Consider the following 144,179-nt stretch of genomic DNA (forward strand, 5'->3'; position numbering starts at 1 on the left):
CAGAGCTGCAATAGTGTCGCAGGTGAGAGCAGTCTCTGCCGCAGTTGCAGTCGCTCGCTGCTATAGTGTAGCTGTAGTCTGTTGCTGGTGCAGCGCAGTTTATAGTTAGCAGTCACAGTGCAGGACAAATCGTAAAATGTTATTGTAAGGAACGGAATAATAATTGTGATCAGTCGCAGAGCTAAATGATACCGTGGAATGAGATGATTATGAACAAATGAATAATTGTTAATACGAAGGTTGTTTTTTAAGTAAGGGCCGTTTTTATTTTTTTAAAAAAATACAAACACTTTTGTAAAAAAACTTTTATTTTCTGATTCTACACACTTTTACCTATTTTTCTACATAGTTGCCTTGTTTATTTAAGCACTTGTCATACCGTACAACTAAGTTTTTAATTCCCTCTTCAAAGAATTCGGCCGCCTGCTCCAACAGCCAAGAGTTCACGGCCGCTTTCACTTCATCGTCGTCATTGAAGCGCTGCCCGCCAAGATGGTGTTTCAGGTACCAGAAAAGGTGAAAATCGCTAGGAACAAGGTCGGGGCTGTATGGTGCATGGTCCAAAACTTCCCAGCCAAAATAATCAATCAAATCCCGAGTCTTTTGAGAGGTGTGAGGCCTAGCGTTATCGTGCAGGAGCAAAACTCCTTTTGTCAGCATGCCGCGCCTTTTGTTTTGAATTGCTCTGCAGAGCTTCTTTAGAGTTGCACAGTAGGCATCTGAGTTGATTGTCGTTCCTCGTGGCATAAAGTCCACTAGCAAAACACTGCGCCGGTCCCAGAACACAGTTGCCATAATATTGCGCTTTGACAGCATCTGTTTGGCTTTGACCTTGACGGGTGAGGTTGTGTGTCGCCATTTCATCGATTGTCGCTTGCTTTCGGGAGTGATATGGGATACCCATGTTTCATCTCCAGTGACAATTTGACTCAACATGTCATCCCCTTCTTCCTCGTAACGAATCAAAAAGTCCAATGAAGTGGCAAATCTCTTCCCTTTGTGGTCCTCTGTGAGGAGTCTGGGTACCCACAGTTTCTTAAAGTTTAGGTTTTCAGACACAATTTTGTACAAAACCGATCTTGAAACTTGTGGAAATTCCAAAGAAAGAGTGGAAATTGTGAATCTTCTGTCCCCACGAATCTTTGTTTCGACTGCAACCACCAAATCATCAGTGATCACAGAGGGCCGCCCTGAGCGTTCTTCGTCATGGACGTTTTGTCGGCGATTTTTAAACCCTCTAACCCATTGACGCACTTTACCTTCACTCATTGCATTCAAGCCATAAACTTCTGTTAACTGACGATGAATTTCTGCAGCTGATAGGCTTCTCGCGGTCAAAAAACATATCACTGACCGTATCTCACACGCGGCGGGCGAGTCAATAATCGTCAACATTATAAAGTAGCACGGCGATGCGTACACGTCAGCAACAGAGCTGCAACTTGCATCAGTGTGACCGGGAAGGATGCCGGCAAGTGGCGCGGTGGCTTGCTGCGGCGTCCGCGCGAACTACGGGACTATACGCGCGAACGGCCCTTACTTAAAAAACAACCCTCGTATAATGAAAAATCAACAGTGAAGTTAAGTGAACCATCTACTGTAAGGTAAGTTTTATTATTTTTATTGGCATGCGTGTAGTTAAGTCACTTGTCTGAGATGTTAATATGAATTTGTTTCAATTTTTTCTTTTGTGATTCGTCAGCACCGTTTGACCCAGATTTGTAACAGATTCAATTTTCCTGTGTAATGGATTGAAGATCTTTAGCAATAACGTAAAAAATTTTCAGAACATAATTTTTTTACCAGTGAACTATAAAAGTATAATTTCCCCTTAAGTCACTGCCAGTCCCGATCCAGTCATTTATCCAAATTAAAATATTCCAGAATTTTTTCCAGATCATAGTCATGTGCTCTTTAGTAATCTGTGCAGATGTGTCACTAAGTAAAGTCAATTTTTCTCGTAATTCAGATCTCAGACAAATGTTATCCAGTATTAGTAGGTAGGCCAGCATTGCACTAACCTGTACCATTTACGGGCAGATATAAAGACAGCGTTATCCGGCGACACCATCACGAGGTATGAATTTTTCAGTTTATTTCTCACGGACGGATTCAGATTGATTTCACAGGGCCAGGGCGTAGCGCTGGCTTAGGTCAAAATTTATTAGTATTCCATGAATTAAGATTTATCAGTTTTCATACCTCTAATTATCCAAATTTCATGAATTTGTATGTTTTTTATTTATACGGGAAGGTTACGTTTTTTTTCTTTTTTTGACCGGTAAAAACAATTATATTCTGAAAATTTTTTACGTTATTGATAAACATCTATAATCCATTACACGGAAAAATTGAATATATTACAAATCTGTGTCAACTGGTGCTGACGAATCATAAAAGAAAAGATTGAAACAAATTCATGTTAACATCTGAAACAAGTGACTTAACTACGCGCATGCCAATAAAAATAATAAAATTTACCTTACAATATATGGTTGACTTTATTACACTGTTGATTTTTCATTATACTAACAATTATTCATTTGTTCATCGTCATCTCATTCCATGGTATCGTTCCATGGTATCACAATTATTATTCGGTTCCATATAAGAAAATTACAATTTGTTCTGCACTGTGAGTTTAACAACAACTAACTATAAATTGCGCTGCACCAGTGGCAGACTACGACTACACTGAAGCAGCGAGCGACTGCAACTGCGACAGAAAAAAATGGTTCAAACGGCTCTGAGCACTATGGGACTTAACATCTGAGGTCATCAGTCCCCTAGACTTAGAACTAGTTAAACCTAACTAACCTAAGGACATCACACACATCCATGCCCGAGGCAGGACTCGAACCTGCGACCGTAGCAGCAGCACGGTTCCGGACTGAAGCGCCTAGAACCGCTCGGCCACGACTGCCGGCAACTGCGACAGAGACTGCTCTGACCTGCGACTCTATTGCAGCTCTCTTTTGACAGGGGCAAAGATATTTTATGCCTCAGGCAGCGCCTGTGAACTGTCGTTCTAGCAACTGGGCAATACATCGAGGTGAACCCCTAACCACACCTTCTGCGTGATCCTCTGATGGGGCCATTCGAGCCGTGCACGTGGATGCTGTCGCGCGAATGGAAGACGGACTAGAGGTGCGTGTGCGCCGGTAGTGCCACGAGTAATACCCGACTCGCAACGTCCACAACCTCGTCTACGGGTATGAGAAATCTCTCGTGACCGCCGATACCAGCATCGTTGCACAACAGGTGCAGAATATCCATCTTGTGCGGTAGTTCTGAGAAAGGAGCATATCTCCATACGGAATGTCACAATTTGACTCCTTTCAAACTCGCTGAGTTGGCTGTAGGAAGCACGAGTGCTTCTCACAAGGGAACCTCCCCATCGCACCCCCCTCAGATTTAGTTATAAGTTGGCACAGTGAATAGGCCTTGAAAAACTGAACACAGATCAATCTAGAAAACAGGGTGAAGTTGTATGGAACTACGAAAAAAATAAGCAAAATATACAAACTGAATAGTCCAAGTGTAAGATAGGCAACATAAAGGAAAGAGAATAAAGGAGCGCCGTGGACTCAGGGTTAGCGTGCGCAGCTGCGGAATGAAAGGTCCTCGGTTCAAGTCTACCCTGGACTGAAAATTTTAATTTTTTATTTTCAGTTTATGTGACAAAATCTTATGTTTTCATCACTTTTTTGGGAGTGATTATCACATCCATAAGAAAACCTAAATCTGGCAAGGTAGAAGAATCTTTTTACCCATTCGCCAAGTGTACAAGTTAGGTGGGTCGACAACATATTCCTATCATGTGACGCACATGCCGTCACCAGTGTCGTATAGAAGATATCAGACGTGTTTTCCTGTGGAGGAATCGGTTGACCTATGACATTGCGATCAAATGTTTTCGGTTCCCATTGGAGAGGCACGTCCTTTCGTCTACTAATCGCACGGTTTTGCGGTGCGGTCGCAAACCACAGACACTAAACTTATTACAGTGAACAGAGACGTCAATGAACGAACGGACAGATCATAACTTTACGAAAATAAGATTTTTACTCAAGGGAAGACTTGAACCAAGGATCCCACTTTCCGCATCTGCTTACGCTAACCACGGGACCACGGCGCTCGTGTACTCACACTCTCCTTGATTTTGCCTATCTTACGCATGGACTGCTCAGTTTGTATATTTTGATTATTTTCTTCATAGTTCCACACAACTTCTTCCTGTTTTCTTGATTGATATGTGTTCAGTTTTTCAAGGCCTATCCACTGTGCCAACTTACAACTAAACCTGAGGGGGGAGCGATGGGGAGGTTCCCTTGTCAGTGGCATGGTTAGATTCACACGTTTTCACCACACTGACCATTCTGGCTGTGGGCATTCCCTATCAAAGGGAAGACATAGATGGTACTCTCGTAGTATTTCATTACGCTGTCTGTTAGAGGACGACGTTGAAACCATTATCAGTACATCTACTGTCCTCCAGGGAGCATATGCCGTCATCGAATCAAAATCGACGTCGCGTTTACACGTGTGTTAATCATTTATAACAGAGGACTCTTCTTGAACGCTAAAGAGGAAGAAATAGAAAAAAGATAAACTTACTTTAAAAGTCTGTTTCCAGACTTTAGTAATTTTTAAAGATGCACTGACTGAAATAAAATACCAACACCAAGAAATAATTAGTACAGAGTGATGAAATTTTCGGAATGTACGTAACTAGGTAACGTATTTCGCGTGTTTAATGTAGCAAGATCACAGGTTAATGTAAGCGCGAGAAAAGCTTTTGCGAATGCCAAATGCTAGTACATTAGTTACGTTAACTAGCGGTGTAACCACCAGAATGTTGAATGCAAGCATGCAAACGTGCCACATGTTGTTGTACAGGTGAGGGATGTCCGTTTGTGGGATGGGGTTTCGCCCTTGTTGCACATGGATTGTGGAACACCAGAACAGAAGAGTATCGAAGCATGTGAGATCTGGTGGTACAGACCAATATTGAAAATTAGTCGGACCGAGAAGATAAGGATTGAGAAGATTCTGCGCAGAATGGGAGAGGAAAGGAATATGTGGAAAACACTGACGACGAGAAGGGACAGGGTGACACGACATATGTTAAGACATAAAGCAATGACTTACGCGTTACTAGAGGGAGCTGTAGAGTGCAAAAGCTGTAGAGGAAGACAGAGATTGTAATACATCCAGCGGCGATGGGTAGCCGTGGGGTCTTAGGCGCCTTGCCACAGTTCGCGCGGCTGCCCCCGTCAGAGGTTCGAGTCCTCCATCGGGCATGGGTGTGTGTGTTTTCCTTAGCGTAAGTTAGTTTAAGTTAGATTAAGTAGTGTGTAAGCCTAGGATCCGATGACCTTAGCAATTTGGTCCCATAGGAACTTACAAATTTCCAAAATACATCCAGCAAATAACTGAGGACGTAGGTTGCAAGTGCTACTCTGAGATGTAGAGGTTAGCACAGGAGAGGAATTCGTGGCGGGTGACATAAAACCAGTCATAAGACAGATGACTGAAAAAAAAATGATTGGACGGTCAATACAGGACTGGTTAATGCAGGTTATGCACGACGCTGGAATTGTCATCGATCATGTCGCATATGTGCTCGATTGGTGACAGATATGATGTTCGAGCAAGCCATGGCAACATGTCGACACTCTGTAAAGCCTGTTCGGTTGAAACAACGGTAAGTGGGCGGGTGTTATCCTGTTGGAAAACGCCCTCTAGAATGTTGCTCTTGAGTGGCAGTACAACAGGTCGAATCACCAGATTGATGTACAAATTTACAGACAGAGTGCGTGGGATAACCACGAGAGTAAGAAAATGAAACGCTTACTGCCGTCCTTGTGATCTTATTTACTGTGTAGCAGTCAGTTGATGGTTGGTGTACTGACATCCCGGTCACAGATGGTCTGCATAAACCAGTTACGTTGGCCACTGATGCTGTATATATATTGTGGTGTCACTGCCAGACACCACACTTGCTAGGTGGTAGCTTAAATCGGCCGCGGTCCATTAGTACATGTCGGACCCGCGTGTCGCCACTGGGTGATCGCAGACCGAGCGCCACCACACGGCAGGTCTCGAGAGACGTACGAGAACTCGCCCCAGTTGTACGACGACGTTGCTAGCGACTATACGGACGAAGCCTTTGCTCTCATTTGCCGAGAGACAGAATAGCCTTCAGCTAAGTTCATGTCTACGACCTAGCAAGCCGCCATTAGCCTTAGATAGCTTGTATCTAAAGAGTCGCACTTGTATCGCCACAATCTCCAGATGTCTCATCAAGAACGATGTATACAAAGGAAGGATTAAAAGTTAAGTAGTACAGAAGTTACGTATTTTCTTTATAGCATTCATTAAGTCTCCTGTTTAGACCTCACTCCATCCTTCGTGAGTTAGCGCGTGCATCTTGGCCGCCTCTTTCAATTAGTGTGCGTAGTGTTGGCAAGTCTGCCGACACAACATATATGGTTCGTGATAACCCATTCAGCATCAACTGAGACCTGACGATGGCGCACTGAAGCCCAGAAACTGGTAGCTACACAATAAATAAAATCATAAGGACGGCTGTAGGCTTTTCATTTTCTTAAAATAGTGAACGGCCGTGGTCCGCACGACCTCCAGACAAAAGGATGGACCCTCCTGGCAGATTAAAACTGTGTGCCGGACCGAGACTCCAACACGGGACCTTTGCCTTTCGCGGGCAAGTGCTCTACCAACTGAGCTGCCTGGAAGTTTCATATCAGCGCACACTCCGCTGCAGAGTGAAAATCTCATTCTGGAAACATGCCCCAGGCTGTGGCTAAGCCATGTCTCCGCAATATCCTTTCTTTCAGGAGTGCTAGTTCTGCAAGGTTCGCAGGAGAGTTTCTGTAAAGTTTGGAAGGCAGGAGACGAGGTACTAGCAGAAGTAAAGTTGTGAGGATAGGGCGTGAGTCGTGCTTGGGTAGCTCAGTTGGTAGAGCACTTGCCCGCGAATGTACAGTGGCTACATTCCTGCCAAGTCTTTCTGGAGCACCCCAGAAGGCACATCAAGCATCTCGTAGCCAAATTACACGACCTCGTTCAAACTCAGTTAGCAATTGATAATGGCGTCTTCGCCATCTCAAAGGCATTCTTGACTAACATCAGTTCACTTCGTCCAGTCTCAAAGGTAACGTCTATTACAGCGTGTCTTTAAAACAAACCTGATTAGCATCCTCATAGTCGAACTACAGATTCCACTCTTATGCGACCCCCCACCTCTTTCTCTTCTGTACATACACACTCTCTCACTGCCTTTTACCCACTCACGTGCCTCCCTCTCCCTCTGTTTTTTGAGTCCAGATACTCCGCCTGTTTAGCTTGACCAGTGGTTGTCTGTTAGATTTGTATGTAGACAATGACAACCAAGATTAATGGATGTACAACAAAATATAGAAAAAAAGACTGTGTTGATGTGAAATAGGATGTGAATTTCGGCAGCAGAACAGCATTTTCGGGGTAGATTTATAATGTAAATGGCGAGAAACGTATTTTTTTGAGGTAATTAAATCTGATGAAATGTCTTTAATGTAGCACAAATTCAGTAACAAAAATGAACTGCATACTCCAGTATAAATTTACTGAACTATAGATATAATGTTATTTTTTGCAGTACTAGTACCTGTAGTGTTAAGGTCACTCAGAGTTATATAGTACATGAACAACTAATATGGATATATGCTTGTCCTTGTCCCACTTATATGAAACATTCACAAACAGAACAATACTTACATCAAGTACTGAATTTCTTTCAAAATAGTAAAGCTTGTTTCGGGAAAACTGTATGACCTCCCATATTTATTGTAGGCAACATTTTGCACTAAAATCATTATTGTGATAAGATTATTAAAAAATCTTAAAATCACATTTTAGTCTTCATAAAACAGTATTTGGGCAAGGAAATACAGAAATACACAAATGTCTCTTACATTCTTGATAGAGCAATTAATTCTCACATAACAACTGAACCACAATATAACACACTTGGTCCATTACAATTATTCTGAAATGTCTCCAATCTGTCTGTGGAATGTACTTCAGCATTGTTCTCATTTTATTAGTCACACATTTTGGTCACGACACTTTTCACAGACGTGGTTTTAACTCACATAAAATCTCATGTAATAGTTTTTTCACATTTGTTTCTATACTTGAATGTTTAACTGACTCTTCAGTTATGAGATAAAGAACAGTTCAGCCACAGATGACTCTCTTGTAGTGTTTTGACTTAAAAAAAAGAAGGCAATAAAAGTTACTTGATCCAACCCTGGGAGTCTTTTTTGCAACTCAGATTTCTGTTCCACCAAACGCAGGATATGATGTGGAAGACAGAGTGTTGAACTCTGCACCTAGACGATCAAGAGTGCAAAGAAATAGGTGTATCCCCACAAATCCTTGTTGAATTAGTGAGACAAATGGCTGTGAGTCGCGTAGTTCGATTAGTTGTGGATGAGCGTATTTCCATTAACGTGTACCTGTGAGTCTGTGATTCTTCGATGTTTAATCTGAAACAGCAGCATGTCTAAAGCTTTGTTTTAAACATGCTGAATCAGACAAATCATTTCCTAAACATCATCTCAGCGCTTTTACCAGCCGTAACTATGTGTATGACATGAGGCTTTACTTCCAAAATCTTGCTTCAACATCTGGTGCGTTTATGCAACAGTTTTCGCTAGACCGTTCAAGACCGCTGCAACACGTTGCGGATAAGTGATGGTAAATGTCAACGCATTGTGGCTGAAGAACTGACACTAGTTTGTGACACTAATGATTGAAGACGATAAAAAACAAAACTGCGTTGAAGTCCTCAAGAAAGTCATGTAATTCATGCAAGATGAGCCAAAGTTTCTTTTGATGGTTTTCAAAGCGTCGGAAGTTGGGTTTATGTCCATGATCGTGAAACTAAGCAGCAGTCGCCCCATTGGAAGGACAAGGCAAGGGTAACAATAAGTCCTTGTTGGTCAATTATTTTAAAAATAGATTCACGGAATTGTTCACAACGAGTTTGTCCCGCATGCCATGACTGTCAATAAGGAGTTCTACAGCGATGTTCGTAAGTCTGAGGGAGGGTATAACGAGATAAGTCAGCAGAAGTGTCCTACGAACGAGTGAGTACTCCGCCGTGATAACGTACCACCCCATGCGGCCTACATAGTTCTGGAATCTTTTACTACAAACAAGACGAAGTTTCTTCCAGAAGTGCGGTACCCACCAGAATTAGCACCTTTTTGTGACTCCTTCCTTTTCCTCAAAATGAAGAGGGTCGAAGGACTGATACAGTAGAGGAGATTTAAGCGGAATCGCGAAGGGTACCAAACGGCCTAATGAAGAAAGGACACCCGGACGCGTTTTAAAAGTGACAGAAAATTTGGTGCCGGTGTATTGCCTTCCGTGGGAACTATTTTGAAGGTGATGGTGCAAAATTTGCTGCATGTGATACATAATATTTTAAATTCTGGATAATACCTCATATGTGTATTATTCCAGGGGATATGTTCTATGTAAATGACACATGTATGTGTCAGCAGCTCAGATTGCCCTCCCATGGAAGCTTTTGTTCTTGTCGACTGCCTTCGTTACACTTCAATAGAAATAACTTCAGACTAGAAGTTAGAATTGCCTGGCCAGTGACAAGTTTGAACGCCACTACAAAGGAAAGCAGAGTTCGCTCCTGGCAGATAGTCATCTCCTGAGGAAGAAGAGGATATTAATCTTCGGAACCCGAGTTTTAACACCGAATAAACATGGTCAATAGCTGTGCGACTGGCAGATGTCTGTGGTGTATAGTTGCCATGCTCATGGAATCACACTCTACTCTCGGTGCTTGCGTTGCCTGCCAACGCCTGCAGAATAGGCAACACGGCAATCACGTGGTGCCCGAAGGCTGTGATTGGATGACGACCAGACTCCACGACTCCCTCTATCCCACCCTGCAGTCAGTCATGTGACGAAGTTCATAATTTTCGAAAGCTCGAGTTTTAACTCCTATTTGATGCAGCAAATAACGTTGTGATTGACACGCTCGAGGCATCACGCTGTCTCTGCCTGTGTCGCCCCGCGAGGCAGCGCTGTTCGTGCTTGCAGAAAGGCAACACAGTGAATACGTAGAGCGCGAGGAACGGCTGCGATTGGTTGACACCTGGCGCCTACCACTCGACTCACAGAAATTTCAATTACAAAATTATTTTAATCCAAATATAGCTACCGTTATTGTGTTAGAAGCAGTTTTGTTTGATTGTTGACGGCCTACAGTGGCTACACACGTGTAGGTCGGGTGTCGAGAATATCACAGGGAAGCGGCTGCCGGACACGTGGTAGCTGAGACGTGCTGCGCGTTTGGGTGGGGCGTGCGTCTGCAGAGCGTCAGATGTGTATCTCGCCGGGGGACAGGAAGCGGAAGCTGCCCGCGGGGAAGAAGTCGGCAGCCACCGCCTTGGAGCCCGCGGAGGTGGAGCCGGCGACCAGCTGCGGCAGCGGCAGCTCCTCGGGGGCGAGCGGAGCGGGGGCGGAGGCGCGGGGGCGGCCCGCGCGCAGGTCCGCCTGGATCTCCTGCAGGGTCTTGCCCGCCGTCTCGGGCACCAGGAAGAAGACGAAGGCGGCGGCGGTGAGCGAGGACGCCAGGAAGCCGCCGAAGCAGGCGGCGGCGCCCACGCGCGACAGCATCAGCCCGAAGGAGCGCGTCACCGTGAACATCATCACCCAGTTCAGCAGGCCCGCCACCTGTCACGGCACGCAAGGCGTAAAAACTCACCTCCGCACTCTGGTTCAGTATAAAAAAATATGTCGCCAGGTGCGAGTAGGACATATGCACTGGAGGTTCCGTTCAAACTTAATTAAGCAGACAGACAGTTGTGACGGTGCGTCACATAAATATTGACATTTTTATCGGTTGTAAACCGTAATTAAGTATTTTATGAATATAATTAGTGTAAAAGATATAGTTAATGTTCTTGAAACAACTGATATGCAGCGATAATTAAAGAGTAGCATCTTTATTTCATGTCTCTGAAAAAAAAAAAAGTGTGCTCCCTGCCGCCATTGGATAAGCAGCTGCCAGCAGCAAGTCGTATACTCCTAGCTCACTTATTTGTTACATAGTTTAATTCTTAATTTATTTGCGTGTTTTTGGGTACTTGCATTGTTTAATTCATAAATTTCGGGCGTATTATAGTATTTGAGAGTTGTAGCATCGCGTTTTAGTACCTGAATAGTGTAAGTTCGCGTAGTCGTTTGTCTTCTGTTTTTGTTTTGAAAGGCCAGTGTCGATTGGTCACAGCCAGTGTGCTCCCTGCCGCCGTTGGATAAGCAGCTGCCAGCAGCAGGTCGTATACTCCTAGCTCACTTATTTCTTACATAGTTTCGTATAGAAGGTGTAATTTCGAGTCTTAGTTACTGTAATCGTAAATTCAGGCAGATTGTAGCCCAGTCGTTAGGCATTTGTACAGGTTAGTTCATACATTCTTTGCGTGTTTCCCTTGCGTTATCTACGCACGGACTCGTGTTTCAGTAAATGTTCAACATCGATTAGAATGGACTGGGACTGTGATTGCTGTGTTCAGATGAGGGCTCCCTTCGTTCACAGCTGCAGGCGGCGCTGACTTCCGTCGCGCAGCTTGAGGCTGTTGCCAATGGGCACCACTGTGGGGAGCCGGACTTGGGTATCACGGGGATGTCAACCTCGTCCCGTCTGTCCACAGATCGGTCTGCCGCTGTGGTTGGCCCGGTTGCTGCCCACAGTGGGGCTGAGCCCTCGCCTGTGGTTGATTGGGAGGTCGTTCCATGGCGTGGCAGGCAGCGAAAGACGTCCCTGGAGGCTGATCAGAAAGCCTCCCCGGTGCGTCTGACAAACAGGTTTCAGGTACTGTCTCTGGCTGAGCCAGAAGCAGCTGCCTGCCCTGTTTCAGAGGATGATTCTCAGCCTTGAAGCACGGGAAATTGCAGAGGGTGGGATTATTGGTAGTTGGGAGCTCCAATGTTAGGCGAGTAATGGGGCCCCTTAGGGATATGGCGGCTAAGGAGGGGAAGAAATCCAGTGTGCACTCCGTGTGCATTCCGGGTGGAGTCATTCCTGATGTGGAAAGGGTCCTTCCGGATGCCACGAAGAGCACAGGGTGCAGCCAGCTGCAGGTGGTGGCACATGTCGGCACTAATGACGTGTGTCGCTTTGGATCTGAGGAAATTCTCTCTGGATTCCAGCGGCTATCTGATTTGGTGAAGACTGCCAGTCTCGCTAGCGGGATGAAGGCAGAGATCACGATCTGCAGCATCATTGACAGAACCGACTGCGGACCTTTGGTGCAGAGCCGGGTGGAGGGTCTGAATCAGAGGCTCAGACGGATTTGCGACCGTGTTGGCTGCAGATTCCTTGACTTGCGCCATAGGGTGGTGGGGTTTCGGGTTCCGCTGAATAGGTCAGGAGTTCACTACACTCAGCTGGCGGCTACACGGGTAGCGGAGGCTGTGTGGCGTGGACTGGGCGGCTTTTTTAGGTTAGAAGGCCTCGGGAAAGTACGGGGTGGACTGCAATCTCAAAGGGTGCATGGCAAATACAGGACGTGCTTGGATCAAGGAACAGTCGGAATTGTAGTTGTAAATTGTTGTAGTTGTGCTGGGGAAGTCCCTGAGCTTCAAGCGCTAATAGAAAGCACAGAAGCTGAAATCGTTATAGGTACAGAAGTTCTGCAGAAATTTTTACGAAGTCTCAGACGTTCAGGAAAGATAGATTAGGCAGAATTGGTGGTGGAGTGTTTGTGTCTGTCAGTAGTGGTTTATCTTGTAGTGAAGTCGAAGTAGATACTACGTGCGAATTGGTATGGGTGGAGGTTATACTTAACAGCCGAACTAAGTCAATAATTGGCTCCTTCTACCGACCCCCAGATTCCGATGATATAGTTGCTGAACAGTTCAGAGAAAATTTGAGTCTCGTAACAAATAAATACCCCACTCATACGGTTGTAGTTGGTGGGGACTTCAACCTTCCCTCGATATGTTGGCAAAAATACTTGTTGAAAACCGGTGGTAGGCAGAAAACATCTTCCGAGATTGTCCTAAATGCTTTCTCCGAAAATTATTTCGAGCAGTTAGTCCACGCGAATTGTAAATGGTTGCGAAAACACACTTGACCTCTTAGCCACAAACAATCCAGAGCTAATAGAGAGCATCATGACTGATACAGGGATTAGTGATCACAAGGTCGTTGTAGCTAGGTTCAATACCGTTTCTTCCAAATCCACCAGAAACAAACGCAAAATAATTTTATTTAAAAAAGCGGATAAAGTGCCACTAGAAGCCTTCCTAAAAGACAATCTCCATTCTTTCCGAACTGACTATGCAAATGTAGACGAGATGTGGCTCAAATTCAGAGATATAGTAGCAACAGCAACTGAGAGATCCACACCTCATAAATTGGTAAGAGATGGAACTGATCCCCCATGGTACACAAAACAGATCCGAACGCTGTTGCAGAGGCCACGGAAAAGCATGCGAAGTTCAGAAGAACGCGAAATCCCGAAGATTGGCTAAAATTTACAGACGCGCGAAATTGGCACGGACTTCGAGATGCCTTTAATAGGTTCCACAACGAAACATTGTCTCGAAATTTGGTAGAAAATCCGAAGAAATTCTGGTCGTATGTAAAGTACACAAGCGGCAAGACGCAGTCAATACCTTCGCTGCGCAGTGCCGATGGTACTGTTACCGACGACTGTGCCGCTAAAGCGGAGTTATTGAACGCAGTTTTCCGAAATTCCTTCACCAGGGAAGACGAATGGAATATACCAGAATTTGAAATACGAACAGCTGTTAGCATGAATTTCTTAGAAGTACATACCTTAGGGGTTGCGAAGCAACTCAAATCGCTTGATACGAGCAAGCCTTCAGGTCCAGATTGTATACCGATTAGGTTCCTTTCAGATTACGCTGATGCAATAGCTCCCTACTTAGCAATCATATACAACCGCTCGCTCACCGATAGATCTGTATCTACAGATTGGAAAATTGCGCAGGTCGCACCAGTGTTTAAGAAGGGTAGCAGGAGTAATCCATCGAACTACAGACCTATATCATTGACGTCGGTTTGCAGTAGGGTTTTGGAGCATATATTGTATTCAAACATTATGAATCACCTCGAAGGGAACGATCTATTCATACGTAATCAGCATGGTTTCAGAAAACATCGTTCTTGTGCAACGCAGCTAGCTCTTTATTCGCACGAAGTAATGGACGCTATCGACAGGGGATCTCAGGTTGATTCCGTATTTCTCGATTTCCGGAAAGCTTTTGACACCGTTCCTCACAAGTGACTTCTAATCAAGCTGCGGGCCTATGGGGTATCGCCTCAGTTGTGGGACTGGATTCGTGATTTCCTATCAGGAAGGTCGCAGTTCGTAGCAATAGACGGCAAATCATCGAGTAAAATTGAACTGATATCAGGGGTTCCCCAGGGAAGCGTCCTGGGACCTCTGCTGTTCCTGATCTATATAAATGACCTGGGTGACAATCTGAGCAGTTCTCTTAGGTTATTCGCAGATGATGCTGTAATTTACCGTCTTGTAAGGTCATCCGAAGACCAGTATCAGTTGCATAGCGATTTAGAAAAGATTGCTGTATGGTGTGGCAGGTGGCAGTTGACGCTAAATAACGAAAAGTGTGAGGTGATCCACATGAGTTCCAAAAGAAATCCGTTGGAATTCTATTACTCGATAAATAGTACAATTCTCAAGGCTGTCAATTCAACTAAGTACCTGGGTGTTAAAATTACGAACAACTTCAGTTGAAAAGACCACATAGATAATATTGTGGGGAAGGCGAGCCAAAGGTTGCGTTTCATTGGCAGGACACTTAGAAGATGCAACAAGTCCACTAAAGAGACAGCTTACACTACACTCGTTCGTCCTCTGTTAGAATATTGCTGCGCAGTGTGGGATCCTTACCAGGTGGGATTGACGGAGGACATCGAAAGGTTGCAAAAAAGGACAGCTCGTTTTGTATTATCACGTAATAGGGGAGAGAGTGTGGCAGATATGATACGCGAGTTGGGATGGAAGTCATTAAAGCAAAGACGTTTCTCGTCGCGGCGAGATCTATTTACGAAATTTCAGTCACCAACTTTCTCTTCCGAATGCGAAAATATTTTGTTGAGTCCAACCTACATAGGTAGGAATGATCATCAAAATAAAATAAAAAAAGATAAATCAGAGCTCGAACAGAAAGGTTTAGATGTTCGTTTTTCTCGCGTTCTGTTCGGGAGTGGAATGGTAGAGAGATAGTATGATCGTGGGTCGATGAAACCTTTGCCAAGCACTTAAATGTGAATTGCAGCGTAAACATGTAGATGTAGATGTAGATGAATTAAGCAGACAGACAGTTGTGACGGTACGTCACATAAATATTGACATTTTTATCGGTTGTAAACCGTAATTAAGTATTTTATGAATATAATTAGTGTAAAAGATACAGTTAATGTTCTTGAAACAACTGATATGCAGCGATAATTAAAGAGTAGCATCTTTATTTAATGTCTATGAAAATCAAAAAGGATCAAAAGAGACGCGATTGTACGGCCGAGGAGGAAGGACGTAATTTGTGGTAGTCACAAAATTTGTTTCGTGGTACGGAAGGCAGCCATTGAGCGGCTACACATATTTTCTGTAAGTTATTCGTATTTCTGCTTAAGTAAACTTGTTAGTATGATAACAAAGTGAATTTCTTTGTAATAATTGTGACCTCAAATGCTCGCAGTGGCTAACAATTTTTTAAGCATTTTTTCAGTAATTTGCGCTGCGAGAAGCTCATCTTCCGATGCAGCGTCTGGTCGGCCATTACGCGCCGAAATATTAATTTATTTTTCAGTGTTAACAGTAACTGTAAATGCGAGAGATTTCGTTATAAGAACCTTTTTAAATTGCAACAGATAATTAATTTACGTTAAAGTTCATGTTTTTAAACTATACAGATTCCATGAGTTCAGTAAGTTTTATCTTGGCTGCTCCACGGCAACAATCGAAATTCTCTCGAGCCTTGCTTTGCAATCAATAAATAGAAATTAACAAAATTACATTCAATTCAGTTAACGGCAACTACATTTTAGTCATCAAGTTCAAAATCTAAAGTTGGTACATGTATAACTGGGGCCCTTCAAGAACCCACTTCATATTTACTTATGCACGTAAGTAAAGGTGATAAGAAAAAACAATATCCCTGAGAGAAAGAAACATGCTGATAAATTAAAAATAAAAAGATATATATATATATATATATATATATATATATATATATATATATATATATATATATATATATATATAATTGTTTTGTATATGGCGTAACAATTGCCACAGACGTCACACAGTCCAACCATTCTGATAATCGTGAACCTTGACCATTTTTGCCCGTTATCTGTATTGATAGCGGCAAAACATCGGTCCCACGGATTCCAAAATTTTTGAGAATGTTTTAATTTCATGGATCTTATGATGAAACTTTCCCCGAGACATTTAAGTCTCATCTTCATCTACGATAATGATGGAAGCCGAAGAAGTGAATTAAAATTTGTGCCACGGCCGGGACTTGAACCTGAGTCTCTTTCCTTATAGTATAGCTGTAGATACTAATTGAAGTTTGTTTTGCGACGGGATTGGACTTATGTACTCTGTACAGCAACGCTAGGTATCGTGCTCCGAATTGTCTTCAACAGAATGGGTATAGGTTAGGAACTGGATTCCTTGTGGAGAGGGGATGGGTTGTGTCATGTTCCCGACCCTAATCTCACCTGCAAGTCACACATGAAAAATAAATCAGTAGTACAGCAGAATACAAGAAAATGACGGCAAACGTCTGGTGTCTGTTATGAAGGAAGATCCTGAACTGCCTAAGGATGCGTTTAGAAGGTTGGAACTGACAAAAATAACGAGGCAGTGAACGACTTTGCGATGCCGCTGTTTGGGAATGCTCTTCTGTCCACTTAATTTACCCTGGAAGGAACACACATCAAGAACTGATTAATTTAGGTCTGGGAAATGATGATGAGGAACCTCAGGCTGCAGAAGAAGAAAATGTGCATGCTGAACTGCCACCAGTTGAAGGTGACAGTGGAGGTGTTAAATGTGTGCTACTGCTAAAGACTGCATTCTTTGAATGCTGTAATTTATGACTGCAATTAACTGCCACCTTATTTATGTCATTTCACTGTGATCTAGCCATATTTTGTTACTGTATTTGTGGAATAATAAAAAAATAAAAAAGTGGTTAGCAGTTTTGACTCACAAGAAAGGAGGCCTGGGTTCAAGTCACGGCCGTGGCACAAATTTTAATTCATTTCTTCGGCTTCCATTATTACCGTAGTTTTAATTTCAAGTTGAAGTAGGATAACAAATGTCAAAAGAATATTTTTTCCAGTGGTACAGCTGCCAGTTAACAATTTTTTATTTTTCTTTGCTTCTGCTGTAAAAACTTCCTTCTTATCAAGTTTAATGTTTATAGGCCAACGGGAAATACCCTATAGATTTTGACGAGTGAGTTAGTAGGTATTGAAATATGTGACATAAAGGGCCGTATCTTTTGACTGCAGTGACTTAGAGGTTGAAATTTTTTACACCACCAAGGGACCATAGTAAGTGAGATAAATTTCAAGTTGACACGTCTACCAATTTCTGAGAAAAAAGAGTTTTTTACCAATTGAAGTACGAAACCCTAAAAAGTCAATTACTAGAATTTTTTGTGCTAAGATCTCCTACCGGTCTACAAGAATGCTAGCTGAAGTCATCCACCACACTAGCGTCCAATATCCTGGACATCCATTTGTTATAGGACCTTGGAACATGTTCCGACCTCAAACACGATAAGGTATCTCGAACAGAATGAACTGCTGCACGGCAACCAGCATGGATTCCGAAAACATCGATCATGTGAAAAGCAACTCGCACTACTCTCACAGACACCCTGAAAGCCGTGCATCCAGTATATCTCGATCTCCGGAAAGCATTTGAACCAGAACCACTCCTGTGTTTATTATCAAAAGTACGATCGCATAGGCTATCAAGGGAAATTTGTGACCTGACTAAAGATTTCTCAGTGGAGAGAACGTAGAATGTTATCTTGCATGGAGCGTCTTCGACAGATGTAGAAGTAACTTCAGGCGTTCTCCAGGGAAGTGTGTTGACGCCTTGCTATTCATTTTGTTCATGACGCTGTAGAAGTACCAATAGGAACCTCAGACTTTTCTCAGATGATGCAGTTATCTATAATGAAACGCTGTCTAAAAAATTTGCAATATTCATTCAGATCTTGATAGGATTCCATGTGGTGAAAAGAAAAGCAACTTCCTTTAAATGCCCAGAAATATAAAGCTGTGTAATTCACAAAACGAACAAATGTAGCACTCGGTGAATGCAGTATCAACGAGTCACATTTTGAGCCTGTTAACTGATACAAATACCTGGTTATGACGCTCTGTATGGATGTGAAATGGGAGGATTACACGCGCTCCGTGGCGGGTAAAGCTGGTGTCGGACTGCGGTTCATTGGTGGAATACTACAAAAATCGAGTCAGTCTGCAAAGGAGATTGCTCACAAATCACTTGTCCGACCCATCCTACAGTATTGCTCAAATATGTGGGACCCGTTCCTAACAGGACTTATAAAATGACTTTTATCTTAAAAACATAAATATTTGTGTTTGGAGAGCGAGAGAGAGAGATATTGATTTTTGATTGAGATTTTTACTTTAAGTCGAAACTCGTACCTGAATTTTGGCTGCAGCCTCCTTGAGTGATCAGCTTCTGCACCAGTTGGTGACGTATTACAATTTGGAGGCAGTTATTGTTCTTTAAGGTTTAAAATACGACTCTGTTAGTTACTTGGCCGTATAGCTTTGAGCCCAAGTTTTCGTGCCAGCCATTGTGGCCGAGAGGTTCTAGGCGCTACAGTCTGGAACCGCGCGACCGCTACGGTCGCAAGTTCGAATCCTGCCTCGGGCATGGATGTGTGTGGTGACCTTAGGTTAGTTAGGTTTAAGTAGTTCTAAGTTCTAGGGGACTGATGACCTCAGCAGTTAAGTCCCATAGTGCTCAGAGCCATTTGAACCATTTTGAACCAAGTTTTCGTAGCTTTGCATATCCAAGGGATCACTGTTGTAAGTACTTAAGATCAAACAGCAATCTGCTTTTCGTGAGGAAACGAGATTTGCTTGGCACACAAACTTCCTTCAAACTACACGTCCTGCTACATCAAAATTGGTCAGTGGAGTTCAGCACCATACTGTTGTACAAGAACATAATCCAAATACTGTAATTAAGAAATTATGAGAGGTTGTTACTCATTGAAAGAAAACTATAAAAATTGCATTTCTTTTCCTGTATTTTTGTGAACTTTGTACACTTACAATTCTGTCATTTGATAGACTGCGACGACAATAAAGTTCACCTCCTTTTCCAAAAACAAGATATTTCTATTCTTCACTTCCAGAAAATTTGTATACATAAATGTTTGGCAACTCTTACACATGCTTTACTCGGTTGTACACTAAAATATCAATTTCATTAAATGTAACAATACGTTCTGAGCGACGGCCTGGCAACACGTCCTCTTTCCACAAGATACAGGTTAACAGTCCTCTTTTTTTAATAAATCAATCGTCTTTTTTTTAGAGTCCATACTCAAAGATTCACAACTACTGTCGTTGCGGGGATTGCACGCTAAAGAGTTTCTTGCTATCCAGCTTCGCTTCACTTCAAGTACTTTTTGAATCACATTTACATTTACGGTATTTACATACATTACTGAGCTTCTCAGAATAAAATCAGGCACAGATTAGTTAAAAACAGGGCAGTGAGGCACACATAACATTACAGACTAACAGGGGAAGCGTGTACGGAGAATGACAGGTTTATTTAATGAACCTTAGAGACATGCTGGAGATTGTGAAGGAGCACACATTTTGACAGAGACACTTTTCCAAAAAAGCCTGCTTCCCTAGTATAAAGATGACCTCACGCCCCCCTCTACACCCTATTTCAGTTTAAATTTGGAAAAAAAAAATGGACGAAATTAGTGAAACTGCTCGAATGCATAGTTTCAGGGCAATGTATACTGACAAAATTTTCTGGACCTTCCAGCTGCGTCAAGTGGTTATATATCCACGAGATCACGGGCGAGCACTCCTCGGCCACGCACATGTGGTGACTGCCATGTGATTGCTTCTGCCGTGCCTACTGTGACGTCACTATGTCGCTAATTACAGTGACATGTACGCTATACAGTATTCGAACAGCCGTTAATAATGCGACAGCGACCATTGCATGTGAGGAGAGGCGGATCCGCCAGTATAAAAAGAGCCGAGGAGTGTTGTGTTGCCGACACGGAAGCCATAACAGCAGCGTGGGTCGGTCGGGAGAGCTCAACGACTTCGAACCTGGGTTGTTGTTGTTGTTGTGGTCTTCAGTCCTGAGACTGGTTTGATGCAGCTCTCCATGCTACTCTATCCTGTGCAAGCTTCTTCATCTCCCAGTAACTACTGCAACCTACATCCTTCTGAATCTGCTTAGTGTATTCATCTCTTGGTCTCCCTCTACGATTTTTACCCTCCACACTGCCCTCCAATACTAAATTGGTGATCCCGTGATGCCTCAGAACATGTCCTACCAACCGATTCCTTCTTCTAGCCAAGTTGTGCCACAAATTACTCTTCTCCCCAATCCTATTCAATACATCGTCATTAGTTATGTCATCTACCTATCTAATCTTCAGCATTCTTCTGTAGCACCACATTTCGAAAGATTCTATTCTCTTCTTGTCCAAACTGTTTATCGTCCATGTTTCACTTCCATACATGGCTACACTCCATACAAATACTTTCAGAAACGACTTCCTGACACTTAAATCTATACTCGATGTTAACAAATTTCTCTTCTTCAGAAACGCTTTCATTGCCATTGCCAGTCTACATTTTATATCCTCTCTACTTCGACCATCATCAGTTATTTTGCTCCCCAAATAGCAAAACTCCTTTACTATAAGTGTCTCATTTCCTAATCTAATTCCCTCAGCGTCACCCGACTTAATTCGACTACATTCCATTATCGTCGTTTTGCTTTTGTTGATGTACATCTTATATCCTCCTTTCAAGACACTATCCATTCGTTCAACTGCTCTTCCAAGTCTTTTGCTGTCTCTGACAGAATAACAATCTCATCGGCGAACATCAAACTTTTTATTTCTTCTCCATGGATTTTAATACCTACTCCAAATTTTTCTTTTGTTTCCTTCACTGCTTGCTCAATATACAGATTGAATAACATCGGTGAGAGGCTACAACCCTGGCTCACTCCCTTCCCAACCACTGCTTCCCTTTCGTGTCCCTCAACTCTTATAACTGCCATCTGGTCTCTGTACAAATTGTAAATAGCCTTTCGCTCCCTGTATTTTACCCCTGCAACCTTCCGAATTTGAAAGAGAGCATTCCAGTCAACATTGTCAAAAGCTTTCTCTAAGTCTACAAATGCTAGAAAAGTAGGTTAACCTGGACTAGTCATTGGAAAAAAACAAACAGATCACTTAGGGACATTTCAACCGTAATAAAGCTGCCAAAATCTAGTTCCGGTGATGTGGCTGTGAACTGGAACCGGCAAGGAACAATCACAGCTAAAAAGTGATCATACAGACCTCATGCACTGCCAGATGGGGACCTCCAAGCAATCGGGAGTGTGGCTGTAAAAAATTGCATGAAATCGGCGGAAAGAATCGCGCCTGGGTTCTGATGCGCTGCCAGCAGTCCAGCTAGCACAATCACTGTGCATAGGAAGTTACAAAGAATCGGGCACAATGGTCGATCACCTCGTCGTAAGACACGCTTTTCTCTAGTCAACGCTAAGAGATGCTCGAGTTGGCGTAAACCAGCGACTCCACTCGACCGTGGACCACTGAAAACGAGCGATTTGGAGTGACGAATCACCATATAACCTGCGGCAATCCGAAGGAAGGGTTTGGATCTGGTAGATGCCACAAGAGTGTTACCTACCAGAGTGTGTAGTGCAAGTTGCGAAGTAGAGAGGTAGTGGTGTAATGGCATTTGATGTTTTTCGTGGTTAGCGTGAGAGTAAGTACGCTTAAGACCCGTAGGACGTCAAAAAATTTAAATAAATCGATTTTTCAAAAATATGCCTATTTTGTAGCGTACATCTTTCTGAATAGTTTGATGTATAAAACATGTATATTTGAGAGGTTATAAGGCACGTTATTTGGTCTTAAGTGTACCAAGATGCGGCGCTAGACCTTTCGCACAGCATTCTTCTGTCATAGGTACGATGGGGTGGAGATATCTTCTGAACAGCACGTTACAAGCCATCCCAATTTGCTCAGTATTGTTAATGTCTGGGTAGTTTGGTGGGCAGCAGAAGTGTTTAAACTCAAAAGAGCGTTTCTGGAACCATTCTGTAGCCATCAAACACATATTCAGGGACCTTGCAAACGAAAAACTATTAAAGAAATGCCTTCATGGCGGTACACAAAACCCAAATGAAAGTTTTAACCAATGTGTATGTAAAAGATTGCCAAAAACCATTTTTGTGGGAAGAAATGCACTTGCTATTGGTGTTTGTGATGCAGTTTCATGTTTTAATGGTGGTGTGCGGGGCAGAAAATACGTTGTAGAGAAAATGGGAATTGAGCCCGGAGTGAACTGCATGAAAGCTTTGTATGCAAGAGACAGAGAGCGTGTAATGAAAGCAGATAAATCACTGTTGGTGGTGATAAAATCAAGAAGAGTGTATCATAGGAATGTGGAATGAGGAAAACTGATTTAGAAAATGAAAAAGAACCTGCCTACGGTGCTGGACAATTCTAAAAGAATAGCAAATACAAGCATAAACCTTAAGGGGAGCCGGAGGTGCCTATGCTGCCCATGTTAAAATCACTAAGTTTGAGGAACATTTATGAATAAACTACCAAATAGAAGAATTTGAATTTTTTTTACATATAGAGTGGTTTAGTATTGCAGTTATGACAGAGGGATTTTGGAGTATCTTTTCTAGTTTCCTTCCAATTATTTTTTTTATCAATGACTCAAATTTTTTACAAATAATTGCTTTTTAATTAAATTGAAATGAAACTACTGAACATATTGCCAAATGGCGGTATTACAATGTAAGTTTGACCACTAGGAGTGCTGTATAAAAATTACATCTCTCTAGCTTGAGTGGATTTTGAGAAAATGTTCCTTATATTCGAAAAAATTCTAATTTACGGGAAATGGCTATCAAAGTTTCTCAATACATTCCTGCACTATAGGATGGATTATCACATCCTCCAAAAGCTTCCTCTACTGTCTTCTTTTCTGGCCTGTTGTTCCATCATACTTCATATGCCTTTCTCTTCTTTCTGCTCCTCTTATCCCTTCTCTGTCAATATTTCTTAGTGCTCGTACAGTGTTCACCCCAGCTATAAATCCTAATGCCTTCAGAACTTCACACTTCACACTGTTCCCTTGGTTGTAGGTTGCTATTGCATCATAAATGCCAAAGTGCAGTGTTTTTATGCTTACAAACACCCTTTTAGGAATCACTTTCCAAATCAAATTGTTTACGCTCTCATTAGGATTCTGCGTCTTTCCGTGTAGACATTTGTGTAACAATTCTGGCTGTGCTAAGTCATGAAAAATTGGTTTTATTGCATTTATCACAGCTGCTGGCAAACGATGTTTGTGATCATAGTCCTTTTTTGGATTATATTTGCACCAGGAATCTTTTGGGCACAGGCTGTGTTGAGGGTATTCATTGGAAGAGGCAGTATGAAGGAACAATGCCCACACTGCTTTTCGCATGTCACTAACATTACTAGTATTTTGCCTTATAGCATACCCATAGTATCTCTGTAGACGTTCAATCACCTCATCAGTAAGCCTGCCTCTCCCTCCTATTGTCTTTCCATCACTGAGCTTACTTGAACCCAAAGTTTGTTTGAGCCTTCGAAGCCGTGCACCCATACGCTTTTGCACATGCCCAATGCATTCAAACTTTTCAACTACAAATTTATTTCCATATGGTTTCAGTTCCTCTATAGTCTTCAAACCTTTGGAGTCACCATCCCCAAGGTAGTATTTGTACCTAACGTTGTATCTGGGAACTGAACCTTCAAAAATTTGTTTCACTCCATCCACTTCCATTGCTCCACTTGATCCACTAAAATTTGCCTCACAGGTTCCACTGTGTTCTCCTTTGATTTTATTTTTGCACCTACAATGTTTTGATAATATTGCAACATCTATCACTTTTGCGCTATCACCACAAGTCGCAGTTACAACCTCATTCAGGGATTTATGACCCCTCTTTTGCCAGGAACCATCTAATGCCACTACTAAATCCCTAGAACCACCGTTCATTTCTACAGATTCCTCCACTGCTTCCTTCATGGTTTTCAAAGCCACATCTTTAACAGAGGATCTTACCAGTTCAAAGTAGTACCCAAATTTGCTTGGAGGCGATGGCAAGTTCATAATACCACAAAACAGTTTACCAGCAGCAGACCCTTTTCCAATTGATCGAAGACCATACACAAGTCGAACATTCACATCAAACACTCTAGATTGTCCATTTTCACCAAAGAGACTGGCATGTGAATTGTAGAAAGTCACTTGATACTTGCAACATGCACAGATTATCTTCATCTCACAAGCTAAACCAAAGTGTTTTGTTATCTCTAGTCCCACTCCTACACTTGAACACATTTTGCACAGAACACTTTCTTTCAGCACAGAAGATAATAATCTAATATTCAGTACTTCGTTAATATCATCACTGTCACTAACATATTCATGAAATCTGTCACTTCCACCAGTCAGCTTCTTGCTAGACGATGTCACAGGGCTATGGCCGGCCATGTGTTGCTTAGCAGAAGAACGCACTGTTTCAGTAATTGTAGCATTGCAACTTGGTATTAGTGTTAATTTTCTTTTCCCTGCGTTCTTCCTCTTCTTATATACACGGTTACTAAAACGTGGCATCGTAACCAGAACAACGCTTTACACACGAAGTATAATACTACCAACAACAGGCGCAACACTGAACTAATTCGAAACGGTAAACAGCAAAGAGACGATGTTCCGGGCTCTTAGTGTTTCATTTGTCACAGAAAACAATGTAGCCAACCCTTGCACACTCGCTGTATGTGTAACAGGCCGAGAAAATCCCAAGAAGTTCGCCAGGAAGTCACGAGAGGGTGTTGGATGCATTCAGTGGCCGCCCATTTCCTCTGCAGGCGTGGGGGAAAACGGTAATAACTCCACTTCTAGGGCGAGTAGAACAACAATTCAAAGTTTACATTTTAGAGGAATGTTCCAATTAATTTTCGGTAGCAAAAAAAAAAACCTTATTTTTTTGGATTTGACCACCTCCAGCTCCCCTTAACGGTCATTTTCCGCAAAACACAATTTTCTGTCCTTAGCTACATGTAACATCCAAAAATATATCCCATTACTTTCAAACTTGGTATGCTTATTAAACAAAAACTTCGTAATGCAAAACTCTAAAATTTTCCAAATCTCTTACATTTGTAAAAATTGAGATAAAGCCCTTTACAATAACAAACGCCTGTCTAAAAAAGCAAAAATAAGATATTGCAGAACAGTAGTGTAGCCAGAACGTCTAAATGCAAGCTAATGTCTAGCACAAAAACTATAACTACTGAGATAATCAGAAATACTAGAAAGGCGAGTCATTAGGAAAATACTACGCCCACGAAAAGGTTTGAAAGACTGGAAATTACGAAGCAATGGGAAAATTTATCGAAATTTAGAAAACATATGCCTGATCGGGGGACGTAACATCTACATCTACATCCATACTCCGCAAGCCACCTGACGGTGTGTGACAGAGGGTACCTTGAATATCTCTATCGTATCTCCCTTCTATTCCAGTCTCGTATTGTTCGTGGAAGGAAAGATTGTTGGTATGCCTGTGTGTGGGCTCTAATCTCTCTGATTTTATCCTCATGGTCTTCGCGAGATATACGTAGGAGGGACCAATATACTACTTGACTCCTCGGTGAAGGTATGTTCTCGAAACTTCAACAAAAGAGCGTACCGAGCCACCGAGCGTCTCTCCTGCAGAGTCTTCCACTGGATTTTATCTATCATCTTCGTAACGCTTTCGCGATTGCTAAATGATCCTGTAACGAAGCGCGTTGCTCTCCGTCAGATCTTCTCTATATCTTCTATCAACCCTATCTGGTTCGGATCCCACACCGGTGAGCAGTATTCAAGCAGTGGGCGAACAAGTGTACTGTAACCTACTTCCTTTGTTTTCGGATTGCATTTCCTTAGGATTCTTCCAATGAATCTGTCTGGCATCTGCTTTACCGACGATCAACTTTATATGATCATTCCATTTTAAATCACTTCTAATGCGTACTCCCAGATAATTTATGGAATTAACTGCGTCCAGTTGCTGACCTGCTATAGTGTAGCTAAATGATAAAGGATCTTTCTTTCTATGTATTTGTAGCACATTACACTTGTCTACATTGAGATTCAATTGCTATTCCCTGCACCGTGCGTCAATTCGTTGCAGATCCTCCTGCATTTCAGTACAATTTTCCATTGTTACAACCTCTCGATATACTACAGCATCATTCGCAAAAAGCCTCAGTGAACTTCCGATGTTATCCACAAGGCCATTTATATATATTGTGAATAGCAACGGTCCTACGACACTCCCCTGCGGCACACCTGAAATCACTCTTACTTCGGAACCCTCAACATCGCCAATTTAAAACGAGACGGTAACAGTAGTGCAAAGATTTTGTGGACGTTGATTAGCATGGTGATGGGCCGATACTGATTCGCACTGCGACTTACCTCCGATTTTGGAATGGGAAAAATAAAACGTCACAAAATCAGGCGGCACGCGCATGTCAGGGCGCATCTGCTCACTGTACATCGACACCCATTAGCGCATCAACATTTCCGCGAATAATGCTAACATTGTCCTATCAGGCCCTTGCGATTTATTTACCGCTTCTTTGCTAAGTGCTCTCATCATTTCATCTTCTGTGAGTGGCTCCATTAATGCAGCTTCATCCATCCAAACCAGTCTCGTTGGTAACTGCTGCAATATGTTCTCCCCACGTGGTGGTCCGTCGGTGCGCCGGGAAAGAGGTGGCGGAAATGCTTCAAAAATCCATCCGCAGTGTCCCGTTGAGTCATCAGTTGACGACCCTCTGAGTCATGGAGCACTGTGACTAACGACCGGCAGTAACGTTTGTGTGCTCGCGACACACGATGCATCGAGGTGCGTTCCCCAGTGATGTTGCCTAGACACTTTGCTAGGATCGGGATGGCTCCCAGTCGATGTCGCGTGGTCGACAGGAAGCGTGCCTTGATATGGTGAACTTCTGCATGATGTTCTGTAGTCGTATCCTGAATTGACAACTCACAAAGCATAGTCTAATAATAATCAAGAGTTTCCATTATGCACCACGTCTTATCCCGATCGTGTTTCATAATATCTCTTCATATCATCGGTTTAGCGCATACTAACCACTACTGCAGCATAATCTGGAACGCGGCGTTGATACGTCGCCCATTGCTGCAGCTTCTCCACATATTTTGTTGAGGAAGAGATATGGTACACAGATAAGATAGATGTTCGGTGAAGGTAGTGGGCCACCGTTCAGCACAGACGATCTTATCTCGTAGGCCAACAGAAACATATATCCATCACGTCGGCTCGCCAAGAGGCTAGTAAAAACCGTATATCCCTTGCGATTCCCACGGATTTTGTTCTATGTGTCGGATAAGTCCATTTCCTGGCATATCGCTTGCAGTTCACGAGAGGTATTTCAATGTGGAATTTGATCGTTTGGGGCTAATACACAGTTGAAGCCTCCACCCAGCTGTAAATGATAGAATCCACCAGGAAATAATGGTACGATCTCTTCCAAATAACATTTCGCACGTGCTCCTCTGTTTTCTGTGCCGGATGGGGCGTAAACATTGACAGCACAGATCCTATGAACAGTTATCGCCAGTCCCTGTGCGGAAGGTATAAGCCAGGTCACGAACTGGGATCCCCTCTAGGACCAACATCACCGTTCCACTGCCGCTGTCTGAGTCCGGCGCGATGTAGGAGATGTGGCCTTGTAATTCACGGAATGCAGTAATACAGATTTCCTGCACCATCAGTACGTCTGCATCTGAGATATACAGCACGTCCCAGACGAGCGATCTAATGGTATTAACGTTAACAGTCCCTGCTGGTTCTGAGTATGCATCATCTTTGCACACCGCTGAACTTGTGAAAATCTACAAAGTCGGTGGTCTCACTACACGTCCTCAGAAGGTTACCAGTTCCAAGTCTTCCTGCGACATTAGTTGTTCTCAGTTGTGGAAAAGGGATGCCAGTCTCCACCAAGTGGAGGAGTCACATCATCCTCCTCAGCCACGAGGTCCATATTACCAGAGTAATCAGGTGTCCCAGGCTGTGGAGAGGCCGATCCTCCAGAGTAGAGGTGGCGCTTCTTGCAACGCTTCGGCGAGTGTTGTTTATGCATCCTGATCTCGACTTCCAGTTTTGATGAATCCTGTAGTTGCTGTTGCATCACCGTTGACACAGTACCCACGCCTTTTGTTGAGTGGTCGTCCACGTGATCTATCATCTGCAAGGTCTGGGTCTGGGGTGGCGTTGGAGCCATCCCAGCGTCATTGTGTCATCTGCAGTTAATAATTGGCAACCAGTGCTATACAATCGCAATAAAGTCATGAGATGGTCAATTGACTCTTTTATTAGAACATGTTATGCGTTTCGGGATTACACCGATCTTCAGACATCTGTTACAAGAAAGTAAAAAACACAACTGAACAGGACACTCAACACGCCTCAACGTTACAGAAAATGATATCTGGCCATATGAGTGACATACATAAAAGTATTAACACTTTTAATGTTTTGTTTTTTGTTTTTAAAAATCTAGAGCTCTCCGGTATCTGGATAGCATAGGTAGGACTCGGGCAGTTGTCGTGTCTTAGTTTATATGAGGAATGTGCGAGATATAACCCACATGTGTGTTTTGGGATTTTATGAAAATGCTCTTCCTCTCACCATTAAACTTTTTCCATGTTGTATAGGGGTGTAAGTTGTTGTTTGAAGGCTTCTGTTTGGGCAATCATGGCCCATGGGTATCACTTGACTGTAATTCGATAGGCGGATGGCTGCCGCCGACGTGGTTGCCGTTGGCTTTAACAGATGGCGCCTAAGACGTTTGTGTACGCGAGCTGATCACAGGGTTTTAGTTTATGACGGATAATGTTGGTTATATTTAATTTGGTGGTTTTCTTTTAGTAAAGTTTATTTATGAATGAACTCCCCCCCTATTATTTATTTTATATTGACATATGGTTTGAGTTGTGCTTAGTGCCACTACTGGCTATAGGGCGTAGTATGGCAATGTAAAAAATTTTGGAGATTTAAAAAAAATTTAAAAAAATCCTTTAGTGCTACCTTGAACGGAAGTACTACTTCGATTGCTAGTCGTAATTACACCGTGTTAGATGTTATATGCTGAGTATATTAATATTAAATTACATGGGAACACATGGAGCACATGACCATGCAGCGCCTCCTACCGAGGGTGCTTCGCTGCTAGTTGTGTAGCATCAGTGTACGCTCTGTTAGAAGACTGCTTGTGTCGCAGTCATATGTTATTCGACACTTTCTCAGAGTTGTCAGGACTGTACGCCTGGTTGGTCAGGAAGGAGTTGAATTTTGTGGTGTGTAGCTCATATGACCAGATCTCATTTTCTGTAACGTTGAGACGTGTTGCGTGTGCTGTTCACTTATGTTTTGTACTTTCTTGTAACGGATGTCTGAAGATGGGTGTAATTCCGAAACGCGTAACATGTTCTAATAAAAGAGTCAATTGAACACCTCATGAGTTTAGTGCGATTGTACAGCATTGGTTGCCAATTATTAACATAAGAATGATCACAGGCGTGAGACGGGATTTTATGTCCTGTACAGCATCCGCAGTGTTGGTTCGAGTACATGCTGCGACCCCGGCATCGCCTCCCCACAGAGCACTGACATGTGTTTCACTCGTATTGTAGTGGGGGTGGCCTGCTTTGGCAGTTCTCCGCTGTGTAGTTGCACGAGTCTCCTGTTCATGCACTCAAATCGAACATGTCCTTCAGCACCACACCCAGAGTACGTCCAGGTCTGGCGATCATAGATGACAATGACTCTACAACCACCTATAGGAGCGCATATGTTTTGTAAGGCGATTGGCACCTGATCAACACTGTTGAGCACTGGTTACGTGCTAAAATTTGCCAAACGTTCGGCTGTATGAAAAATTACTGTATGGAAGTAGTGATTCAGTTATGAGAGATTCAGGTACCTCGAAAGGCAGCGTGAAGATTCGAATCGTGTGCACACCAAAACGTCGCCAATATGACCATCATAGTGTCGAAACTGGAATCCTCACACATCTCATGCTGCGTCGTCGACCGTCTTGACATAAACAGTACTGCTCACGATTGATAATTGAATTTCAATGAGCTTCGTGTAATTAATAAACGTCCAGTTTTGAGTCTCTTGTGTACTGATTAAAGAACGTGAACTGCCACTGTGGTTTTTCGAAACGTATGTGCCATTGCTATCGTTTCAACAAGTAACACACACGAGTACCACTAGTGTAAACACCGCCTCTTCCTCGAGTTACTCCACTGCTAAAGGCAGACTAGTTAAAATGAGCAAACTAGTTGGATCTGTGAAGTAAAATAGAATTGGTTCAAATGGTTCAAATTGCTCTGAGCACTATGGGACTCAACTGCTGAGGTCATTAGTCCCCTAGAACTTAGAACTAGTTAAACCTAAGTAACCTAAGGACACCACAAACATCCATGCCCGAGGCAGGATTCGAACCTGCGACCGTAGCGGTCTTGCGGTTCCAGACTGCAGCGCCTTTAACCGCACGGCCACTTCGGCCGGCGAAAATAGAATTCAGAAAAAAATAAAATAACTGAAAGAGAAGTATTTGGAGAAAAAGTACTGAATATGGAAGGATTACAAGATAGGAGGGTGAAAAACAATGGTCCGAAGCGGACAGAAAACAGGAAGAAAGAACAAATGGAAGGGATGAAAGATTGATCTGACGCAATCAAATTTTCCAGGAGACATAATGAGTCTAAACTTTAGGTCTGATAAGGAGAAGCCGGCCGAAGTGGCCGCGCGGTTCTGGCGCTGCAGTCTGGAACCGCGAGACCTCTACGGTCGCAGGTTCGAATCCTGCCTCGGGCATGGATGTTTGTGATGTCCTTAGGTTAGTTAGGTTTAACTAGTTCTAAGTTCTAGGGGACTAATGACCTCAGCAGTTGAGTCGCATAGTGCTCAGAGCCATTTGAACCATTTGATAAGGAGAGATGCTGAAGCAATGAATTAAAAGTTGTACCAGAGCTTGAACACGGGTCTCCTGTTTACAGGTAGACTACACCACCTTAGCACTATTGCTAACACGACTATGCAGACCTCCCTAGTCCAATGCCTCCCCTAACACAAACTTCAATTCACAACTTCATCCCAGTTCCCCTTCTGAAAGCATCAGTATTGCTGAGGCTCTCTCACACTGGAATAGCCCCCAAGGTTTTTACATAATGGGACATCCTGTCTGTACCTCAGGTGTAGGTGATCTATTGATCTGATGGAATTACATTTTTCTGGAGACATATCACTATCTTTGGTGAGGATAGAAGTTTGTAAGAGGTCCATGAGCAAGGAATTTATTGTTAGCGCACTCGAGCAGATGTAATTTAGATGGACTGCTCACGCGCTGCCTGCGATATGTAAGCTACAATAGAATCGCAGACTGGAGAGCAGTGTCGGCGGCAGTAGGAGTAGTGGTGGTAGCTCGCAGTCAGGCGGTTGGGCCGGTCGTGTCTGAGCGATGTAGAACAAGGTAAAAGCGGCCGCGCGCAGATGTAATTTGTAACAACTGATTTTGTACTATAGTTGTATCCATGGTCATTCCGATTATCGTAAAGAAAAATCAGTTGTTTCTTTTTGTACATGACAAATCTAGCGGCCAGCATTGCACTGGCCTGTGCCAGAAAAAATTCTTATAGGAGCAGATATATACACGTTATATGGCGACTTCATTGAGGTAAGAATTTTGAATTTATTCAGATTGATCTTTCAGGGCCATGACGCAGCACTGCTGATGTCCAAAATTTACCAGTATAAATTCACATTCAGTTAATTATTGAAAGGTTATATGTGAGCCACAATTTTATTGAGAGGTTAGTCACACTTTTATTGCGAGGTTCGGAAATAAACTGTTGGCAGATTACACTGAATGTGAATGTTATATTTTTTTTCTATTGGGAGGTTACAAGTTGAAGCAATGAAATTTGTGCCACGGCAGTGTTGTTGTCACAGTGCTATAGTGGTGTAGTGGTTTGCACATCTGCCTAATATGTAGGACACCTGGGTTCAAGTCCTGACCATGGCACAATTTTAAGTCATTGCTTCAGCTTTCATCCTTATCAAAGGTAAAGTTGAGACTCTTATGATTTCATCAGGTCAATGCCAGAGTTACAGGAGTAATTTCCCGATTATATGCAAAGCTGAGATGCTGTTCCAATATTGGAGAGGCGAGAATGGGCTGAAGGTGAGAACTGAAGTTTGTGTTAGAGAGGGCATTGGTCTAGGATAGTCTGTGCAGGTGCGTGGTGTAGTGGTTACCGCATCTGAAGTAAGCAGAAAACCCAGGTTCGAGTCGCAGCTGCAGCACAAATTTTAATTCATTGCTTCAGCTTCTATCCTTATCGAAGATGAAAGATTATCGGAAGAAAACGAAAGAACAACGAAACATAAATGGAAATGCCGTGTTGTCCTTAGTTGGCCCATTCGAGAAGAAGAAGCAGAAGTATCAAAAAAATGGTTCAAATGGCCCTAAGCATTGTGGTACTTAACTTCTAAGGTCGTCAGTCCCCTAGAACTTAGAACTACTTAAACCTAAGGACATCACACACATCCATGCCCGAGGCAGTATTCGAACCTGCGACTGTAGCGGTCGCGCGGTTCCAGACTGTAGCGCCTAGAACCGCTCGTCCACACCGGCCGGCGCAGAAGAATCGTTAGGTTACAGGATAATGAGAGCCACGAGTTGGAAAGAGAGTTGTAATGAAAAGTAGTGGACCGTGTACTGACCCCCGCGGCCCAGCGCTTGTGCTGGGAGGGCAGCAGCTCGGCGATCATGAGCCAGGGCAGCGGGCCGAAGCCGGCCGCGAAGAGCACCATGAAGAGAGCGAGCGCCACCAGCGGCAGCCAGCTGAGCGCCGACACGTCGTAGTCGAGCGAGCGGTGCAGCGCGAAGAAGGCGGTGAGCACGGCGTGGCAGGCGGCAGTGCCAGCCGCCGACACCAGCAGCAGCGTGCGACGGCCCGCGCGGTCCGCCAGCCGCGACGACGCGCACGTCGACACCATCTGCGGGCAGGCGGCGCGGCCGGCCGTCAACACGGGGGCGTCTGCAGCCCAGTCCCCCACCCGAGCACTGCGACCACTTGGGGTCTCTGCCAGCCCAAACGAAACCACCAAATCCCTGTCCCCAAATGTACCATTGGGCCTCACAAAAATACCTGGGAGTAACTCTCGACCAAAAACTAATTTGGAATCCGGAAGTACCTACCTGTGGTATCGCATACCAATACCATCCTCACCAGCAACTCATAGTTGGCAATGGAAAGGCACGTTTCCGATGAACGCCGACAGTGGTCGCGCAGGGACCCTGAGGGTCCAAGGATGCGTACTTGCTGAGCCACGCCTTCAGGTGATCTGACTACGAATATCCTCTACCACCACAATATAATAATAAGGTTATTGCAGCCAAATAGACCTACAAATTCTAAGTACAGTGATAATAAAAAACGAAATTAGAAATTTTACATATTGAGATTTGCATAGTAACTTATTGACCGTGTCCTTTTGGTACAGTTCTATATGGTAACGGCTGCATATCTGATGACACAGTTTACACTCTCGCATTGCATTTGGATCATGATGTGAGTGTGTGGGTTTTGCTTTGTCAAGTTGCGCAATGGATTGCTCCAACAAGTACCCTTTGGCTCCTGCAAGAAACAATTTCCACGTCACACTACTACAGAAGTCAGACAGACGCTCCTAATGTACAAACAAGAACGGCTTGAAAAACATTCAGCAACACATATCTTCTGGAGTCATCCACTATAAGGGAAAGACACAAAAATCTTCTATATATTCTTATATAACTAGTGGGATGCATGGGTACGGGAGTCTTGCTATTTAGTGTAACAAAAACATTAAACGAACGAAAAATATTATTTATTTCAAAAAATTCTGAGAAATCTCATGAAATTTTTTCTTATATAAAAAATAATAAATTTCCAGGTTCTTTTCAGAACAGTAGATTGCCTCTTATGGATAGGAATGCTATTATTTTACAAAGTATGCAAAGGTTCTTTTCTACCTTTTCTTTAAGAATGTTATTTACTCGGCAGAATGGCTGAGAGCCGCGCCTAACTTTTCTAGGTACAGTCAAGGCTTTCGCATGAGAAATGTAATGGAGTGTGCTGTTATGGAGGACAGATGGGGCTTGTAGTGCACAATACTGTGAGCTGCGACGACTGCTGCCTGCATTGCTCGCTGCTGACAAATAACTCAACTATCTCTTTCTATTTGGATTGACCTTCGCCAATCCAACTCTCCCTACGCCTTGATGAAGTCAAGGACTCCTGTCCACCCCTAGTCTATTGGCGTGGTACACCGGTCAGATAACCAGTCCACCGTGATGCCACTCAGTACTCGCTCGCAGGCATTTAACTAGCACTCTTTCCGTGTTCACACCACACAATAAGTGTGGCAGCCAACACAGTGAACAACACTTAATCGCGAGCGACTCAATATAGAGAGTCACTCTGACTCGCTAACGACAGAGGTGCTCTCCCAGTGAAGTACTGAGGAGACACTTTGTTCGTCGGTCATTGCGTACATGTACGAGCGCACTCGCTCTCGTTACATGTTCCCGCTCCAAGAGCGCCAATGGAACGGCCCATGGAAAAGTTGCAAGGGTATATCATTCGCTGCCTTCCCTCACTACTCTTTGCATCAGAAATATTCCGCCAATCAGCGTTGCTCTTTTAAACGGGAGAATGGCGTTTCGTTTAAGTCGACCAGTGCGGAAATCTGTAGCATCTCCGTTAGGCGTATGCTGTCCTCCTGTGAGAACTGCGTAACTGTGCAGTTGGTCCGTGAAAAAAATGCGTCTTCTGGGTGCTCCCACACAATGTAGCGGAATTTGCTTTTAAGTCGAACACGGGGACCGTTATCCCTTCGCTCTGGCTAAAGCTGTCTTCTCTCTAGGCGGTCACTTCGGCCGAAGTAGGTATGTTGTTGACCCAGCCCTCTGAAAGGACAGTCTTCCCAGTGGGCTGGTTTCCTCTTGAGAACGAAAATTCCTGTGGCCATCATGTTGTGCACACCAGCCTCGACTTTTTCAACCTTGGTGAGCACTTGCGATTTACTTATTAGATTTGCATATCGCTTACATTAATTCATACAAAATTGACTCTACCTTATCGAGTTTGGGTTCAAATGAAGCGTCTTGATGTGCAGAATACGATTGTAAGGACGTAATATGTAAGAAATGAAAGTCAGGAAACCTCGCCACCTTACAATGATATGACGTGTTATTGCAGATAAGGCGGTTGAACCATGGACTGCCATTCTGGTGGTCACGTGTCTTATTTCGAAGTTTTCCTTTGTCCATATTCGGTCAATCATGGCAACTGTGCTATAAAATTCTGGAGGTATGTCTCCTCTTTTTTACTTCAAATTTGAAGTAGGCTTTCCAAAGCGCTGCTGTTGGGTTTGTCCGTAGGTCTTCAATGAGGAAGGGTTCCCTCGCCAGCTCGTATACAAGTCTGGATCGTGTTGGACACTCCTATTGCTTACTTTATATAGGTCGTCTTCACTCTTTCTAGTGTCGTTAGGGTTTTCACTGTAAGATGTGGTTCGATAATTTCCACGCCGTACGTTAGTATTGGGAAGATTTTGGTCTGAATAGTGCTACTGCTGTCTCTAGGCTAAGGGATGTGATGTATTGTACGAGGGATATTCGGAAAGTAAGTTCCGATCGGCCAAGAAATGGAGACCACTGTGAAAATCTAATAAAGCTTTGCACATACGTGTTCGACAGTGTCTCTAGTATGCCTGTCGGTTGCATCACTTCGCTCTTTTCAGTTCTGAGCGCGTGGTGAGCACATAAAGATGCGTAGAAAGTAGTGTCTCCCGCCAAGTATGAGGTCCTGGTGAGAGATTTCGCCTGATGTCATGCAGCCCACATTACAGAACTGCCGTACGGTTCCTACTTCATGACAATTCCTGGTCGCAATCTGCACGGGCAATGAAAATGCTCCTGCAGCGTTTTCGATGGGAAGTAATTGGCACCCTCTGTGTTTCATCTCTGCTCTCATTAACTACTGGCTATGGAAACAACATTTTCGCTCAGACAATGTGCTATAGATGAGCGTAGAGGATTGGCGGAAAGCACAGGCGGCTGTCCTCTATGATGAGGGTATTGGAAAGTTGGCACAACGCTGCGACAAATGTCTAAGTCGGAGTGGTCACTATGTAGAGCAGTGGCTGGAAGCTGTAGCTAAACTGTTGCAGATAAATTATTCCTGATTTTCACAGTGGTTTCCATTTCACGACCAATCGGAACTTACTTTCCAAATACCCTAGTATTTCATGAATTTCCACCATTACTTGCATTGCTTTCTGTTTTGTGAAACATTTTGCACTTGTTTGTATTGTGGTCCCTGGGTACTTTAAGCCTGGTACAATTTTCAGTTTTCTCTTCCGTAAGAAGATCTCAGGTCATGCAGGTCCTCTTCCCCCATTTATGAGTACCATCATTTCTGTTTTCACTACATTCATTTCGACGTCGTGTTCGACACACCAATCTTCCATATCTTTTATCGCTTGTTATAACGTTGCAGTGTCCTATTACAACACCGTCTGCATATGAATATGAGATTACACCCTCCCTTTGGGGTATTTTTACAATTCTTACCGCAGTAAGGACAAATAACAGAGGAATCACTGGATCTTCCTGTAGTACTCCGTTTGATTGGAGTATCGGCTCCGATAGGGAGAGTTTGTCTGGGATCCTTATTTCATTCCATCGCAATGTTGCGCTTATGATTGGTGTCCATATATTGTTTTCTCCTAGGCTTTCCAGGAGTTTTTTAGTCATTAATTTTCTGTTTATGAAGTCAAAGGCTTTTGTGAATAAAAATACCACATAAAACTTTTCTCTGCCTCTAAGGGCTTCCCATACGGTCTTTAGCAGGAGTTCAATTGCAGCCAGAGTTGATCTTCCCGTCTTGGATCGCATTTGGCTTTAGGGGAGGTGTTCGTCGATTGTTTTCTTTAATATTTCTATTACTACTTTTGTGGACACTTTGAAAGGTAAGTATTCTACGGCTATACGTCTGCATTTGCTATTTCTCGCTGACATTCTCCACAAAATGAAAGAAAGAAATCCATCGCTTACTACATTTCCGCTACTCATACAGTAAAACTTCAGCATCCGGCGTGACATTTTAATTTAATACTTCTTTATTTCTATCTCTATTCCGAAAACATTTTACAGACACTAGTCACATATACCTCTAAATGTAACTGCAGAATTATGTAATTGCTTGACACATACTTCACAAGATATGACATAAGAAACACTAAAAGGAAGTGGCTCCAGTTTCGTGCTTAACGTTAAATATTCGACCCATTAACTCGTTTGTAAAGTAATTAGCGGTTTGAACCGGTTTTATACATGGGACTCTAGAGAACCAGGAGTGGGGGAGTAGCGATAATAGACTAAAATTACTAGCCAGTCAAACATGACGGCTACATCTCATAACCATCGTCCACCCCTACAAGGCTCTGGCCCATTCCCGTCTCCGATGCTGTTGTTGTATAAACCTGCACTCGTCCCTAGTTCTACAACTCTTTTCAAATCACTGGATGACATGTACTCCACTTTCGTTAGGCAGCTAGCTTCTATTACTTCTAGTCTGGACCAGTTCGTAATATGTCCACATCTCCCTCAGCATGCGGAACCACTTTGCATGTCCTACACCTAAAACGCTGCCATATCCCCAGTCCTTGTGATTTCTGTCCGGTTCTGTCACTCTAGCAACACATCTCATTTTTGTTTCGTCTCTGGAGACTGCACGTCCTTTCCCAGGGCAATGTTTTGGTGTCTCCGTCTCTTGCACCCTGAAATAGCCCCTAAGGTCTACCCATCCTACCAACCGTAACCTGCCTCACCGGTCACACGCCAAATGAAGGCTAAAGCTAATCTCTTTCATTCATATCTTTGTCATCTGCTAATTTCTGCATCGCAACTATCAGTTCATTCTCTCATTATACATCACAGACTCTGTTTAACATAATGTCATCTCCAATATTCAACTCGTTCCTTTTAAAACCTCTTACCATACATTTATGATAGTACCTCACCATCATTATAACTGAATGGAACAACGCACGTTGCCAACATCATGCTATGCAAATACTACTTCCAAATTTACTTTATGTATACGTTTAATTTGCACATCAAGGGCTGAAGAGGGACTAGTTGGTTGGTACCAGCCCATTCCCCAGGGAGCAAAAATTAATTAGAAATTTTCACTCGACACAAACTTTCTCAGACGCAGCTGCAAATCAGAGAATCTACATCTGCTGAATGGGTTGTTCAAACAGTTAGTATCTCAGGTACCTTAGTTTTTCCGCTGACAAAGCACTGTTTTGTTATGGAACGTATTTTTTTCATTTGCAACTTAAGCCTCTTGTCATGCAGTTTTTCCTCGTTTGGTCTGGAGGATTTACGTGCTAGGTACACTACTGGCCATTAAAATTCCTACACCACGAAGATGACGTGCTACAGACATGAAGTTTAAACAACAGGAAGAAGATGCTGCGATATGCAAATGATTAGCTTTTCAGAGCATTCACACAAGGTTGGCGCCGGTGGTGACACCTACAACGTACTGACATGAGGAAAGTTTCCAACCGATTTCTCATACACAAACAGCAGTTGACCGGCGTTGCCTGGTGAAACGTTGTTGTGATGCCTCCTGTAAGGAGGAGAAATGCGTACCATCACGTTTCCGACTTTGATAATGGTCGGATTGTAGCCTATCGCGATTGCGGTTTATGGTATCGCGACATTGCTGCTCGCGTTGGTCGAGATACAATGTTAGCAGAATATGGAATCGGTGGTTTCAGGAGGGAAATACGGAACGCCGTGCTGGATCCCAACGGCCTCGTATCACTAGCAGTCGAGATGACAGGCATCTTATCCACATGGCTGTAACGGATCACTGAGTCAACGGATGGGGACGTTTGCAAGACAACAACCACCTGCACGAACAGTTCGACAAGTTTGCAGCAGCACGGACTATCAGCTCGAGGACCATGGCTGCGGTTACCCTTGACGCTGCATCACAGACAGGAGCGCCTGCGATGGTGTATTCAACGACGAACCTGGGTGCACGAATGGCAACACGTCATTTTTTCGGATGTATCCAGGTTCTGTTTACAGCATCATGATGGTCGCATCCGTATTTCTCGACTTCGCGGTGAACGCACATTGGAAGCGTGTATTCGTCATTGCCTTACTGGCGTATCACCCGGCGTGATGGTATGGGGTGCCATTGGTTACACGTCTCGGACACTTCTTTTTCGCATTGGCGGCACTTTGAACAGTGGACGTTACATTTCAGATGTGTTACGACCCGTGACTCTACCCTTAATTCGATCCCTGTGAAACCCTACATTTCAGCAGGATAATGCACGACCGCCTGTTGCAGGTCTTGTACGGACCTTTATGGATACAGAAAATGTTCGACTGCTGCCCTGGCCAGCACATTCTCCAGATCTCTCACCAACTGAAAACGTCTGGTCAATGGTGACCGAGCAACTGGCTCGTCACAATTCGCCAGTCACTACTCTGAACTGCGGTATCGTGTTGAAGCTGCATGGGCAGCTGTACCTGTACACGCCATCCAAGCTCAGTTTTACTCAATGCGCAGGCGTATCAAGGCTGAGGCCAGAGGTGGTTGTTCTGGATACTGATGTCTCAGGATCTATGCACACAAATTGTCTTAAGATGTAATCACATGTCAGTTCTAGTATAATATATTTGTCCAATGAATACCCGTTTATCATCTGCATTTCTTCTTTGTGTAGCAATTTTAATGGCCAGTAGTGTATTTGCAAATTATAGTTTTACCTTTTGCCAAGTAATAGAAATTCAGTAGTATTATTTTTGAGAAACTATCTACGTGTGATTTTTCGGTTTATTTTACTCTTGTCATCGCTCAACAAACGCGGCATCCACCTTGCAAAGGAGTTTCTCATAATTATTTTTGTTACTTTACTGCCTGGCTCCGTACGTTTCTGGTGTTAACTTTATTGACACAACCTGAATGCCATGTGCTGTCTGTACGATTGTATCTATCCTTCTGTCTTTTAGAACGTTTCCTAAAATTCTTTAGAAGGGAAGTACAGCCTTTTTTATTCGTTCACCCATTGCGGTACGTAAATCTCATGAAGGAGATCCTTCATGTCTGTAGAAGAATTTGTGCATTAACATACAGAAGTTGAATAACAATTGAATCTACCTATACCACCCTTCTGCTTTGACTCGCAGTATAATCGAAATAGTAGATATAAAATATTCAGTGAAATCCAATATGTGCAAAATGTGTGCCACAACAATAATTATAGTAATTCTTGCTACACCACATCGCATTAACTGGTTTCGCCACCTTAAAAGTCCACATTCATCTTTCAACCTAACCTAGACCTCGAGGTACCTGACAGATAACACTGCCACTACAACCTACATTCCAAAAAATAAACTACTGTTTGTGAAAATTGTAAGACGAAGAAGGAACGGTTGGAATAACTCTGAAATCAGAGGATATGTAGGACAATGGAATCATAGTAACTGATTAAAACTGCAGAGAAATGGCGTGCACGTAGGCCTACGAGCGTCCTCTGTTATGTGACCGGAAAGGCCATTGTTACGCCACACTCACATGCTACACAGCCGCCAGAGCAAGAGGAAACCTGCAACCAAGTGCTGATATGCCTTGTCGATATCAAAGGACGCAATAACAGCATGTGGCGAGTTCGCAGAGACAGAATGATTCGACTCCGGGAAACGAATTTGTGCTGCCGTGACATTGCGGCTTGTACGGAAACGCTGCTTCGGCAGTGCTGCGTGTGTGGCACCATTCCGTAAAGGAGGGTCGAACACGGTGGCGAGTGGGTACTGGGCCTCACAGTGTAACCACAGAGCGAGATGACCACCATCTTGTACGCCTGCCGGCGACGGACAGAACTGCTTCATCTACACAGCGGTGGACTAGTGGTATGGCTGCTGCTGCATCGACTGGAGTCCACCAGAAACCACCAACGCTTCAGACGGGGTGGGCACGTGAATGCTGTGACAGGCGTGATGTGTTGCTGGATGCAGTGCTTCCAGACGAGTACCACTTCAACCACGGCCGTGGTGAACGTGTAGGACTTCCCATTTAACGTAGTGGCCGATATTCAACACGATTAAAATACAGGGTGATTCAAAAAGAATACCACAACTTTAGGAATTTAAAACTCTGCAACGACAAAAGGCAGAGCTAAGCACTATCTGTCGGCGAATTAAGGGAGCTATAAAGTTTCATTTAGTTGTACATTTGTTCGCTTGAGGCGCTGTTGACTAGGCGTCAGCGTCAGTTGATGCTAAGATGGCGACCGCTCAACAGAAAGCTTTTTGTGTTATTGAGTACGGCAGAAGTGAATCGACGACAGTTGTTCAGCGTGCATTTCGAACGAAGTATGGTGTTAAACCTCCTGATAGGTGGTGTATTAAACGTTGGTATAAACAGTTTACAGAGGATGGGTGTTTGTGCAAAGGGAAAAGTTCTGGACGGCCGAGAATGAGTGATGAAAATGTAGCACGCATCCAGCAAGCATTTGTTCGCAGCCCAGGAAAATCGACTCGCAGAGCTAGCAGAGAGCTGCAAATTCCACAATCAACTGTATGGAGAGTCCTACGAAAAAGGTCAGTTATGAAACCTTATCGTCTGAAATTGGTTCAAGCACTGTCTGCAGCTGATAAGATTAAAAGAATCGATTTCTGTGATTTTATCCTTGCTCAAATGGAAACAGATGAATCTTTCGTTTCAAAGATTGTGTTTAGTGATGAAGCAACTTTCCACACTAACGGGAAAGTCAACCGTCACAATGTCTGTATATGGGGCACTGAGAATCCGCGGGAAACAACTCAGTATGAACGTGACTCGCCTAAGGTGAACTTTTTCTGTGCCATTTCAGCCAATAAAGTTTTTGGTCCCTTTTCTTCGAAGGTGCTACTGTAACTGGACTACAGTATCTGGAGATGTTAGAGAATTGGCTGTTACCTCAGCTCGAACAAGAAGCACAACAATTCATATTTCAGCAGGATGGAGCGCCACCACATTGGCACTTATCTGTCCGTAATTACCCGAACGTCAACTACCCGAGGCGATGGATCGGCCGCCAGGCAGCCCGTGACAGAGCACTTCATCACTGGCCTCCAAGAAGCCCTGATCTTACCCCCTGTGATTTTTTCTTATGGGGGTATGTTAAGGATATGGTGTTTCGGCCACCTCTCCCAGCCACCATTGATGATTTGAAACGAGAAATAACAGCAGCTATCCAAACTGTTACGCCTGATATGCTACAGAGAGTGTGGAACGAGTTGGAGTATCGGGTTGATATTGCTCGTGTGTCTGGAGGGGGCCATATTGAACATCTCTGAACTTGTTTTTGAATGAAAAAAAACCTTTTTAAATACTCTTTGTAATGATGTATAACAGAAGGTTATATTATGTTTCTTTCATTAAATACACATTTTTAAAGTTGTGGTATTCTTTTTGAATCACCCTGTATATTAATTTGACAGTGACGGCTAACTACCACTGATTACTGAATCAAAAGCGATATTGTAAATAACTTGTATTTATTGTAAATTATCTCACGACAGAAATTAGAACATATTGAACAACTCATGAATGAAAACAAATTAAACAAATTGTACACTGTTCTTAGATATACTGCACTGGTAAGATTGGCTCTCAGCTCTTAATGTTAAGTTGATGCGAAGTTAGATTTAATTATGCCGCTGGATAAGCAAATGGTAAATGCGATCAGCCTGCGTTCCTATAATCTCTTTTGTGTCTGAAATAATACGTACTTCGGACACCACCACCAAGAAACAAACCAAACAACGCAGAAAAAGACAAATAATCAATAACGAATCGTAAGCAAAACTGCACGGATGCTCAGTGGATGGCAAGAACACGATCCAGCAACTATTTCTGAACTTTACTGCCGCTGCTGCAAGTTTTACTATACCGTCTACCAGCGTGCTGGCTCCGTCAGTACTGCTGGGGCGACGACTGCAGCTGCGAAGTCGCTGAATTAAGATCAGTCTCTCAAGTATCTTGAGCAGAATAAACTACTCAGAAACTACTAATACCACAAGCCCTATATTTCCTCTAAATGGTATACAACGCTTTCAAGCCTGGCTCAACAACGTTTAAGGTGCAGCCCAGTGTGTCTTGTACTAACGTGCAATAGCCGTATGATAGCTCTGTGCACTGGTTAACTACGTTCAATGGTGACTGCCAGCCTATAAGTCGGAATCAACTGAAATTATACCAGTAGTCAATGCAATGCCTATCGTGGACTTTGATGTCCTACTGTGGCTGCAGACTCTAGATCAAATGGCTCTGAGTACTATGGGACTTAACATCTATGGTCATCAGTCCCCTAGAACTTAGAACTAGTTAAACCTAACTACCCTAAGGACATCACAAACATCCATGCCCGAGGCAGGATTCGAACCTGCGACCGTAGCGGTCTTGCGGTTCCAGACTGCAGCGCCTTTAACCGCACGGCCACTTCGGCCGGCAGACTCTAGATCACACACAGCATAGTCTTCAGAACCTGTCCCTATTTCAGAGCTACCGAACTTTGCTACCGTCCACTTCCACGGCACAAGACGCTCTCCTCTTGCCTCGCTATCCACGATGCTCTTGCGACAATCTTGCCACCAAACTCTAACCAGCCAATCCCGACGCTGCAAAGGCCTCCCGCATCTCCCTCGCAGAGTGATACAATTTCTCCACCTATCCAAAAATCACTCTGTTCGAACAGCGGGCGTTGACCCCCAGCGTTTCCCGCACTTTCTTATGAACTGCCCAATCAGAGCTCAGCCCATTTGCCGCTAAAACAGCGCGCGACCGGGCGGCGCCAGGCGTACGCTGGACGCTCTCTGTCTGCTCGACATTTCCCCTCTCTCTCTCACCTGGCACCCGGCAGCGTTCCTTTTGATGCTTGCAGGTCAGCGGCCGCATCCCCTGGGACCCCGGCCCCTGCACAATGCTCTTCCGGCGCTCGCCGGCCTTCGCCTCCCCGTCTGTGCCGGACCAGTCCTCGCCTCCCCTGGCCAATTTACTTTGCTTACACCTACAGCATGCAACTAAAAATTATCATTACCAAAGCCCGTATTATTTCAGACATGTGTTTAACCATCACGTATCACTCTTTCTAATCCACATAATAAGACTAATTAACCATTGTGTGGGTTTATTTACTTCAAACATGCAGAATAATCTGCGAATTGAACGACAAAAATGAAAGCCGCCTTTCAAACACAATGCGAGAGACTTCACTGTTGAGCGACATAGTGGACAAAAGGAAAATGTGACGATCTGGGCTACCACTGACGATGTCGCGTCCTTGCTACTGATGGCAATCTGAACAGCAACTGTTATGCCAGAGAGGTCTTACAGCCCGAGGCACTGTCCCTCCTGCAGCCGTTCCACATGGCATGTTCCAGCAGGACAACGCCCGGTCTCATGTGGCTAGGAATGTGCAAGCCTTCTTGGGAAAACGACGGATAAAACATCTCCGCTGTCTCCTTGTTCACCTGGTATGGCGCCAGTCGAATATCTCTGGGCTTTGGTCGGTTAGCAACTTGTTCTTTCTGATCTTCCTGAAACCATTGTCGCGCTTTGTGGACGCGTATACAAGCTGCGTGGAACTGTATTCGACTGCAACATATCCAGGCCCTCTTTGCTTTCATGTCACCATGTGTACAAGCTTTGATTGCAGCACATACGATAACTTCACTCCCTACTGAATTCTCACAGTCAAAGGCCATGTACCGTTCTGTACTTCTAATTTCAGTACTGTCAATAATCAGTGGGATAAATTACAATGTAATCGTTCAGTAAAATTAATCAGGTTATGTGACCATCTTGTCAATATACACTGAGAAGGCAAAAGACAAGGAACACATCCTACACTCATGCTCATGAATTAAGGATATTTGTAGAATGTGGTGCCACACAACGTGGTACTACACAAAACTACCGCTAACAGCAGAGGCACATAGGGAACACACACACCATAGAAATGTAAGTCCATGGTATTGGTGATAAGTTGAGAAAACCGCCCCGAAACACATGTGCTACAAAACGCTACTGTTTCCTGCTCGTGTAACCCGACATCAATATGGGATATGATCACCACGCTCACGTACACAGGCCGCACAACGGGTTGGCATACTCTGGATCAGGTGGTCGAGCAGCTGCTGAGGTATAGCGTCCCATTCTTGCGCCAGTGCCTGTCGGAGCTCCTGAAGTGTCTTAGGGGTTTGAAGACGCGCAGCTATAGGTCGACCGAAAGCATCCCAGACGTGTTCGATGGGGTTTAGGTCTGGAGAACAGGTTGGCCACTCCATTCGCCTGATATCTTCTGTTTCAAGGTATTCCACTGCGATGGCAGCTCGATGGGGCCGTGCGTTATCATCCATCAGGAGGGTGGGACCCACTGTACCCTGAAAAGGCGGACATACTGGTGCAAAATGACGTCCTGATACACCTGACCTGTTACAGCTCCTCTGTCAAAGACATGCAGGGGTGTACGTGCACCAATCATAATCCCACCCAACAACATCAAACCACGACCTCCATACAGGTCCCTTTCAAGAACATTAAGTGGTTGGTATCTGGTTCCTGGTTCACGCCAGATGAAAACCCGGCGAGAATCACTGTTCAGAGTATAACTGGACTCGTCTGTGAACACAACCTGGGACCACAGTGCCAATCACCATGTACGGTGTTCTTGACACCAGGCTTTACGGGCTCTCCAGTGGTCATGGGTCAGTGGAATGCACCTTGCAGGTCTCCGGGCGAATAAACCATGTCTGTTTAGCCCTCTGTAGACTGCGTGTCTGGAGACAATTGTCCCAGTGGCTGTGGTAAGGTCCGGCCATCTGCGGGCACTGATGGTGAGATATCGGTCTTCTTGTGGTGTTGTGCACTGTGGACGTCCCGTAGTGTAGCGCCTGGACATGTTACCTGCCTGCTGGAATCGTTGCTATAATCTTGAGATTACACTTTGTGGCACACGGAGGGCCCGTACTACAACCTGCTGTGTTTGACCAGCCTCCAGTCGCCCTAGTATTCACCCCTCATAACGTCATCAATATGTGTTCTTTAAGCCATTTTCAACACACAGTCACCATTAGCACGTCTGAAAACATCTGCACACTTACTTGCTGCACCGTACTATGACATGCACCAACACACCTCTGCGTATGTGGACTGCTGCCAGCGCCTCCGTGCAACGACCGCAGGCCAAATGGTCACACCCCGAGGTAATTTAAACCCGCAAACAGCCCACCAGAGCATTGTTTTTTTCACCATGTATCAGCATTATCCTTAACTTATGAGCATGAAGGTAGTTTGTGTCGGTCCTCCATTTGCCCGGCGTAATGCAACAACTCGACGTGGCGTGGACTCAAGAAGTCGTTTGAATTCTTCTGCAGAAATACTGAGCCACGCTACCGCTACTGCCGTCCATAATTACGAAAGCGTTAGAGGACTTTTTAAACGAACTGACCTCTCGATTATATCTATAAATTTTCGGTGGGATTCATGTCGGGCGATGTAGGTGGCCAAACCACTTGCTCGAATAGCCCACTATCTTCTTCAAACCAGTCTGAATAACTTTGGCGCAGTGACATGGTGCATTGTCATCACTAACAATTCCATCGTTGCTTGGGAATATAAAGTCCATGAATTTCTGCAAATGGTCTCCAAGCAGCCGAACATAAACCATTTCCAGTCCATGGTGGCTTCAGTTGGACATGAGGCCCCAGCTCCTTCTCTGTAAATACAGCCCATCACTAGTTTGCACAGTGTTTTGTTGGGAACTTGAGTCCATGGCTTCCTTGTGTGTACGCCACATTCAGACCCTACCATCAGCTCTTACCAACTGATAGTGGAACACATCAGGCCACAGTTTTCCAGTCGTCTAGGGACCAACCGATATGGTTACCAGCCCAAGAGAGGCGCAGCTGGCGATATACTTTCAGCAATGGCACTCGCGTCGTTTGTCTGCTGCCACAGCCCATTAACGCCAGATTTCACCGCAATGTCTTAAAGGACACATTTGTTGTACGTCCCCCATCGATTTCTGCGACTATTTCATGCAGTGTTCCTTTTGTGTTAGCACTGACAATTCCGCACAAAAGCAGGTGCTCTCGGTCGTTAAGTGAAGGCCGTTGGCCACTGTGTTGTCCGTGGTGAGAGGTATCGCCTGAAATTGGGTATTCTCGGCACAATCTTGACACTGTGGATCTCGGAATATTGAAGTCCCTAACTATTTCCGAAAGGGAATGTACCATGCGTCTAGCTCCAAGTACCGTTCCGCATTTGAAGTCTGGTGGTTCCCGTCATGTGGCCATAATCACATCAGACAACTTTTCACGTGGATCACCTGAGTACAAATCGGAACCCCGCTTTTTCCCCTTTATTGTAATTTACATCCCCCATCAGGGGTGGGCTGGCAGCAGTTAAAGCACTGCTCTTCAGCTGAGAGACATAAATGGACAGGAAGACATGTAAAGCAATATAAATAAGAAAACCTGGCGAACTATACAAACAAAAAAGGCAGAACAGAAGAATAGAAAGCATACAAAGTGGTGACTGTAAATCGGAGATAAAAATCTAAAAAATAAAAGTGTGTTACACAAAAAACACACGCTAGATTAAAAGGCACCAGGCAAATTACGGCCGGAGCATAAAAGTCGTAGAACGATGAAAACAGCCACGTGACGGACGGCGTAGCATGGAAAAGTCATGGACGAAAAGCAGGTCGAGCACACAATTAAAACCACGTCACTAGAGGACACTGTATTAAGGCACCAAAACACAACACTAATGCATCACACTGATAACATATAAAAACTTGGGAGGATCTGCCAGGGAGGGGAGGTCAAGGGAATAGGGAAACGGGAAAAGGTGGCGAGGAGGAGAGGAGAGAAAGGGGGGCCAGAGAGGGAAGGGACGAGTGAGGAAAACAGCCGAGGAGGGGGTGCAGGGATTCAGGGAGGGAAGGAGTAAAATCCGTTCCAGTAGAAGGAGGGGAGAGGAAAAAGGGGAGGAGGGGGGCAAGAAGGCCAGGTTACAGTTGGAAGTAAGGGTAGATCTCACGGCGAAGTTCAACATCCGGGAGGGGGAGGTGCTGGAAATTGCCCTGATGAAGGAAATGGAGGTATGTAGGTGGTGAGAGGGAGGGATACAGAGGCACAGCAACAGATGGGGGGTAAAGAGGAAGGAGGAAACTAGAGGGCGAGGAGGATCAAGCATGTGGACAGTGTAAAGGATGCAGAGATGTTGGAGGAAAAGGAGGAGGTGGGGGATGGGGATGAGTTCGCACAGGAGAAGGAAGGTGGATACAGAAGGCAAGGCGGAGCGCATGTCATTTGAGGATTTGGAGCGGTGGGTGCGGAGATCCAGGCAACGCTGGCATAACAGGGGATAGGATGGATGAGGGATTTGGAGGTGTGGAGGATGGTGGAAGGATGTAATCCCCATGTCCGGCCAGGCAGGAGTTTCAGGAGGCAGAGGCCGGAATGGGCTTTATGCTGGATGGTCAGGAGGTGAGGGGTCCAGGTGAGGTGATGGTCGAGGGTGAGGCCAAGGTATCTAAGGGTGGTGGTGAGCTGGATGGGATGACCATAAAGGGAGCGGTAGAAGTTATGGAGACGGAAGGAGCAGGTGGAGGAGCCTATGATGATTGGCTGTGTTTTGGAGGGGTTGAGACGAAGGAACCACTGGTTACACAATAGTGGTGAACTGGTCAAGGTGGGTTTGGAGGGTGCATTGGGACCGTTGAAGGGTAGGACAGAGAGCCAGGACGGGTGAGGGTGGCTTGGGCATATCAGCAGTGTACAGGAGACAGAGGAGAGGGGAGAAGATGGAGCCCTGGGGGATGCCAGCAGTGGGATAAAAGATACAGGAGTTGTGGGGTGACATAGGAAGGACGGCGTGAAGGAAGCGACCAGATGGACGAAACTGATAGGCAGGGCATAGGTTTGGAGTTTAAAGAGGAGACCGGGATGCCATACACGGTCATAGGCATTTTGGAGGTCGAGGGAAACAAAAATGGCAGAGCGACGGGAGTTAAGCTGGAGGGAGAGAAGGTTAAGGTCTTCGGCGGAGAAGGAGGGTCGGAAGCCAAACTGGGTAAGGGGGAGGACGTGGTGTTGATTAGGGTGATGATGGATAGGTCGGGAGAGGATGGATTCGAAGCCCTTATTGAAGATGGAGGTGAGGCAGAAGGGACGATAGGAAGAGGTGACGGAAGGGGGGTTTGTTGGGTTTGAGGAATAAGAGCGCCGCTCCGCCAATGCACTGCCCTTTTATACGTCGTGTACGCGACACTACCGGCACCTGTATGTGTGCGTATTGCTATTCCACGACTTTCGTCACCTCAGTGTACAAGATAACCCAAAAATCTTTTGACATTCGAAAACTCAACACTTCACTGCATAATGTAGGTAGAGAAGCAAAAATTGACACACATGTTTGAAATGACACGGGGGGATTTGTTGAAACAATAAAAAAAGGGTACAAAATGGCCATCAGAAGGCGCCTCATATGATACAGAAGCAAAGATAACAGTTAATTATGACGCTGGATTTTGTACAGACAGCACTAAAAGGTACTCCTTAGTGCTCTCCAAACAGCAGTCCGTGGAATGCTAGTGCGACGTGCGCTGACTTCACCGCGCAGAGGTGATCTCGCCAAGGTTCCAGTAAAACTCCTGACATTTCAGGCATGTGTGTCAAGTTTTATCTCTCTGCCTGCATTACTCCGTGAATTAGTGCATTTGCGTCACTCTGTACAAATTGACAATGCGGTCAGATACCCTGAAAAATTTTATTGAGTCTGACAACAGCTGCGGAAGCCTACGCTTACACACACATTATAATGTTAGTTACCTAGACAGTTTCATGTTTGACAGTATACGTTTGAGCGATTCTTTAATCGAAACCATGTGGAATGAGTCAATTTACATGATTAGCGTTACCGGTTTTTAAAGAGAAATTCTTGCATGGAATAGTAGGACTTATCCAAGACATAATTTAAGGTTAATTTTAAAATATGCTTTGTTACTTGCCATACGTTTTATGTAAATGTTTTACGCAAACGATTAAAGATATTTGTCGCCGCATACTGGACTCCTTTTCTTAATTGTTGGATTTCGGTACGTGCCTATACAGCGATCTTAAAAGTGGGAACATGATACTGTGTGGTTCGACAATTCAGAGTATTCATTATGTGCGATATGATAGTGGCTGTGTTGTGCAGAAGTACGATGCAAAGTTCCTTCAGACATGCTGAACCGAGCGAGGTGGCGCAGTGGGCAGCACACTGGACTCGCATTCTGGAGGACTACGGTTCATACCCACGTCCGGCCATCCTGACCTCCGTGATTTCTCTGAATCACTTCTGGCTGGGATGGTTCCTTTGGAAGGGAACGATCAACTTTCTCCCCCGTCCTTTGCTAACCCGATGGCACCGACGACCTCGCTGTTTGGCCAACCACCCAACCATGCAGTCCACTCCCTCCCGGCTATTTATCTTTCCCAACAGTAGGTACGTAGACGTGATGATACTCGAGGGTCACTCCAAAAGAAATGCACACTATTTTTTTAAATCCATCTTTTATTCCACATGTATGAAAGAGTTAGAGTGTGTAGATACATCCTTTAGGATCAATATTTTCATTTCTCCACATATTTTCCCTCTCAACCGCCTTACGCCATCTTGGAACCAGCGCCTGTATACCCGCATGATAAAATTCTGGACCAACCTGTTGGAGCCACTGTTTGGCAGCGTGCGCAAGGGAGTCATCATCTTCAAACCTTGTTCCACGGAGAGAGTCTTTCAGTTTCCCAAAGACATGATAGTCACACGGAGCCAGGTCAGGACTGTAAGGCCGGTGTTTCAGTGTTGTCCATCCGAATTTTGTGATCGCTTCCATGGTTTTTTGACTGACATGTGGCCGTGCATTGCCGTGCAACGGCAAACCATCGAGCTTGAAGTGTCGTCACATATGCATCAGAATTACTGGTGGTTCCACTTGGCATGATGTCCACAAGCAAGAGTCCTTCGGAATCGAAAAACACCATAGCCATGACTTTTCCAGCAGAAGGTGTGGTTTTGAATTTTTTTTCTTGGGTGAATTTGCATGATGCCACTCCATTGATTGCCTCTTCGTCTCTGGTGAAAAATGATGGAGCCATCTTTCATCACCTGTGACAATCCTTCCAAGAAATTCATCTCCACCATTCTCGTACTGTTCCAAAAGTTCGCGGCATACCGTTTTTCTTGTTGCTTTGTGAGCCACTGTCAACATCCTCGGAACCCACCTGACACAAACCTTTTTAACGCCCAACACTTTCGGTATTCTGCAAACACTTCCTTCCCGTACCCCAACGCAGCGTGACAATTCGTTCACTGTGATGCGTCTGTCAGCAGTCACCAGTTCGTTAACTCTCTGCACATTGTCTGGAGTGTGTGCAGTACGAGGCCTGCCGCTGCGAAGACAATCCTCAATATTGCCGTGCTCGCTTTCATCACGTAACCTGCTTGCCCACCGACTAACTGTACTGCGATCGAAAGCAGCATCTCCACACACCTTTTTCAACCTCTTGTAGATGTTTCCCACTGTCTGGTTTTCACAGCACAGGAATTCTCTGACAGCACGTTACTTCTGAAGAATGTCAAGTGTAGCATCCATCTTGAAGACAAGCTGTGACGGCCCCACTCACGGGAACAGGTTGATCTAAGTTTGAAAACAAGCGGGAAGGATGTATCTACACACTGTAAAACTTTCTCACGTGCAGAATGAAAACCGTATCTTTACAAAAATAGTGTGCATTTATTTTGGAGTGACCCTCATACAAGCATGCACGAAGGAAAAGGAACTTTGCATCGTAATTCTGAACAACACAGGCCCTGCAATATCGTATTTATCCGCTGATACCGGGCACGTTACATTCAATTAACATGTCTCCCCTGTATGGGAATATGCACAATCAACTAGTGCCGGTTGTAGGCACACGGCTGACAACGTATGGAAGTTTGGGTCGAGCCGCGAGTCGTGCTCGGATAGCGTATGGTAAGGCGACCGCTCACGGTAAGCGGGAAATGCGGGTTGCGTCCCGGCGCGGCACAAATTTTCATTGGCGTCATTCCGTTACATAGCTGATGGTTGCCCATATTCAAAATGCGAATACATTTCATGTAATTTCATTAGTGTCAAGCCGTGCCCTGGTATAAAGTTACATTAGCTTAGATTTGTCATGTGACGCCATACAGACCATTTTCGTGTTGTTGTTGTGGTCTTCCGTCGAGAGACTAGTTTGATACAGCTCTCCATGCTACTCTATCCTGTGCAAGCTTCTTCATCTCCCAGTACCTACTGCAGCCTACATCCTTCTGAATCCGTTTAGTGTATTCATCTCTTGGTCTCCCTCTACGATGTTTACCCTCCGCACTGCCATCCAATACTAAATTGATGATCCCTTGATGCCTCAGAATATGCCCTACCAACTGATCCCTTCTTCTAGTCAAGTTGTGCCTCAAATTTCTCTTCTCCCCAATTATATTCAATACCTCACCATTAGTTATGTGATCTACCCATCTAATCTTCAGAATTCTTCTGTAGCACCACATTTCGAAAGCTTATATTCTCTTCTTGTCTAAACTATATATCGTTCACGATTGATTCCCATACATGGCCACACTCATACAAATACTTTCAGAAACGACTTCCTGATACTTAAATCTATTCTCGATGTTAACAAATTTCTCTTCTCCACAAACGCATTCCTTGCCGTTGCGTCTACATTTTATATCCTCTCTACTTCCACCATCATCAGTTATTTTGCTAACCAAATAGCAAACCTCATTTACTACTTTAAACGTCTCATTTCCTAATCTAATTCCCTCAGCATCACCCGATTTAATTCGACTACGTTCCATTATCCTCGGTTTGTTTTTGTTGATGTTCATCTTATATCCTCCTTTCAAGACACTGTCCATCCGTTCAGCTGCCCTTCCAGGTCCTTTGCTGTCTCTGACAGAATTACAATGTCATCGGCGAACCTCAAAGTTTTTATTTCTTCTCCATGAATTTTAATACCTACTCCGAATTTTTCTTTTGTTTCCTTTACTGCTTGCTCAATATACAGATTGAATAACATCGGGGAGAGGCTACAACCCTGTCTCACTCCCTTCCCAAACACTGCTTCCCTTTCATGCCCCTCGACTCTTATCACTGCCATCCGGTATCTGTACAAATGATAAATAGCCTTTCGCTCCCTGAATTTTACCCCTGCCACCTTCAGAATTCGAAAGACAGTATTCCAGTCAACATTTTCAAAAACTTTCTCTAGGTCTACAAATGCTACATACGTAGGTTAGCCTTTCCCTAATCTGTTTTCTAAGATAAGTCGTAGGGTCTCTATTGCCTGGCGTGTTCCAACATTTTTACGGAATACAAACTGATCTTCCCCGAGGTCGGCTTCTACGAGTTTTTCCATTCGTCTGTAAAGAATTCGTGTTAGTATTTTGCAGCCGTGGCTTATTAAAGTGATAGTTCGGTAATTTTCGCATCTGTCAACACCTGCTTTCTTTGGGATTGGAATTATTATATTCTTCTTGAAGTCTGAGGGTATTTCGCCTGTCTCATACATTTTGCTCACCAGATGGTAGAGTTTAGTCAGGACTGGCTCCCCCAAGGCCGTCAGTAGTTCTAATGGAATGTTGTCTACTCCCGGAGCCTTGTTTCGACTCAGGTCTTTCAGTGCGCTGTCAAACTCTTCACGCAGTCTCGTATCTCCCATTTCATCTGCATCTACATTTTCTTCCATTTCCATAATATTGTCCTCAAGAACATCGCTCTTGTATAGACCCTCTATATGCTCCTTCCACCTTTGTGCTTTCCCTTCTTTGCTTAGAACTGGGTTTCCATCTGAGCTCTTGATATTCATAGAAGTGGTTCTTACTCCGAAAGTCTCTTTAATTTCCTTGTAGGCAGTATCTATCTTACCCCTAGTGATATGCGCCTCTACATCCTTACATTTATTCTCTAGCCATCCCTGCTTAGCCATTTTGCACTTCCTGTCGATTTCATTTTGAGACGTTTCGAAAATGGCTGTGAGCACTATGGGACTTAACTTCTGAGGTCATCAGCCCCCTAGAACTTGGAACTTCATAAACCTAAGTAACCTAAGAACTTAGAACTACTTAAACCTAACTAAGCTAAGGACATCACACACATCCATGCCCGAGGCAGGATTCGAACCTGTGTCCGTAGCGGTCGCGCGGTTCCAGACTGTAGCGCCTAGAACCACTCAGCCACCGCGGCCGGCTTTGAGACGTTTGTATTCCTTTTTGCCTGCTTCATTTACTGCATTTTTATATTTTCACCTTTCATCAATTGATTTCAATATCTCTTCTGTTATCCAAGGATTTGTATCATTTTTTACCTATGTGATCCTCTGCTGCCTTCACTATTTCATCTGTCGAAGCTACCCATTCTTCTTCTACTGTATTTCTTTCCCCCACTCTTGTCAGTCGTTCCCTAATGCTCTCCATGAAGCTCTCTACAACCGCTGGTTCTTTCAGTTCATCCCGATCCCATCTTATCAAATTCAGAATCCACATCTGCCCCTGGAAATGTCTTACAATTTAAAACCTGGTTCCTGAATCTCTGTCTAACCATTATATAATCTGAGACTTTCCAGTATCCCCAGGCTTCTTCCACGTATACTTCTTTCATGATTCTTGAACCAAGTGTTAGCTTTGATTAAGTTATGCTCTGTGCAAAATTCTACCAGGTGGCTTCCTCTTTCATTCCTTACTCCCATTCCATATTCACCTACTACGTTTCCTTCTCTTACTTTTCCTACTATAGATTTCCAGTCACCTATGAGTATTAAATTTTCGTCTCCCTTCATTATCTGAATAATTTCTTTTATCTCATCATACATTTCATCAATTTCTTCGTCATCTGCGGAGCTAGTTGGCATATAAACTTGTACTACTGTGGTAGGCGTGGGCTTCGTATCTATGTTGGCCAAAATAAGGCGTTCACTATGCTGTTTGTAGTAGCTTACCCGCATTCCTATTTTCCTATTCATTATTAAACTTACTCCTGCATTAACCTTATTTTATTTTGTATTTATAACCCTGTGGTCACCTGACCAGAAGTCTTGTACCTCTTGCCACCGAGCTTCACTAATTCCCACTACATCTAACTTTAACCTATCCATGTCCCTTTTTAAATTTTCTAACCTACCTGCCAGATTAAGGGATCTGGCATTCCACGTTCCGATCCGTAGAACGCCAGTTTTATTCCTCCTGATAACAACGTCCTCCTTTTCGGGTTATGAAAATACGAAGATCAGCACAGCACCCAGTCGCTTAGCGAAGAAATTCTCCCACCCGGCTTGGACTCGAACCAGGGCCCCTTCGATTGGCAACCTGCCGCACTGACAGCTACCGCAGTGATCAATACTGACAGTTTTAGTAATTGGCAACAGCAGTCATTCTTTCCTCTAGTGTAATAGGTACGGTCGTCAATGCTCTTCTCGTATTGTGATGGATGATTTTTCACGAATTTCATTAGGAAATATACGTATTCTGACGGTGCAGTTAAAATGCGTAACTCATTGAAGGGGTATCTACGTAACGCCCACGGTATTATTCTCACTGCTCGTTTTATTTGTGCTAAAATTTTCACATACAGTAGTGAGACATGCGGGCTGTTACGTTCTCCATCAACAATTCTAAATCGAATGGGAGCCACAGATTTCAGCAAGATCCAGCAGGGAGAAAATAATATTAGTATACTATATGGGTGCATAAGTTCGTAGAATTTTTCTATAAGTTTAATAAGCACAACAGGTACATTTAACAGACACTTTAATCATCAATAATATATTATCCTTCCCTATTAAAATAGTCTGCCAACGCTGGAGTAACTTTTCGATTCTAGGACCCTGGAAATCACGTCGTTTCGAGACGAAGAACTTGTCGAACCATGTTTGGAGCGCTTTTCATCCGGAAAGGAAGTCCCTTGACGGTTGTTTGATAGAGAACGGAAAAGGTGAAAATCCGAGGACTCGAGATCAAGTGAATAATGTGGATGCGGAATGAGTTCCAAACTCATCTCCTGTGTAGTGTTTTTCGTCAGTCTAGCAGAACAGGGCCGGGCGTTATCGTGGAGTAGCATCACTTCACGCTGTCTTCCTGGTCGTTGTTCTTGGACTGCGTCTGCAAGATATCTCAGTTGCTGACAGTACATGTCAGCTGTGATGGTTACACCTCGGGGAAGCAATTCGTAGTAGACCACATAATTGCTGTTCAAATGGTTCAAATGGCTCTAAGCACTATGGGATTTAACATTTGAGGTCATCAGTCCCTTAGAACTACTTAAACCTAACTAACCTGAGGACATCACACATATCCAAGCCCGAGGCAGGATTCGAACTTGCGAACGTAGCAGCCGCGTGGTTCCAGACTGAAGCGCCTATAACCGCTCGGCCACAGCGGCCGGCAACAACTGTTCCACGAGATGCATAACATTATCTTTTATCGATGCATACAGGTCTTTGCTTTGTTTGGGCTCAGCCATTTCTTTCTTTTCCTTACGTTAGCATTAAGATGTCATTTCTCGTCAGCAATAACGATACAAGATAGGAATGGTTGGTGTACCTCCGAGCCTGTTGATGACGAGCAAGCACAGATGTACATTTGGCCACCCGAGGCTTTTTGTGATTTCATTTAGAGTATGCGCTACCTATACAACCGATTTTTGAACCTTCCCCATTGCATGCAAATGTCGCACCGTGGTTCCATGATCACAGTTCATCACATTTGCCAGTTCTCGAGTATGCTGACGTGGATCGTTGTGAATTAATGCGTTTAAACGATCTTTTTAAAACCCCAATGGTCTTCCTGAAAGTGGAAAGTCACTAACGTCAAAACGATCCTTCTTCGAAATGGTTCAAATGGCTCTGAGCACTATGGGACATCTGAGGTCATCAGTCCCTTATAACAGAACTACTTAAACCTAACTAACCTAAGGACACCACACACATCCATGCCCGAGGCAGGATTCGAACCTGCGACCGTAGCGCTCGCGCGGTTCGAGACTGAAGTGCCTAGAACCGCTCGGCCACACCGGCCGGCCGATCCTTCTTAAAACGATGTAGCGGACAAGGGGTTATTTTTAGGAAATATGGTGCGAAATTGTGATTTAGTGTGTTTCAGTGAGCAATGCGCCATCCTCACGGCAGATGGCGGACGAAGGCTGGCCAGCAGTGACAGTTTTGCAACGAGCGTCGGTATGTGTGTATGTGAGCGGCAGCCATCAGAACGCAGCATTAGCAGAATTGCGCAGGCGAGGGCCGCGTGTGGAATGGTTGCGTTAGCTAATTCATTGTGAACCCTATTACCCACAGTGCCGCGTAGCCGGCGGGTTCACTATTTAAGGGGATCAGTGGTGGGCGTCGGCAATCGGTTCGACCGATTGGTCGTTCGGTCGCTGTTACATCGTCGTCATCAGTGACGCTGTCCCTGAGGACCGGCCGGCGGAGGGTGCTGCCGGCTGCTGCACCGGCGACTCCCGGCGTCGTCACGAGCCGCTGTGTCTGTGAGCTGGGCCGGGCCTCGTGCTGCTAACCTCCTACCGCCTGCGCAGCCACTGATCGAGCGCGGCGTCGCGTTCCCCGGACTGCGTGCATCAGCTCGTCTCCACCACGACACGAGCAGTGGGGCTGAGCTACCGGAAAATGTATTGGGAGAACCAGCAATAAAGAGGACGATTGCTTCTTCTACCCGGTCATGCCCTACAACCCTAACTACGTCACCTACTCCGGTCATCCTGTTACAACAAGAAAACCATTTTGTTACTATGCTCCATCCAATGGCATAATCCGCATACACGACGGAAATGTTCCTGGCTGCCTTCACTGCTGTCGCCCCTCTACTGAACTCCAAACAGAAACGTTCTGGTAACTTCACTTGGCACTCCATTATCTAGCGTGCACAGCTCCATTCACTATCTCCATATGAGAAAATGGCAATGTGTCATCTCAAATGCGACAGTGAATTAAAAATAAAAAGTGACAATCGATAAAAAAATCCATAGCAAACGGAATAACAATACGAAAAAAGAAACGGTACAAACATATGCTCAAAAATGATAGAAGCAAATTAGACATTGCCAGTGTTCTGTTCCATCTCTGTTTGCGGATGTCTGACGTCATTCGTTACAATATAATTAAGTCAAAGTTGGCTTGCGGTATGGATCGGTAGATTTATTGGCTCGTGGCCTAGTGGCTTCTGGCAGTAAAGATGAGACACAGACCTGCACCATGCCGACGATGATGGTCTCGGCGGAGGGCGACAGGTCGGCGTCGGCGACGGCGAAGATGTCGACGGTGTAGAAGACGACGGCGTTGATGCCGATCACCTGGCGGAAGCACATCAGGCCGAAGACGATGCCGAGGGCGCGCACGTCGCGCCGGGCCTCCGCCATGCGCCGCAGCAGCGCCTTGGCCGACGACAGCAGAGACCCCTGGTGGCCGTCCCGCGAGGCCGACTCCGCCACCAGCTCCTGTCGGTCGTTCACGTTTCTGGTTATGGTTCAGTCGCGAATATGAACTAGACAGCCTGATTAAAAGTGTCCACAGCCCCATAGAAGATGTATACTACTGGCCATTAAAATTGCTACACCATGAATATGACGTGCTACAGATGCAAAATTTAACCGACAGGAAGAATATGCTGTTATATGCAAATGATTAGCTTTTCAGAGTCTTCACACAAGGTTGGCGCCGGTGGCGACACCAACAACGTGCTGAGATAAGGATAGTTTCCAACCGATTTCCCGTACACAAACAGCAGTTGTGCATTGCCTGGTGAAACGTTGTTGTGATGCCTCGTGTAAGGAGGAGAAATGCGTACCATCACGTTTCCGACTTTGATAAAGGTCAGATTGTAGCCTATCGTGATTGCGGTTTATCATATCGCGACATTGTTGCTCGCGTTGGTCGAGATCCAATTACTGTTAGCAGAATATAGAAAGGGTGGGTTCAGGAGGGTGATACAGAACGCTGTGCTGGATCCCAACGGCCTCGTATCACTAGTAATCAGGATGACAGGCATCTTATCCGCATGGCTGTAACGGATCATCCAGCCATGTCTCGATCCCTGAGTCAACAGATGGGGACATTTGAAAGACAACAACCATCTGCACGAACAGTTCGACGACGTTTGCAGCAGCATGGACTATCAGCTCGGAGACCACGGCTGCGGATACCTTTGACGCTGCATCACAGACAGGAGCGCCTGCGACGGTGTACTCAACGACAAACTTAGGTGCACGAATGGCAAAACGTCATTTTTTCGGTTGAATCTGGGTTCTGTTTACAGCATCTTGATGGTTACATCGGTTGTAAGACGTCGTGGTCTCCTGACCTTCAGTGCTTATACATTCCGCCCTCACAATCATGTTCCGCACGACAGGACGCTTCATTCGAACCCAAACTGGATAAGATAAAGTCAATTTTGTATGAATTCATGTAAACGATATGCAACTGACAAGTGAGTGCACCATGGTTGAAATACTCGAGGCTGGCGTGCACACATGCATTCCAGACGCAACGGTCACAGAGGCTTTTAGTTTGGGAGAGAGGCCACACAGTGGGACGACCCAGCCCATGTCGGCCGGTGACCGCCCGTAGCGGGCAGTGTGGGCCCGAGTGAAAAGGGGGAACGACCCCGTGTTCAGTTTAAAAGCAAATTCCGCTACATTGTGTGGGAGCGGCCAGCCTACGCATTCCTTACACATAGCACGTAGTTTCAGAGATTTTCACAGCAAGACAGCAAACGCCAAACGCCAAAGCTACAAGTTTCCGGATTGGGCACCTTAAACTTAACGTCATTCTCCCAGTTTAGAAGAGCAATGCTGATTGGCAGATGATATTTCTGAAGCCTTGAGCTGAAGGTATAATGGAGGACTGAAAGATATACCCCTTCACGTCTGGCGTGGAGAGGCGCCGTTCCGTTGTCGCTCTTGGAGCGAGAACACATAATGGGAGCGTGCGCGCTCGTATGTGTACTCGAGAGAGCGAGGAACAAGTCTCTCCTCAGTACTTCACTGGGAGAGCACCTCTGTCGAGAGCGAATCAAAGGGCGACTCTATATTGAGTCGCTCGCGATTAAGCATTGTTCACTGTGTTGGCCGACACTTTGTGCGGTGTGAACGGACAGAGTTATAGTCAAATGCCTGCGAGCGAATTTTGAGTGGCATCGTGGTGGACTGGTTATCTGACCGGTGTACCACGCCAGTAGTTAGACTAGGGGTGAATAGGAATCCTTGACTTCATCAAGGCATAGGGAGAGTTTGATTGGCGAAGGTCTATCCAGATAGAACGAGAGTTATCTTATTTGCCAGCAGCGAGGGGCGCAGACAGCAGTCATCGCAGCTTACAGTATTGTGCGCTACAGTTATTGCGAGCCCCATATTTCGTCCACAACAGTACACTTCACTGCATGTCACACGCTACAGCCTCGACTGTACCTAGCAACATTTTAAAGGATAATTATTCAAGTTGAGTAGGTGTGCCTCTCAGCCATTCTGCCAAGTTAACTACCATCTTATACTTTGTGTAGAAATTTCATTAGCGAATCCTATCCTTGAAAGGTAACTTCACATTCTGAAGATAACCAGTATATAACTTGATCAATTCATAACTATAAGTATCATTGTGATTTCTCAGAATTTTTGCAAAATAAATAATAACTTTCGTTAGTTTCATGTTTTTCTTACACTAACTAGCACTACTCCAGTACCCAAGTATCCCACTAGTTACGTAAATAATTTTGTGAATTTTTGTGTCATTTCCTTACAGCGGACGACTCCAGAAGATATTTATTGCTGAACGTTTTACAGGCATTTCTCTTTAGAACGTTAGGAGCGTCTGTCTGACTTCTGTAATAATGTGGGGGTGGAAATTACATCTTGCAGGAGCCACAGGGTAAAGGGTACATCTCAGATTAATCTGTTGCGCAGAATAACAGAATAACAGATCGACCCCACACCTCAGGGGTGCCATTGGCTACACGTCTCGGTCACCTCTTGTTCGCATGGACGGCACTTTGAACAGTGGACGTTACATTTCAGATGTGTTACGACCCGTGGCTCTACCCTTCTTTCGATCCCTGCGAAACCCTACATTTCAGCAGGATAATGCACGACCGCATGTTGCAGGTCCTGTACGGGCCGTTCTGGATACAGAAAATGTTCGACTGCTGCCCTGGCCAGCACATTCTCCAGATCTCTCACCAACTGAAATCGTCTGGTCAATGGTGGCCGAGCAACTGGCTCGTCACACTACGCCAGTCAGTACTCTTGATGAAGTGTGGTATCGTGTTGAAGCTGCATGGGCAGCTGTACCTGTGCACGCCATCCAATCTCTGACTCAGTGCCCAGGCGTATCGAGGCCGTTATTACGGCCAGAGGTGATTGTTCCGGGTACTGATTAGTCAGAATCTATGCACCCAAATTGTGTGAAAATGTAATCACATGTCAGTTCTAGTATAATATATGTGTCCAATGAATACCCGTTTATCATCTGCATTTCTTCTTGGTGTAGCAATTTTAATGGCCAGTAGTTTACATCTACGGAGTGAACATAGCCTACAGCACGTGTTGTTACCGGGTTAGTCACGTGATTTTGGGACGACGTTGTTGGTCTATAATTTGTGCTAATAGCGTAACTTTGGTGTTACTTGTGTTCGCCTTGTTTTGTATGGTACGTTTCTGCACGTTTGCGTTTTAGTAACGGCTATGGTGCGCTATTGTTGCTGCTGAAGTACTAGGTGTAAAAGTATGAAACCGGAATTTCCCTGTAGATGGTGCCAGCCATCAGTGTAGGGCCCTTGAGACCGCCCCTGCAGTGCCATCTGCTTCCTGCAACGGCTGAGGACGAATGTTAACACACAGTTACCCAAATTCCATACGTCGGTATCTGTTTCAAACCCGTAAACATTTCGAATTTTATGCCTATGAGCTATGATTTGCGGACATCATTGGTTTTCTGTTATCATTTGAAGAAAACTGCTGCAGAATCGCATGGAATGCTTGTCGAAGCTTTCGGCGAACATTCTCTTGGGAAAACGCAGTGTTTCGAGTGGTTAAAAAAATTCTAAAGAGGTGATTTCGACGTGAGAAACGACGAGCGCAGGAAACTGCCCAGAACGTTCGAAGACAAGGAATTCCAGGCCTTATTGGATAAAGATGATACTCAAACTCAACCGGAACTCGCGGAGCAGTTGAATGTGACCCGGAAAGTCGATTCTCCTCGGTTGAAAGCTATGGTAAAGGTGCGGAAAGTGGGACACTAACATCGATTTCCTGGGCGAGTTTTCTTACTGACTTGTTCGGAATCGTTGACATTTCAGCGGAAATATCGAGTAGTTTATCCTCAGACAAAACGCTCGGACGACCACTTCTCGATGCACCTGTCACCGAACCCGTACTTCGAAATTTGTTAATGAAATCTCGTACAGTATCACGATGTGGGAGTGTCGTCTCCGGGAAAACTGCATTAAATGTTTGCCGAACTGAAGCTGTGTATTTACCGCCAGCTTTGAACACTTGTTCGACTAAAAACACGTGTTCTTCAATGGTTAGCATTTTGTTGTTGTTGTGGTCTTCAGTCCAGAGACTGGTTTGATGCAGCTCTCCATGCTACTCTATCCTGTAGTACAAGGTTCTTCATCTCCCAGTACCTACTGCATCTAACATCCTTCTGAATCTGTTTAGTGTATTCATCTCTTGGCCTCCCTCTACGATTTTTACCCTCCACGATGCCCTCCAATACTAAATTGATGATCCCTTGATGCCTCAGAACATGCCCTACCAACCGATCCCTTCTTCTAGCCAATTTGTGCCACAAACTCCTCTTCTCCCCAATTCTGTTCGATACCTCCTCATTAGTTATGTCATCTACCCATGTAATCTTCAGCATTATTCTGTATCACCACATTTGAAAAGCTTCTTTTCTCTTCTTTTCTAAACTATTTATCGTCCGTGTTTCATTCCCATACATGGCTACAGTCCATACAAATAGTTTCAGAAAAGACTTCCTGACACAAATCTATACTCGATGTTAACAAGTTTCTCTTCTTCAGAAACGCTTTTCTTTCCATTGCCAGTCTACATTTTAAATCTTCTTTACTTCGACTATCATCAGTTATTTTGCTCCCCAAATAGCAAAACTCGTTTACCACTTTAAGTGTCTCATTTCCTAATCTAATTCCCTCAACATCACCCGATTTAATTCGACTACATTCCATTATCCTCGTTTTGCTTTTGTTGGTGTTCATCTTATATCCTCCTTTCAAGACACTGTCCATTCCGTTCAACTGCTCTTCCAGGTCCTTTGCTGTCTCTGACTGAATTACAATGTCATCGGCAGACCTCAAAGTTTTTATTTCTTATTCAAATGGTTCAAATGGCTCTGAGCACTATGGGACTCAACTGCTGTGGTCATAAGTCCCCTAGGACTTAGAACTACTTAAACCTAACTAACCTAAGGACAGCACACAACACCCAGCCATCACGAGGCAGAGAAAATCCCTGACCCCGCCGGGAATCGAACCCGGGAACCCGGACGTGGGAAGCGAGAACGCTACCGCACGACCACGAGATGCGGGCTCTTATTCCTGGACTTTAATTCTTACTCCAAATTTTTCTGTTGTTTCCTTTACTGCTTGCTCAATATACAGATTGAATAACATTGAGGAGAGGCTACAACCCTGTCTCACTCCCTTCCCAACCACTGCTTCCCTTTCATGCCCCTCGACTCTTATAACTGCCATCTGGTTTCTGTACAAATTGTAAATGGCCTTTCGCTCCCTGTATTTTACCCCTGCCACCTTCAGAATTTGAAAGAGAGTATTCCAGTCAACATTGTCAAAAGCTTTCTCTAAGTCTACGAATGCTAGAAACGTAGGTTTGCCTTTCGTTAGTCTATTTTCTAAGATAAGTGGTTAGCATTTTAACAGTGACAAAAACGAAACAAACGAACAAAGGAACTAAACTCAAACGTTTACGTCAAGACGTAACGACACACACCAACGATACTACTGACACTGGCTGAGATAAGTGAAACAGTGGAATGTTGGGGGAGTCCACTTGGAGGGAAGTAACCCTGGAATGCGAACAATATTGCGTCACGCGCGGCTACCAATCATACGGCACTGCGGAAAGACTTTTTGAACACCCTGTGGTCTGTGCAAGCCGTGCGGTGTAACGTGCTGCTTCCCGAGCGGGAAGGCGTGCCGGTCCCCAGGAAGGCGTGCCAGAATGCGGCAGCGTTCAGCGTGCGGTCAGCCGGAGGCGGCGAGGTACGCACTAGAGATGGGTAGCTCGCGAACGAACGGGTGCAAAGGAACGGTTCACCAAGATGAACGAAAGGACTGAGCAACGAATTCCAAGGAACGATCGGTTCATAGTTCACTTCGGTCGCGGCGGTCACTTCGGCAGTTCTCGTTCCAGCTCGTCTCAGTCTCGGTCTCCCTCGGCCGCACTCGTCGTTTTTCGCATGACTATCTGTCTCAGTTCCACTGCCGACTGCTCCTACTTAGTTCAGTATCCAGTTGCTCGTTTCTTCCACTGCGCTCGCCTATTTTACGTGTTACAAACTGTTCTTGCACTTGGTTCTGGCTATTCAGCGTCCACGACCGGTAATCAATAAGTATTTTATAGTTACGTAAATTACATAAAACTTACGTTGTATGTAATAGGTACGTCTTTTCAGGTAACAGAAGGGCATATCAGCTCACTTCATTATATCGATGAACAGCAGAAGACACTTATAACAAGGCAAGTTTTTTTTGTTATTCATATATTTTTCGTTTTATCGACTTGATTTAGCAGCTAACTTTCAATAATTTGCTTAATTATATATAAAACGATTTTCGTGTATCTTTCATATACAAAACTTTACATTTAGGAAGCCTCTAATTATTTTTAAGTTTGGTTGTTTCCAATTTGCATCACCTGCTAGTTTGGTTTCTTTGGAAAAAAAAAGGTGGATTGTGGGTCATTTTGGCTCAGTTGGAAAAGCGGTGCCTCTCCATTTTCCATTAGAAAAGTCATAGATTGCCATAAAATCGTATTTACTTATTATCTCAAAAACATTTGTTCAGAAGGAGCTTTCAAACCAAAAACATTACTATTGCGAACTTAATCATTATTATTATTGATGCACTAACTTTAATAATGCAACGTAAAAACCTAATTCTTACTGAGCGTGTGACGCAAGTATGAGAAAACCACATTTTATTTTATGCTTCCATAAAGTCTCTACTTCGCCTACACAACATGAAGTATATATAGGGGATAAACGATTATTGTTTACAACATAGTGGAAGTCGAAACGAAGAATTTTATGCAAGACGCTTGTGGTCTATTAAGTTGGGAAACAGCCACCAACAGAATGAAATTTTCACTCTACAGCGTAGTGTGCGCTGATGTGAAACTTCCTGGCAGATTGTGTGTCGGACAGAGACTCGGACTCGGGACCTTTCCCTTTCGCGAAAGGCAAAGGTCCCGAGTTCGAGTCTCGGTCCGGCACACAGTTTTAATCTGCCAGGAAGTTTCAGCCACCAACAGGTTTACAAGACTACATGAGCTATAGCCCATGCGCGTCGCGTGAGATTTTCATGTTCTCTTCTCCAGCTCTCTACACATCGTCATCGCCGGCCAGGGTGGTCGAGCAGTTCTAGGCGCTATAGTCTGAAACCGCGCGACCGCTACGGTCGCAAGTTCGAATCCTGCCTCGGGCATGGATGTGTGTGATGTCCTTAGGTTAGTTAGGTTTAAGTAGTTCTAAGTTCTAGGGGACTAATGACCTCAGAAGTTAAGTCCCATAGTGCTCAGAGCCATTTGAACCATTTGAACATCGTCATCGATTGTTTCGCAATTGTTGCTTGCATTAGCTTGTTATTTCTTCACTGCCTAATTATTACATGTTTGTGTGTTTGTTGTATCTATTCGTAACGGGCAGCACATCGTCCGTAATTGGCGAGCAGTCTGTACTCGGGGCCGGTTTTCCGTGCACCACCCTATATTATTTTACCTGCGATCAGCCACACAAGGCTACGGTCGGCTAAACGAGAGGTTCTGCAGAATCACAGAAATTACTTCTAGAAGTGTATAAGAATTCTGTAATGAATAAAAACTCTATACTCCAGGAGGGAGGCAAGTACCCCCTCTTGGTGCCCTCCATCTTTCAGTCAGCTACACTACTAGTTTTCAGTTTTTCGTAAGAACCATGTACCAAGCGCAAATGAACGGTGAACGAGTAGAAATGAAAGATTCCCAAAGAAGAACGATCCGCAGTGAACTAGTTCCCAAGAATGAACGAGTTTGCCCATCTCTAGTACGCACCTTGATCTTGGCCACCTCGCCGTCCACGTCGGCGTGCGGGCCGCGCAGCCAGCGCAGCGCCCGGCGCGCCTGCAGCTCCTTGCCCTTGGCCACCAGCAGCACCGGCGACTCGGGCGCCCACACGAACAGCGTCAGCAGCAGCAGCGGCGGCACGCACCTGCCGCACACCGACACACACCGCCGTCACACTCTGCCTCCGACAGCGCCAGGCTGCAAGCGGGCCGCGCCTCTTAGCTCGCTTCTGAGGCTGCCACAGTAAACCCCGATTCTGACCCTGTTCTATATAAACGACCTGGGTGACAATCTGAGCAGTTCTCTTAGGTTGTTCGCAGATGATGCTGTAATTTACCGTCTAGTAAGGTCATCCGAAGACCAGTATCAGTTGCAAAGCGATTTAGAAAAGATTGCTGTATGGTGTGGCAGGTGGCAGTTGACGCTAAATAACGAAAAGTGTGAGGTGATCCACACGAGTTCCAAAAGAAATCCGTTGGAATTCGATTACTCGATAAACAGTACAATTCTTAAGACTGTCAATTCAACTAAGTACCTGGGTGTTAAAATTACGAACAACTTCAGTTGGAAAGACCACATAGATAATATTGTGGGGAAGGCGAGCCGAAGGTTGCGTTTCAATGGCAGGATAGTTAGAAGATGCAACAAGTCCACTAAAGAGACAGCTTACACTACACTCGTTCGTCCTCTGTTAGAATATTGCTGCGCGGTGTGGGATCCTTACCAGGTGGGATTGACGGAGGACATCGAAAGGGTGCAAAAAAGGACAGCTCGTTTTGTATTATCACGTAACAGAGGAGAGAGTGTGGCAGATATGATACGCGAGTTGGGATGGAAGTCATTAAAGCAAAAACGTCTTTCGTCGCGGCGAGATCTATTTACGAAATTTCAATCACCAACTTTCTCTTCAGAATGCGAAAGTATTTTGTTGAGCCCAACCTACATAGGTAGGAATGATCATCAAAATAAAATAAGAGAAATCAGAGCTCGAACAGAAAGGTTTAGGTGTTCGTTTTTCCCGCGCGCTGTTCGGGAGTGGAATGGTAGAGAGATAGTATGATTGTGGTTCGATGAACCCTCTGCCAAGCACTTAAATGTGAATTGCAGAGTAATCATGTAGATGTAGATGTAGATGTAGAACTGGTGAAATTGTAAACGATGTTTTTCAGAAAATCATTAAGTCGTTCTCTACAAATGGGCTCTCATTAAACTTTGACAAAACACAGTATATAAAGCTCCACACAGTAAATGGAATGACACCATTAATAAATATAGACTTCGATCAGAAATCGGTAGCTAAGGTAGAATATTCAAAATTTTTAGGTGTATGCATTGATGAGGAGTTGAACTGGAAAGAACACACTGAGGATCTGCTGAAACGTTTGAGTTCAGCTACTTACGTTATTAGCGTCATTGCAAATTTTGGAGATATTCATCTGAGTAAATTAGCTTACCACGCCTATTTTGATTCTCTGCTTTCGTATCACGTCATATTCTGGGGTAACTCATCATTGAATAAAACAGTATTCATTGCACAGAAGCGTGTAATCAAAATAATTGCCGGAGCTCATCCAAGATCATCCTGAAGACACTTATTTAAAGAGCTAGAGATCTACACTGTAGCCTCAAAATATATATATTCACTTATGAAATTTGTTATTAACAATCCGAACGAATTCAAAAGTAATAGCACTGTACATGTCTACAACACTAGGAGAAAGGATGATCTTCACTACTCAAGGTTAAATCTAACTTTGGCTCAGAAGGGGGTAAATTATGCTTTCACAAAAGTCTTTCGTCACTTACCTAACAGCATCAAAAGTCTGACAGATAGCCAAATAGCATTTAAAAGGAAATTAAAACAATTTCTTAATGGCAACTCCTTCTACTCATTAGATGAATTTTTGGATATAGTAAGTGGGTAATTTCCCCAACACCCACAAAAAAAGGTATTACGAGGGTCATTCCAAAATAAATGCACACTATTTTTGTAAAAATACATTTTTCATTCTGGATGTGTGAAAGTTTTACAGTGTGTAGATACATCCTTCCCGCTTGTTTTCAAACTTAGGTTAACCTGTTCCCGTGAGTGGCGCCGTCACAGCATGTCTTCAAGATCGCTTCTACACTTGACGTTCGTCAGAAGCAACGTGCTGTCATAGAATTCCTGTTGTAAGACGTGTATATTTTTATTGTCTATTGTCAAACCACAATTTATGAAAGATGTTTATATTTTATTAATAGGATTAAGTAGGAATAATTAATATTTGTCATGTTGGAAATAATTGTGGTAGCAGAGAATGTCTGCACCAAAGTATTGTTGGCAAGAGAGACCGCACACTGATATAATTTTAAAAAGGGCGGGAGGGACAGCGTATGGATACATTTTAAGAAAAGAGCGGGAAAGACCCCGCATTGATACGTTTTGTAATGGTAGCAAGGATTGTCTGCACCAGAAAGCATTGTTGGCAGGACAGACCGCCCTTGAGCGTTCGTAGGAAGTCAGTAGTAAGCGAGATGTGAAGCGAGTCGGTAGCAGGTCTGAAGCGAGAGGTTGAGAGGAGCGGTGTGCCTGCCAGCCACTAGCTATGATTTACAAGAGATTATAAACGGATGTACAGAGACATCAGCTAACTATTATCATAAGAGGAACTAATTTTTTGAGAAATTCAAGACTGCTGAAGGTATGTTTGCGTATTGCTAGTTGTAAGATTATTGTAAAACGTAAGTCCCGTTTGAACGTTTGTAAAATTATTTCATTCAGAATATAATTAATTTTTGCCAGCAATATTGCATTACTGATTACAATCCATCTAAAAAACCATCAACGTAAAACTTCGCAAAATTTTATTGTTGTCAAGAAAAAGTTTAACTATGAATTACGTAACTTCAGTCAGCTTTACTATTAAAGAATAACGTCAGCTTTAGTAATAAATACAGCCACTTATTATGACAGCCCACCAGCAGCTAATAGAGTATAGTAAAACAGAGTAAGTATATTCATGTCGCAGTTCGATGTAGCAGTCAGATGGCGATCCAGTAAGAGTAAACGACGACACATTCTATGTTTAGTCGAGATAATCAGAAAATAACTTTTAATAAGCAGCATTTAAATTTCTATGCTGAGACTGAGAAAGAGAATTAATTTCAAAGGGAAAATGTCATTTGTTATTATTAAGCAAGAGGTAGAAATCCTAAGGGAAGGTTTCATAGGTTATTGTAAAAGGGAAGGTTGCGTAACGAAAGAGATATAGAGGAGACGGGAAGGTTTCACTGTGCTGTGAAAACGAGACAGTGGGAAACATCCACAAGAGGTTGAAAGAGGTTTATGGAGATGATGCTGTCAATCGCAGTACAGTTAGTTGGTGGGCAAGCAGGTTACGTGACGAAAGCAGGCACGGCAATATTGAGGATTGTCCTCGCAGCGGCAGGCCTCGTACTGCACACACTCCAGGCAATGTGCAGAGAGTTAACGAATTGTTGACTGCTGACAGACGCTTCACAGTGAACGAATTGTCACGCTACGTTGGGATACGGGAAGGAAGTGTTTGTAGAATACTGAAAGTGTTGGCGTTAAAAAAGGTTTGTGCCAGGTGTGTTCCCAGGATATTGACAGTGGCTGACAAAGAAACAAGAAAAACGGTATGCAGCGTGCTTTTGGAACAGTACGAGAATGGTGGAGATGAATTTCTTGGAAGAATTGTGACAGGTGATGAAACATGGCTCCATCATTTTTCACCAGAGACGAAGAGGCAATCAATGGAGTGGCATCATGCAAATTCACCAAAAAAAAAAAAAAATTCGAAACCACAGCTTCTGCTGGAAAAGTTATGGCTACGGTGTTTTTCGATTCCGAAGGACTCTTGCTTGTGGACATCATGCCAAGTGGAACCACCATAAATTCTGATGCATATGTGACGACACTGAAGAAACTTCATGCTCGACTGAGTCGTGTCCGACCACATCGGCAAAAGCAGGATGTTTTTCTGTTGCACGACAATGCACGGCCACATGCCAGTCAAAAAACCATGGAAGCGATCACAAAACTCGGATGCACAAAGCTGAAACACCCGCCTTACAGTCCTGACCTGGCTCCATGTGACTATCATCTCTTTGGGAAACTGAAAGACTCTCTTCATGGAACAAGGTTTGAAGATGTTGACTCCCTTGTGCACGCCGCCAAACTGTGGCTCCAACTGTAGGGGCTGCAGCGGGAGTATTCCACGATGTCACTCAACAAATTTCGCTTTTTTTTTCAACTGAAATTCGCCGGGAAAAATATGTGTTGGATTACTTATTGAGAGCTCCTCATACATCGAAACTTCGTTAGCTACGAAGGCTATTCGGAAAGTAAGGAAACAAGAAAAATGGGTGTGCAGCGAGCTTTTGGAAGAGTACGAGAATGGTGGAGAACTAAAAAGAACGACATAACGCGATCGACGGGCATACTAGAGAGACTGCCCAACACACCTGTGCAAAACTTCATCGGATTTTCACTGTGGATTCCATTTCGCGACCGATCGTCCCTTACTTTCCGAATAGCCCTGTTACTTAGAATGGCCATTTCTTCCCTTACAAGGGGAGGCCACGACATTTGGAACGCGCATTTACTGCAAACTTCGCACACTCGAAGGACAACAAAATGTGTAAGCAGTAGCGTGTACTTCTCAAGCGTCATTGAGAAAATCGCAAGATAATTTCGGTCGTCAAATATATACCTGTGCATGGCCACTTTAACCAGTAAGCGGCGGCAGCCGAGTGGTTAGCGTTGAAGCCCTGTAATCACTGGATCGATGGATCGAGTCCCGCTCGTCAGTTTTTTTTTTAATTTCTAACAGTAATTTATTATTTATATTACAGTTGATATAATGGGAAAAATACGTGTAATCGGATGAACTTTTATTAACTTTACAATTTTGTTTGGCAGTCTACAAATTTTTATTATCACAAATAATATAATATTCATAACTGTCGACTAGTAAACGACCAAACGCATAAAGTGATACTGAAAATGTATGCTTGTGTGTGATTTGAGAAATCCCTTATATCTGGAGGGAGTCCTAAAGGACTTGCTACCTCCAAGTTTTGACCGGCACAGAGTGCTTTCGAAACATGTACAATTACTCGTCGCTTTCGACATTACGAGCACAAGTTGCAGTATGGTATTTTTCGCAAAAACGTGGAAAACGTGAAGATAAACGGCACCAGCTGAATAAATGCTATGTTTCCGCATACGCAAGGTCTTTTGAGGTTTTCTGTGGAAAAACAAACGTCGTTAACATTTTCAAAAATCTCTCTTTCAGACGATAATTTGGAAACAACCATGCATAACGCAGCATTTCCTTAAATATCGGCGCTGATAATTGGTCATGCAGTATCGACTGTATTTTAATAACGTCTTCACAGGAAGCAATTTCTCCTTCTCTTTTGATTAAATACGAACAATTTTGAAGACACGGACAAGCATACATTTTCAGTATCACTTTATGCGTTTGGTCGTTTACAAGTCGACAGTTATGGTTCAAATGGCTCTGAGCACTATGGGATTTAACTTCTGAGGTCACCAGTCGCCTAGAACTTAGAACTACTTAAACCTAACTAACCTAAGGACATCAGACACATCCATGCCCGAGGCAGGATTCGTACCTGCGACCGTAGCGCTCGCGTGGTTCCAGACTGTAGCGCCTAGAACCGCTCGGTCACCCTGGCCGGCGAGTTATGAATTTTGTATTGTCTGTCATAGTAAAAATTTGTAGACTGCCAAATGAAATTGTTAATTTAATGAAAGTTCATCCGATTACACGAATTTTTCCCATTATATCAATAGTAATATAAATAGTAAAGAAAATTACTGTGTTAGAAATTAAAAAAAACTTATTATTATTATTATTAGTAGTAGTAGTAGTATAAAAAGAGGGCTGGCAGGGGTAGCGACGTAAAAAGGAGAAAAGGAGAAAATGAGAGCCAACAGCACCCAGTGTTCCCAGGCGGTCACTCATCCAAGTACTAACTGGGCCCGGTGTTGCTTAACTTCGGTGATCGGACGAGAACCGGTGTATTTTTTTGTTTTTTCTTTTTCTTTTTTTTAATGCTCTGCAAGTGGAATGGAATCGCATCCTATTACTCAGTTACTGTCTCTCTGGCTTTACTTTTTTTCCCCAAATATATATATATATATATATATATATATATATATATATATATATATATATATATATATATATATATATATAGGTAGATATATAACAATATACATAGACACATGGAGAACTGATTCTATTTCACCACCTGCCGCTAACTATATATCAAGACTTATTTTTGCTAGAACAACATGTAAGACGCGAGATCAGTGTGCGAATCATCGAAACTCGATTGTGACACTAAATGGACAATTGAGGGAAATAAGAGGAGTTCGCACACATCTTCACAAGTGAAAGTAAGTGTAGAGTTGTTTCGCATATGCATGATGCAATGCACCTGATAAGAAATGGGTTTTCAACGTTAACCATTCGGTTGCCGCCGCTTCGTGGTAAAAGTGGCCACGCACCTGTAAATATCTGACGACCGAAATTATCTTGCGATTTTCTCACTAGCGCTTGAGAAGTACGCGCTACTGCTTATACGAGGCCTGTTCAGAAAGTAAGCTCCGATTGATTGCCAAATTTAAACCACAGTGAACATCAGAAATGTTTTACTTGTAACAATTAGCTACACCTTTCAGCTACTTCTCTACGTAGTCGCCGTTCTGACTTAGACTTTTGTCATAGTGTTGTACCAACTTTTCAATAGCCTCCTCATAGAAGGCAGCCGCCAGTGCTTTCCGCCAATTCTCCACGCTGGCCTACACCTCGTTGTCTGTGTCAAAATGTTGTCTTCAAAGACAGCGGTTCATGTGACCAGAGATGAAACTCAGGGGGAGACAATTGCGGACTGTTGTGTGGGTAATCTCACATTTCCATTTGAAAACGATGCAGGAGCATCTTCATTGCCCCTGCAGAATGCGGCTGAGAATTGTCTTGAAGAAGAAACAGCACGACAGTTATGTAATGTTAGCTGCATAGCTTCAGGCGAAATTTCTCACCAGGCCCTCGTACTTGGCGGCAGACACTATTTTTTAGACATCTTTACGCACTCACTGCGAGCTCAGAAATGAGAAGAGCGACGTGATGCTAACTGGGGTTAAACTAGAGACACTACCCAACACATCTGTGCAAAGCTTTATCGGATTTTCATAGTCGTTTCCATTTCGCGACCGATCGGAGCTTACTTTCTGAACGCCCCTCGTACATTTTGTTGTCCTCATGGAGTACTACGAGTGTACGAAGTTTGCAGTAAATCCGCGTTCCAAACGTTCCGGCCTCTACTTGTAAGGGAAGAAATGGCCATTCTAATTACGAGGGGTATTAGGAAAGAAAGGAACGATCGGTCGCGAAATTGAAACGACAGTGAAAATTCGATGAAGTTTTGCAGAGGTGTTTCGGGCAGTGTCTCCAGTATGCCCGTCGATCGCGTTACGTCGCTCTTTTCAGTTCTGAGCACGCGGGGAGCGCATAAAGATACCTAGAACAATAGTGTCTCGCGCCGAGTAGGAGGGACTGGTGAGAAACTTCGCCTGAAGCTATGCAGGCAACATTACATAACTGTCGTGCTGTTTCTTCTTAAAGACAATTCTGAACCGCATTCTGCAGGGGGAATGATGATGCTCCTGCATCGTCTTCAATTGTAAATGTTTGGTTACCCACAATACAGCCCGTAATTGTCTCCCTCTGAGTTCCATCTCTGCTCACATGAACCACTGTCTATGAAGACAACATATTGGCACAGACAACGAGCTGTAGGCCAGCGCTGAGAATTGGCGGAAAGCACTGGCGGCTGCCTTCTATAACGAGGGCATTGGAAAGCTAGTACAACGCTGTGAGAAACGCCCAAGTCGGATCGGTGACTATGGAGGTAAGTAGCTGGAAGCTGTAGCTAACTGTTGCAAATAAAATAGTTTCGATTTCCACTGTGGTTTCCATTTCGCGACCTATCGTTCCTTACTTTCCGAATACCCCACGTAGCAATCGAAGTTTCTATGTATGAGGAGCTCTCAACAAGTAATGCAACAAATTTTTTCGGCGTTCCAAACGTCGTGGCCTCCCCTTGTTAGAGTTAAATAAGACAATGTGTTCAAGACACTAAAACCTAGGGAAGACAAAAAGAAGAGAAATCTTATGTCGAATGAGCGTGCGGACCGCTCGCTGTGAGACTCACCCCATGAATATGGTGCCCTTGTAGGGCAGCAGGGCGCCCGAGACGTAGGCGAGCAGGACGCCGGCGGTGACCATGAGGTTCTGGTAGACGCCGAGCGCGCCGCGGATCGCCACCTCGGAGATCTCCTCGTTGTAGAGCGGCGACACGACGCAGGCGGCGCCCATGGCGAAGCCGGCCAGCAGGCGGCCCGTGTACAGCAGCGCCACCTGCGTGACACATACCGACTGTGTGGGTGGGTCCAGAGCCAGCACACCCACCCCCAGTCGTGGGGGTCACTGGCCCAGCAGAAGAAAAACTGGGCTCACCTGAAGTGTGGGCCTTAAGCCCGTATCACACGATGCGCCTAAACCGTACACCTGTACATAACCGCCCCAAGCGTGCGTATCTGTAACTACAGACTGGTTCACGTCTACCTGTTACACCATCCATGCGGGTTACCTGTCGCACGTGCGCAGTAGACGGTAATAATGCTGGAAACGGAAATAGAACTGTCTGATCTCTGGTAAAGTCGTTCGTCTTACCGCGCGAGCGGGACCGTGTGATATATTGGAACGTCATTCGTTCAAATTATTTATTTGATTTTCATAATTATTTATTACATAATTATTATTCTTTTATGTAGGTTACTACTGTTCTGAATTACATACTCAGTAGTTAGTTTTATATTACGACACTTGGTTACACAGCTATGTGTGTATACACGGTGATCCATTGATAGTGACCGGGCCAAATATCTCACAAAATAAGCGTCAAACGAAAAAACTATAAAGAACGAAACTCGTCTAGCTTGAAGGGAGAAACCAGATGGCACTATAGTTGGCCCGCTTTATTGCGCTGCCATAGGTCAAACGGATTTCAACTGCGTTTCTTTAAATAGGAACCCCCATTTTTTTATTACATATTCGTGTAGTACGTAAAGAAATATGATTGTTTTAGTTGGACCACTTTTTTCACTTTGTGACAGATGGCACTGTAATAGTCACAAACGTATAAGTACGTGGTATCATGTAACATTCCACCAGTGTGGACGGTATTTGCTTCGTGATACATTACCCGTGTTAAAATGGACCGTTTATCAATTGCGGAAAAGGTCGATATCGTGTTGATGTATGGCTATTGCGATCAAAATGCCCAACGGGCGTGTGCTATGTATGCTGCTCGGTGTCCTGGACGACATCATTCAAGTGCCCGGACCGTTCGCCGGATAGTTACGTTATTTAAGGAAACAGGAAGTGTCCAGCCACATGTGAAACATCAACCACGACCTGCAACAAATGATGATGCCCAAGTAAGTGTTTTAGCTGCTGTTGCAGCTAATCCGCACGTCAGTAGCAGACAAACTGAGCGAGAATCAGGAATCTCAAAAACGTCGGTGTTGAGAATGCTACATCAACATAAATTGCACCCGTACCATATTTCTATACACCAGGAATTGCATGGCGACGACTTTGAACGTCGTGTACAGTTCTGCCGCTGGGCACAAGAGAAATTACGGGACGATGACAGATTTTTTGCACGCGTTCTATTTAGCGACGAAGCGTCATTCACCAACAGCGGTAATGTAAACCGGCATAATATGCACTAATGGGCAACGGAAAATCCACGATGGCTGCGACCTTGGCGGGTTAATGTATGGTGCGGCATTATGGGAGGAAGGATAATTGGCCCCCATTTTATCGATGGCAATTTAAATAGATAGAATGGCGATGTGCTTCCAGCATGATGGATGTCCCACACATAGCTCGCGTGCGGTTGAAGCGGTATTGAACAGCATATTTCATGACAGTTGTATTGGTCGTCAAAGCTCCATACCGTGGCCCGCACTTTCACCGGAGCTGACGTCCCAGGATTTCCTTCTGTGGGGAAAGTTCAAGGATATTTGCTATCGTGATCCACCGACAACGCCTGACAACATGCGTCAGTGCATTGTCAATGCATGTGCGAACATTACGGAAGGCGAACTACTCGCTGTTGAGAGGAATGTCGTTACACGTATTGCCAAATGCATTGAGGGTGACGTATATCATTTTGAGCATTTATTGCATTAATGTGGTATTTACAGGTAATCACGCTGTAACAGCATGCGTTCTCAGAAATGATAAGTTCACAAAGGTACACGTATCACATTGGAACCACCGAAATAAAATGTTCAAACGTACCTACTCTCTGTATTTTAATTTAAAAAACCTACCTGTTAGCAACTGTTCGTCTAAAATTGTGAGCCATATGTTTGTGACTATTACAGCGCCATCTATCACAAAGCGAAAAATGTGGTCTAACTAAGACATTCATATTTCTTTACGTACTACACGAATATGTAATAAAAATGGGGGTTCCTATTTAAAAAAAACAAGTTGATATCCGTTTGACCTATGGCAGCGCCATCTAGCGGGCCAACCACAGCGTAATTTGGTTTCCCCCTTCAAGCTAGACAGGTTTCGTTCCTTGTAGTTTTTTCGTTTGACGCTTATTTCGTGAGATATTTTGCCCGGTCACGATCAATGTACCACCCTGTATATGTAGATGTAGATGCAGATGCAGAAAATGAAAAGCCAGATATTGTTGAGTTCGACCTTACTTGAAAAGAAGGGACGAAGACAGGGGAATATATTAACTGCTTATGAAAGAACTGAGGAAACTGTTTGTCTCCGTTTATATGTCCACCATATTTTTATCTCACATTGTCTTCATTTGTCTCTTTTGTGTTTCTCTGAGGCCAAAGAGCGGCGTAGTATGCTGCTGCTGGCCTGCCTGTAAACAGGTTTAAAAATAACAATAAAGAAAAAAAAAGAAGAACTGAGGATCCGCAAGAATTTTGGAACTTCGTGAGGATGGACATGGCCTGTTTCGAGTCGCTGCTGTCTTTCATAGCATAGATGTGATTAGCAAGTGTGACTCAGCCATCAGAGAGGCTATCTCGCCTTCCCGAAAGTAAGAATTAAATCATATGTTTGTACGTTATGGCACTTTATTTTACAGGTGCGTCTTGATAACATAAATTTTTACATTTCACTATGACCGGTTTCGGGTACTGCCATCTTCAGATCATAAAGTATTCTGATGTAGTATCAACGTCAAACTGAACATATAGGTACTCACAGTTTTGCAGGCATCGTCTGTCGCACTGGGCAAAACTGCACGGGCTTTCTCGCTTATCACTGCCAGTTTCTCTTCCCGGGCATGTTGAAATAGTGCAAGAGACGCAATCAAACCAAAAACCAGCTTTCGTAAGGTAAGGCATTACGATACAACTCGAAAATCACCGTGTAACGTATTGTGCATATTACTCAGAAATAAGCGATTGGCGACGTACCTTATTGTGATACAGCGGATCTTACGGGTCATACATACATACACCTTTCCTCGCTGTATGTCTGAATTAAGTCGCTTAACCCCTCTTCATTCCATTTTTAGAATACGAAGAAATCAATAGAAAAAGTGCTTTCAGAAAAACCTAACATAAAAGAAAGTCTACTGGCAAAGAAGAAACTATTGCATTTATGAAAACCTACTTACTGAAAAAATGCGGAAACCCTAAAACAAAAATCTGAAAATAGCCACCAGCCACTTAACAAGTTAATAACAAGCAGAAAGCACTGCAGTACCCCCTTCTGTGCATACATGAATTATCGGTGCCTTGTGCACTTGAGCAAACTGACGGCAGTTGAGAACTGCTTTCTATTCTAGCGCGCGGATAATGAGTCTGCTTATTTTCGTAGTTCCACCTGTTCTACGCTAGATGGCTGTAGCGCTAGACCGGTACCGTTCGCGGCGGATCGTCGTGTAAAACCCCCTTAGACTGCTGGGTTTGTTCAAACACAAGCACTATGTAACGCTGTGAAATGTAGAAACGTGGAATAATATCTGTTTATCTGATACAACTCCTAATATCACTATTATTTTTTTCAATTTCCAACATAATATATGCTGAAGTGACAAAAGTCGTGGGATAGCGACATGTACATATAGAGGTGGCGATATTATCGCGTACACGAGGTATAAAATGGCAGTGCATTGCCAGAGATGTCAAGTTTACTAAGGGAATTCATGTGAAAATGTTTCCAACGGTTTTATGACCGGACGACCGGAATTAACGAACTTCGACGCAGAATTGCAGTTTGGAGCTACACGCGTGGTACACTACATTTCGGTAAACGTTAGCGAATTCTGTATTCTGCGATCCACAGTGTCAAGAGCGTGTCGAGAAAACAAAATTTCAGATATTGCCCCTCACAGAGTTTCGGTGCTAACAGACAAGCAAACATCAATGTGGGATGAACAACGAACGTGCCCTTTAGGACAGTGCGGCGAAACGTGGTGACAGTGGGCTATGGGAGCAGACGACCAGAGCGAGCGCCTTTGCTAACAGCACGACATTGCATGCAGCGCCTCTCTTGGAGTTGCGGTCATATGAATTGGACCCTAGACGACTGGAAAACCCAGGCCTGGTCAGGTGAGTCACATTTCAGTTGGTCAGAGCTGATTGCAGGGTTCGAGTGTGGCACAGACCCCACAGAGCCATGGACCCAGGTTGTCAACAAGGCACTGTGCAAGCTGGTGGAGGCTCCATCATGGAGTCTGCTGTGCTTTGGTCCATATCAACCGATCACTCACTTGAAGTGGTTATTGTTAAATTAAATTTTCCCTGACACATTTAACTCTCTAATTTACCTACGATAGCATTGGAAGCTGAAGAAGTAAAGAAGTGAACTAAAATTTGTGTTGCGTCCAGTACTCGAACCCGGGTATTCTCGCCTAGGAGGCATATATGCTGACCATTACACCACCACAGCATTATGGTCAACATAGCTGCATGAACTACCCAGGTCAAACATCCCCCCCTCCCCCCAACACAAACTCTAATTTACATCTCCCCTTATAATGTCTGCCTAGTAAGCAAGAAGACCCGGGTTCGAGTCCCGGCCGCAGCTCAAACTTCAAATCACTTCTTCAGCTTCCAACGTTATCGTAGAAATGGTTAATTCGGCTGCAACAATGCGCAATGTTGCCAGGTAACAACTGTTCGTCATTGGTTTGATTAATATTTTAGACAGTTCGAGCAAAGAATTTGGCCATCCAAAGGGCCCGACATGAATCCCATCGATTACTTATGGGCAGTAATCTAGCGGTCAGTTCGTGTGCAAAATCCTGCACTGGCAACACTCTCGCAATTATGAACGGCTATAGAGTAGGAATGGCTCAGTATTTCTACAGGGGACTCCCAACGACTTGTTGCCTCCATGCCACGTCCAGTTGTTGCACTATGTCGGGAAAAGCAAGTCCGACACGAAATTAGGAGGTACGCTGTGACTTTTGTTACCTCAGTGTACAAATTATATCATGCATGTCTGACAATAGATGCACTGAAAAGATTTGTTTAGCCATTTCTGCAGTTAAAATATTGGTATATTCCTCCGGGTGGTCATCCCAACAATTTAACCCTATCAGCCTCTTCCATCTACTTGTCATATTTTAGGCAATTCCTGGGGAGGGTGGGGGTGGAGAAAAGAGTTCTCAACTATATATTATTAACTGTCCCTGTATTGACCGACCAAGTGCAACAGGCATTGAACTGACATCCGGCACCTGTACAACACAATGCATGCACGTTTGCATGCTTGCATTCAACGTTCTGGTGAGTACACTGGTTATTAATTTTGGAATGGCTTGTTTCGTGTTTACATAAATGTGTGATCTTACAAGTTTAATTTCTTAAATATGTTACTTTGACCAATGTATTCCCGAAATTTCATTACTGTAGATTAATTATTTTTGGTGCTGCGATTTTTTCCGAGGGTGTACACCGTACCATACGAACTGTATTCTTGTTAATGAAAACGAAAACAAAATCCAGATAAACCGAAAATTCGGATTAATGACGACCGCATAGGCGAGGTACATGCGTACAGAACGGTCTAACATGAAACCCCGTGGATCACCATCTGTAAGTACAGTTGGAGTCACGTATAACAGTAGTCGACTTCAGGGTGTTTCTATGCACCTGATGTTACACACTTTGCCGACAACCAGTGAGGGTTTAAGTAGTGTTGTGAGCGCTCTGCTGTGAAAGTGCGAGCATTAAACCTGATCGTAGGAGCTATTTACTGAAATCTAATTCTGTTTGTTACAGGCCGGAAACTTTGATGATGTGGTAAGCGACAGATTCGTGATAAGCAAGCCAGAGACATAGCTTCGATGACAGACGCTTTCTTCAAGTGCAGAGTCTTTCTATCTGGTTTCTAAAATGTCGTTTGCAACTGGCATTGCTGCAATTCCTGCCCATTCCTTGACCTGAACAGACCGCCATTGTTCGTGAATTGAATTGTAGATCCCACTTGGACGGTGCCTGACAGCTTAATACCATATCCTTTCCTGCTGACACCCTTTGTTTCTTGTCAGAGAGATACGATACGATCTGAACCATTTGGCAGGATTTCCTGTTACGTAAAACTGGCTCCTGAGAATGTTAGTGACGAAACGTTACTGATATGCCGACGAAAAGGTAAAGGGTGACAATTTTTGGAATATGTGAAGTAAAATCGTCATAACTTCTCTACGGTTTGTGTTAGGACGTTCAAATTGCACGGTTGACCGCGGAGCAAGATGGTAATTAGTACGTGCTGTATGGTTTGGTTTAGCGAGGAATCCCACTTTCATTTGAATGGGTTCGTCAATAAGCAGAATTGGCGCATTCGCGATCGAGAAGTCTCTTCACCCTCAACGGGTTAGTGTGTGGTGTGCAGTGTCCAGTCACGGAATAATCGGGGTGATATTTCTGGTTGGCACGGTGACAACCGAACGATAGGTTAAGGTTTTTGAATATAGTTCCATTCACTTTATCAAAAGCGACCCTGGTGTCGAGAAGATGTGGTTCATGCAAGACGGAGCTGGACTATATCGAAGCAAGAGAGTGTTTGATGTCCTGGAGGATCACTTTGGGGACCGCATTCTGGCTCTAGGGATCAGACGCCACTGGCAAGGGCCTCCACTGGCCGCCATATTCTCCGGATCTGAACACATGCAACTCCTTCTGTGGGGTCTATGAACGATATTGTGTACAGCAATAACTCCAAAACCATTGTTGAGCTGAAAACAGCCATTCAGTAGGCCATCGACAGCATCGATGTTCGGACACTTCACCTGGTCACGCAGAATTTCGCTATTCGTCTGCGCCACATCAACGCCAATGATGGCAGGCATATCGAACATGTCATAATCTAAATCCGAATATCTGTAGTGACAAGTCCATTAAATTCTGGGCATGCAGCCGCGCAAATAAAATTTCTTCCACTGATATTTCGACCGCGTATCGTCCGGCCATCATCAGGGTAAGTCGCAAGACTCTGAGGATGACCGGACGGTACGCAGCCGAAATATTAGTGTAAGAAATTTTACTTGCGCGGTTGCATGCCCGAAATTTAATTGACTACTCATTCTGCCGAGAAAAGTTGAAAATACACATATGTAGTGACGTTTACGTGTTGAATAAAGTGTGAGCGCGCGCCGTAGTTTGTAGCTAATTTACGTATCTTTCACGCTGCTTTGGAGTCTTCAGTGCAAAGAGTGGTGATGCAGCTCTCTATGCAACCTTATCCTGTGCAAAGTTCAGTAACTGTCACCCAGTAAAAGCCCTTGTCGGTTACAGTATGTAATTAGTGTGCGTTAATATAATGGCTATAGCTTAATGTAGGATACAGTCACGTGTCGAGGGCGAAGAGACTTCTCGATCGCGAAATGCGGATTCTCAGTCCCCAGAATTATTGACGAACCCATCCTAATGAAAGTGGGCTTCGTCGCTAAATCAAACCATACAGTACGTTCTAATTCCCATCGTGCTCCGCGGCCAACCGTGCATTTTGAACGTCCTAACACAAACCGTAGAGAAGTTATCACGATTTTATTTCATATAGTTGAACACTTGTCACTGTTTGACAGTTCGCAATTTTTCACAACACAACTTTTATCGATGTAAGTTCACAAGGTTGACGACTGAACATACAAACGAAAGGTAACAATAGCAAAAAAGTCTCATAATTGAGGCAAACAAAAGTTCACTTCTTATTTTCCACAAAGGTTCGTGGTAACACACTAGTAACAGTCCAAATGCGAGACGAAGACGCAATCTTCGACGGTTGTTTCCTGTCAGAGAGATCTCAACAATAATGGAAAATTTGCTATTACACAAATTTGGCGTTTGCTAATCTTACTGGTGAAACGCCATTCAAATAAACGAGAAAAAGTAAGAGTCGTAAGATGGATCCTGTGGAGCAGAAAAATAGCAAGGGCCCTAAGATGGGTCCTTGTGAAACAGGAGAAAAGAAAGGGCCCTAAGATGGATACTTGTGGAGCAGAAGAAAGGAAGGGCCCTAAGATGGATCCTTTTGGAACAGAAAAAAAGGAAGGGCCCTAAGATGGATCCTTGTGGAACAGAAGAAAGAGAAGGGCCCTAAGATGGATCCATGTGGAGCAGAAAGAAAGGAAGGGCCCTAAAATGGGTCCTTGTGGAAGAGGCGAAAAGAAAGGGCCCTAAGATGGATCCTTGTGGAACAGAATATAGGAAGGGCCCTCAGATGGGTCCTTTTCGAACAGGAAAAAAGGAAGGGCCCTAAGATGGATCGTTGTGGAACAGAAAAAAAGAAAGGGTCCTAAGATGAATGTTTGTGGAAAACTATGTGTAATTAATTTGCAGTTGGACAGTGCCTGATAGCTTGTTGCCATACTCTTCCCTACTGACTCTCCCTGTTTTGTACGTCGTTGGAACACGCGAGAAAAAGTAAGATCGATCGTTTTGAATCGCCACTTCTAATTAGTTCCCTGTTGGACGGCACCTGTACCTTACTGCCAAATGGAGTGAGTAGCCGGTGAGTGTGTGTGGTGCTTACGGATCTGCCGGCGGCGAGCACGGCGCCCCAGGAGGCGAGGTAGGGCAGCACGAGCAGCAGCAGCGTCGGCTTGCGGCCCAGCGCGTCGGCCACGAGCCCGGCGGGCAGCGAGCCCGCCATGGCGCCCAGCGCCACCAGGGAGCCCAGCCAGGAGGCCTCGTCGTCCGTCAGCGGGCGCGACACGTACGCGTCCAGCGGCGCCGGCGCCGCCGGCGAGTCCCCCACGGCCGCGGCCGCCGCCGTCGCGTTGCCCGATTGCAGGTAGGGCAGCGCGTTGCTCGACCAGCCGTCCACGTAGCCCACCGACAGCGTGCTCGTCGTCGCTGCGAAGGCACACCTCATGTAAGACCATTCACTGGCACTCCTGATGCCTGCATAACTGCAGTATCTACTTCACCTTGACATTCCATATTGTATCTCACGATTAAAACAAATATGTAATGTCATACACTGAGATGACGATGATGTTTGGTTCGTGTGGCGTTCAACTGCGCGCTCATCAGCTACCGTACAAAGTCCTAATTTGCACACAGTCCAATTTTTCACGCGATCTAGTCAAGCCGAAGTCATGAATGATGATGATGGTGATGATGATGAAATGATGACAACACAAACACTTAGTCCCTGGGCAGAGAAAATCCCCAACCCGGCCGGGAATCGAGCCCGGAACCCTACGATCAAGAAGCAGCAATGCTAGCCACTAGACCACAAGCTGCCAATTGGCACCAGTCGAGTTGTGCAATCTAGCCACTGGCACGAATGATGATGATGATGAAGTGATGAGGACAACATAAACACCCAGTCCCCAGGCTCGACTGGCACCAGTCGAGCTGTGCAATCTAGCCACTGTCACGAATGATGATGATGAAGTGATGAGGACAACATAAACACCCAGTCCTCAGGCTTGACTGGCACCAGTCGAGCTGTGCAATCTAGCCACTGTCACGAATGATGATGACGATGAAGTGATGAGGACAACATAAACACCCAGTCCTTAGGCTCTACTGGCACCAGTCGAGCTGTGCAATCTAGCCACTGTCACGAATGATGATGATGATGATGAAGTGATGAGGACAATATAAACACCCAGTCCCCAGGCAGAGAAAATCCCCAACACGGCCGGGAATCGAACCTGGGACCCCGTGATCCAGATGCAGCAACCCTAGCCACTAGACCACCAGCTGTGGACATTGAGATGACGTAAGTCATGGTCGGTTGGTTGGTTGGTTTATTTCGCGGAGGGGACCAAACAATAAGGCCATCGGTCCCATCGGATTAGGGAAAGATGGGGAAGGAAGTCAGCCGTGATATTTCAAAGGAACCATCCCAGCATTTGCCTTAAGCGATTTAGGGAAATCACAGAAAACCTAAATCACGATGGGCGGATGCGGGTTTGAACCGTCGTACCAGTGCGAGTACAGTGTGCTAACAACTGCACCACCTCGCTTGGTCGAAAGTTATGGGATAGCGATATCCACATATATAGATGAGACAAAAGGGCAGTACACTGGAACAGCTGTTATTTGTACTCAGGTGATTCACACGATGGCAGTTAACAGACTTCGAACGCGGAGAGGAAGTTGGCGCTAGACGCATGGGACATTGCATTTAGAAAATCATTAGGGAATTCAATGTTCCGAGGTCAACAGTGTGAGGAGTGTGCCAAGGATGCCAGCTTTCAGGCATTGCCTCTGACTGCGGACAACGCAGTGGCCGACGGCCTTCACTTAACGACGGAGAGCAGCAGTGTTTATGTAGAGCTGTCAGTATTAACACACAAGCGACACTGCATGAAATAAGTGCAGAAATCAATGTGGGACGTACGACGAACGTATTCGTTAGGGCAGTTGGGCAAAATGTGTCGTTAATGGGCTGTGGCAGGAGACGACTGAAGCTAGTGCCTGTGTTAACAACAGGACGTCGCCTAAAGCGCCTCTCCTCGGCTCGTGACCATATCGGTTGGACTCTACCCGACTGGAAAAGCGTGGGGTGGTCGGCTGAGTCACGATTTCAGTTTGTAAGACTTTGTGTGTAGCGCTTACCCAACGAAGCCATAGAGAGTTGTCAAGAAAGCACTGTGAAAGCTGGTGGTGGCCCTACAGTGATGTGGGCTGTGTTTACATGGAATGGACAGGGTCTTCTGGTCCAACTGAATCGCTCATTGACAGAAAGTGCTTACGTTCAGCTCCTCGGAGGCCATTTGCAGCCATTCATGGTCCGTAGTAGGCTGTAATGCGATTTTTATTTAATTGTTCGATAAGCTACTTTCGACTACGTGTCATTGTCAAGCACATTTGTAACATCTGTACTTCACGTCATTTTCAGATCACCTTTAATTGAAAATTACATGAAGTAGAGATGGTACAGATGGGCCCAACAACATGCCGAATGGACCGCTCAGGATTGGCATCAAGTTCTCTTCACCGATGAGTGTCGGATATTCCTTCAACCAGACAATCGTCGCAGAATTGTTTAGACACACTGTCCAGCGAGTTCAGCGAGGTGGAGGTTCTCTGCTGACATTATGTGGGGCCGACGTACGCCGCTGGGGTCATGGAAGGCGCTGTAACGGCTTTACGATACGTGAATGCCATCCTCTGAGCGATAGTGCAACCATATCGGCAGCATATTTGCGAGGAATTCGTCTTCATGGACGGCAATTCGCGCCCCCATCATACACATCTTGTGGATGACTTCCTTCAGGATAACGACATCGCTCGACTAGAGTGGCTAGCATGTTCTCCAGACATGAACTCTATCGAACATACCTGGGAAAGAGTGAAAAGAGTTGTTTTGGACGATGTGACCCACCAACCACTCCGAGGGATCTACGCCGAATCACCGTTGAGGAGTGGGACGATCTGAACCAACAGTGCCTTGATCAGCTTGTGGATAGTGTGCCACGACGAATAAAGGCATGCATGAATGCACAAGGAAGTGCTACTGGGTACTAGAGGCAGCGGTGTGTACAGCAATCTGGACCACCACCTCTGAAGGTCTCGCTGTATGGCGGTGCAACATGTAGTGTGTGGTTTTCATGAGCAATAAAAAGGGCGGAAATGATGTTTACGTTGATCTCTGTTCCAATTTTCTGTACAGGTTCCGGAATTCTCGGAACCGAGGTGGCGCAAAAATTGTTTATGATGTGTGTATCTGAAATGTGCGTATACGGCCAAAGCCAAGGGTAAAAAGCTCCTCCTAAACTCCTGAATCGTTATCAGTCAAACTTGATACACATACTACTATCTCGAATGTATCACAGTGAAGGTAAGAGCCACCTGCCTGATATTGTGGTGGAGGTGATAACGTGGAGAGAGAAGACGGAGGAAGAGATGGACAGGCAGAGAGAGGGAAGGAGGACATGACAGAGATGTGCGGGAGAAAAGAGATGAGATGGTTTGGAGGAAATGGACCGAGGAAAGATAGAGGGGATGGACGCAGTGAGGGACGAGAAGCTGAACAGAGGGAGTGGGAGAAGGTTGTCTAACAGAAATTTAAAAAAAAATTAATATCCAAGCAATAATCAGTACTTAGACACTTTATTGTAACTACCAATTCTGCTTGATGAACGTTAAGTGGAACGTCATCCACATATATGAGGAATAGGTATGGATCCAAGATAAAACCTTGTGAGATTCCCTTTGTGAGTCCTTTCCAATCACTAAAATTTTCTCTCCTTCCAAAATTGTTCGAGTTAGTCTGCGCCGCTCTTCGTCTTCTGTTTGTTAATTGTGATTGAAAACAGTTGTGTATAAAGTCGTCAGTTCCATAAAACGTAAGTGTTTTCGAAGAGTGACATGATCTACACAATCAAACGCGTTCGAAAGAACACAGAAGATATTTTACTGTCCAAGGATCGTGGGTGGACTTACCGAGCACGGCGGCGATGTGCTGCCTCCAGCGGTAGGCGGCGGGCCTCGGTTTGGTGGCGGACTCTGCGTCCACGTTGGTGGCGGCGGGGGCGGTGGAGGCGGGGGGGAAGGCGGTGGCGGGCTTGGTGGCGCCGCAGCAGGTGCGGTAGCAGCGCTGCGTGCCGCCCGCGTGCCCGTTGCAGCACGTCATCTCGCTGGCTGCGAAAACAACACCAAACGCCGTGTAGGCCTACTGCAGCACTTAATCCCAGCTCCAAAAACAGTATCAAACACCATGTACTGCAGCACTTCACCCTGGCTGCGAAAACAGCACCAAACACTGTGTACTGCAGCACTTCATTCCAGGTGCAAAAACAACATCAAACGTCACGGACTGCAGCACTTCAACCCAGCTTCAAAAACAGCACCAAACACTGTGTACTGCAGCACTTAATCGCAGCTCAAAAACCAATATTAAACACCATGTACTACAGCAATTCACCCCGGCTGCGAAAACAGCACCAAACACTGTGTACTGCAGCAGTTCATGCCAGGTACAAAAACAGCACCAAACACCATGTACTACAGCACTTCACCCCAGCTGCAAAAACAGCACCAAGCACTGTGTACTGCAGCACTTCCCCCCAGCTGCAGAAACAGCACCAAACACTGCGTACTGCAACACTTTGTCGCACCTGTGAAAACAACACTGACATTATGTGCCACAGCACTTTATCCCAGCTGTAAAAAGAGCAATATACACTTAATGTTGCACCTCATCTTGGCTACAGTGAGAAGAACAACATGTCTTTATAGTATGTTCATGCCTGGCCAGAGTTTCATTTCTAATGACCATTTCTTCTCTGTGGTCCCACGGTGAGATAGAACGAACCCCACATTCACCAGCAACTTTGAGCACCCGTGGCCCCTGGTGAAGGGTGCTCGGTGTATCAGGATTGCTGTTCTTCCAATTTTATTTGGACCAGAATCCTGTTGCAAAAACTTCTGTGTAAGTCCTAACTACCCTTCTTTTATGGAAGTGGGTACGGTATGAGATGTGTTAAAGAAAATGTATGTATCTTGAACCATCTGATGTGTCAAAATACACTGCCTGACAAAAATAGTAAAGCATCCAGAATGGGAATAGGAAATGAAATCTAAATTGGCAGGTTGAGACGATGTGTGTCGTTGTTGCAGTGATTAAACGTAGTCCCCTGGACCTTAGAACTACTTAAACCTAACCAACCTAAGGACATCACACACATCCATGCCCGAGGCAGGATTCGAACCTGCGACCGTAGCGGCCACGCGATTCCAGACTGAAGCACCTAGAAAGGCTCGGCCACTCTGGCCGGCTTTGAAGGAATTAACTGGTGTACATGTGCTACGCAAATCAAAGGTATTACTTCATTTTGAAACGCGAATCTGCAGCCTGGTAACAGTTAATGAGCATCTTTGGCGGCAACAGCTAAACAACGCAGCTAGCCGGTGGTAATAATTTGAATCTAAACTTATTAATCAACAAATATTGACTGCAATAACAGATAGTGTTGTGTCGCCTCGCTTTCACGTGTCTCGACGTGATGAAGAATACTGTTTGGGCATAGAAAAAGGACACTACACTTTCGCTGATGGTGGAAGTGCCAGTAGACACAGAGTCCACTGATCAATTGGATGCTGCACTGCCTCTGGCTTACATGCATGCAGTGATTGGATTGGGAAGGCCGTTGTTAAGCTATTGTAGTATCTCCTGAGTAAGCTGGTCTACAATTGTTGTAATTGGTCCTTCATATCCTGGGTACTGGCGCTCGGATGAAGTTGACATCTCAGCTGGTCTCACATGTGTTGTATTGGGGACAGATCTGGGTAGCTCGCCACAGGGGTACCTCAACACCATGCAGGAAGTTCATGGAGTGACGTGCCATGTAGGGACGAGCATCAAAACTGGCACTGTCGTATTGTCACATGTGTGGTAACACATGAACCTGCATGCCGTCACAGTTCTTTGAGTCACTACCAGTTATGAACTCAAGACGTTCTCGATGGGTTCCCAAACCAAGACGCCAGGAGTAACACAGCAGTGCCTCTCCTACACAATGGAAAAATGGGACCTCTATCCAGGGGCCTCCATACTTGCCGACAGTTTTCATCCAGAGTAGTGCAAAACGGCGGTCCATCCCAGAACTCAATGTGATGCCATTAATCAGCAGTCCGTGCTTCTCAGTCATGGTACAAATCCATACGCAGCAGTTGACATTGTAGTGTCGACAGCAGAGTAGATATGGGAATAATTCAGCAGTCTGACTTCTGCTAATGTCCAACCAATGGCAGATGATGACACAGAATATTTTACTTGTTGTCAAACGTCAGGCGCAGATGTTAAGGGGTTACAATGTTCTTGTTGCACAATATGATGATCCTCCCTTCTGGTCGCCAGACGAGGTCAACTGGAATCCTGACGATGAGAACGCCTGCCATCTCCTTCCCATGCAGTCCAACACTCAATGCCCAACAATTCTGCATACTGTACGATTCGACCAAATGCACGCATGCAATGATGCCACTTTCAAATTCTGTCAAGTGCTGATAACGCTGTCTCACAGGTGTACATGTCACCTCCGTGTCATTCACGGTGAGCCGGCCGGTGTGGCCGTGCACTTCTAGGCGCTTCAGTCTGGAACCGCGTGACCGCTACGGTCGCAGGTTCGAATCCTGCCTCGGGCATGGGTGTGTGTGATGTCCTTAGGTTAGTTAGGTTTAAGTAGTTCTAAGTTCTAGGGGACTGATGACCACAGATGTTAAGTCCCATAGTGCTCAGAGCCATTTGAACCACTTGAACCATTCACGGTGATCACTCAACATCTGACTCTCTTCAAGCCCCTTATATACCTTACCGTGCCTGGTAACAACACTAGACACTACACCACTAATGCAATCTGGTGGCGTTCCACTTGCCACAAAAAAATTGAAAGGAGTGTACTGGGGCACACTTGTATGTGGCACCAAAATAAGAGAAGAATATTAATAAATTAAAATGAAACTAGTATACTATAAACGATGACTGTCTCGATAATGCGGTTCGCTGACAGTGCGCGACCGCAGAGCCAAAGATACCGTACTGCTTTGCTGGACTAAGAGAGCGCTGGGCGCACAGGTAGCTGTCTGTGAGGGAAAGACGGTGGAGTGGGCAGTTTCTGTGCTGTGCCATGTGAAGCCACCAACAGTTATATTGTCGAACAAGGGAGCAGAAGTCTTCATGGAAATAAGGTAAAAATATTAAATAATCATGATTTCTGTTTTTGCCAGCGCGTTAGTAGATGAGTTGGCTGATAATTTGTAACAGTTAAGTAAACCCAGGACGTACGTAAACTGTCTTGAGAAAAAGAGTAGTTAAATATTTCATTTTTGTAATGTTTTTAAGATTTGTGAATAGAGTTGTATGTAGTTTGATGATTTGCATTTATGTTGGATTAATGAAGTTATAGTACTTACTGTTTAAATCTCATTGTTTATGGGTCAGTTGTGAGTAATGTAGCTTCAGATGTTTTTGAAAATGCGAAATTAACTTGCAATATAATTTTTTTAAGAAAACTCAGTGTTAATAATTCACCAAAATTATTACCGCCTCTCAGTCCAGGTCATACATTTTTCAAAAAAGTTGGATTTTCTTAAATGTTCTCGTTTATCAGCCAAATGAATTTCATGTGTATTTCAAGTATCATGGCCAGTCTTGTACACTGCTGAGCCTGTAACTAGCATTCCTATTTTTTGTGGGAGCCCAGAATACATCGCGTTACTCCGTTGCTCCTTTAGAGATAAGACAATTCAGTTTATTTGTTATGTGAACAGGGCCAGATGATTCAATGCCTACGCGGCTGAGTGTATTTTGCAGTATTTATTTATTGGAATTGGGAGTTGCATTGCTCAATCGATTCGTAAAGTTTTGCTAACAATAACACAGAGTAAGCACACAATTTGCACTTACAACACGCTGCACGACAACTCGAGTTCTGTATCCATTCCACAGTTCAGACTTCATTCAACGTAATCGTAAAGTTTGTTATTTCATCTTTTTAAAGAACGTTACAAAATGGTCCTCTAATCATTTACATACCACCCAATGGTGTACACACGTATGAACTTACAACACATCCGACCATGTGCTTCATTCTTTTCTGTCCAGAACGTATAAACATTTTCTGCGGTTTTCGCTAACTTATATCAAATAATTATTCTGACTTTTGCGATGGAGGCAAACTGATTTACAGCTATCGAATTATAATAGTGAAGTTTTTTTAATGGAACTATGTACTTTTTTCTGTGCCGGAGAGAGCCTTCACGACCTAACATGGGTGAAACTTGATCAAAAAATGCTTGACGTACGCTCGTATGGCGCAAGGTGGGAACACGTAATGCTGCAGAAACATTGTCGAACACCATAATTTTGGTGATCCACATGGTATGATGACACGAAATGTCGTGTGGCGAGGGCATCCCGGCGGGTAGACCCGATCGCCTGGTGCAAGTCTTTTGAGGTGACGCCACTTCGGCGACTTGCGCGTCGATGAGGATGAAATGATGATGATGAAGACGACACAAACACCCAGCTGGGAATCGAACCTGGGTCCCCCGGCATGACAAGCCGGTACGCTGTCCACTCAGCTAAGATGGCGGACTGTTTCCCAGAATGAACATTGAATACTCACTGGTGAACGTTATTGTAATACTGTAGTCCTTGCACATGTGCGTCGTTTCAGTAGTTCATTCGGCCTTGACTTCGCTTTCATCGATGACAATTCACGATCGCATCGAACAGCGCAGGCCTAGGAGGTGCTGAAACGAGAAGCTATTCTGCGAATGGACAGGCTTCCCCGTTCCCATGGAGCACGTGTGGAGACATATCGCTACACTACCACGTGTACCAACGGCCATCACTAACCTTGTGACCAGCACAGGAACATGCTCCAGATCATCCATTGCCATCCTCGGTGATCACATACCCCAATAAGAGCCACGTCCCGCCGTTTATAATGCCCACAGGAGCATCACGAACCGTGTGGACTTTAGTGTAATTCAAAAATTAACAGTCGAGATCGAAATAATTAATAGAATAACATCAATGTATTCTAAAGCTATTAAGACCTGTACAGCCTTTTATCATATCACTAACGACGCGATCTCATACACGGTGTTACAAAAAGGTACCGCCAAACTTTCAGGAAACATTGCTAACACACAAATAAAGAAAAGATGTTATGTGGACATGTGTCCGGAAACGCTTAATTTCCATGTTAGAGCTCATTTTAGTTTCGTCAGTATGTACTGTACTTCCTCGATTCACCGACAGTTGGCCCAATTGAAGGAAGGTAATGTTGACTTCGGTGCTTGTGTTGACATGCGACTCATTGCTCTACAGTACTAGTATCAAGCACATCAGTACGTAGCATCAACAGATTAGTGTTCATCACGAACGTGGTTTTGCAGTCAGTGCAGTGTTTACAAATACGGAGTTGGCAGATGCCCATTTGATGTATGGATTAGCACGGGGCAATAGCCGTGGCGCGGTACGTTTGTATCGAGACAGATTTCCAGAACGAAGGTGTCCCGACAGGAAGACGTTCGAAGCAATTGATCGGCGTCTTAGGGAGCACGGAACATTCCAGCCTATGACTCGCGACTGGGGAAGACCTAGAACGACGAGAACACCTGCAATGGACGAGGCAATTCTTCGTGCAATTGACGATAACCCTAATGTCAGCGTCAGAGAAGTTGCTGCTGTACAAGGTAACGTTGACCACGTCACTGTATGGAGAGTGCTACGGGAGAACCAGTTGTTTCCGTACCGTGTACAGCGTGTGCAGGCACTATTAGCAGCTGATTGGCCTCCACGGGTACACTTATGCGAATGGTTCATCCAACAATGTGTCAATCCTCATTTCAGTGCAGATGTTCTCTTTACGGATGAGGCTTCATTCCATCGTGATCAAATTGTAAATTTTCACACTCAACATGTATGGGCTGACGAGAATCCGCACCCAATTGAGCAATCACGTCATCAACACAGATTTTCTCTGAACGTTTGGGCAGGCATTGTTGGTGATGTCTTGACTGGGCCCCATGTTCTATCACCTACGCTCAATGGAGTACGCTATCATGATTTCATACGGGATACTCTACCTGTGCTGCTAGAACATGTGCCTTTACCAGTACGACAGAACATGTGGTTCATGCACGATGGAGCTCCTGCACATTTCAGTCGAAGTGTTCGTACGCTTCTCAGCAACAGATTCAGTGACCGATGGAATGGACCAATTCCATGGCCTCCACGCTCTCCTGACCTCAACCCTCTTGACTTTCATTTATGGGGGCATTTGAAAGCTCTTGTCTACGCAACCCCGGTACCAAATGTAGAGACTCTTCGTGCTCGTATTGTGGAGGGCTGTGATACAATACGCTATTCTCCAGGGCTGCATCAGCGCATCAGGGATTCCATGCGACGGAGGGTGGATGCATGTATCCTCGCTAACGGAGGACATTTTTAACATTTCCTGTAACAAAGTGTTTTAAGTCACGCTGGTACGTTCTGTTGCTGTGTGTTTTCATTCCATGATTAATGAGATTTGAAGAGAAGTAATAAAATGAGCTCTAACATGGAAAGTAAGCGTTTCCGGACACATGTCCACGTAACATATTTTCATTCTTTGTGTGTGAGGAATGTTTCCTGAAAGTTTGGCCGGTCATCTCGGCTGCTGGTTATACAAGGCAGTTGGGATACAGCACGGCGTTCCGTATTACCTTCCTGAACCCTCCGATTCCATATTCTGGTAACCGTCGTTGGATCTCTTTTTTTTTTTTTTTTTTTTTTTTTTTTTGGGGTGGGGGTGTTTAAGGGCGCTCAACTACTTAGGTCATTAGCGCCCAGTCACAATTGTTAGAGCACATAGAAACTAGTAAAACTCAAGGGGGGGGGGACACCAGAAAGTTCTTACAAAGATGCAGATAAAATAAGTGAAAGAGTTAGATGTCTTTGGACAATCCAGTCAAAGTAATGAAACGAAGAACACGAGCAGCTGCTCGAGCATCATCCACTAAAATATCCTGTAAAGTAGATGGCAGAGACAGGACAACACGAGATTGACTAAAACGGGGACACGACAATAAAACATGGCGCACTGTTAATGCATGACCACAAGGGCACTGCGGGGCTGGGTCACCGGAGAGCAGGTAGCGGTGGCTAAACCGGCAATGTCCAATCCGCAACCTGGTCAGGATGACCTCTTCTCGCCGAGATGGTCGGGAGTAGGTTGTCCAAGCAGTTGGGAACGGTTTTACTGCCCGGAGCTTGTTTCCTTGAAGTGAGGACCAAGTATCCCACCACAAGGACACAAGCCTCTTACATACAACCCCACTAACGTCAGATGACGGGACACAATGGGAGGCTGGCCGAGGCAGGAGGACTGCAGCCTTGGCTGCAGCATCAGCAGCCTCATTCCCAGGCACTCCTACATGGCCGAGAACCCACAGAAAGCTGACAGGAGAGCCACCCTGAGCGAAAGAATGGAGGGACTGCTGGATCCGTTGCACCAAGGGATGGACCGGATATGGAGCTCCAAGGCTCTGAAGAGCACTGAGTGAATCAGAGCAGAGTACATACGATGAATGGCGGTGGCGGCGGGCATACTGAACGGCCTGATGGAGAGCAAAAAGCTCGGCCGTAAAGCTGGAACACTGGTCGAGGAGCCGGTATTTAAAGGTGACGGCCCCGACGACAAAGGCACAGCCGACACCATCGTCAGTTTTGGAGCCATCAGTGTAAATAAAGGTGTGACTGGCAAGTCGCGCACGGAGTTCGTCAAACCGTGAGCAATACACTGCAGCCGGAGTACCCTCCTTCGGGAGCGAGCTGAGGTCGAGATAAACATGAACCGGAGCCTGGAGCCAAGGTGGTGGCGGGCTCTCACCCTCTCGGAAGGTGGTAGGGAGGGCAAAATCCAATTGTCGAAGCAGGCGACGAAAGCGGACTCCTGGGGGCAGCAGGGCAGACACATACAACCCATACTGACGGTCGAGAGAATCGGCGAAGAAGGACTGATAAGAGGGGTGGTCGGGCATTGACAACAGCCGGCAGGCATACCGACAAAGCAGTACGTCGCGCGGGTAGGTCAATGGTAATTCGGCAGCTTCAGCATAAAGACTCTCGACGGGACTAGTGTAGAAAGCTCCGGTCGCAAGACGTAACCCCCTATGGTGGATGGAGTTGAGACGGCGTAAGAGGGATGGCCGAGCAGACGAGTAGACGAGGCTCCCATAATCCAGCTTTGATCGGACTATGGACCGATACAAGCGAAGCAGGAAAGTGCGATCCGCTCCCCAGATGAACCACTAAGAACTCTGAGGACATTGTTTCCACGAATGGGAGAAGAACGGGACCGAGATGTAAGGATGGCGGAAGGAACGCTTTATATCGCCAAAAGTTGATGCAAACCGTCTTCTCTTCAGAGAACCGGAAGCCATTTGCCACACTCCATGAGTATAGGCTGTCTAGACAACGCTGAAGGCAGCGCTCCAGGAGGCATGTTCGCTGGGCACTGCAGTAGATCGCGAAGTCATCGACAAAAAGAGAGCCTGAGACATTAGGTGGAATGCAATCCATAATTGGATTGATCGCTATGGCAAAAAGGGCTACGCTCAAGACGGAGCCCTGAGGCACTCCGTTCTCCTGGAGGAAGACGTCGGACAATACGGAACCCACACGTACCCTAAACTGTCGATCTGTTAAAAAGGAATCAATAAAAAGGGGCAGGCGACCGCGTAGACCCCACCCGTGCATAGTGCGGAGGATACCTCCTCTCCAACAGGTATCATAAGCCTTCTCCAAATCGAAGAATACGGCGACCGTTTGGCGCTTTCGTAAAAAGTTGTTCGTGATGAATGTCGACAAGGTCACAAGGTGGTCAACAGCGGAGCGGCGGCGACGAAAGCCGCATTGAACATTAGTAAGTAGCCGTCGAGATTCAAGAATCCAAACTAACCGAGCGTTAACCATGCGCTCCATCACCTTACAGACACAGCTTGTAAGAGAAATGGGGCGGTAACTAGAAGGAGGTGTCTATCCTTCCCGGGTTTGGGTATAGGAACAACGACGGTGTCACGCCAACGCATGGGGACTTGACCTTCGGTCCAGACGCTATTGTAGGTACGAAGAAGGAAGCTTTTGCCTGCCGGAGAAAGGTGTGCCAGCATCTGAACGTGAATGGCATCTGGCCCCGGAGCAGAGGGCCGGGACAGTGCAAGTGCACGTTCGAGTTCCCGCATAGTAAAGGGGGCATTATAATTTTCCAGATTCAGCGAGTGGAAGGAAGGTCGCCGAGCCTCTTCTGCCTTTTTCCTGGGAAGGAAGGCAGGGTGGTAATGGGCGGAGCTTGAAATCTCCGCGAAAAAGCGGCCGAAGGCGTTGGAGATATCCACAGGATCAACAAGGACCTCATCACCTGAAGTCAGGCCAGGTATCGAGGAGTGGGCCTTAATGCCCGACAGCCGGCGCAGGCCACCCCAGACGACAGAAAACTGTTAAAGGAGCTGGTGAAAGAGGCCCAACAAGCTTTTTTGCTGTCTTTGATGACTACGGCATTGCGCTCGGAGTCGTTTGTATCCAATACAATTCGCCAACGTAGGATGGCGGCGAAAGATGCGTAAAGCACGTCGTCGAGCACGGATAGCGTCTCGACAAGCCTCATTCCACCAGGGGACGGAAACGCGACGTGAAGAAGAGGCAGTACGAGGAATGGAACGTTCGGCAGCATTGACGATAATAGCCGTGAGGTATTCTACCTGTCACAACTGAGAAAATCGAGGTCCAGAAAGGTCGCCAGGGAGGAGTAAAGTCCCCAGTCAGCTTTCGGTATGTTCCAGCTCGAAGGACGTGGGGATGGGGTGTGGTGCAGGAGACGAACGACACAGGGGAAGTGGTCCCTCGAATAGGTGTCAGAAGGGACATACCACGAACCGACGGGCGAGAGTGGTAGAACACATCGAGAGGTCCAAGTGGGAGTAGGTATGAGAAGAATCCGAGAGGAAAGTCGGGGCGCCAGTATTGAGGCAGACAAGATTGAGATGGTTGAAGACATCCGCCAAGAGGGAGCCTCTCTGACACGATGCAGGAGAGCCCCAAATGGGATGATGGGCATTGAAGTCGCCAAACAATAAAAACGGCGGAGGAAGCTGAACAATCAGGTGCATCATGTCAGCCCGACTAACTGCGGATGACGATGGAGTGTAGACGGTACAAACGGAAAAAGTAAAGGCAGAAAGAGTAATACGGACAGCTATTGCTTGGAGTGGGGTGGTCAATGGGATGGGAAGGTAATAGACATCGTCCCGAACGAGCAACATGACCCCACCATGAGCTGGAATACCGTCCACAGGGGGGAGGTCAGACCGCTCCGAGGTATAGTGGGTAAAAGCAATACGGTCAGTTGGGTGCAACTTGGTTTCCTGGAGACCAAGGACGAGCGGACAGTTCAGGCGGAGGAGCAGTTATAATTCCTCCCAATTAGATCGAATACCTCTTATGTTCCAATGTAACAAAGCCATTGCTAGTCAGAAAAGAGGGGGAACGAAACGGGTGAAGAGCTGGTCACCTCGACGGCCGCGGAGGGCCAGGTGTCGAGGGAACAAGGCTACAACCGGCGGGAGGCGGATCCTGTTCCATCGAGTCGTCGCCAGCGGCGGCCGCTTTCCCGGGTTGCGTAGGAGGGGCAGCATCATTCGCCGACGAGAGGCCAGCTGAGCGCCTGGCAGCAGAGCGTCCCGGCGAAACTGAGGACGGCCGGGAGCAGCGACTCACGGATGGAGCGTCAGATGAAACACGCCGGGGTGGAGAGGGGATAAAGATTTCTTCTTGGAAGTCCGATGAGGCACGGGGATGGTGGGCTGGACCCGACAAGGTCCTCACGCGTGGGGTCCGTGTTGGAACGCCGGACCTCGGAAGCCGGGGTCCGGAACGTTTCCCCGATGGACGCCTGAGAAGAGGATCGCTTCTCAGGCGGCGGAGGGGGAGGAGGAGGAAGGGTGGCCCCTGGGGCAGAGGGGGCAAGGGCCGCGAGGGAGGAGGATTTGGAAGGGAGGGATTTGGGAGGCAGAGGCATAGACCCCGGATGGGGTGAGGAGGTCGAGGGGGGACAGGAGAGGGGTGAGGATACTGTGGAAGGAGTGGACATGACTGAGGCAAACGAAGTTGTGAACGTCACGCGATGGAGGCGGTCATACTTCTTCCTGGCCTCAGAATAAGAGAGACGATCCAAAGTTTTTAATTCTTGAATCTTCTTCTCCTTCTGATACGCGGGGCAGTCTAAAGATCTAGGCGAGTGGATGGCAGGACAGCTGACGTGGTGGGATGCATGTATGTTCCTCATGAAGAGGACGTCCACAATCGCCACAAAGGGGCTCAGCCTCACACCGTGACGACATGTGCCCAAAGCGCAAACACCGAAAGCAGCGCATAGGAGGTGGGACGTAAGGTCGCACGTCGCACCGGTAGCACATCACCTTTACCTTCTCCGTGAGAACGTCCCCCTTGAAGGCGAGGATAAAGGCCCCAGTGTCGATGCGACGGTCTTTGGGGCCGCGCTGGACTCGCCGGACGAAATGCACGCCTCGGCGCTCCAGGTTGGCCCTGAGCTCCTCATCAGATTGCAGCAGGAGGTCCCGATGAAAAATAACCCTCTGCGTCCTATTCAGTGCCAGATGCGGGACAATGGACACTGGGATGTCCCCTAGTCGGTCGCACGCCTGGAGCGCCGAACGCATTTTACTGAGAGCCTCGATTTCCCCGACGATGATGTGCTGGACAATGAACATGAGCTTGGAGGTGGCGAACGTCCCCCCATCGGTCCGAGAACAGACTAAATAGCGGGGGAAGTACTTCGCCCCAAGCCGGCGGGCCTGTCCTTCCTCCCAGGGAGTGGTCAAGGGGGAAAGGGCAGGAGAACCAGAACCAGAGACAATACCTTTCTTTTTAAAAGACTCGGCCGCAGAGCGACCCGATACATGACATCTGCGAAACGTCCGCCCCGATACCACCCACTCCGACCAGAGGCTCTCCCCACGGGCGCCATCCAGCCGCAGCAAGGGCCACCTGGCGGGATGACTGTTGCCGGGAGTCCTGATGCCTCAAGGAGACGGGCATCTACTCCTTGTCCAACGTGGGGAGGGTGCAGCTCAGGTATCGGCAGTACGATCCCTGTGTTGTCAGGGGGCTACAACCTAGAGGGTACGTGGTGACCCCACCACAACGGGCTGGCTACCGTGCTGGATTTCGGGTGCCATGGAAAGTCCATCATGATCGTAGGTGTAGATGGGGACGCACTATGGGCGTAACTTGTGCAACCCATCAGGCGTTTAGGCCCAATTTGAGGAATAGTGGGTGTGGTTACAACGCCGTTACAATGCTGAGTGCCAAGGTCTTAGTGCACTGAGGACCAGTGAGACACCACGTAAGGCGTCCTTCCCCAAAAGGCTCGTACTTTTGTAGAATTTTGAAAAATGGAGGTCAAACCCCAAGGGGGACCATCACATGGAAGGCCGAAACGGTTGAAACTCCTTTTAGTCGCCTCTTAAGACAGGCAGGAATACCTCGGGCCTATTCTAACCCCGGACCCGCAGGGGGACGTTGGATCTCGACCAACGCGAGCAGCAATGTCGCGATACGATAAACCGCAATCGCAAAAGGCTACAATCCGACCTTTATCAAAGTCGGAAACGTGATGGTACGCATTTCTCCTCCTTACACGAGGCATCACAACAACGTTTCACCAGGCAACGCCGGTCAACTGCTGTGTAAGAGAAATGTTGGAAACTTTCCTCATGTCAGCACGTTGTAGGTGTCGCCACCGGCGCCATCCTTGTGTGAATGCTCTGAAAAGCTAATCATTTACATATCACAGCATCTTCTTCCTGTCGGTTAAATTTCGCGTCTGTAGCACGTCATCTTCGTGGTGTAGCAATTTTAACGGCGAGTAGTGTGTTACGGATCGCTTGTCGTACATACTTCACTCTGTATTTTGAACAGCGCTGATGAAAGAAGACAGCCCTCCCAGAATGCGTTATCTACAGAGAACTGGTATAAGCCGGTGCGCGTCTTAAACTCTACCCGGTTTTAACAAAGGACAATAATTTCGGTACGCCGCATTTATGCGACTTTTATCGTGTTGGAGGCTGTGGCGACCGCTGCTCGAAAAGAGCGTGAAAAGAACATTTCGAGAAGTAATGACGAGAGGACGGAGTTTTCCGCAGGAGGAGAACTCTTCGTGCGGCAGGCCGCTGTCAATTTTCGCAGCCACCAGCGGGCAGTTAGCGAGACAATAGCCCGATGCGGTGGACGGCTCTCTTGATAGCCAGAGCCTTGCAAAGCAAACGCCGGGCACGGCCTCGAGTCACGTTACACCTGCCGTGCCGGCCACGACGTGACGGTGCGTCACATAAATGGACGTTTGGAGATAGGGAAAGGAAGTTTTTGCTGTGCGACTTGTGAATCATAAATTATCCAAAGACTAAGTACGTCTGCGCGATGTATTACAAATAGTAAAGAGCGTAAGTTATTATTATCAAAACACAAATATGGATGTAATTAACAAAACACAGGCTTTTGGTATAATCTCTGTGCAACATAGGCCAAGAAGATCGGAGACAGTGCTTTGATTGAACGAGCTCCCCTGTTCTGTTTCGTCTAGAGGTAGGCCGCCATTGTAGCGCTGGATAATATTTAATGTAGGTTTGGTTGTAATTTAGTAAAATGTACTTATAATTGGTATTAGAAAGTGTGTATTATTGACTTAATTGCCACCTCTCATACTCACAACCGTTAATTATAATTAACAACATTTTTACAGAAATTCGTAGTGCAGGGAGTTCATCTCCCCTAGCAGGATTTAGTCGGCCATTACGCTGACTGTATTATCTAATTAATATTTCATGTCATAATATGAAATGTAAATGTGAGAGGTTCCTCTACCTTGATCTTACAATAGTCTCAGAGTTAACAGAGTAAAAACAGATTTCGTTTATTAATATTTAGACTACTGAATGTTTCGTTTTGGCCTCTTAACGGCAGATAAGAGTCTCTCCAGTTTTGCCTTGCAAATTATGAACAAGAAATATTGAAAATCATTACATTCCGCAATATCTCAGTTAACCTTTGTCTAGTTTGTTACATAAATAACCAGTAGCCCCTGAGACCCATATTAATAATTACAGTTTGCGTAAAAATACGCATATTTTCTTTTCTAAATAGAAACGCTCACGCAAACTATTTATTAGAAGGCGGTGAGTCGCACGTTGTGTTTAAAAAATATTATATCGTACGTACTTCGGGGCAGCCAATGTCCGTACCAGTGTTACCGCGGTATAGGTTAATTAAAAGCCTCATGCTATCCCACAATATTTCAAGCCACCACAACCAAAATCATAAACTATATAGTTACAAATATAAAAATATATAATGATCCGGTGATAAGTACCCACATCCACACACATACCCATATATACAGTGATAAAGTGGCCACATACATACATATACACTTATACCGTGATAACGACACCAATCGCTCTTCCTTATGGAAGAAATTTATCCCCAGTTACGGATGCACTTACACTTCAACTGTGCAATTGTTGGAGATGTAATAGGAAAGTTTGTACCCGACCGGGACTCGAACAGTGATTTACCGCATTACGCGAACGGTCATCTTAACCACTTAGGTTATAAGATCACGCGTTCGGGACTGACCTAAACTGCGCGATAACAATGGTGAAGCCACTGATGATAGTGCCAGCAGAGTTATTAAACACGGTTTTCCGAAACTCCTTCACCAAAGAAGACGAAGTAAATATTCCTGAATTCCAATCAAGAGCAACTGCCAAGATGAGAAACATAGAAGTAGATATCCTAGGTGTAAAAAAGCAGCTTAAATCACTTAATAAAGCGAAGGTCTCCGGTCCAGATTTTATACCAGTCAGGTTCCTCTCAGAGTATGCTGATATAATAGCTCCATATTTAACAATTATGTTCAACCGCTCGCTCACAGAAATATCCGTAGCTAAGGACTGGAAAATTGCTCAAGTCATAACAATACCAAAAAAGGGAAGTAGGCGTAATCCGCTGAATCACAGCCTCATATCACTAACGTCGATTTGCAGTAGGGTTTTGCAACATGCACTGTATTCGAACACTATGAAGGACCTCGAAGAAAACTATTTATTGACAGATAGTCAGCACGGGTTCAGAAAATATCGTTCTTGCGAAACACCAGTAGCTCTTTATTCTTATAAAGTAACGAGTGCTATCGGCAGGGGACGAGAAATTGATTCCATATTTTTAGATTTACAGAAGGCTTTCGAGACCATTCCTCACAAGCGTCTTCTAACCAAACTGCGTGCCTATGGAATATCGCCTCAGTTGTGCGACTGGATACGTGATTTCCTGTTAGAAAGGTCACAGTTCGTAGTAACAGGCGAATAGTCATCGAGTAAAACAGAAGTAATATCCAGCGTTCCCCAATGTAGTGTTTTAGGCCCTCTATTGTTCCCGATCGTTATTAATGACAGTAAACAAGCCGTCTTACAATGCTTGCAGACGATACTGTCATTTACCATCCTGTTAAGTCATCAGAAATTAAAACGAATTGTAAAATGATTTACATAAAATATCTGTATGGTGCGAAATGTGGCAATTGACCCTGAGAGTACTAAAAGAAATCAGCTAAATTTCGATTACACGATAAGTAACACAAATGTGAAGGCTGTAAATTCAACTAAATACTTAGGGATTACAATTACAAATAACCTAAACTGGAACGATCACATAGATAATGTTGAGGGTGGAGCAAACCAGAGACTGCGATTTATTGGTAGAACACTCAGAAGGCGCAACGGGTCTATTAAAGAGACTGCTTACACCACGCTTGTCCGCCCTATTCTGGAGTATTGCTGTCCGTTGTCGGATCCGCATCTGGTGGGACTGACGGATGACATCGAAAAAGTACAAATAAGGGCAGCAAGTTTTGTATTATAGGGGAAATAGTGCCATAGACATGATACGTGAATTGGAGTGGCAATCATTAAAACAATGGCGTTTTTTCGTTGCGACGGGATCTTCTCATGAAATTTCAATCACCAGTTTTCTCCTCCGATTGTGAAAACATTCTGCTGGCACCCACCTACATACGTAGAAACGATCATCACAATAAAATAGGAGAAATCAGGATTCGCACAGAAAAAAATTAAGCCCTCTTTCTTCTCGCGCGCCGTTCGAGAGGGGAACGGTAGAGAGAGACAGCTCGAAGGTGGTTCAAAAACAAAAGATTCAAAAGGCCTCGAGGACTATGGGACTTAACATCTGAGGTCATCAGTCCCCTATAGCTTAGAGCTACTTAACTAACTAACCGAAGGACATCACACACATCCATCGCCGAGGCAGGATTCGAACCTGCGAACGTAGCAGTCGCGCGGTTCCGGACTGAAGCGCCTGGAACTGCTCGGCCACCGGAAGGTGGTTCATTGAACCCTCTGCCAGGCATTTTATTGTGAATAGCAGAGTAATCACTTAGACGTAGATGTAGAAACCTATAAACACGACCACCTGTCACGTCACGCACTCGCAGAGTTGATGCGATTCCCGCACAGGAAGAGACTTATTTATTACTGTCACAGCTTGTCCGCAAGCATGTCTGAAGGACATTCCTTAGTACACTCTGAAACACAGACACTGAAAAATAATTATTACATGCATAGACAGGCCGTGACAATAATACACTGGGGGGAAAAACTAGCATACCCTTTCAGAGGTTTCCAATTCACTCAAGATTTGTTGCAACAGCGGATGTGGAGTACACAAAATGATTAAATTTACAGATCAATAGCATAAGCGGTCTGAGGTGCCAGGTATCGATTCATGCTGAAACATCCGTAGTGGCGTAATCTCGACGGGCGCAATGTAGGCCTTGACTATGGCATACAGTCAGTGATGCAGATGGCAAATACTGTCCTGAGATACGTCGTGCCACGTCTGCTTGACTTGTTCACGTGGTTGTGTAAGAGTTGTAGGTTATGAGTCACTTCTCGTCCCACCGTATCCCACACGTGCTTGATTGGAGACAAGACTGGAGATGGTGCTGGCCAGTGAAGTTGAGTTTCGTGGGCAGTGTGTGGGCGAGCGTTATCCTGCTGGTGCAACACACCACTTGCCTGTTGCAAGAACGGCAAAAGAACGATTGTTCTGCATGTACCGGGCGCTGGTTAGCATACCCTCCAGAAACACCAAATGTGAATGAGATTGGCAGCTTACCGCACCCAGACCATAAGGCCTGGGGTGGGTCAATGAGTTAACGAGACAACGCTCACTAGGTCGATGTCACATGCACAAACGACCACCACTTGCGGCTAGAGTGTCCGCGCCTATAGTCCCACTGCTAATATCCGGTTCTGTTGGACCGACTGGTTCACGCGGCCTCTGATCTGTGCTGTGGTAGTCACGGTCTGCCACTGCTACGTTACAACGACCCTGATGGGCATCTACGCTGTGTGAACGTCCAGAACCTCGTCTACAGGAGAGAGAGTGTTCAAGTGACCACTGACACCAGCACTGACGCAGCACGTCCAACTTGTGTGGCAGTTCTTCGAAAGGACCATCCCGCCAATGGGAAGGCTGCATTTCGACCCCTTCAAACTCGTCCGGTTGGCTATAGGAGCACGAGTGTGTCTCTGTGGTATGGTCGCCTGCTTGCTTCACACATTTGCAAAAAAATGGTTCAAATGGCTCTGAGCACTATGGGACTCAACTGCTGTGGTTATCAGTCCCCTAGAACTTAGAACTACTTAAACCTAACTAACCTAAGGACATCACACACATCCATGCCCGAGGCACGATTCGAACCTGCGACCGTAGCAGTCGCACGGTTCCGGACTGCGCGCCTAGAACCGCGAGACCACCGGGGCCGGCACACATTTGCACCACAGCCTTCTGGCTTTGGACATTCCCTGTTAGAGTGTAGACCAACGGCCTTGTCGCAGTGTTAACACCGGTTCCCGTCAGATCACCGAAGTTAAGCTCTGTCGGGCTGGGTTCTCACTTGGATGGGTGACTATCCGGCCTGCCGAGCGCTGTTGACAAGCGGGGTGCACTCAGCCCTTCAAATGGTTCTGAGCACTATGGGACTCAACTGCTGAGGTCATTAGTCCCCTAGAACTTAGAACTAGTTAAACCTAACTAACCTAAGGACATCACAAACATCCATGCCCGAGGCAGGATTCGAACCTGCGACCGTAGCGGTCTTGCGGTTCCAGACTGCAGCGCCTTTAACCGCACGGCCACTTCGGCCGGCCACTCAGCCCTTGTGAGGCAAACTGAGGAGCTACTTGACTGACAAGTAGCGGCTCCGGTCTCTGAAACTGCCATACGGCCGGGAGAGCAGTGTGCTGACCACATGCCCCCTCCTATCCGCATCCTCAGCTGAGGATGACACAGCGGTCGGATGGTCCCGATGGGCCACTTGTGGCCTGAAGACGGAGTGCTACTATCCCCCAGGTGGCATATGCCATCATCAGATCAAATTCGATGTCATCTTTCCAGGTGTAGAACTTTTTTGCGGCAGTGTAAATAAATCTCTTTCTGTGCGGGAATCACAGCAACTGTGAGGTTGCAAGACGTGAACACACGGTGACGTATGGAGGTGTAGCTCAGTCCGGGAGGCGTACTCGGATATTTGAAGTGGTAAGGGGACTGCTCGTGCAAAGCCTGAAATTCGGACTCAACTCCCATCGCAGCACACATTTTCGTATGTCACTAATAAACTGTGCAGCTAAAGTCTAACCGTATTCGCAATTGCGAATACATTTCTGCTATTTCAGACAGTTGTAGATCGTAGCAGTGTCTGTATCTTTAGGCACGCACGCAAATCTGAAGGACATTACACTGTAACACACGGACACTGCGAAATAGCTTTGCTTTATGTTATCATCTTCTGGTTTCATGTGGCCTACCACATTTTCTCTCCTGCATCAAACTATCCTCTACAGAGCGAGTAACAAAAAAGCGGCCCGGAAGACATTCGGACGACTGACGCGGATGTCACCCTTTTTAATGAATCACAGAAAATACACTGCTGGCCACCGTAAATGCAACACCCTGAAGGAAGCATCCGAATCAAGTGAAATTTACACCATGGGTTTGCAGCGATGAGATATGCAACTGATTAGAATTTCGGCGCAGACGCACATCACGCGCGCCTGTGGCGCCAACTCATAGCGCCATTTAAGGCTTGGCGATTTCGACGAGTGTACGTTCGGCACGTGTGTTTAGCTTGGGGTTGTTTCACAAGACGATCAGTTATGCCTCGTACACAACAGCGAACATCGTTTGATCAAGTATCCGAGTTCGACAGAGGAAGGATAGTGGCTTACCGAGATTGTGGATTATCATACAGAGAAATCGCTAGTCGTGTTGGACGAAACCAAACAACTGTAATGCGGATATGTGACCGTTGGATGCAGGAGGGTACGACGGACCGACGTGGTCGATCGCATTCACCCCGGTGCACCACTGCACGTGCTGATAGGCAAATTGTGCGCATGGCAGTGACGGATCGCTCAGTGACATCCCGAACCATAGCACAGCACATTGCGTCTGTAACGCATCATCCAGTGTCTGCGCGTACCATTCGACGCCGTTTACAGCAGAGTGGTCTGTCCGCAAGACGTCCATTGCTTCGTCTACTGACGCAGAACCACAGACGTCTCCGTCGCCAATGGTGTGATGACAGACGGATGTGGACGGCAGAATGGAATGACGTTGTCTTTACTGACGAGGCACGCTTCTCTCTGCAGCACCACGATGGTCGGATTCGAGTGTGGAGACACCGTGGAGAGAGGATGCTGCACAGCTGCATTATGCACCGCCACACTGGTCTTGCACCGGGTATTATGGTATGGGGCGGTATTGGATATTACTCTCGCACGCCTCTAGTACGCATTGCCGGTACTTTAAATAGCTGGCGCTACATATCTGAGGTGCTGGAGCCCGTTGTCCTTCCTTACCTTCAGGGCTCGGCCACAGCCATATTTCAACAGGATAATGCGCGACCACACGTGGCACGCATTGTCCAAAGGTTCTTCGTCAATAACCAGATTGAAGTGCTTCCCTGGCCGGCTCGCTCTCCGAATCTTTCGCCGATAGAAAACATGTGGCCCATGGTTGCCCAACGAGTGGCCCAGATTACATCCCCAGCTGCCACACCAGATGATCTTTGGCAACGTGTGGAAGCTGCTTGGGCTGCTGTACCCCAGGAACACATACAACGTCTCTTTGACTCAATGCCGAGACGTGTGGCAGCGGTGATCTCCAACAATGGCGGCTACTCTGGCTACTGATCCTGGCAGGAACCACATGTCACAGACGTCTGAAACGTAATCATTTGATACTTGGTCAACATGTTATCTACAAAATAAATTTTGTTGTGCTACCTCTTGTCTTTCTTGGTGTTGCATTTACGGTGGCCAGCAGTGTAGTTGAAGGCTAGTTGTTGTTGTTGTTGTCTTCCATCCAGAGACGGGCTTGATGCAGTTCTCCACGCTACTCTATCCTGTGCAAGTTTCTTCATCTCCCAGTACCTACTGCAACCTACATCCTTCTGAATCTGCTTAGTGTATTCATCTCTTCGTCTACCTCTACGATTTTTTACATCCGCGCTGCCCTCCAATACTTAATTGGTGATCCCTTGATGCCTCAGAACATGTCCTACCAACCGATCTCTTCTTCTGGTCAAGTTCTGCCACAAATACCTCTTCTCTCCAGTTCTATTCAGTACCTCCTCAGTAGTTACGTGATCTATCCATCTAATCTTCAGCGTTCTTCTGTAGCACCACATTTGAAAAGTTTCTTTTCTCTTCTTGTCTAAACTATTTACCGTCCATGTTTCACTTTCATACATGGCTACACTCCATACAGATACTTTGAGAAAAGGCTTCCTGACTCTTAAATCTATACTCGATGTTAACAAATTTCTCTTCTTCAGAAACGCTTTCCTTGCCATTGCCAGTCTACATTTTATATCCTCTCTACATCGACCGTCATCAGTTATTTTGCTCCCCCAATAGCAACACACATCTACTACTTTAAGTGTCTCATTTCCTAATCTAATTCGCTCAGCATCGCCTGATTTAATTCGACTACATTTCATTATCCTCGTTTTGCTCTTGTTCATGTTTGTCTTACGTCCTCCTGTCCATTCCGTTCAGCTGCTCTTCCAGGAACTTTGCTGTATCTGACAGAACTACAATGTCATCGGCAAACTTCGAAGTTTTTATTTCTACCCCATGGATTTTAATTCCTAATCCAAATTTTCTTTTGTTTCCTTTACTGATTGCTCAATACACAGATTGGATGACATCGGGGATAGGCTACAGCCCTGTCTCACCTAAAGTCGGCGCCTAATGGACTGCACCAATTTATTTCCATCGCGTTGTCATTACGAGGTGGAATCCAAAATTTTCGGGACTGGTGCTGCCATCTGGAAAGGAGTAGTAGATCTTTGCGCCGCTAGGTGGCGAGAACTGCATATCTGATGAGTCAGTGTGGGGAGTGGCATTCAGCTGGGAGGACGTGTTGTGTGTCCACTGTGATTTCCGTAATACTCTGTGTTTGGTGTGTGGCGATTTTACTATGGATCTGCGATCATAACAGCCCGTCAAACCGCATCTGATGATCCAACCCTCTTGTGACGAGAGCTGGATTTACGGTTACGATCCAGAGACAAAGCAACAATCGTCCCAGTGGAAGAGCCCGGGCTCCCGGGTTCGATTCCAGGCGGGGTCAGGGATTTTCTCTGCCCCGTGATGGCTGGGTGTTGTGTGCTGTCCTTAGGTTAGTTAGGTTTAAGTAGTTCTAAGTTCTAGGGGACTGATGACCATAGATGTTAAGTCCCATAGTGCTCAGAGCCATTTGAAGAGCCTGGGCTCTCCAAGACCCATAAAAGCGAGACAGGTGAAGAGCAAAGTGAAGAGCATGATCATGGTTTTCTTTGATACCGAGGGAATTGTGCACCAAACCAAACAGTGAATTCCGCGTGCTATTGTGACGTTCTGCGACGGCTCCGTGAAAACGTGCGGCGACGACGGACCGAAATTTGGCGTCAAGGGAACTGGCTGGTGCCTCACGACAACGCGCCCTGTCACACGTCGTTGTTCACCAGGAAGTTTTTGGTAAAAAACAACATGGCGGTTGTACCCCAGCCACCGTACTCGCGAGATTTGGCACCTTGTGACTTCACGCTATACCCAAAACTGAAACTCAAGTTGGAAGGCCATCGGTTCGACACTGTAGAGAGGATTCAAGAAGCATCGCTAGCGGTGATAAACAACCTCAAAGGACAGGACTTTCAGAAAACGTTTGACCAGTGGCAGAAACGCTGGGACTGGTGTGTACATGCAGATGGGAACTACTTCGAGGGTGATGGTGACCATTAGTCCAAAGGTAAGGTTTTCAACAGATGGCAGCACCAGTCTCGAACATTTTGGATAGCACCTCGTACGTTCCGTCAATTCGTGTATCTCGTCTTTAAGTTCTGCATGGCAACGTATATGAGCGGAGCACCTTTGGTCTACGCTGCCGACTAGCGATACCTCATCCAACGAGAAGACTGTAAACAACTCAATAGTGTATCGCTGTATACATGTGGCCATTTTCAAAATGGTACAAATGGCTCTAAGCACTATGGGACTTAACATCGGAGGTCATCAGTCCCCTAGACTTAGAACTACCTAAACCTAACTAACCTAAGGACATCACACAAATCCATGCCCGAGCAGGATTCGAACCTGCGACCGTGACAGGAGCGCGGTGCCGGACCGAAGCGCCTAGAACCACTCTGTCACAGCGGTCGGCGCGGCCATTTTCAAGAGGACGATCTCAGCGGAAATTTATGGGCCACCAACGTGGGATGCTGACACCTCTTTCCACAGCTCAGTGTTCCTGTATCGGGCAACCATTACTGTGTTTGAGCATTAAGAAGTGTATTCCTTGCTCATTCGCATTATTACATTTTTCCACATCCAGAGCAAACTGTCAATTATTACGTCACATGTAAATTCAAAAAATGGTTCAAATGGCTCTGAGCACTATGGGACTCAACTGCTGAGGTCATAAGTCCCCTAGAACTTAGAACTACTTAAACCTAACTAACCTAAGGACAACACACACATCCATGCCCGAGGCAGGATTAGAACCTGCGACCGTAGCGGTCGCGCGGTTCCAGACTGTAGCGCCAGAACCGCTCGGCCACCAGCGGCCGGCACTTGTAAATTCTATTCGGGTCATCCCTACAGTCACTCAGTGATTGCGTTATTGAAGAACAGTTGCAGGTTACTGCTCATCCTATTCGTAACAAATAATGCTGTAATCTATGAAGAGTGACATTTAGCAGGCTTCTTTTATTTTAATGTTTTGAATAGCAGATCCCGGTAAAACAATTTTGGACGGTCCATGCTTCACGGCTATCCTTACAGTCCAGGATCCACATCAGCTGTAATAATTAAACGGGGGCTGGGTGTACACTTTATGTACATCTGGTCTCACCTTTGTGTCACCTGAGGAGGCGGACAGGGTGCGGCCGCTTCACGTCACATACATCTCCAGCAAGGCGACGGGTCCGCGTGCGATTCCTGGCAGCAGCCGTCTTGTCGCACTCCGTGGTTGATCGCAGCTCACCTGAAAACGGAAAGACGAGACGGCGTCACTCCAAGAGGTATCTTGTGCTGTGGTCCAGCAGATAATGGCACATGCCGTCTGCACACATCTATAGATAACTCACAAGATACTGAATTTAACTGACGAAACCAGAAAATACCTGTAAGAATTTAAGAAATGAAGACGTATAAGAAATGAAACTGACATAAAGTGAATCACTGATTGCAGAAACAGCATTAGTCCATGCATGTTGACTTTGAGAAAAACGGAAAAATAAGTTTGTGGGCCTGAGAATTCTATTTTCTTTGACAGCGCTATTTTACTTTAAACGGCACAGTTTCTGGTGATGTCCAGACACTATTTTCAATGATGTAATTATTAGATTATATAATGATTTAAATACGCAAATTTCGTGGACATGTGCTGTTTCTGAAATCAATTGGTTGCCAGAAATGTAAGTCTGTTATTCAGCAGTTTATTTGTAAATTTATTATGTTAATACAAAAATTGTTATTATTAGGCTACATAACAGTTTCTGAAGATCAGCTATATTATTTCTCATTACCAAAATTCTTAGTTTATGTGTACATAACAGATTCTAAACAGCCCGCATCTCGTGGTCATGCGGTAGCGTTCTCGCTTCCCACGCCCGGGTTCCCGGGTTCGATTCCCGGCGGGGTCAGGGATTTTCTCTGCCTCGTGATGGCTGGGTGTTGTGTGATGTCCTTAGGTTAGTTAGGTTTAAGTCGTTCTAAGTTCTAGGGGACTGATGACCATAGATGTTAAGTCCCATAGTGCTCAGAGCCATTTGAGATTCTAAACAACTACTTTTAACTACAAATAACAATCAGGTAAAAAGCAAGCTTAGTGAAATATTGCTTGTACCCATGTCTATCATTCACTGTCAGGTCCTCTGCTGTCTACTGAAGGCCAGTTGTAGAGAGCTCTGTAAAAGGATAGGTGCTCTTCAGGGATATATGGCTCCAATTTCTTGAGGTCAGCTATTTTCTTCTCACTTAGTGGTACACATTTTACGTATGCTGTAGGCGTCGGTAGAGTTAATGTTTTTAAATCAAGAAGTAAACGAAAAGTGTGCGTCACCAGACTTCCAATGTATGGTTTTGCAATGACGTGGCACTACACTCACTGTTGTATTCAAATTCCATGAATACTGAAACGGTGAATGACTGTTTCTCATTCCTTCAGAGCACTTTGCTGTTCATTGTTTCCAGAGACAAGGCATTGCGTTTGTAAAATTTAGGCCACCATTGTTTGAAAGCCAGTACAAACTCTGTTGAAACAACTTTAACCTGGTATTTGTTAAAGGTACTTGCAGCAACAATAAGTTCTACAAACTGCATGATACTATAAATCCTATCGACAGCTCGAATTTTCCTCTTAATCACTGCAAAATCCCTGTCACAGGGTAAGAATGAATGGCCTGTGACCGGGAAATAATGATAAATTCTGAGTAAACGCTGGGATGCTGCAACTGCCATGAGGAACCTGACCATAGTATTATCCTTATTCTGCCCTGGGCAGCCATCTGAAAATATATGCAGGTATTTTATGTTTGGTGGCAACTCGTTTCGTATGTAATCCAGCAGAAACGTGCAGACTTCATCGGGACCGTTCTTTGCTACACCTTCGCGATAAATGTAGAATGTTGCATGTCCTGTCTTCAGGCTGTGGATATTGAATACATTGACACTGAGTTGCCGAAGGTAGAAAATTTCCTGAACTGGAATGGTAGGAAGGGACAGATTCTGCATAAAATCTATGGCAATACCTGCAGCATCCTCGTCTTTTTGAGACAGTACTTGTACTTCACCAATACGAGCAGAAAACTTTGCAGCCCTGCGTTTATGAACCATCATTTCTGCAGCGGCAACCCTCTTAGCCTTTTCATTCAGTGTTTTGTTTCATAATTTATTTTGAAGCGCTTGACAAGTACCACATGTGTCAACTTGTGGTCGACCAAATGTAAGTCCGCAGCTCGTGGTCATGCGGTAGCGTTCTCGCTTCCCGCGCCCGGGTTCGATTCCCGGCGGGGAAAGGGATTTTCTCTGCCTCGTGATGACTGAGTGTTGTGTGATGTCCTTAGGTTAAGTTAGGTTTAAGTAGTTCTAAGTTCTAGGGGACTGATGACCATAAATGTTAAGTCCCATAGTGCTTAGAGCCATTTGAACCAAATGTAAGTGAAAAACGTTGTTTGAATATTTTTAAATAAAATTCGTACTTAATATCACTTGCTTGGGGATGTCGTAATCTGAACTGTTCATGCATGATTTTGACATTAAGTTGGCTATTTAAATAACGCTGTTCTCTTGTGCCATAGTGAGTAATTTTTTGGGGATAGGAATTTACGTGATCAATTATCAAACTTATTTCTGCTCCACCGATTTAATTTCCCGGCGCATTTTTATCCCTCTGGTCATTAGGCGACTTTCCACAAGCAAGCATATTGCTTATCTTCCTTACCCTTTGCTTTGTGACACCATGGATACTTAAGAAAGCTTTCTTGCGTAACTCTGATAGTCCAGTGCTGGAATTAATAAAATATTGAAAATTGTTGCATTTTGGTTTGCAGTTGCCTCCTTCTGGTACTCTTCTTCGTCTTCTGGAAATATTACCGACAGTAATCAGCCCTTGGAGATAAGGATCTTGTGCGTCCTTTGATGTCATGTTGTAGAAAAGTGAAAATACTTCATTTCTTTCCTGTTCAGGAATTCTTCCAAAGCAGTTTCTACGACATCTACAAAATTACACAGATATTTCAGTCACGCAGTAAATCATTAGTTTACTATTTTACTGACGTATAACCTCCCGCATTAGAACATTACTTACCTGCAGTCCACACCAATGCTTTTCTTCGAAACTAACTTTCTACTGTAGTTTTTGTGCCCTAAACCTTTAATTCGAGACCTTTTTATGATTTCACGCTGATACTCAACATTCTTTACACCTTTTTTCCTCTTTCTACTTTCACCACCATCATGTACATCCATATCTTCCCTGTTCAACATTGCTGTGCTTGACAAAGAAAAACCGTGCGAACACAGAGACGATGTTACACAACAGGCTAGCCAACGTTGGCTGCAGAAATAGCACTAGTCGTGGAAAAGTGTTCTTTCTCCTCTCACTCATAACGTCGGGATCTTGTTTGTCCCATTAAGAATGATGGAAAAATGGTGTTTCTGCATTCATTCGATAGAGGGAGCGCCATAACATGGAAATCAGCTCTTAACTCAATTTAACCAAACAGTGGACAAGTGTTGTTTCTGCAATCAGCGATTCAAGTGCAAAACCGAAAGTGGAAATGGCTAGAGGAGAAATGGAAAAATTGTTGAAGCATGCATAACCGTGATGCAATGATGAGCCAAAAGTATTATGAGCAGCTGCCACGACAGGTCGACTGCCACCTACTGCCGTTCGGGTACGTGACGCAGTAAGGGAAGTACGCAGGGTGGGCAGAAACAGGTTGAAATGCTCGTAAGAGTGTTGTAGGGTAGGTTGTGCCGAGAAATAATAGTGAAGAAAAAATTCTATACGTTACGCCGTTTACAAGTTAATCAGCACTGAAGTTCGCCAATCAGGCCGTCGGGCGCGCTATTCAAGCAGTCCCCAGAGACCGTGTCGCCAAAGGCGTTCTTCGTTTTGCTTCTTAAAACCGAACAAAGACTGGACATGAGACGGTAGTAAGGACCGAATCGGAGACAAAGGTTGAAAAGGCTGGTGCTCAATCATCTGCGCTATGAGAACAACTGACGTTAATTGTATCTGGCAGGCAGCTCGAATTCAACTTTTGAAAGGTTCGGAACGCTTAATGTGCGCCATATTCCTGAATTAAGCATAGATGAGAAGGCATTCATCATCAACTTTTGAAAGGCTCGGATTGTTTAATACGTGCCATAACCCTGAATTAAGCATTATGCCCGCAACGGTCTGATTGGCTAACTTAAGTGTTAACTATGAAACGGTGCAACGTATCGAACTTTTTTTCGTAACAGATATTCCTCAGCACAATCTATCCCTCAACACCATTTCTGACCAGCTTGTACAAGCGCAGCAGATACCAAAGCGAATTCGTTGTAGCCATGGCCGCCAAACTGGGAAATCCACTGGAGTAATCTACTCTGGAGAAGGACAGATTATTACGGCCTGGAGCCTGACAGCGAGCGTCCTGGAAACGGCGGAGCTGGTCGGCTGTCGTAAGCATCTATGGGAATTGGCTGACAAGGTGTTGGCCATCCACGCCGCATCACAGAACGTGAAAACATCAGGAGTGAACTACGTTGCCTCAGAAGCTTAAAATATTTGGGAGACTCGCCATCACAAAACTGTTCCATCAGGTGTCTAAGTCTAGAGGACTGATTACCTCAGATGTTTAAAGAAAGTCTCGTAGTGCTAATTTGATTTGATCCTGCGACCGATCCAGCGCCGAGGAAGGGAGTGATTCAAAAAGCCTCGTACATTACGGTGTCAATGGTGCGGAGCTCCATCCTGTTCGAAAGTGAAGTCGTGGGAATCTTCCATAACTTGAGTGAACAGCCATTGTTCCAACATGTCTAGGTACGTGATTCCCGTTACAGTTCTTTCCCTAAAGAAAAATAATCCATAAACCTTTGTTCAAATGGCTCTTAGGCACTATGGGACATCAACATCTTTAAACTTTCTCGCCCAACGGCGTACAGTACTCACATCAACACAATCACCATAAACAGCTTTCATCCTCTGATGAATCTCCTTTTGGGTGACACCTTCTGCTGTCAAGAATTCAATGACTGCACGTTGCTTAATTCGCACTGACCTACCGTCTGCGCAGGGTTCCATACTTTACAATGTAACAACACAACCGCTCAGTTCTAAGGCTTCCCGCAAACTGGAGCTGTAGAGAAGAGGCTACGGAGCAAGCCAGTACCTGCCGCATACCAATGCTACCAACTGTTGAAGAGTTACGAAGATGAAGGCCTTACTTTCAGTCAGTCCTCGTACAACTGCTGCAATTTTAGATAGAGCTATTTCGTTCTATCTCACAGAGAGTCACAAAATAGACGTAATCAGATCGAAAAACTATACTGCACTTTGGCACACTTAATACCGAATGACAGTCTTACATTTACTCGAAGATATATGTATTATACATCAAACTCTTCAGAAGGGCCGGCCAGTGTGGGCGAGCGGTTCTAGGCGCTTCAGTCTGGAACCGCGCGACCGCTACGGTCGCAGGTTCGAATCCTGCCTGGGGCATGGATGTGTGTTATGTCCTTAGGTCAGCTAGGTTTAAGTAGTTCTAAGTTCTAGGGGACTGATGACCTCAGATGTTAAGTCCCACAGTGCTCAGAGCCATTTGAACCATTTCTTCAGAAGGATGTGCGCTACCAAATGAACAACTTTTGAAAAATTGTTTTTTTTTTTAATTTTTGACGTCCAATCTCAAGCGCTCGAGGGAAGGGGGAAGGGCGCCACTATCAAATTTTTGTCCCCGTTCGGAAATATAGTAGATCCGGCACTGCTACCAACAGGGACTCCTGAACGGGCGTTCAGCGAACGTTGCAGGCGCTTGGGTCATGCACCCACGCTGACTGCTGTTCACCGGTGACGAGGGCAGGAATTTTCGCGCCAGTACCGCAACCACATGAATCACGTTGTATGCTCTCGGAAAGCAAGCACCCTGCAACGGGAAGGGAGCAATAAGGTCTCTATAATGTTTCCATGGGTGTTCTCTCCATTTTGTAAGGTACAATGGATCAACACAAGTATGCATATATCATTGGGGACCACGTCCACCGCTTCCCACTGTTCGTATTTTAGTCGGCTCGATGGCGTCTACCAGCAGGACAACGCTACGCCTCACACAGCTCGCACTGTACATGCGTACCTAGATGAAATGATAATTATTCGAAACCCTCAGCTGCCAACAGGTGTTGTTGATATACCTCAATGGGGACAGTTGAAAATGTGTGCCCCGACCGGGAACATTACGAATGTAGGTTGTAGACAGTTGGGAATGTGGGTCTCACGGGAAGCGTGCAAGGGATAAGCCCCTGCAGTCGCGCTATCCTCTGTGTCCTCGGTGGCTCAGATTGATAGAGCGTCTGCCATGTAAGCAGGAGATCCCGGGTTCGTGTCCCAGTCGAGACACACATTTTCAGCTGTCCCCATTGAGGTATATCAACGGCACCTGTTGGCAGGGTTTCGATTCATTATCATTTCTTTCTACAGAAGCTGCATGGTCATCATTGGTATTTGTTCTTTCGGAACAGTTCATGTACCTAGAAGAGTACCAAATTGAGTTTACCGTACTCTCCTGGCCACCAAACTCCCAAGATTTATACCCAATCGAGACTGTGTGTGACCTCGATCGGGCTGTTAGCACCAAGGATCCTCAACCGAGAAAATCCAGCGCAACTGACCATAGTACTTTAGTCGACATGACTCCACATCTCGGTCGGTACCATCCAGACGCTACCGACTGTCTTCCTGCACGTCTCGGGCTGCAAAAGTAGTTATTGAGGCTTTTTACAGGTGGTGACATTACTGCGAGTGGACCGTGTAGTAATCAGCACCCGCTCAGTGAAGTAGCTAGGGGCTTTCTTTAATGAAGGGCTTTAGCTGGCTGTCAGATACCATTACCAAGGCGGTGACGGACGCTGCTAGTCTGGCGTCTCCTATGGGGGAGTCTCATTTTCTGCCCCCTGTTATTATTTTAGAACCACTCTGCTCCTAGGTATAGCAGTGCAGTTTTAACAACAGCAAGTCAAGTCCAATATCCTTAAAGTATTCGGTAAACGTCCATTACGACTGTCTGCGGTGTTTTCTTTAGGCACGGCCAGAGTTCTTTCATGTGAATAGTGAGTTTCGGCTCGTGACATTTGCGCACGAGTACCGCGCCGGATTTAATGGGGCGTTAGGGAGGGTCTGGGGCCATGAAAGGCGTCATCCGTGAGGCGTTAAGGCTATAACTGCCAGCGCCCTCTGATAAGGCTAAATGTCTGGTCGCAGATGCGCAGTACACAGTGCAGCCAGCGACGTGTAAGAGAGCACCTGGATTGCGATCTCCAGATCTGGCATGGCCGAGCGTCACGTTCTCGACCCGTGTTATCCGTCATTCGTGACGGCTGATCCTCCAGTGACTGACCAACAAAAATGAGACCAGTTGCACTGTTCAGTACGGACTGTTTCAGACTGATACGATAAAATCATGGGGCTCCTCAAGTACCATAAAAAGGATTTTTTCCATTGAAAACTTTTAAAACAGTCCTTCATGACGTCCACGTCCAGTTTGTTTCTTTAATTCCAGTCTGTGATCACAGCCGGCCGCGGTGGCCGAGTGGTTCTAGGCCCTTCACTCCGGAACCGCGCGACTGCTACGGTCGCAGGTTCGAATCCTGCCTCGGACATGGATGTGTGTGATGTCCTTAGGCTAGTTAGGTTTAAGTAGTTCTAAGGGACTGATGACCTCAGATATTAAGTCCCGTAGTGCTCAGAGCCATTTGAACCATTTGAACCCTCTGTCATCACAAAGTTTGTCGTCAGAATATTGATTTCAGCCTTTAGTGACCTTCTTCAGTTTTTCAGATAAAAGAGAAACCAAATACGGTTTGTGGACAATTTTCATCTCGTAAGCAATAAATTAGGCATAATGAAAAGATACTAATTTCATACATGTAGAATACAAGAGCTTCAAAATATGTGGCGTAATATACCAGTTAAAAAGATGTCCTAGTGTAATAAAGCGAGAGTGGAATCGAGTATTAATTTTAATTCCGTTTTGGCAATTAAAGAAATTAACATCTTTTGTGATTTTAATGTATTGCATTTTATTACCATAAAAACTTCTGCTTTTGTTGTGTTTTTCAGTCCGAAGACTGGTTTGATGCAGCTCTCCATGCTGTTCTATCCAGAGCAAGCCTCTACATCTCCGAATAACTACTGCAACTTACACACTTTCGAATCTGCGTACTTTATTCATGTCTTGGTCTCCCTCTACAACTTTTACCTGTCACATTCCCTCCAGTACTAAATTGGTGATCCGTTGACGTCACAGAATGTGTCATATCGACCGATCTCTTCTTCTAGTTAGGTTGTGTCACAAATTTCTTTCATCGCCAGATCTGGTCAGTACCTCGTCATCAGTTACGTGGTCTACCCACCTAATCTTCAGCACTCTTCTGTAACACCTTGTAATTCCCGAATACATTTTACATCCTAAAAGTTCCGAGACAGACGTTTTCCAGGCGCATAAATAATATCAGCGCAGTAGCTACGGTGGCAGCTAGGGCCAACAACTGTAAACAACAGGATGTGGGTTCAGCCAGTTAGTTGTCAGCAGACAGTGTTAAATGCGGATCTGAGTTTGTAGTGTGTCAACGGTGTTTCGTCACAGATCGCAGTGTGGCAACATCTCTAAGTTTTCAATACATTCTTTACAATTTACGAAATTCTAGCATGTTGGAGTACCTTGGATTATCAACTTCTGTTAATCAGCAGAACGAAGAACCAGTCCAAGTTGAAATTTTAATTTTTTATTCATTCGATAACTACTTTCGGGCCGAGACCCATTTTCAAATCATCATATCAAAGTCTAAAATGGCTTTTCCGGAGATGTCAAGAAAGTGCAGTGAACATTAATTATCTGTATGCACTGTAAATGTTCATTGCACGTGTTTGACATCTTCGGCTATGCCGTTTTCGACTTTGACATGGTCATTTGAAAACAGGTCTCGGTCCGAAAGTAGTCATCGAACGAATCAAAAGTAAAAATTTGGAACTTGGACTGGTTTTTCGTTCTACTGTTTTTTTAGAATGTTTCGAAGACGAGAAAAGAGTGTTGTACTCAAAGTTTGTCCCGAAAATTTTGACTCCAGAACAACAACAAAAATGACATGTGGACGCTTGTAGTGACTGGATTGAAATGCAAAATGTGGGTAATTCTTTTCTGGAAGAAATGAACATGGGTGACGAAATTTGGGGTTATTAATACCAATTTGTCACAAAACGACAAAGTGCAAAGTTTACGTGAAGCGTCAACGCTTTGACGACATAACCGACATTCGAGCCAATGAGACGCTCGAAATGAACACCATCCCAAAGAAGGTCGTTTCTGTCTGTTTCACATTATTGCATGAACGTTTTATGTGTTGTATTCGCCTGGCGGGACACTATGTGGAACATATAAAATATTAAAACTACAGTTTTAACTTTTCTCTAGTTTTTATTAAACCAGTCTCGGTACTGGGGACTTAGCATCTGAGAACATCAGTCCCCTAGACTACTTAAACCTACCTAACCTAAGGACATCACACACATCCATGCCCGAGGCAGGATTCGAACCTGCGACCGTAGCAGTAGCGCGGTCCCTGACTGAAGCGCCTAGAACCGCTCGGCCACAGCGGCCGGCTTTTCATTATCTCATAATTTATTTTTTACAAGATGTGGATTGCCAATTAGTCGTATCTGGTTACTCACTTGTATTAGTAGACTGAAAGTAAAGGAACAAATTTTAAACTTCCTGGGTCACTGTTTATATTCGCGGCTGTGTCACAGCGTTTAATTCTACTCCTGAGACATCCGCAAGATTCTGAGAGTGAAACAACACGGTAGTTGTGCATAAATTACAGGTTAAATTTTGTATCAGTGATCTGCAATAAGGTTTCAAATTGTTTAGCTGTTGCTCTGTATGACAGCTTCATTTCTGTAAGGATAAGTAAGCAGTTACAGAAATTTTCCTTCTTAGTACAGATACGATGGCGGCAAACTTGATTCGAAACCGTTAACCTTGCCATAATTTCAGCTGTGATCGAGGCTGTGTGATCGTAATAGGGCGGTCACTGACACACATGTCTTCATTCTTGCGTTCCCGACATATTCTTTAACTAAAATACAATCAATTACATACATTTATGAAATGGTTCTAGGCGCTACAGTCTGGAACCGCGCGACCGCTACGGTCGCAGGTTCGAATCCTGCCTCGGGCATGGGTGTGTGTGATGTCCTTAGGCTAGTTAGGTTTAAGTAGTTCCAAGTTCTAGGGGACTGATGACCTCAGAAGTTAAGTCCCATAGTGCTCAGAGCCAATTTTTGAAATATTCAAATACCAGATACGTTCATAGCATCTGTCGTCCTGGAACGAGCGTTCAACACTGTAGAGTGGTGCAAGATATTCGATGTACTGAGAAAAATAGGAGACGCTACAGGTAGAGGCGGTTAATATACAACACGTTCAAGAGCCAAGAGGGAATAATAACACTGGACGACTAAGAACGAAGCACTCGTATTAGAAAGAGTGCAAAATAGGGATGTAGTCTTTCGCCCCTATTGTTCAATCTATGCATCGAAGTCAATGACATGGGCCTGAAATTCAGTGGATTGCTCCAATTGCCTTTTTTGAATATTGGTGTGACCTGTGCAACTTTCCGGTCTTTGGGTACCGATCTTTCGTCAAACGAGGGGTTGTATATGATTGTTAAGTATAGAGCGACTGCATTAGCATACTCTGAGAGAAACCTAATTGGTATACAGTCTGGACCGGAAGACGTGCTTTTATGAAGTGATTTAAGTTGCTTCACTACTCCGAGGAAATGTACTTCTACGTTAGTCATGTTTATTATTATGATAGGGTGCTGTGAGTGTAGCCTCAGTAGACCAGAATGGAAAATGAATCTGTAAGGTAAACTAGTAGGCTAATACAAATACTGCAACTGTCGACAGAATCGTAAATAAACGCTTTAAAGCTGCAACTGTTTCTTTGGTAACGTTATGATGTACGGGAAAGTGCGGTCGTTGAGTGACGTTAGAAGGATGGAGTATACCGTGACGTGCGTTGTGTTGTTGTATTGTAAGGCGCCACGTATACCGTTTGCATATGTATACGTGTATGTCGTCGTTGTCGTCTCTTCTTCAGAGAAAATGGTTCAAATGGCTCTGAGCACTATGGGACTCAACATCTGAGGTCACCAGTCCCCTAGAACTTAGAACTACTTAAACCTAACCAACCTAAGGACATCACACACATCCATGCCCGAGGCAGGATTCGAACCTGAAACCGTAGCGTCTGTCACAATATTAATAATACGTAAGGCTCTACACCACTATAAGAAAGTATCACTGTTCATGATATAACAAAATATACGAATTAACTTCTTTATGTTTTTCCTTTTTATTTAATCAAATGCTTTCAGATGTTTATTTCGCGCCGACAAATCATCCACGCCTCGATGTAGAGTGTAAACGTGTGGATGAAAAATAGTACACTGTTTCTGCTGATAACGACGTATGAGTTTTGGGTTGCTAGGCTACTTCGATCAACAGGATTCATATTGTATTTTGAAAATGATATTTCTATCCAAACTGACGTCCTCCACAATGGCTCATCGAATGTTCTACCCTTTCGCGATAGGAATTCGCGTAAATTGTATTTTCGCGAGTTTAAAGCAAACCATCGGCGGCGCGAAAGCAGTCTTGATACCGCGACACACTCGTGATGCTTACCAGCCTGTCACGAAACTGACTGACCTGCATACATCTACAAACAATTTCAAAGTCATAATTCGCCCCACGAGAACTTCGTCCAATCAATTATTTCTGGAATCGTAATCACAGATCCCGACACTGACCGTCCATAAACGCAGAATTAACCCAGTTTTTTTTTTCTAAGAGTAAATGAATGGCGTCACGTCATCTTCATAGTTATTAAAATATTATTCCAAATGATCTCAAACATGTATCGTCATTATATTTTAACGGTAATCAGAAAAAATATGATTTATTATCGGAAAGTAACACACAAGACATCGCAAATCGCACGTAACTAAATGACAGCTTTGCATAGCGTCGGGACTTAATCACGCAAAACTATATAAAGAAATCTCCCCCAATCTCAGTTTCCCCATAGCAACTGACAGATACAAATAAGATATTCAAGACCTCATAGATCAATCCCGACCTGTAATGTTATAGTAGGATGAGTTAGACAGAATTTCTGTTCGGAGTGATTAATGGCATATTGCTCTAAATGTGGAAATATTGTAAGTAGGCTGTTTATGTTTTCTTATTGGTAACGCCACGCAGCGCTCTGTATGAAAATCACTGGCTGTGCTGTGTGCAGTCTGTGGCTGGTTTGCGTCGTTGTCTGCCATTGTAGTGTTGGGCAGTTGGCTGTCAACAGCGCGTGACATCGCCGGGCCGGGCCCCACATAACTCTGCGCTCCTGATAGGAGGTCACAGAAGTCACCCACCCTACAGCCCGGGTCTTGCACATTCCGACTGTCATCTGTTTGGATGGAGTCAGTGGGAAGCATTACTTGGATCATGGGGAGGCTGTTTATGCAGCCAGGCGTCAGCTCCGATGTTGACCAGTAGGGTGGTACCATGTGGGAATACAGACCCTCCCAGTAAAGCGGCGTAACGCAGTCCCACTGAACGGAAATTATGTTGAAAAATAAGGTTTGTAGGCGAATGAGTGGCAATAGTATGGTGCACTCGAATATCGAATAAAACCAATCTGCTTTCAGAAAAAAAATATGTTGCGTTACTTATTGAAAGCCTGCCGTACATCTAGTGTAATGATTGCAAAGACAAGATAACAGAAATCTGGACTTGTACGGAAGAGAGTGGGACAGGGGCCGACCGGTGTGGCCGTGCGGTTCTAAGCGCTACAGTTTGGAACCGCGTGGCCGCTACGTTGGCAGGTTCGAATCCTGCCTCGGGCATGGATGTGTGTGATGTCCTTAGGCTAGTAAGGTTTAAGTAGTTCTAAGTTCTAGGGGACTGATGACCTCAGAAGTTAAGTCTCATAGTGCTCAGAACCAACCAACCAGTGGAACAGTGAAGGTAATATTATTAGTGGTGTAAGGTACCCTCCGACGAGCACCGTATCGTGGCTTGCTGAGCTTGTATGTAGCCGTAGACGAGGACGAAAGCAAGACCGGTGCGTAGTGCGCAGATTTGGTTTTGGTCGGGCGCTTCCAGCTGCCAGCCATTAACATTGGAAATATCCTTGAGGCTGCGTCGCCTCGGTGTGGGGATCGCAGACAGCTAAACAGACTACCGAGTCGCCTTCCGACAAGTGGAAGTATTTGTTTTCGTAGGGGAACCGTCTGATACGGCCACATCGGGTAGCGAACGAGGTGAGGGGCTGGTAAACATCGTTAGTAGCAGTCAGCCGCTACTCTGAGTCTGCCCGCCCGTGAGGGCAAACAGCTGACGCAACGCGCGATACCTAGGTATGCCGACTGTGGAATGGAATGCATCACTCCGTCGAGAAGAGCGCAGGCGGTGATCGCTACCTTGTGCCGAGTATTATCTTTCACAAAAGTCTTAATGTAAGGAAAAACCGCCAAGCGTAAGGAAATATTGAGTTAGTCGAAACCCCACAGGTTGCTCAGGGACATTTTCTGAATATTTTGGTATAATGGTTCTGCCGCACATTGGGCCAGAATCTTGAAAACCTGGCCAAAATTTTAGTCTATCCCAATATGGCGAAGAGGATTTCTGACACTTCTGATAACGGTTTTTATATCAGAATCGAATCATTCAAAATGGTGGATCCAATATGGCGACAAGAATCTGGAAAAAATTAATGAAGTGGACAAAAAGTGTTTACGGTGACTATAATTTTAATGGTTAACTTTATCACACAACTGGTACTATTACTATCTGTAATACAGAAAATATATATTAGCAATAAAAATTGAAAGTTTTATAATTTTTCCTAATCTGCTTCCTTTTATGATTGTTGTTCTCCATCTTCATTTCCTTCTTCTTCATCTTCCTCACCAACATTTTGATCCTCTTCAACATCCGGATCATCTGCTTCTTCATTATCCTCTGTAGCAGCTTACAAGCGGGCGGTAGCTTCCAACGACAAAGTTTTCAGTTCCCCGGTGAATGGTTTCCGCAAAGATGAAATGTAGGCGTGGGTTGTTGGCAGAAGTCTCCAGAACACATCCCCCATATTTTCACACGAGAAGACTTTCGGGCATAGCTTAGGCGGTATTGCATTATCGACTTGTTTGTTGATTTCTGCGCATTTTCCGACAGCTGACCGATAGGTAAAAATGTACTCCTCTTGCCATATTGTACCGCGAGCACTCTGACATAATGCCTGGCTGTTGCAGTGCGGTAAAATTTTCTATTTTCTCTGTGTTATAATGGCATTTTGAAACTGTCGTTTAAAACATGTGTCAAAGTCGGAGTTGCGGCTAATTGCTGGATTTTATGGCGTATTCGCAAAGATAATAGTACATACTTATAGACGGAATGAAAAAGAAGGTGAAATGTCATGTAATCTAAAACTTATCTCTTTATTTCGTACACGTTTTACAAAGTTTTTGCTTACATTCCGGTAAGAAGTTAATAAGCAAAAAGTAACTGATAGCTCATGATTAAATAATGAAATAAGTGTTCTTAATTAAGTACATACATTCTGGAGTAGCCTTCACTTTAAGAAAAATTCGGTCTGCTTCTCTGAACAAAAATATTTCATCCGTACAACTCAGTACTTTTCCAGCCTGCATAGCTGAACGTGCGGCTGAGAAATGAATGTGGTGCTGGACCTGTAATTCAACTTGCGGAAGCTTCTTCTTCTTCTTTTATTTTATTTTATTTTTATTTTTATTTTATTTTATTTTATTTAATTTTTTTTTTTTTTTTTTTTTTTTTGTGCCATCGATCTTCTGACTAATTTGTAAGTTGATGCGGCCTGTCAACCTCTTCATCTCAGAGTAGCACTCGCAACCTACGTCCTCAGTTATTTGCTGGTTGTATTCTCTACAGTTTTAGCCCTCTACAGCTTCCTCTAGTACCATGGAAGTCATTCCCTGATGTCTTAACAGATGTCCTATCATCCTGTCCCTCCTGCTTTTGTTTTCCACATTCCTTTCCGATTCTGCCCAGAACCTCCTCATTCATCACCTTATCAGTCCACCTAATTTTCAACATTCGTCTGTAGGACCATATATCAGATGCTTCGATGCTCTTGTTTTCAGGTTTCCCCACAGTCCATGTTTCACTACCATACAATGCTGCGCTCCAGTCTCTTGGGCAGGAATGCCCTTTTGGCCTTTGCTGGTCTGCTTTTGATGTCATCGTTGCTTCTTCCATCATTGCCTGTTTTGCTGCCTAGACAGTAGAATTCCTTAACTTCATCTGCTTCGTGGCTATCAATCCTGATGTTAAGCTGTTCTCATTTCTGCTACTTCTCAGTACTTTCGTCTTTCATCGATTTTTATACTCATTACACTGTTCATTCCATTCAACAGCTCCTGTAATTCTTCTTCACATTCACTCAGGATAGGAATGTCATTAGCGAATCGTATCATTGATATCCTTTCACCTTCAATTTTAAATCCACTCCTGAACCTTTCTTTTTTTTTTGCATAATTGCTTGTCTTACAGCCTTTTCAATACGATAACTTTGTTCTTTGTCCTTCTCTCTTATTATTCCCTCTTGCCGGCCGAGGTGGCCGAGCGGTTCTAGGCGCTTCAGTCTGGAACCGCACGACCGCTACGGTCGCAGGTTCGATCCTGCCTCGGGCATGGATGTGTGTGATGTTAGTTTTAAGTAGTTCTAAGTTCTAGGGGATTGATGACCTCAGAAGTTAAGTCCCATGTACATATTGTATATTACCCGTCTCTCACTATAGCTTATCCCTATTTTTCTCAGAATTTCGAACATCGTGTACCATTCTACATTGTCGAAAATCTTTTCCAGGTCGACAAATCCTATGAACGAGTCTTGATTTTTCTTTACTCTTGCCACCATTATGAACCGCAACGTCAGAATTACCTTTTAGGTGCCTTTGTCTTACTTAAGGCCAAACTGATCGTTTAGCCAACATATTAAACGGAACTTCGTTTTTTTTTCATTTTTTGGCCACTTTTTCGGGATTCTGACCCAAGTGTGCTGTGTCCAGTGGCTCGTTACAGACTAATAGCATTTAATTTGATTTTTCATCTCTGTATCAGATACCACTGAAATTATCCGCAAAACAGTGCAGCTTGACCTACGCCACCTTCTGTTGACGGCAGCCGGCCGCGGTGGTCTCGCGGTTCTAGGCGCTCAGTCCGGAACCGTTCGACTGCTACGGTCGCAGGTTTGAATCCTGCTTCGGGCATGGATGTGTGTGATGTCCTTAGATTAGTTAAAGTAGTTCTAAGTTCTAGGGGACTGATGACCACAGATGTTAAGTCCCATAGTGCTCAGAGCCATTTGAACCACTTTTTTGTTGACGGCAGTAACGACCACTTCACTCTTCGACCTAGAGCTTACATCCACCACTTTTCGGTCCTGTCTCTTAGTTTCTGCCGGAGGTTGTAGTGAGCCGCTGTCAGTGATGCGAAGCACATACGTGTAGGTTTACTGGTGAAGAGATGGCGGGCGTGCAGTTCGCGTATGGGTTCACTGAATGCAGTGGGGGAGTGGCGCAGCAGCGGTTCCGTGCTGAGCTATTTCCGCACACCGCAGGACTTTCGGTGTTATTGTCCGCCGTCTGTCGCTCATTGGATCCACCATTTTGAATTTTTCGCTTTTGATATGAAACTCGCTATCAGAAGTGTCAGAAACCCTCTTAAACCCATTTTCGCCATATTGGGACGGACTTTAAAATTTTGGCCAGGGTTTCAAGATTCTGGCCCAATGTGCAGCAGATCTATTACACCAAAATATTCAGAAAATGTCCCTGAGCAACCTGTGAGGTTTCGATTAACGCAGTATTTCCTTACGCTTGGCAGTTTTTCTCTACAACTCGTTATTAAGTCATTACTCTGTAACGAGCCATCAAAGACCACCTTACACCAAAATACAAAATATCGCTGAAACAGCTCCTGGTTTCACTTACATTATTCTACAATTATAGCAAGCTGCCTTGTATGAAAACAGACATAAAATATGTCTGAGTCATTCTGTGTCCTACCGCGGTCACTCAACGACGTCTCCGACACAGTACAGCGCCATCAACAAACAGTAGCAGGTTGCTGCTCACTTTATCCGTCAGCTCGTTTATGTATATAGAGAAAAGATCGATCCTGGGGCACTCTTGACAATTTCCTTGTCTCTGATGAACAATCGCCGTCAAGGACTAGGCTCTATGACTGAGTCTCCGGGCACTCACATATATGAGAATATACTACCTGAATGCCCAGTGTTCCCCGGGTACGTATTTATTTCAACTCTATTAGCCCATCCACCGGACTCGCGTTAGGGAGGACGACGGTTGAATCCCGCGTCCGGCCATCCTAATTTAGGTTTTCCGTTATTTCCCCAAATCGGTTCAGGCAAATGCCGGGATGCTCCCTTTCAAAGCGCACGGCCGCCTTCCTTCCCTAATCCGATGAGAGCGACGATCTCGGTGTTTGGTCTCCTCCACCAACTATTAGCCCATCTTGTCCTTCCCCGTCTCTCTGTCCGTCTTCCACTCCCTCTTGTCCGTGTTTGTGTTCTCCTTCCCCTTCCCTGTCTATCCATCTCTGCCTTCACCCCTTCCCTACGTTGCCACCCCTAGCCTAACAGGGGCGGTTGCTCGTTCTTATCCCATAGTACTTCCTTCTAGACAGTAAGTCATACATATCTACACTATATTTGGTTGAACATTCAGAAGCGTAAGAGGTGCTTTTTAGCCATGGCTTTGCCTGCGTACGCACGTGTCAGGTATATTTCAGATGTGTTCAACATATTTCACACGTATCCGTACACATATTTCGCCTGTATCTATATCGAAATTCACCCTGCAGTTTCGTTTTCATGCAGCTCAATGTTTATAAGTCCTGAACTATGAATCGTACGGTGATATAATTTCGGAGATACATTCAGCGACCTGTGTTGGCGCTGTCTGTGAAATGTATTGCGAACAGAAATGGTGACAAATAACCACTAAATTTAAACGTCATGGACGATCTGACAGTTTTTCACGCATGTCAGTGTGTATGACTTATTATCTTCTGATATAGCTGGGGCACATTCAGTGTTCTATGCGAATAGAGTCTTAAAATGTGTCACGAATACTGTCAAGAGTAAGGAGGTAATAAATTGCTATCCCCAGTGAAAGTCAAGACATACAGCAGCAAAACGGGTGCTTGTAGGTAGGGGCTGCAGTGGGTGGAAAAGTCTAGAGGAGGTATACACCCAACTGTTGATATCGATCAGCTGATGATGAGACAGAGGTGCTGGAGACGACTCCAGGAAACAACAGAACAGTGTTTTGACTGAAGAGTCAGGCTGTACTCACTCGTTTCTTCTGCTGACGTTCCAGTTGTTTCAGAGATGGCACACCATCGTCAAAGAAGCGACTGCTGCTTGGCTGTTCCGCAACTCCAGACTTACATCTGCGAATGGAATGAAATCATAAAAATATTTTATTGTCTGCACAATCACGATACTTTAAAATGAAATGACCGCTTTCGATCTACATCGGCCACGTAAAAGATAAAAGGAGTTTAAAAGTTATGAAGATATTCCAAAATTAAAATAAACAGAGTTGCGTCACCCCATAAAAGAACTGCTACGGTTCAGCCCCACCAATGAAGAAACGCCGCAGTCAGTGAGTATACACTGCCTGACGAAACATGTGAAGCACTCATAGGAGAGGAGGAAACGATATAAAATTCCGCATGTTGAGAGGGTGTGTTATATTATTTCAGTGATACAAAATCGAGTCGCGTTTACAAAGAACTTGACGGTACGAGCCCACTTATCAGTGTGACGTTGCATCCCCCTCTGGCCCCCGCATGCACTGATTCGGTGGTGAAGCCGTTGTGTCCTCCCCTGAGCCGAGCTGGCCCATAACTGTTCTAACTGGTCCTTGACGTACCGGACACTGGCACTGAGACGAAATTCAATCCGAGCTCGTCTGACACATGCCATATAGTGGAGCGACCTGGGAACCTTGTTGGCTACAGCATTACTTCAACATCACGAAAACAGATCATAGAGATACATATCATGTGTGCACGAGCGTTGTTCTGCTGAACAATGGCACCACGATGCTATCGCATGGGAGACTATGCATGAGAACGAAGAAGGTCCGTGACGTGGCACCGTGCTGTGAGGTTTCCATCAGCCACTATCAGCCGTGACCTAAAATTGTGACATCGCTGTGCGTCTCCAAAAAATTGGGACAATGGGGCCTCTTTCCCGGGTCCCCAACATGGCCGAAAAAGGTCGTCCGGGTCGGCGAACAATCGTGGCTCATCGATAAACACAATGCGACGCCATTCATCAGCTGTCTGTCCATGCTTCGCGTTCAAGACACCATTCCAGACGCAGGCATTTCTGACTTGTGTGTGTGTGTGTGTGTTTGATTTGATTTTGTTTTATTTTACTCTAATTTTTTATTTTTTTAAAGGTGGAGCCCCTCCAAGCCCACATCGGCATGATACAATAGGTCTCTTCCTTGCATAGTGGTTAGTTTTCACTAAGTGAGGCCTTCGCAGGATGTGGGTATTGCGATGTTTGCATACATTTCATTCTGATTAACCTTTAATATGCGCTCATCTGGCGACAGATTGGGTCGAAAGTTGAACGAAGTGTAGCGGTTTGAAGGGCAGAGGGGAAAAAAGAGTGCCAAGGAAAGAGCGAAGGGGGGAAAAAACTCTGAGATAGTGGTGTCGGGTACTAAGAGCAGTGGTGGATTGCTTGCTATGTGCGACAGATCATGCAAGGGTTAGACAGTGGTGGGTATCATGGAGGCCTTTGACGTTGTGTGGCGGCAGCAGCTGGCTACCTGCGTTCACTTCTCGACCAGCATGAGCAGCTGGGTTCATCACATCAGTTAGTGACTGACAGGTCATACACCGGGTTCACGGTGTGGGGTAGTGTTGGTTTGTCTGTGCGTTAGTGTGCGAGCTTGCCGGCTTCCCTGCTGTGGCCTATTGGCCGGCTGTGGCAGAGTCTGGCATACCTGGTCAGTATTGCTGATCAGGGGCTCGCCGATGTCGTGACTGTGTGCTAGCATGCCATCTTCTGATGAGATGTTAACGGCAGTCCACAAATGGGACTGTGATATCCTAACCTAGCTGCTGGTAGGCACCACACAGTGGTTTGGGATGACATAGAATGTTGAAGGGAGTCCATTACTTGCTCTCGGATGGCGGGTGCCAGACGTGCAGGGGTTACGATGTGGCCGGTGCACAATACAATACGGCGGTATTCTCTTGTGGTGATGTGACGTGGTTGACCGGAACCTTGACGATGAGAACGTCTACCCTCACGTTCCCATGCTGTCCAACATCGATCCGGGCCACTGTCACATCCGAATGCCCCAATAATATGGGTACTAAGCATTTCGACCAGCCGCCCGGATGGAATCACAATGAGGACCCTTTGAAATTCCGTCAGGGGCTGATAACGATATCTCACCGTCATCTCTGTGTCTTTCCCAGTAAGCACCCACATCTGACGCTGTTCATACCCCTTACATACCCTACTAGACCTTTTCCAACACTAAACCTGTCGCAGAGAATTCCAACTCTAATCATTTTTACATACCTGCCGTTGATGTGTATCGGTACGAAGTTGCATTGACATCTGACCAGCTCATCTACATGCTTCACTTCTTGGCAGGCATTGAATATGAGTGGTATTCAATATGAGGAGAGTCCAGTACATAAAACGTAATCCCCATGTGTTACAAACAATCCTACCGGAGGAACATTCGCAACGGGGAATTGTAGCAGATGTTCAAAATACCACTTCAGTTGTAAGGTTCTTTTTGTTTTTCAGTAGTTAAAACATGACCGGTTCGGGCTCTTACGTGCCCATCATCAGGTGTTGTAACTTTCTGCTGTGACCCCGAGAACGCCGACTGCTGTGGCCGAGCGGTTCTAGGCGCTTCAGTCCGGAACCACGCGGCTGCTACGACCGCAAGCTCGAATCCTGCCTCGGGAATGGATGTGTGTGATGTCCTTAGGTTAGTTAGGTTTAAGTAGTTCTAAGTCTAGGGGTCTGATGACCTCAGATGTCAATTCCCATAGTGCTTAGAGCCATTTTCTGAAAAATTGAATTTGATACACCAACAACTACTCAGACACTTTTCCGTTGCAGCCAAATATCAGAAACGGTCGACGTGCAGCATGTGCGTGTCAAATTAAGCCCATACCTGAACATCTAATGATGAGCAGTCTGACATAATGGCAACTTGGGTATCGATACTTTCACTATAGATTTTCATAGCGCTGATTATCGGTGTTTTCAGCAGCTTTACGCCGCTTAGTGTTGGTCGGTATACTTTCTAATTTTCATGACGTGCTTTATCGGTTTGATGATTTATATTTTACATAGACAAATTTTATGAGATTTACAAAAACATGTCGTTCTCCCATATACAAGTCTGCATTGGGACAATCTATACAGTCATATTGTAGACTCTCTAGAGTGACTCTCTAGAGTTAAATGAAAAGTGTAAAATATTCGTTGTAAACGAAAACAACGAATGTGCATTAATAATTCTTTGCGAATAGGTGAGAATGAGTACGCTGCACAACCATGATTACACATTCAGATTGAAGGAAGGACCACAGTAAGTCGCAAAATTTAATGCAGATCTAAATTTCGACTGTAACATGATCGTCATATGTGCATTGAAAGAGGGTCATGTAGGCCCTAATGTGTCAGACCATGACATATGGCAAAATGCCACTAGCCTTTACGCGGCAGACACAAAACTGAGACACATGACGCGTTGGTAATGCACCGATGATGAATACAGTATACTCGAAACCTAGATCCGTATTAAATTACGCATTTTGACTCTGTCTTTCCATCAGTCTGAATACTTAACGATTTCTGCCCACACAGGCACCCGATCGGTTAGAAATTGGCTATAATTGTGTATATTCAGGCTTAAGACGTTATGTTAAGATAATCAAAAATGGTTCAAATGGCTCTGAGCACTATGGGACTCAACTGCTGAGGTCATAAGTCCCCTAGAACTTAGAACTACTTAAACCTAACTAACCTAAGGACATCACACACATCCATGCCCGAGGCAGGATTCGAACCTGCGACCGTAGCGGTCGCGCGGTTCCAGACTGTAGCGCCAGAACCGCTCGGCCACCAGCGGCCGGCTTAAGATAATCTCTTTCCTACTACCACGTTTGTGCCTAGTCTTTCAGCAAAGGGCTTAATGTCATTTTACAAGGCAAAAAGGGAAATTACGACTAGTTTCATGAAGATCAGGTTAAATAAACCCTGTTTTACACAGTTATTGATCATGTTTTTTGAAAGAAGCATAACTATACGAAAGCTCTAAGGTGTAGCCAGCACACGAGAGCTAAAATCTGGTGAGGGTAGCCTGCCTGAAACGAGTAATTAGAATAATAAGTGCGATATAGACAGAAAAAAATTTGTGTGTAAGCGCATCATAGCCGCAGACTTCTACAGTGAATTCCTGTTAGCCACAGCATGAAGTTCTGGATAACGACACAAGGCCCTGCGAAAACAAGCATTACCTCGCAGAATCGCAGACAAGAGACGTTAGACGCTGGTAGAGCAGATAACAAAATGCTCTTGGATGTCCATTCTGAACGGGACAGATCCCATGTTTGGTCCATCATGAAAGTGACAAATGAAGGATTAGAGTTTAAAGTTCCAGCGAACAAATTCGGATTGGAGAAGTACCGGGGAGGGACATCAGCCATGTCTGTATCAAAGGAGACATCCTATCATTCGCCTTAAACGATTATAGTAAAGCACAGAAAGCACTGCTCCCGAATGCGAGTCCAGTGTACTAACCACTGCCTTAGCCACCTCGCTGTGCACTACAAGTACGATGATGATAATTACGGTGAAGGCAAGTAGTTCATGACGGTAAAGAGTTACATCTAGGCTTTTGTGTATCTCGTCTTGGAATGCCGCATGATAACGACACAACTGAACTGTGACTGGGGTCTTGATGAGTCTCTGTATATAAAAAGCAATGCCCTGACTGACCCACCACCGCCTAGTACAAACCGCTAAGGATAGAAACTTTAAATTTGGAGGAGGAGTGGATCTTATACTGAGGCGTCGATTAAGAAGAGAGCTTTCGTAATTCCAACCCTAAAGGGTTGAAACAGGGGATGAAGGATTTTCTCAAAAATGTCGCTATTAGCGCAATTTTGAAGCTAGACCCAAGAAAACTGGTACTTGGTTTCTCGGTCAGAAATGAAGAAATGCGTGTTTCAACATTTTTGGAAATTTAATCCTATGCGACCTTCTTTTGAAAATGTATCATTATTAAAGAACTACTAAATTACTTTTAAATCTACTTTATGATTACTGATATTTAACTTCTTGGTAACAAATAAAAAATACGTGTTTCAGCGTTTTGGAAACTGAACTCTTAGGAGGGTGAAATAAGGACGAGATTTTTTATGAAAATATTTTATTATGAAAACATTTTTAAAGTTAAATCTACAAGAACTTAAATTTGGCTCCTCAATTAGAAATAAAAAAATAAATGTTTCCCTGTTTTTGGAAATTCAACCCCTACAGGTGAAACGGGGGTTGGAAGTTTTTATGGAAATATTTCATTGTGCATACATTTTTTGAAACTAGAGCTATGAAAATTTGTGTTTGGCTTCTCTGTTACAAATAAAACATACGCATATCTCTATTTTTGGAAATTCAAGCCCTAAGGGAGTGAAATAGGGAGTGAAACATTTTATGAAAACATTTCATTGCAAAATCATTTTGAAAGCTGGATCTTTGAAAACTGACGTTCTGCATCACGGCTAGAGATGAAAATATACGTGTTTCACTGTTTTTGGAATTTCAACCCCTAACGGGGTGAAATAGGGTCAGACTGATCCTCTAACTCATCGTCACCCAGTCGGAACCCCTAAGGATAGAAACTTGATGTTTGGAAAGTGTGTGGGTCTTAAACTGTAGGCATCGTTTAAGAAGAGATTGTACGAGATTACACTCCTATGGGGGCGAAATAGGGGCAGAAAGGCTTTTTGAATGTATATCGCTATTAAGGAAACTTTGAAGCTAAAAATACGAAAACTGGTATTTGGTTTCTCAGTCAGAAAACAAACAATACGTGTTTCAGCATTTTTGGAAAATTTACCATTAAGGAGATAAAATAGTGGGTGAAAGATTTTTTGAAAATAAATAATTACTATAGATTTACTAAGGATTTTAAGGTTATATATATGACAATTAGTATTTGACTTCTCAGTTAGAAATAAAAAAATAAAAAAACGTGTTTCAGTGTTCCTGGAAATTTAACCCCTAATGGAGTGCAACAGGGTATGAACATTTTTAAGAAATTATTTCGTTACATTAAAAAATTTTAAAGCTAAATTTATGAAAATTGTTATTTCACTTCTCGGTTAGATATAAAGAAATATTTGTTAGAGGACGAAAGTTGCTCTCGAAATACCTCTACAAGAACGCAAAGGCGTGATTAATAAAATCTTTGGTCTCGAGCTATCAGAATCGCTTTTTCGACAGATGAACATTCGGGAAAGACCATGGTTATATACCTTAATTAATGTGGAAAGTTTAGCAGGTGCTGCAATTTGGGAACAACATAAAATTTCTATTCAATAAAAACACAAAAAAGTTTGCAGGCCGTACAATCCACGCGAGTGAAGCAGAGAGCGCTAAGCTTGTTATTGGTGTATGACTGTTCAGAGGTGTCCTCTTCCGCAGCTGATTGGTCAGCGGGGGTGACTGCCAAACCGAGGACCCGGATTCAGTTCCCGGTGCTGCCAGGGAGTTTTCCTCGCTGGCAGGACTGGTGCGGGATTCAGTCAGTCTCGTGGTGCCAACTGAGGCGCTGCTAAATGGTAATGAGAGGTAGCTGCCGCTATGTCTGCAAAACCGACAACGGCCGCGAGGGTGGTGCGCTGACTGCACGCTCCTTCATACCGCGTATAAATGACGCCACTGGCTGAGAACGACACGGCGGTCGGTCGGTTCTCATTAGCCTGCCTCTGGCCAGAGCGACTGAGCTTTGATTTTTTTATGGTTCCGTGTCTCTATCGGTAAGAACGAAGCCCTTATAGGATCACTTTTTTCTCCGACTGTCAAAAGCATCATTTCTCAGGAACGATTAGATGTATCAAGTTGAAATTTATGTCACATACTAAGGTCTGTGGTTCCTTGGCGGTGTAATGTATGTAAACTTATAAGTCAATACTATCAAAAGATACCGCTATTTATATCACACATTTTGATACTCGCAAACTCATTCGCCAAAACCTATAGGATACGTCCTGTGGGTCTAGAATCATAACATGTGGAAAGAAGAAAGGTTTCATAGTACAAATTATGGTAAAAAAAATCAGAAAAATTGTCAGTTTGTAATTATGTCACGCGAAAGACATTTTTTTTTTTGCATTTGTTATCCGACTTCACAGACTTGGAAATTTAAAACATTCTCGAAATTCTGTGAATCTCCGGGGTCGATATGTTGCTAGTATCAATGTCGATGACAGGCAAAAATTGTGGAGTTTATGTATTGCTGGAATGGGTTAAATGTCTACATACATGATTAAGTTTGTTTCGAGCCGTAGGAGCTCGATTCCTACTCGCACCAGGATAATTTTTCGTTGTTAACGTGGTGGATAAAATAGTAACGTGTCTCCATTGTACCTAGAATTACAAAGTTGGTTTTGTGAAAATGTGTTTAAGTCTCTCCTTCAACTTCTGGTGAGACAAGAAGCGAAACTCCAAAACACTGCAGTTGCCAGAAACATGACAAATAATATAAAAATCTGAACTGTGTAGAGCGTAGAAATATCGGAACGCTTTCAGGTTAAAACAGTATTGAGACAGAAGTAAGATACTGTCCACTATCTTTCAGTTGCTTCTTAGTAATCCAAGAGTGGATGATGAAACATACCAACCAATCAAACTTTGAACTGTTAATATTAGGAGAGACTGCTTATCTTCTATAGACGATGAGGTGATTCTGTTCAAATGTGTGTGAATTCCTAGGGGACCAAACTGCTTAGGTCATCGGTCTCTAGACTTACACAATACTTAAACTAACTTATTCCAAGAACAACACACACACCCATGCCCGAGCGAGGACTCGAACCTCCTGGGGGAGGGGAAGGTGATTCTCTGTCACGACATTCGAACATCATAAACACTCACAGAAATTCTTAGAGATAAAGTGGGAAGATTAGGTCTCCAGATCTCACGGAAAAAGTGCATGTCTAACAAGAATTTGTCAGTCAAAATTCTGGAACTGAAAACGGGAAAATCAAAGAGTTTCTGATTTCAAGTATTTATGGGATAACCTTCAAACGACTGCCTTAGAGGAAAGCGATTATAATTCGTTGCCACAAAATGGAAACAGCTTTCAGATGTACAAAAGACATTTCCAACAAAAAAATGCATATCAAAATACAGAAAACAGGGACAGTATGGCACGGTAATCAAATCTTAAAGTATTTACAATGCTAGAACACTCTTACTAAATAGAAAGAGAGACACTGAAAAAATCGAAAAGAGAGAATGAAACGTAACCTGGAAAACATTAGATCCAAAATGTACCGTAAAGGAACGTTAGAGTTTAATAAGGAAATTCACGAGAATATCAATATTTATTCGGATATAAAGAAACGAAGGCTAAAATACTTTATGAATATTATAATAATAACACCAAGTTCTGGGTTCCTTTGAGGAATTATATTAAATTCGAAGTAAAGGTAAAACTGAGATAATAAAATGGATGGCAACAGACAAGTGCTTGAAAGAAACACGGATAACACGACGAGATCTAAAGGACAGAAAGTACACGAGTAGGTAGAAAACAGTCAAGTTGATCGGAACTATTTAGTCTGAGGAAAGGAAAGTAACCCGTTATGAGGTAATGGAAATAATTTGAGCTCAAGAAAAGCTAAAAGAAAATACTGAAATCATACAATGTAGGCTTTCACGGCCGGTGTTGTCTTCAGTTGAAACTTCCGGGCTGAGAGGCCGTGGTCTATGAATAAAATTTCCACCTATCGTTTCGTCTCCACCTGCGGGAGACATCTTCTGAGGTCGTCGGGCAGTAGTCGGACTACCTCAGAAGATGTCTCCCGCAGATGGAGACGAGACGTTAGGTGGAAATTTTATACGTAGACCAGGGCCTCTCAGCCCTGAAGTTTCAACTGAAGAAAATACTGAAAGTTTCTTTTTTATATAATGTGTGGGCCAGCAGGGACAGAACGTAAATGACATTATTAGACATGCTTTCTTTACTAAACGACTTGCCTCCAAGTAACTTTGCAAATAGCCGAAGTCTACTAACAGAGGGAACATTGAGTTGTGAATCTGAGACTCAGAAAGACTTACCACCCTGCACCGGCCGTCCGTGATGAGGTTTCTAGTACCAGTGAAGACACGATACGCCGGTACTGGTCCGCCCAACAACTGCTGCGTTGCCTTGATGCGGACGCGGTCCTCTTATGGAAGCCCCACGTGACCAGGGGAGGAACAAACATCGGTGTAGCACTGGCGTTATCTGCTTTGTAGCAGAGCAGAGATACAAGGCCTGCCAGCCCAAGTATCTAGCTGACCAAACACGACGCCAAAGTCTACAGCACTGCTGGAGCAAACAGTCTGGCAAACAGAGAGATGGTGGGGCCTTCAGGCAGGTTTCACAGAACAAACGTTCCCGCAGGTCAGCTGCTTGGAGGCGTGGGTCAGCGCTAGGCTTGGCGATGTCGTGCCAGCCGTCATTCATTGACACTGTGGCAGCCACTTCTCAACCGGTTGCCCGGAGGCGGCTGATTCTGGTACTGTGGGCAACGCCCGATTGATTGACAGTCTGACGTTTCTCCAGCATGAGTGGCAGGCACTCTCAAGCAGTCATCCTCCAGCCCCGTGGTGAAGCTGAGGTGGTATACACCAGCGACGCCATTGTGCTAGGACCATTTGCTACTTGCGGACAGCACTCTCTGAGAGACAGGAATCCACCATCCGCTTAATCTGAGGCTTTCTTATGTCTTGTTAATTTTCTTTTCTTTTTTCATGCTCCTAGATGTCAATGGCTTCTCGGTGCAAGCAGGCACAGTAGTACCTTTACACAGCTGGAGCTTGTTTCGCCAAATTTTATTCAATTTACTGCACATTTACAGATGTCTATTATTGCGAGGGACGCCTTTTAAGACTTTACAAGAACAATGAAAGAAAGACTTTTTTCGACACATATCGATTTATGGTCTCACGATATTTGCTTTTAAAACGTAAGTATTTTTGGATGTTTTCATACCAGTTCTTTAGGAATGATGTTTCCATACTGGTGCAGGCATAGCTCAAATACGTTGTTTGGAAGGATTCTGCTGCTTTTGCATGTGACGAAAATCGCTGTCAACGCAAATTTTGTTTGACATAGTGGAACAGAAGTAGATCATTACGTACGGCAACCTTGGTTTCTCAAATCAGAGCTCGCGACAAAAGAAATTGTTATTATTAATAGACTGATTACAGGCCACATGAATAGTAATAAAACGAGACTTTTGTTAAAATTAGCTGCATTTCCCGACTTACTGGGAGGTCACTGTACATATGTAATTACTAGACAGCTGTAAACACCCAGCACCAGTTGCAAGTTGACTATCTAACAGCTACCAGGGGTAACAAAAATTTTAGTACCACTATTTTTCACATAATCATCGACTGATTTTGAAAATTTTAAATGTTGCCATAACCTGCTCATTAAGAGATAAAATCTTACGTTAAAATTTAACACCAGAATTCGAGGATTAAAGTTAAAAACTTTGTAAGTGTTGAGCCACTGTAATTGGCGACGCGCAAATTACGCGGATTATATTCAACCAGTATTTGAAAACGAGAGCACTTAACGACTTCCAAAAAGATTCTACACAAATTTGGAAGCTTTTAGAAACGTTTGATCGATGATATCCCCTCTCCCCCCTCCCTCCTCCCAGATAATGAAAGACAAATAGTTTATTGCTTACTACTTTTGGTTGCTCATGATGTAAAACTCCAGCATAGGTATGACGTATTAATTTATTACTTATGTAGTACATACTCTTTTCGCAACAGATTTTTTAGGTAGTGTTGACATATGCCACTGATCATAATTGCAAGATTATATCATTGTACGACACATAGAAATGGAGATATGACGTCACAAACATTGAAGTACCTGAAAAACTATTTTGTAACATACATATCATGTACATTAAAAAACTAGAAAACTGCAACCGTAGTAACTGCAGGAAATTATTTTATTAAATTGCAGTTCAATCACTTTGCTTTTATAACTTACTTTTTCTATAATGAAGCCTAAAATAAACGATTTGCATTACGCGCTATCTGCCAAATTGGCATTACGTGAACATAAAAATAAGTTATCAATTTTTTTGGTTTGCCAGTTTTGATTTTAACTAACACAGTAACCCATTTTCCAAGTATTCTGACGTTCTGAAGCTGGTTTATACATGAAATTCTTTAAGGAATAGGGAGTCGGGAGATAGCTGGTATTAAAACAACGTGATAAATAAAACCATCCAAGAGCAATTAAAATGTACTTCATTTTAAAAATTGCGGATTAGTTTTCTCTTAGAGAAGCTCAGAGCTTCATGGATAGGTCAGTTAGTTCCCAAATGTATTTTCCATTTCATCCTTCTTTGTAAAAGGGAACCTTAAAATTAGATGAACTTTTCTTATATATCATTACTTACAATTAGGTTTTATGTTAAAATCTGAAGTCTGTTATTCTACTGACGCAATCCGACTAAGGTTAATTTTTAACTAATTATCTCAAGTAATTGTTCTTTCTCCCTGTATTTACTTTTTTAATTTTTTTAGTACGAGGTTTGTCATGTTTTGTAATGAAGGCATACGATTTTCCTGTTTGCACTCTTATGTCTCATAACTGTAGATGGGCTTTGTGTGAAACCAATTAAAAAGAGTCTTTAGGGGATAAATCAAGTGACTAAGGTGAATCAGGCTTTAATTTCACGTTTTTAGCCGTCAAGTACGCTATCTGATCAAAAGTATCCGGACATTTATAAGTGGACATTCATTCGTATGAGGTATGTCCACCACATTCTGTTATGTCCCACGTACAAACTACCAAATGAAAAGTCGGAATTAACGAAATTACAACATAAAAGTAACAACAGATAAAAATAAAGTGTTTATTAACCCAAAAAAGTCAAGCCATAAGTCTAAGTACACGCAATCAACAATATAACATGAGAATTAGCTTAATTTTTCAAGGAACTCCTCAACATAATAGAAGGTGTGACTCATGAGGGAACTGTTCAGTTTCGATTTGAAAGCGCGTGAATTACTTCTAAGATTTTTGAACTCTTGTGGTAGCTTAATGAAAATGAATGCAGCAGTATACTGCACACCTTTCTGCACAAGATTTGAGGAAGTGCGATCCAAATGCAGGTTGGAAGAGTTTTAACTGACTGAAAGCTGATAATTCTTGGAAATAAGCTGATATTATTAACAAGAAACGGCAGTAAAGAATATATATATTGAGAGGCCAATGCCAAAACATCCAGACTAGTGAACAGGGGTCAACAAGAGGTTAACGACCTTTCACCGCTTATTGCCCGAACCGCCCGTTTCTGAGCCAAAAATATCCTTTTAGGATGGGACGAGTTACCCAAAAATATAACACCATACGACATAAGCGAAGGAAAATAAGCAATGTAGACTAATTTTCGTGTCGAAAGATCACTTACTTCAGATACCGTTCGAATAGTAAAAGTAGCAGCATTAAGACTTGAACAAGATCGTGATTTATTATCTATCTGAAAGCTAGAAATTTGAACTGTTCAGTATCACTAATCATATGCCCATTCTGTGACATTAAAACGTCGGCTTTCGTTGTATTTTGTGTTAGACACTGTAAAAACTGAGTCTTACTGTGATTTAGCGTTAGTTTATTTTCTACAAGCCATGAACATATGTCAGGAACTGCACTATTTGAAACCGAGCCATTCTTATACACAACATCCTTTATTGTCAAGATAGTGTCACCAGCAAACAGATATTTTAGAGTTACCCGTTATAATAGAGGACGTATCATTTATGTAAATATTGAACAGGAGTGGCCCCAACACTAATCCCTGGGACACCCTTCATTTGACCGTATCCCGCTCAGACCCCTCACCACAGCCGTTCTCAACACCTTGAATAATGACCTTTTGCTGTTTGTTGTTAGAGTAAGAGGTTAACCAATTGTGAACTACTCCCCGTACTCTGTAATCGTCCAACTTGTGGAGAAATATTTTGTGATCAACACAGTAAAACGCCTTAGTTAAATCAAAAACTATGCTTAACGTTCAAAAGATTTTGTTTGGCCGATCCAACACCTCACAGAGAATACAGAATACAGCATTTTCACTTGTTAAACTTCTTTTAAGGCCGAACAGTACATTTGATAGCAACTTATGTGATATAAAATGATCAATTTTCCTTACATACACAGCCTTTTCAATAACTTTAGCAAACACTGATTGTTACATTATCCGTTTCTTCCTTTTTATAGAGTGGTTTTAATACTGATTACTTAAATCGTTCAGGAAACTGACCATTCCTAAACGAAAAATTACAAATATGGCTAAGTACAGGTCTAACATGTGCAGCACAGTACTTTAATATTCTGTTAGGCACTCCATCATATCCATAATAGTCCTTACTTTTGAGTGATTTAAGTATTTACTCAATCTTCCCCTTGTCTGTATAACAGATCGCTAATACCGTATCGTTCCATTGAGCGATATTTTTTTTCTAACACCTCCGGTAGAGACTACTTCACTGTATTTGCAGGGTCATCGCATGTTTTTCCTACTGCTGAACTAGTGTCGCCCCTTGATGGCAATACAAGAACTGGTTCTACTGTGCCGAGGCTGCCACGTGACGTTTGTTTTTCAATGAAGTCGCTTACCCACTGATAACAGCGTCCTGGGACCAGTTTGCGTCGCCGTGTTAGGCGATGACCGCGCAAGGCAGGGGATGCGGAAGGTGACTAATTCGGTCACAGGGGACAGAGGTCTCTCTGCTTTCCTTGCTGCAAGTCATCCCTTGCTAGATAAGCGGCGCGTATCGGCAACAGTACAAGCTTCAGCAGCGACATTGCCAACTCAGACCCGGATGTACGATATTTCTGAACCGGGGCAAAAATGTATAAGTGGCGCCCAAACCCCACCCACTCGTGCGTTTGAGGTAGGGCGTCAAAAATTTAAAAAAACGCATTTTTCAAAGATATGTTCATTTTGTAGCGCACATATTTCTGAAAAGTTTGATGTATAAAACATATATGTCCGAGGAAATGTAAAATGTAAATATTGTGTGACTACGGCCTCCCGTCGGGTAGATTGTTCGCCGGGAGTAAGTATTTCGATTTGACGCCACTTCGGGGACCAGCGCGTTGACGGGGATGAAATGATGGTGATTAGGACAACACCCAGCCGGGAATCGAACCCGAGCCCTTAGGATTGACATTCTGTCGCACTGACCACT

At 44.6% G+C, this 144,179-nt stretch overlaps 1 protein-coding gene across 1 annotated transcript; it reads right to left on the reverse strand.

The window, feature by feature from the left end:
- Nucleotides 1-10,410: 10,410 nt before the first annotated feature.
- Nucleotides 10,411-88,228, reverse strand: LOC126209892 (facilitated trehalose transporter Tret1-2 homolog). Its single transcript, XM_049939015.1, has 7 exons — nucleotides 88,039-88,228; nucleotides 84,167-84,384; nucleotides 75,285-75,490; nucleotides 67,020-67,176; nucleotides 58,923-59,171; nucleotides 33,237-33,512; nucleotides 10,411-10,767 (listed from the first exon to the last, which is right to left on the reverse strand). Exons 1-7 carry the CDS (start codon nucleotides 88,226-88,228, stop codon nucleotides 10,411-10,413), a joined length of 1,653 nt encoding a protein of 550 aa, XP_049794972.1.
- Nucleotides 88,229-144,179: the final 55,951 nt, after the last annotated feature.

Source organism: Schistocerca nitens, chromosome 10 (assembly GCF_023898315.1).
Source record: "Schistocerca nitens isolate TAMUIC-IGC-003100 chromosome 10, iqSchNite1.1, whole genome shotgun sequence".
NCBI classification, from domain to species: Eukaryota; Metazoa; Arthropoda; class Insecta; order Orthoptera; family Acrididae; genus Schistocerca; species Schistocerca nitens.

Excerpts from the sequence above, each read along its gene's own strand:
- LOC126209892 (XM_049939015.1), bottom strand. The coding sequence starts at position 88,228 with ATGACGTGCTGCAACGGGCACGCGGGCGGCACGCAGCGCTGCTACCGC. Across the intron at positions 75,491-84,166 it reads TGCTCGCCGCCGGCAGATCC|GTGGCGCTGCTGTACACGGG; the intron begins GTAAGCACCACA and ends TGTGTCACGCAG. Across the intron at positions 59,172-67,019 it reads GCGAGGTGGCCAAGATCAAG|GAGCTGGTGGCGGAGTCGGC; the intron begins GTGCGTACTAGA and ends AACGACCGACAG.